This window comes from Danaus plexippus, chromosome 10 (genome assembly GCF_018135715.1).
Source record: "Danaus plexippus chromosome 10, MEX_DaPlex, whole genome shotgun sequence".
Lineage (NCBI taxonomy): Eukaryota > Metazoa > Arthropoda > Insecta > Lepidoptera > Nymphalidae > Danaus > Danaus plexippus.
Genome location: NC_083543.1, coordinates 6,624,397 through 6,768,575, shown reverse-complemented (window position 1 = coordinate 6,768,575; position 144,179 = coordinate 6,624,397). Strand labels below are relative to the sequence as shown.

The 144,179-nt window shown below is 31.0% G+C and overlaps 15 protein-coding genes and 3 long non-coding RNA genes across 21 annotated transcripts; 7 read left to right on the top strand and 11 right to left on the bottom strand.

Moving 5' to 3' along the window:
* Positions 1-9,383: 9,383 nt before the first annotated feature.
* LOC133318976 (uncharacterized) lies at positions 9,384-10,062 on the bottom strand. The gene is made up of 2 exons (XR_009752695.1): positions 9,857-10,062; positions 9,384-9,678 (listed from the first exon to the last, which is right to left on the bottom strand). It is a non-coding gene; the product is annotated as an uncharacterized LOC133318976 (long non-coding RNA).
* An 8,922-nt stretch (positions 10,063-18,984) lies between these two features.
* LOC133318986 (uncharacterized) lies at positions 18,985-19,485 on the bottom strand. Its single transcript, XR_009752703.1, has 2 exons — positions 19,249-19,485; positions 18,985-19,176 (listed from the first exon to the last, which is right to left on the bottom strand). It is a non-coding gene; the product is annotated as an uncharacterized LOC133318986 (long non-coding RNA).
* A 22,220-nt stretch (positions 19,486-41,705) lies between these two features.
* LOC116766994 (signal peptidase complex catalytic subunit SEC11A) lies at positions 41,706-43,450 on the bottom strand. Its single transcript, XM_061521672.1, has 4 exons — positions 43,273-43,450; positions 42,941-43,200; positions 42,618-42,795; positions 41,706-42,325 (listed from the first exon to the last, which is right to left on the bottom strand). Exons 1-4 carry the CDS (start codon positions 43,318-43,320, stop codon positions 42,275-42,277), a joined length of 537 nt encoding a protein of 178 aa, XP_061377656.1. The 5' UTR covers positions 43,321-43,450; the 3' UTR covers positions 41,706-42,274.
* Positions 43,451-44,086: 636 nt separating this feature from the next.
* Positions 44,087-46,856, top strand: LOC133318971 (uncharacterized). Its single transcript, XR_009752690.1, has 2 exons — positions 44,087-44,217; positions 46,591-46,856. It is a non-coding gene; the product is annotated as an uncharacterized LOC133318971 (long non-coding RNA).
* Positions 44,959-47,485, bottom strand: LOC116766743 (NEDD8-activating enzyme E1 catalytic subunit). Its single transcript, XM_061521660.1, has 7 exons — positions 47,355-47,485; positions 46,858-47,198; positions 46,620-46,780; positions 46,306-46,474; positions 45,866-46,115; positions 45,405-45,624; positions 44,959-45,320 (listed from the first exon to the last, which is right to left on the bottom strand). Exons 2-7 carry the CDS (start codon positions 47,193-47,195, stop codon positions 45,109-45,111), a joined length of 1,350 nt encoding a protein of 449 aa, XP_061377644.1. The 5' UTR covers positions 47,196-47,198; positions 47,355-47,485; the 3' UTR covers positions 44,959-45,108.
* Positions 47,486-47,707: 222 nt separating this feature from the next.
* LOC116766768 (uncharacterized) lies at positions 47,708-53,766 on the top strand. 2 transcript variants are annotated; one of them, XM_032656857.2, is made up of 10 exons: positions 47,708-47,932; positions 48,298-48,485; positions 48,586-48,747; positions 48,887-49,168; positions 49,778-49,958; positions 50,033-50,180; positions 50,257-50,416; positions 50,729-50,921; positions 51,500-52,207; positions 52,308-53,766. In XM_032656857.2, the coding sequence occupies exons 2-10, from the start codon at positions 48,306-48,308 to the stop codon at positions 53,639-53,641; spliced, it is 3,348 nt and encodes a 1,115-aa protein (XP_032512748.2). In that variant the 5' UTR covers positions 47,708-47,932; positions 48,298-48,305; the 3' UTR covers positions 53,642-53,766. The 2 variants fall into 2 exon arrangements, with proteins under 2 accessions (XP_032512748.2, XP_032512749.2); XM_032656858.2 differs by lacking the exon at positions 47,708-47,932 and adding an exon at positions 47,976-48,097.
* A 409-nt stretch (positions 53,767-54,175) lies between these two features.
* LOC116766731 (ATP synthase subunit beta, mitochondrial-like) lies at positions 54,176-55,884 on the bottom strand. Its single transcript, XM_061521659.1, has one exon. The coding sequence runs from the start codon at positions 55,782-55,784 to the stop codon at positions 54,237-54,239; it is 1,548 nt and encodes a 515-aa protein (XP_061377643.1). The 5' UTR covers positions 55,785-55,884; the 3' UTR covers positions 54,176-54,236.
* Positions 55,885-56,310: 426 nt separating this feature from the next.
* On the top strand, positions 56,311-59,588 carry LOC116767028 (ubiquinol-cytochrome-c reductase complex assembly factor 1). The gene is made up of 5 exons (XM_032657176.2): positions 56,311-56,524; positions 56,599-56,766; positions 57,254-57,529; positions 57,707-57,901; positions 59,460-59,588. The coding sequence occupies exons 1-5, from the start codon at positions 56,498-56,500 to the stop codon at positions 59,538-59,540; spliced, it is 747 nt and encodes a 248-aa protein (XP_032513067.1). The 5' UTR covers positions 56,311-56,497; the 3' UTR covers positions 59,541-59,588.
* A 13-nt stretch (positions 59,589-59,601) lies between these two features.
* On the bottom strand, positions 59,602-64,893 carry LOC116767029 (sphingomyelin phosphodiesterase-like). Its single transcript, XM_032657177.2, has 10 exons — positions 64,756-64,893; positions 64,496-64,629; positions 64,154-64,315; positions 63,878-64,042; positions 63,423-63,788; positions 62,860-63,035; positions 61,425-61,619; positions 61,172-61,342; positions 60,305-60,476; positions 59,602-59,943 (listed from the first exon to the last, which is right to left on the bottom strand). Exons 1-10 carry the CDS (start codon positions 64,817-64,819, stop codon positions 59,602-59,604), a joined length of 1,947 nt encoding a protein of 648 aa, XP_032513068.2. The 5' UTR covers positions 64,820-64,893.
* A 2,884-nt stretch (positions 64,894-67,777) lies between these two features.
* On the bottom strand, positions 67,778-73,263 carry LOC116766693 (60S ribosomal export protein NMD3). The gene is made up of 9 exons (XM_032656729.2): positions 73,088-73,263; positions 72,836-72,970; positions 72,596-72,746; positions 72,032-72,275; positions 71,615-71,908; positions 71,104-71,213; positions 70,634-70,791; positions 69,894-70,064; positions 67,778-68,016 (listed from the first exon to the last, which is right to left on the bottom strand). The coding sequence occupies exons 1-9, from the start codon at positions 73,135-73,137 to the stop codon at positions 67,830-67,832; spliced, it is 1,500 nt and encodes a 499-aa protein (XP_032512620.1). The 5' UTR covers positions 73,138-73,263; the 3' UTR covers positions 67,778-67,829.
* Positions 73,264-74,220: 957 nt separating this feature from the next.
* On the top strand, positions 74,221-75,997 carry LOC133318937 (ATP synthase subunit beta, mitochondrial). The gene has a single exon (XM_061521469.1). The coding sequence runs from the start codon at positions 74,338-74,340 to the stop codon at positions 75,880-75,882; it is 1,545 nt and encodes a 514-aa protein (XP_061377453.1). The 5' UTR covers positions 74,221-74,337; the 3' UTR covers positions 75,883-75,997.
* Positions 75,998-76,465: 468 nt separating this feature from the next.
* On the bottom strand, positions 76,466-77,679 carry LOC116767037 (large ribosomal subunit protein eL24). Its single transcript, XM_032657190.2, has 5 exons — positions 77,597-77,679; positions 77,400-77,475; positions 77,038-77,123; positions 76,790-76,951; positions 76,466-76,632 (listed from the first exon to the last, which is right to left on the bottom strand). Exons 1-5 carry the CDS (start codon positions 77,599-77,601, stop codon positions 76,494-76,496), a joined length of 468 nt encoding a protein of 155 aa, XP_032513081.1. The 5' UTR covers positions 77,602-77,679; the 3' UTR covers positions 76,466-76,493.
* Positions 77,680-77,977: 298 nt separating this feature from the next.
* LOC116766773 (protein MIX23) lies at positions 77,978-78,967 on the top strand. Of its 2 annotated transcripts, none has more exons than XM_032656862.2 (3): positions 77,978-78,119; positions 78,282-78,554; positions 78,674-78,967. In XM_032656862.2, the coding sequence occupies exons 1-3, from the start codon at positions 78,090-78,092 to the stop codon at positions 78,779-78,781; spliced, it is 411 nt and encodes a 136-aa protein (XP_032512753.1). In that variant the 5' UTR covers positions 77,978-78,089; the 3' UTR covers positions 78,782-78,967. The 2 variants fall into 2 exon arrangements, with proteins under 2 accessions (XP_032512753.1, XP_032512754.1); XM_032656863.2 differs by having other exon boundaries at positions 78,012-78,119; positions 78,263-78,554.
* Positions 78,968-79,473: 506 nt separating this feature from the next.
* On the bottom strand, positions 79,474-80,606 carry LOC116767073 (UPF0389 protein GA21628). The gene is made up of 2 exons (XM_032657229.2): positions 80,355-80,606; positions 79,474-79,746 (listed from the first exon to the last, which is right to left on the bottom strand). Exons 1-2 carry the CDS (start codon positions 80,534-80,536, stop codon positions 79,542-79,544), a joined length of 387 nt encoding a protein of 128 aa, XP_032513120.2. The 5' UTR covers positions 80,537-80,606; the 3' UTR covers positions 79,474-79,541.
* Positions 80,607-81,104: 498 nt separating this feature from the next.
* LOC116766993 (importin subunit alpha-7) lies at positions 81,105-88,586 on the top strand. 2 transcript variants are annotated; one of them, XR_009752668.1, is made up of 12 exons: positions 81,105-81,264; positions 82,219-82,392; positions 82,628-82,840; positions 82,934-83,154; positions 83,537-83,646; positions 84,302-84,455; positions 84,728-84,932; positions 85,624-85,751; positions 85,969-86,129; positions 86,463-86,647; positions 87,530-87,585; positions 88,445-88,586. XR_009752668.1 is itself a non-coding variant. In XM_061521470.1 (11 exons), the coding sequence occupies exons 2-10, from the start codon at positions 82,219-82,221 to the stop codon at positions 86,645-86,647; spliced, it is 1,551 nt and encodes a 516-aa protein (XP_061377454.1). In that variant the 5' UTR covers positions 81,105-81,264; the 3' UTR covers positions 87,530-88,365. The 2 variants fall into 2 exon arrangements, 1 of the variants encoding a protein (XP_061377454.1); XM_061521470.1 differs by lacking the exon at positions 88,445-88,586 and having other exon boundaries at positions 87,530-88,365.
* A 576-nt stretch (positions 88,587-89,162) lies between these two features.
* LOC116766864 (juvenile hormone esterase-like) lies at positions 89,163-93,221 on the bottom strand. Its single transcript, XM_032656998.2, has 4 exons — positions 92,813-93,221; positions 92,181-92,345; positions 90,422-91,725; positions 89,163-90,289 (listed from the first exon to the last, which is right to left on the bottom strand). The coding sequence occupies exons 2-4, from the start codon at positions 92,328-92,330 to the stop codon at positions 90,076-90,078; spliced, it is 1,668 nt and encodes a 555-aa protein (XP_032512889.1). The 5' UTR covers positions 92,331-92,345; positions 92,813-93,221; the 3' UTR covers positions 89,163-90,075.
* A 3,374-nt stretch (positions 93,222-96,595) lies between these two features.
* LOC116766992 (uncharacterized) lies at positions 96,596-99,873 on the bottom strand. Its single transcript, XM_032657135.2, has 3 exons — positions 99,730-99,873; positions 97,270-97,362; positions 96,596-96,984 (listed from the first exon to the last, which is right to left on the bottom strand). Exons 1-3 carry the CDS (start codon positions 99,816-99,818, stop codon positions 96,726-96,728), a joined length of 441 nt encoding a protein of 146 aa, XP_032513026.1. The 5' UTR covers positions 99,819-99,873; the 3' UTR covers positions 96,596-96,725.
* A 24,400-nt stretch (positions 99,874-124,273) lies between these two features.
* LOC116766843 (insulin-like growth factor-binding protein complex acid labile subunit) lies at positions 124,274-128,384 on the top strand. The gene is made up of 2 exons (XM_032656969.2): positions 124,274-127,130; positions 127,453-128,384. Exon 1 carries the CDS (start codon positions 124,616-124,618, stop codon positions 127,067-127,069), a length of 2,454 nt encoding a protein of 817 aa, XP_032512860.2. The 5' UTR covers positions 124,274-124,615; the 3' UTR covers positions 127,070-127,130; positions 127,453-128,384.
* Positions 128,385-144,179: the final 15,795 nt, after the last annotated feature.

The following is a 144,179-nucleotide window of genomic DNA, read 5'->3' as shown; positions in this document are numbered from 1 at the left end:
CTATTAAGAGTGATCTTGAAAATATATAACCTGCTTAGAAAGGACCACTCAATTGTAACATAAAAAATTTACGAGCATGCGTCGAGAGAAAACCGGACGAGGCTATTAGCGGAATAATAAGAAGTTGTTAAACATTTCTCTTTAGATGTTCTAAAGAGAACAAGGTCATTGAAGTATTTTAAATTATATTTCTTCAAACTTTATGAATCATTTCACACTTTCGATAGTTTGTATAACATTTTCTATTATAAAATAAAAGTTACTGAATACAAAATATTTAAACGTACAAATTAATATGTTGTCCAAAAGTGATGACATGTCCAGAAGTGACTCGGTGTTTTTCAAGATCACAGAGGATAACTTGAAATTTGGCTGACAGAAACTTAATAGTAATAAGGCCTCAATTAAAAGTACGTGGAAACGTCAAGCGGAGAAAAATAATTTTTGGAGTGCAACTCGTTAAAAAACGGATATTGGATTCGTGTGCGCTCCAGTTAGATCAATGCATAGTGATATTTGCTTCGTATCAGTTACTACACTTGTTAAAACATCAAAATTTATAACACAACTTATTTCAAATTCATTTTGATACAGTATCTTTTCGAACAATTCTTTAAAATATATAAGGTACATAAAACCTATGTTGTATATAAAATTGCGCTACGTCACCTATTACTATATTTTGTTCTTTGTCATGTCTTTGTTTAGAAGTTTAAACATTTTCATTACTTTTATGTAGTCTATACGCAATTAAATTAATTTAAAAAAAATGCAACATGTGAATTGATTTACTTCAAGAGGTTTCTATTGCAATGGAATTAAATAGATAATATTAATTGGATACAAGAATATTAAGGGATTACCGGTAATGCTTGTGGGCAACCAATCGGAATTAAAATATTAAATGGTTAGACAGAAGTAATTAATAATGCGCTCACATTCACCGCTGCAGGGTCGCTGGGTAATTTAATGAGAAATTGTATAAACAAGCAGCAAAAGCTCATAAATTGCAGCTGAGTGAACATCTCCTTCATCAACGGCAATACATTTTGCAACCTTTTTTTTTTTATTTTTTTTTTTTTTTGTTTAAAAGCGACAAGGTCAAATATTTTTAATTTATTTTCCGTTTGTTACATAACTTATGTGTTACATTCGCTTGCACACACTGACTATGCAATAAATTATTAAAATTCAATATTTAAAAAAAAACATAAATAAAAAAAGATTGTCCTGAAACAAATATTAAGAATTACAATTTTTTCTATAATATTTTAGTGATAATTAGTTTTTAATGATTATTTTGAATATAATATTCTTTCGTGGTTTTTATTTTTACATTTAATTATCTGTCTGTTAGATACAATCATTTAGATTTAAAAAAAAAATCAAAAAGCATAGTCATAAATAGATATTTCTATAATATATGCATCAAACAATCATTCGATCAATGATATACAAAAAAGCATTTAATTAGTTCCCAACACTACTAGTAGCGAATTTATAGATTTCAGTGCAACTTATTCGTCCTCACTCGTCACTTGCTTAACAATTTTTTTTACCGTAAATTCATATGCATTTTTTATATCAAATGCGATTTTATTTTAGTTATATTTTTTTATAGGCAGTCCGTTACATTATAATTTCCTTATTTTCAAAGTTTCTCGTAATTTAAACTTTATGTAAAACTAATAATTCACAGACGTCAGCCAAAAAAAAAGCAATCTGAATGCGGTCAATTAAAATTATTTAACCATTTTTTTTCTTTTATTACACTGTAAATTAATGCTTTGCCTGGTTTTAAGGCAATTACGGTACTTGTGCGTAACGGGTAGCAATTTATTCGTTTGCGCTTAACAAACATATGTCGATTTTCCATTACTTTTACTTTCACATTGTTTAACAAAAACCTAAATCTAAAAAAATGCAAGCTTTCATATACTCTCCAAAGCGATAAATTTATATATTTAATTAGTGACTTATAACACATTGTACGAATTTATACTGAATCTAGAATATTACATTACAATACTTATTTGGAATGTTATTTTATAGGACGTTATTATTTTACAACATGTTTTAAAACTTTCAAAAGATATCCATCAATGCCGCGTCCAAAAGCTACTTTAAGCTTCTTCTAACGGATTTGTTTGGACAGAAAAAAATAAGTTACACCCACTCACATACACAGCACAGTGGGGATTTCAACTAGTGATGTATTTAACATAACATAAACTTAAATCATTCGAAACAACTCTTAACCGAACTATTGACTAAAAATCAACATTTTTGACTATTCAAGAAAGCATGACACATATTTAAATGAAACTAATATTTTTCGGATATACTACGCGTTATTTATTTTTGGTCAAAACTACATACTCCCGACGTTTCGGTTACTTTTCAGCATCCGTGATCACGGGCAGACGAAATGTGACGAGATGTGAGATTTCACCAAAAATAAAGCTTGTAATTAGACAAGATATTACTACTATTATTTCATACCTACCTATTATTTCTCTAAAGAAATACCTGTAACTGGAAATACCACTATTAGATATTTCTAGGTTTGCCTTCAATAGTATCGAGACTTATTTATTATAACAGTATGTAATAAATTAAGTTTTTTTTTTTCATTTTGCGTCACCTTAACTCTTTTTAGACCAAAATTTTCTAGCCTTAACCAGAAAAAAATTGGTGCTTTTGAAAGATAACTGCAAGGGACTTTTGAAATATATGTCTATACTATGTTCCCTCCGTACGTGACTCGATATTTTGACACAGTGACACATTCGCAAGCTCTAACAACTTAAAGCTTTCCACTTTAAAACATTCACTATCTCCATTCTATCTATGTAAATAACATCATAGGTTTCTGCAATTGTGGTCGAAACACCATAAAACTACTGATACGATATCAATTAAATGTCTGCGACTTCCTTTCTTAGACATGCCTATTATTAAAGATATATTTTGATATCTTTTTTTTTTGTTAATATAAAAGTATTTATTTTTTCTTTTTTCATTAATTATAATATAAAAAACAACTTTTCCTTTAATATGCATATCAAACACGGAAGAACGTATATTTACGTTATCGTCTAATTACAAATAAAGCAATGTTTGTGCGGCTATTTTTGTTTCATGTTTGAATAACTCTTTCTATTTTCTGAAAGATGTCGATATTAGAACAAAAGTCTACTGGTTTATGTCACAACAAAATAACTTGAAGTATCCTTGACTTAGACAATCTGACAATCACGCAAAAGTCTAAATTTCATCAGTTGTCCTAACATAGCTAGCTATATTTTATACATATATGGTGTAGTTAAAGTCATATTTAAAAGGAAATATAGAAAAGTTTTCACGGTAAAAATTTACAAATGGAAAAAAAATTGTGAAAAACCTATATAGGATTTTTCAGATGAAGAGATCATAGGTATATTTTAAATATGATCCCATAGAATGCATACAGTTTGGAGAGGAAATGAAAAAAGTCAATGTCCTTCGTTCTATACAACGTTATTAAAAAATATTTTTGTTTAAAAGCTTCCTTTGTTTTGATGTTCTTTTGCCATATATAATAAAAATAATCAAATATATATAACTCAAAATAGGTATGAAACCGTATCTAAGGGCTTTTTGCAAATTCAATAAGTTATAGCCGGGTACTAAAGTTTGAAAACCGACTGTTTGTTTTTTAATTGTTCAATATAGATATGAAAAACTACATTGATAACAAGTGAGCAGTCATTTGCACCGAAAAGTTACATTACTAATTACATTTCTTTGCCCAATTATCTATGGATTGTCAATTATATATGCATAAATATGCATGTATTTATACGGTTCAATTGAAAAACATAAACCAAATCAAACATGCATCGATCTAGCTAGAGCACAGTCGAATCCAATATCCTATTTTTAACGAGTTGGAGTCCAAAAGGCTATTCAAATAGTTTTTATATGAATATTCATACTTATTCACCATTGGCAGTAGTTAATTTTTGATACACGCACTTCGATAGTATTTTATAGCATTCAATAAACCATATGTACGTAAGAGTCCTAATATTATGTTTTTTACAACATTTTATGATATATGTATGTGTAAGTACATATATATATATATATATATATATATATATATATATATATATATATTATATGTTTGTATAACTAGCATTTACAACATATCTTTGGAGCAGCTTTTATCAAAAGAATATAAAAAAAAATACAACATTTTAATTACAGTTAAATAGTAATATTTTTTATTAAATTTAATATTGAAGTAAAATTGTGACTTTATACAAATTTTTTTCTTTAAACCAACACCGAAAGGTAAACTTTGCCGTAGTGCCTCAATGATTAAAAATAACGCAACTCCATCTTTTCCTGTGATAGCTGTAAAATCCGACATGTTTTGATATTCATCCGGTGTAATGAATATCAAAACATATAATCTAAGATCCCACGGACTCCAGACCTGACTTATTTTCAAAGAAATATAAAAATTAGTATTGGTGTACACAGGAAACGTATATACACCTACTTAGACGGACGGCTTACTCACAGCGATAATTTAAATACATTTAAGGGAAACCTTTACCTTTACCTGTAGCACCTTTTACCGTAGAGTTGGCCGTCGGTCAGGTATTCCTATCTGTTCTGCCGTGGTACACGTGATAGATAAATTGAGGAGCAGTAGTTTCCATAGGCACATTATTACGAAAAATACAAACCGCGTAATAAAAAAGTTCGGGAACATGGTGACTGAATGACATAATCAGTAAAAGTTTATTTCAGAAAGAATCATCTTATCCTACATTACTAAAGCTGGAGAAAAAAAATTGAGGTAGGATATAACGAAAATAAATCAATTAATCCGTCTATTATTTAAAACTTCCACCTGCTATATATACGTGAAATATAACTTTAAAATGTTGAAGTATCGATTGAAAAAATGAACTGTTAACAGGATAATGGAAATGTCAGAGAATATTCAATCTTGTACTTTTTAATTCAAAATAACAAATGAGGTGAGCGCTATGAGAGAGAAATCATTTTATTAAAAGTGTAAGCTCTTAAAACAAAAGCGGATTGCAATCAATTGTCGAGAATTAACAGCGCTACGAGTCATCCATTATTGAATTGCAAGTTTATGTCATTTATTGAGTTTTTTTTTTTTTGCATTTCTATTTTCAGTCCCATAGCTACAATTATGAAACAAAAATGTTTTGACTGTATTCTACATATAATTCTGATACAATTAATCAAAAACAAACTGAACTTGTTTCTCATGAAAAACTTCGATTTCGAAAAAAAACACGAGATTTATTAATTTTTACCAAATTTTTCTATTCTTATATTTTGATAAGTTTTGAAGTTTTGAACTGAGAGCGCAATTTCAAACACGTTTAAAATATACCCAAATTAACAATAAATAAAACGAAATGTGCTTCGCTCCTTCATGAATTTTAATGGATATTGATATTGAAATATTGCGACAACTTTTTATTTTAGGATGGATATGAAAGTCCAGACTTACTAACCAATTAGACCAACTTATATCTGAAAGTATAAAAAACTAGAAACTTTATTTTCAGATTTATCAACCTAAAAAACTACTTGTTTCTATTTTCTACCTATTTTTATTCTGACTTCACCTTATCCTTAACATTTACTAGTCTAAAAAGTGTTGTTTCAGATTTTAAGGCTCTATCACAATTTTTTTTAAAACTAAAATGTAATAAGCCCATAAAATGTTAGCAAACAAAAACTCCAGACAAGCCTCAAGTCTCCTTACAAAAATCATGCTATTTTCTCCGGTAAAGAATATAACTCGACTACTCTTCCACAGTATCAATATGAGACTCTTTACTTGACTCCAGTTGCCGACCTTGGGGAGTAGAATCCAATAAATTGCCCTAGCTTTATCACCCTTCTTGGCAAAAACTGACAAACAAAATTTTGTCGATTTAACTTAATTTTTGCAACGACCAATTCACTGTTCGCATAAGTCAAAAAAAGTAAGTCAACACAATTTTCTATTAATCAAGTTATTCCTCTTACTGAAGATTCGATTACTTAAGACGGATGGGTTAAATCTGCATTCTTCATAAATAGACAGTATCACGGATTGAAGAACCTGGGAGTACGTTCTATCACAGAAAATAAGAGGGATAACAATCTTCTTATATGAGAGTTAATGCTATAGAAAAGCGGTAAAGTCTACGACAAAAGAGATCCTGTTCATTTCGTGGCTCTATAACTTATAATTAGAAAAACCAAAATATTTTTAGTAAACCCAAAATATTATAATAGAATTCACAATACTAAAGTAATATTGAGAGATATTTTCTTTAATTTAGCCATCGTATTTGTTTGCGAGCGAAGCTGTGTGAAATGCTGCTAGCTTTTAATAAAAGTTATATCACCAACGCCAATATATCTGTGTTTCAGATCTTATGGATCATGAAGTTGTATATAGTCTTTGCTTAACTTTGCATTATTACTACTATAACGTGAAAAACTTTTTTATGTTTGTTTCACGTGCTGTAAAGAAGTTCCGCTTTTATGGTGTTATTTAAAGTTTTAAAATCCTAATCTCATCAAGGCACCTACCTTTCAAACATCACACAATAAAATATATAATTTACCGATTACATACTTAAAATATCACACATTATTATGAAATTAAAGAATAGTACCGGTAAAGCGTAAGGTTTGACATTATACTGTTTCACGACTTTCTACGTCTATTTTAATTGTAAATACGTATTGTAATTCATAATCCTTCTATCATTTTCATACTAAAATATATTGGTAAATATTACCCAGTTCTATAATTTTTTATTAATAATGAACAATTCATGTCGTTAATCTTAAAGTAATTATTCGTAAATTAAATTTATTGAATGTGTCACTATAAAATCAAGGATCGATAAAAATCAGCAATAACTGTAACCAAACAATCGAACCACTGATACCTTAAGTACTAAATATTACTTTATTCTCCTCACATATTTTATTTAACTATAAACCAGAATATAATAATATTTTATATTGTATTTTTTTTTTTTTTTGCTCAATTAAAAAGTTTATGTTCTTTTAAAACCACAAGAATATTATGAACATATAAGCTATGCGACAGTCATTTTATACCCTCTTTTCTTTTGGCAAACAAACCCACTGTAAATTGCTATTACAGTTTGAATTGTGAGTAAGTATGTACAAAAACAACGAGTCAATACAGATAGGAAATGCGCTGTGGGCGAAAAGGCTTTTTAAAATGACGTGCTCCGAATTTTTGTTCAATTATGGTAAATACGAAAAGTATGTTTGAGAATCTTTTAGGGTCTGATCGACATTCAATTTATACGCGTTTTCCACTTCTTAGACGGTTGGTCTACGATATATTTGTCAAATAAACGGTCAAATAAAATCTCAAAACTTTTTACTGATGACGGTTTAACATAAAATTATTATTTAAACATTTATAAACTGGACCGATACTTTATACCGATACAGATACTACTTCATGGATGGAGTTTAAAAAAAGAACCAATAAGTATTTGGGTTTTGATGACTTAAGGCGTAGCAAAGTAACGAAACTGTCATCAGTACGAACGAAATAACGAACCTTACGTCGTTTTAGAAACCAAATAAATAGTAATTTTTTAAAAGTGGTAACGTTTTAATCATTAATTTGACAAAATAGTTACTATAGAGTCAATAACAATAGGCATTGTCTTCAAGAGTATTTAGTGTCTGTTGTTTGTTGTATATTCCATTATCTAAGGCATAATTTAAGAGACAATAAAACTTTAATTAAATGTCGCGAGATATTAAAAGAGCTTATAATAGTCAAACTAGAATTTAGAAAAGCATAAATAATTAAAAAAAGATTCAAATATATGAACTAATAGGTAACTTTAAAGGTGAATTATCCAAATGCAAGGATGCCTTATTTTGACCATTAAATTACTTCAAAACATTCAGACTATTCAAGATCTTGTTATAATATGTAAATTTTAACATATATATCGGATTTTATTATAAATTCATTATTTTAAAGACAGGACGTCAGCCTCGCTGACGTCTCTAATGTCACTTGTTTCAGTAAGTTCCAGATATTTTAAAATGAAACTTCAATTCTTCTAAATGTTCTTGTATTTCTCGAAGGTTCTTCATAATCACATTCTTGATGATCCGCATTCGCTGAACTCTGCAGTCCCCCGTCGTGCGTCCAGACGTCATATTTAAACCAGAATTCAAACATAGTTCTATTCTCTTTGATTTCGTTTTACTTTTAACAATAGTAACGACGACCAATAAGGTGTTATAATAATTGGTGCCAGTTATTTTCATGTTGCATCCGTCGTTGAAGCTGCTTGCGCCGATACGGCCATTCTGGCAGGCGGTGCGTGCTCTGCACCTGCCTGGTGATGTGTTCTCTCTTGCTTAGCTTTCGTTATGTTCTCGTACCCGTTGCAGGTCTCGTAGAGTAGATGGGCCAGGTTCAAGAATTGATGCTTCATCGTCCGAAGTCATGCCGATACGGTTATACTGATGCGTGCTCTGCATTGTTTTCTGTGATAACAGAGAGATACTTATGTAGTCTAGGTACTTCCACAGTAAACCTAGATAACTTTATATTGTTATAGTTATGGTTAACAAATTTGTTGTTGTCGTATGGGTTACGTTGTTTATTACGACTCATCGTGAGACGAAATCATAATATCAGGTCCAATTATTTAATCTACTTATGGCTTTGGGGCGTCACACGAACATTCATAACATATGTCATAGGATGTCTCCATCCGCCTACAACTTTTTTTTTATTTTTTTATTTCTTTATTTGTTTGGCGTAAGACGTCTCCACCAGTACAATATTTTTTTAATTTTTTTTTTTTTCGTAAGACGTCTCCACCCGTCTACAATATTATTTTTTATTAATTATTATTTTATTTTTTTTTTATTTATTATTATTTTTTTTTTTGTTATGGTTCGGATCCGCACGCCAAATGCATCTTTTATAGTAATATATCTCAAACTAAGTGTTAGACAATCACATTGCTAGCAATGATTAATGGTAATGCGTTTGAATGAAGCAATTTGAACAAAATGAAATACGCTCACCGGATAACTATTAGGTAGACGAACCGTCCACCTAACTGCTTGCTTAGTAATTCTGTGTCGTCCCTCAGATGCTGTGAAGTCTCATCGTAGCTGGTCATGTGCCACATTCGTAGCTGGTCATGTGCCACATTTCGAAGTCATCCATTGTCTAAAATCACTTTACAAGATATTAATCATTCTCAATTATTTTCTGGATTTTGTATAGTTCACAAAATTTTAAATATAGGGATATCCGATTTCTGGGGTTATATTTTTATTATTACAATATCTCCCTTCTGGAATCTTTTAATCGTAGCTCGACCTCTCAAAAACCTAGCTTTGTATCTTCTCTCCGCCTCGACCATCCTGTTTTGAATGTGTTGGTGCATTACTTCGATTTAAACGGACTGATTGTTGAATTGTAATCTAAACTGTCAAAGCATAATTGACTTGTTCGTATGTGCAAAACATCGGCAAGGATACTAAATTTTCCACATGTATTCTTATCACGTAATAAATCTGCTCCGGTTAATATATCAGTAGTCATTTCAAAACCTGGAACTATAGAAAATTATTTCTACATTAATAACCATTTAACTATTCATTGAAATAGTAAGGTCCGATCTCAATCCACGCAAATAGTTTACGATTTGTTTTCTACACCCAGAGATTTCATTTGCAATTGATTCTTGTATAACGCACCACTGCGATCTTGCATTTTATTTAAGAGTATATTTACCAGTTGGTATTAAATTAAAATTCGGCGTGATCTCCTTATTCCCGTCGGAAACACGATTCAAACGCATGACCACGGTTAGCAGAAAAGGAACAGAAATTAGTTATATTCGCAATAGATGTATTTGATCAGGATTTTGGAGTCGAGTATGCTTTCGTTTGAATTACAGCATCGTTTTTGTAGAGGCACTGCCGTTAACCAGACATGTTGTAAATATTACTGTGAAGAGTATGTCTGTTGTCAATTTTAAATAAAGCAATAATCTCAGTAGTTTGATATTAAAATCATGCAAGTTCTTATAGATCGTGTGAGTACCTTTCTACTCAAGTCTTCCCAAGGCCTCCCTACGTCATCTCATGGTATTCTTAAGGATACAGCAAGGACCTGTGGTTGGCTCAAGAGTAACACGCGATTAGTTCAGAGGTACGCTCTCCACATCTGTGGTGTAGACTTGTCTTCTCACGGCTCCACAAGGCATCCCTACGGAATCTCATGGTTCTCTTATGGATACATCAAGGACCCGTGGTTAGCTCAAGGGTAACACGCGATTAGCTCAGAGGTCACGCTCTCCAGATCTGTGGTGTATAATTGTCTTGTCACGGTACCACAAGCCTTCCCTACAGAATCTCATGGTTCTCTTCAGAATACATCATGGACACGAGGTTAGCTCAAAGGATAATAACAAATGTTAGCTATGGTCTCACGTAATGCCTCTTGTGTAGATGTTGCAACTAACCAATCGTCTGCACACTTTCTAGCTCGCTCCTTTAAAAGGCTTTAATTCGAATGTCGTAGTTACTGATTTGGTACGTATTTACAGCCGTAAAGATGCGTTTGAATCAATCCCGAACACACACACTATCACCGGGATCAAAAAATCTTGTTAGTAATTTTAATCGTATCCCTTGTTTTTTTTTTAGTAGCAAACGTTCGGTCCCGCTCTGCATTGTTGACATCATTTGCATGAAAGACTGAGGAGCGTTCTTCATTACGCAAGTTCTCCGGATGATTATTTTCTTGAGCTGGATCAGGATTTACAAATACACTAAGACCGGCAGTAACTGATCACAGGAGCGATCCCACTTCTGATATCGGATTTTATTATAAATTCATTATTTTAAAGACAGGACGTCAGCCTCGCTGACGTCTCTAATGTCACTTGTTTCAGTAAGTTCCAGATATTTTAAAATGAAACTTCAATTCTTCTAAATGTTCTTGTATTTCTCGAAGGTTCTTCATAATCACATTCTTGATGATCCGCATTCGCTGAACTCTGCAGTCCCCCGTCGTGCGTCCAGACGTCATATTTAAACCAGAATTCAAACATAGTTCTATTCTCTTTGATTTCGTTTTACTTTTAACAATAGTAACGACGACCAATAAGGTGTTATAATAATTGGTGCCAGTTATTTTCATGTTGCATCCGTCGTTGAAGCTGCTTGCGCCGATATATATATTCCAGTTGTGTTCCAAAATTAAATTTTTTTCACAAATTTCACCATAATAAACGACTTTAGATAGGTTCATTAATATTTATAGTTTATATTTTAGTTTTTAATACATAAAAAATACAATTGAATATTCATTTTTATTTATAATATTTTTTTTTTAATTGGGAATAAACCACGAAATTAAAATTTAAAGATAGGGATTTTTTTTTATACATATTAAAATCATCACACTATCACCAAGTTTCTTTATATCATTTGAACAATATTAAAGGATCTCTAACTTAATCACATTATTTCTTAGAACATTATTTATATGGGCTTTTCTTTTTAATCCCTGAATTGTTTACTTTTGATATTAATAGCTGCTTTTTCGCAAATTTATTATCCAGGTCACAGTTTGTTAACTTTGTAAAAAGTCTCAGGAGAATACACTTTTTACTTTGAATTCTTTTGTTGTTCCGCGAGTTTGCTATTCATATCTACAAGGACATGTAAAATTATTACCTTATAATTCATATTATTGGATATGAATAATCAATATGTACTCCGCGAATATACCTCATAAAATGTTGTAGATAAAATATAGTATGGAACTATGGAACTCGCATAAAATATAGTTAAGTAGTTATGTCATCATACTTTATACCGTCTCCCAGTGGTGTCATATTTATATAAATTCCCAGTGAAAGTTTGACAAGATTTTATGTTTTTCTCTATTTTTAGAAATTTGAGAGAGAACAAACAGAATTACGTTAAAAGTCTAACTTTGAGTATCCGTAAGTTGTGTTCAGACATAATAAACTATTAACAAACACTTGTCCCCGAAAGAACTGTCAGTTTTAAACAGCAATAAATAAAAACTTTTTTTTTAAATAATGAATTTGATTTAACCATAGATATTTTATACTGGTGAGTAATTTGACATATAATAACAAAGGAATGTCGAGATTTAATGTTTGTGAATAATAATTGAATTGTATTTGTATAAAATGTAATAAATTTACATCAATATCTTAGAATAAAAGTGTTTTTAGAAAAGGTATCTAAGGGTTTTTGTTTTGCAAATAACTACTGTCCATTCTGGAATTCTCAATGGAGTCTTATTTATATTTAACATCCATGTATCAACGTCAATTTAAAATTTACCTTATGACTGTTACTAGTAGAAACTAGTACAATGAGTAACTATTAAGTTTAAACAGACACGATGGGGGCTCAATTTCTCATATATTATTTTCTTGTCAAAACACGGCTGAGATTCTATACGATGTTTTTCATTATAATATACCCCGACCAATTAATGTTGAGTATTTTTAAGTTTGTTTTATAGTTTCTTTATCTGGTTTGTGTGTAAATTAAATAAAATTTAAATTATAAATTAACTTAAAACTTTAGTTTTCTTTAACAATTTTCTGTATACTGACTAAGTTGCGTAGATTTTAATTTACGTATTTTTGTTGTTCTAGGTACAAGTAAATATAACAGGAGTTTTTAAAAAACCCGGCCTTTATTTCATTATACAAACTCCTTCATATTTTCTCCGCATAGTAATTAAAATTAGTCGTCGTTCAATAAATAAGAAATAAATTTCACAATTCAAGTGCGTATGAAGCCATAGCATAAAATTAAAAAGAAACAGACATGCTATATCAATAAGGTTTGTCTTTAACTGTAATTATATAAAATTTATACCAGATTTCAATTGTATCTTATCAAATATTACATTTTATTGCCTCAATAACAGACATTTTCTTATTGATAATAAGTAAGTATAAGATGTAAAAATCATAATATTTCTATTCTGTCATATAGGTTTACCTATATATAGGTATATATAAATCAAAGTCTTACGAATTTAATATATATATACTTTAACCTATAAAGATATAACTAGATACTTCAAACTATACAGCAATAAAGCTATGATAACAGTAAAAAATCTTAAAACAAGGCACATGCAAGTAAAATAACTACTGAAAGGTCCTGACCCTTGATGTGGTCAATAGACTTAAGTATATTTTGGGGAGACTGTTTATTGCCTCATTGGTGTTTCTCTTGACGCATGCTCGTAATTTTTTACGTCACTATTGGTTCGTCTTAAGATTAAACAGGTTATAAACTTTCACGATTCTTCTTTATGACACCATTCGAATTTATTTTATAAATGATGCGTACTAAACGTTTAAACTAACCTCTTATTATAACTATAATTGAAACAATAAATACATTTCAAAGACTATTAAATACAATTAGTTAGTATATGCACAGCACTTTTAAGGTTAAAGAAAAAAATATGGAGTTTTATTATGTATTATCTATGCTTATAAAATAAGCATTTAAAATATATATAAAAATCTAGAGAAGCGAAATAAATAAATTTGTCATTATTTGCTAACTTAAGCGGTATAGTTTGTTATTAACACATTAATGACCCTCTTGACGAACAATCGTAACTTTTTTACGTCTCTATTGTATAGTCCGTCTTAACCTAAGGCATGTTATAAAGTTTCATGATTCCCCTTTATGACACCATTCGTGTTCGTTTTATCAATGACACATTTTTATTCGCTGTGTATTTACTAGTAATAAAATAAACTTATATTTAGTGTAATGATGAAAGTTTTAAAAAGTTCCGTTAAGCGGATTTATACACAAATGAAAAACTTATTTCATATAATTATATGAAAAACAAGTGTTATTCGACTCGCTACTTTTACTTTTGTTTCATTTTTCAAACCAAATAGATTTAAAGTTTGTATTATATTTGTATGTATCTTGGTTAAAGGAGCAACCGGTTAAGCTGATGGGAAACGGTCAAAGTAGCCCATTGACATTTGAAATATGAGGGGTGCTTCAAATGCGATATCCGGCTCTTTTTGGTTAGGAGATACGTATGTACCTATATCATTGAATTTTAATAGACCCCATATATACGTTGCTTTTAGGGAAACCCTCCGATGGGAGATCATTTTATATCTAGTACATTTTAAAATCAAATCCTAGGGATTTGTAATTGATGTAGAACATCGTCCCAAAAGTTCAGATTCTATACATGCCAATAACAAGAATTACTCTTATTGACCTAAACAGTCATGTCCTGAAGAAAACTAATTCTATATTAAATAGATTACCTCTCGGTTGTGAAGTTATCGACTTGTATTTTCGAGAAGTTGAACAAAACAAGATATAGTTTTTCCTAATAATAAATCTTTTCAGATATGACTTCTTTGTCACCACTTGTTTCTGAGAATATAATATTAAGTTGTTATCTCATAGTTTCTTTGTTCGTGACATGTCCTTAATATTTAGAGACCACTAAATAGGATCCAAACATAATATTTCTATCTTTAATTCTTGTCCTTCGATAGAGGACGTTCATTTAAAGCGTGGGTTTTCTCTAGTACTTTATCCGGATTTCCATCCGTACCTATACTCCTGAAGCAGCGTACTTAGATTACCTACACCGCTAATTCAAGTGACTTTGAATCATTTGTACGTAATTTCACCTCTTTGAGACAAATGTAGGCAGAAAAAAGACATGAATTAGTCTGTATTAATATACACATGAGTAGAAATATATGTAATTTTGTTTGTAAGCTTTTCAAGGAAGATACAACAAATGTCGTCCTTTACGGCGGCATTCTCCAGCATCTCTAGATGATGATGGACTGCGTTTAGGTTGAAATTGAGTCCCATTGTTACAGAAACCTACAGTGAAATTGAAACTAGATCGGCATCTACATCGGTCTCCCAGCAACAGTTTTCACTTTATTTTCCGCTTTTGCAGCGTGTCAAATATCTCAAATATAATGTCATCAATTAAAATCTGATACATAAATGAAATTACCGTACTAATATCATAAGATTTATTTCAAATAGTATTCATTTACTTAGAAAACTTACTTTATTTACTTACTTTATAACTGTACTTAACCCATTAATAAGTGAGCATTATTGTTACACATATATTATAACATATAAATCCAAACGCTGAACAGAAAACCGCAATGCACTTTATAGCATCATATTAATGACACACGGTACAACTAACTTTACTGCACATTGTTAGAGTCTCATTATTCTATAAACGAGTGCTATGTTTACTAGGCAGTTTTTGAACATTTTTATATACGCTTGTGGGATTAGTTTTGTAAAAACGTTAGTGTTTAAAATTATTTAAAAGTATAAATGAACCACTAGCCTGAAGCTCGATTTGTTTAATTATTTTTAATCTACTTTCAGAAAATAAACGTTAAATATTTGATAAACTCATAAATTTTAAAAATGAAACACAAAAAAGTATAACACTATCACAAAGGCAAAGCGTCGAATAATAAAGAGATGAGTCAAAATATTTTTCATTATTTCGTATCGTTGCATAGAAACAATTTTGATGGAGAATACAGTCTTAATATGGGTATTATTTCTTATATATATGTACATCATATATTGTTTTCAATGACTTGTATTTATTTGTCATATTACGCAAAAAGTTTTTCATATATTTCAAGAAAATGTAATTAAATGACATCAATATAATTGAAGTCGGTGAGGGAGGCCTATGTCCAGCAGCGGACCTCACATGGCTGAAATAGTAGTAGCAGTAGTATGGGGTTTTCCAATAGGGACGCTTGAACTTTGACAGCTGATTGCGGCCATGTTGTTTGAGTGACAGCTGTCAAATGCAGTGTGTTATATTCATTCCGTCCTCCCAAACCACCATGGCAGGTTACAGTGTCGAGCAGCACGTGCAAATCATAAAATTGTTTTATGAAAATGGGTCTTCAGTTCGAGCAACGTTCCGCGCACTTCGCCCGTTTTACGGTCGCGATGATCGTCCTGCCGAGTCGACTATCCGTCGATTGGTGGACAAATTCGAGTCAACCGGGTCAGTTAACAATCAGCCGGTTCCCGTGCGTCAACGTAACGCGAGATCTGCCGAGAATATCGCCGCTGTGCGCGACAGTGTCCTCGAAAACCCGCGGCAGTCAATTCCGCGTCGCGCACAGGAACTCGGCCTTTCGCAGACGACAACTTGGCGAATTTTGCGTTGTGACTTGAGCCTGCACCCGTACAAGATCCAGCTGACCCAAGAGCTCAAGGTTAATGACCATAGACAGCGCCGTGTGTTCGCTGACTGGGCATTAGAGCAGTTGGAAGTTGACGCCGATTTTGGCAAAAAAATCATCTTCAGCGACGAGAAGCATTTTTGGATGAATGGCTATGTCAACAAGCAAAATTGCCGTATTTGGGACGAGACCAATCCACACGAGGTTCACCAAGTGGCAATGCACCCGCAGAAAGTGACTGTTTGGTGCGGATTTTGGGCCGGAGGCGTGATTGGTCCGTATTTTTTCGAAAACGATAATGGTGTGGCCGTCACCGTCAATGGTGAGCGATACCGGTCGATGATAACCAACTTCTTTTGGCCTGAAATCGAGAATATGGATCTGGACAACATGTGGTTTCAACAGGACGGCGCTACGTGCCACACAGCACACGCTACGATGGAAGTTCTGCACGAGCAATTTCTGGACATGGTCATCTCGCGCGGAGGCGACGTGAACTGGCCACCGAGATCGTGCGATTTGACCCCGCTGGACTTTTTCTTGTGGGGTTTTCTTAAGTCGCAGGTCTATGCCAACAAGCCGCAAACCACCGATGCCCTCAAAGTCAACATACGCCACGCCATCGATCAAATACAGCCCGATTTGTGCGCCAGAGTCATCGAAAATTGGACCTTTCGTGTGCGCGCCACCAACCGAAGCCGTGGCGGTCATTTGAATGATGTCATATTCCATACATAATGGGGTCGATAGACCTTCCAAATAAAAAAAAAATTTCGCAAATATCTTTCCTACATGTATTTTTTTTTTGCATTTCAAAGATCAAGCGTCCTTAATGGAAAACCCTATATAATTGAATAAGTTTAAACTGGCAAACTATATTTATACTTTCAAAGGCAAATGTATGGTTTCTGATTTTTATCATACAATATTAAAAAAAAGATTTTTTGAATCCGGTCTACTCGGTAAGAGTAAAGTGAAACTAAAACACAAGCTATCAATGGACGTTTCAAACGTTTCAACAGCAATTCACTGAAAAAACTTTTATTGTTTAATCTTGTTGTATAAATAAAAACAAATTTACCGCGATTTATTTCGCGGACAATTTGCTCCTATAAAAAATATGTTCAATGCCTGTGTCTTGAACTTGATATTTGCAACAAGTTTTTTATTATTAGACATAAGAAGAATTTTTCGTAATTCAAACGATTCTTTGTCAGAAAATTTTAAGTCGAATGCCCAACTTGACAAATAATTAAGTATAGTCTTTTTGTATCTATGTTAATTAATTTTAGTTTTTTTTATTTTATACTAACAATTTTCTAATTTATAAGTTCATTTTAATTAGCTATAAGAACAAACTTTACTATGTTATAATAAATAAGGGTATGTGAAATTTCTTTATTTCTCTTTTCATTATTATTGTTTAATAAAATTTTAATTAAATACTATTGCATGTATTTTCGACTCATTTGGATTTTTGTTCTTGGAAATAGTCGTGAAATTTTCTATTTCACGATTTTGAATTCAATACTTTATAGTGATGAACAATGCTCAAGAGCTTCTGAAAAATACTAACAAACGACATCCAGGAATATCATTAAAACGGATCTTTATTAAAAAGATAATTAAATGGACTGATTTAAATGCTTTTCATACTTTAAAGGTAAGCGCGGCTCAATATTATGTGTATACGTTTGTGCCACTATAGTACCAATGTCATAACGTTACAGAATGATACTGAAATTGAATAAGTTTTTATACGACAGCTAAAATTTTTATAGTTATCTTCTTGTTGCTTTGTTAGAGATGTATTACTATAGAACACTAACTACTCATGAGGCATTTGTGGCTAACATTTCTCTGCCTCATTATGTGTGTCTCCACCAAACAAATTATTATGGGCCCATGCCTGTGTATTGCCTATTAAGGGACGAAGGCGTTAATTGTTCTCATTTGTTTTATTATACATTATTTTGTCTGTTTTGCCTTGACTATTTTGTTTTATTTGTTATGGTATATGTATATTTATAGTTTAAACATAAATTTGAAATTAACCCTCAGGTAATAATTTTTTTGTCAGTAGCATTAATAAAAAATAAGTAACCCCAGTTTGTTGCCTTTTTACTGAAGATTAGAAATTTATTGTACTTAGTTTGTAAGAAGGAATATTCTTAAATAATAAAGAACCACATATAAATACGGCCCGTAACAGTTTTACATTCCCTCAAATATTTTCTTTTATAAACAGAACTACCCCCGTCTTCATGCATTTTTTAATTTATTTGACAAACATAAAAAAAACAGCGATTTTATAAGACATTCAAGAAAGGCAATTCAAAATGACGTCTTTCTAGTCTGCCAGGAGCGACAACTTATTAATCTAACTTTAAAATGTTAGAAAAAAAAATACTATTCAAAGTATTAATTTATTTGAACATAATAGTATGATTCCACATTTGAACTCGAATTAATTACTGACGTAAACAATTGTATGTCTTCGTCATTCGTATTACAATTACTTTACCAAGTATGATTTTCGTTATACCACCTTATAATAATTATTCATTCGTAAATGTTATTTACTTCAATTTAAATAAATGAAACACGATAAAACCTTTTAAGACTTATTTTATTTATCTGAATGGCTAAGACTCCAAAAAATATGGTCATAACAATAACATATCGGATTAAAGAAGTTTACATTTTTATTTCTACACAATTTACTCTTTGTACATTGCTACGTATTGTTTGGTACCTTAGCTTCTGCTGCACTATTTCAATTAAAACTTGACTTTTCTGTATTCTAAAATATATATTTTACTTACATTAAATGATTCAAATGTCCTCTATAGAAAATTGCAGCCATATCCTCTACCTTTCATCCTCCTTCAGTACATACCACCATTAAAGTAAATATAAGATTAAGCTATGAGACTTTCGTTCCAATTTTAAAAATTACAATATGCTCGACTAAAAATATAAGTTTTTTGGTTGCACTCTATTTGCAATCTGTATTGGTATGTTGTTTTGTTCTAACTCACAATTCAAAGTGTAATAACGATTGTGCATGGAGTTTGTTTGCCAAAAGTCTCATATTAATAGTGGCCAGGCTTTTTGCTCTTCCGATGCTATAAATACATGAAAGCTTTGCCAAAGTTCCGCCATATTTGTTTAAAAATAAAATACTACTACTACTCTATGTGTATGACAAAGTTGCTATTTCAATTTTCTTTAGTTTTGGGCTTTTATTTTATTCTTTTACTGCACGTTTTCATTTATGCCATGTTTACCAAATATTTTTTAAAATCAAATAAAATAACGTACAACGACTTTTTTATATATGCATTTTTTTGTGATGACAACACGATCAGCTACTAGTAATCAAATGTGTTTAATGTTTGTTTATATCCATAAATTAAGGTATTAATCTATTATTCTAAATTATAATTCGTTTCAATCTATTAGAACATAAATAGCACAAGTATTTTTTCTTATCATTTCTTTATAACCGTTTTTTCAATATCTCTTTTATTCTCTAAACGTTTATCGATTAAATGATCAAAAGTATGCCTTCAAGTGTGTCACTCGTCTTAAGAATTCTTATCATAAGTAAGCATTGATGCTCAAGAGAGGTGAAGTCTACAACTTTATTTGCATCAAACTAAATCCCCGTTTCAATAAACTATATCATATTTTGAAAGAGATACATCATATTGTTTAATAATTATTTATCGGTTTAGATAACAGATTTAAAAAAGTTATAATTTATTAATGATTTAATTCCTTGACTTACAAAAATTCGTATAGTAAAATTAAATTTATTTCCTATATATTTGTCTACGATCTTTAAGGCAATAATAATCCTAAAATTTTGTTGAACTAAAATGAAGCGTTATTTTACAATTTCTTATCAAAATAAAAATACTTTATTCTCTAAGTCCAAGACAAAGATAAGGACAAGTCTTGGGGGATTTCACAAATTGGCAGATAAAATCACGTCTATATTAATATACGGACGTTTTACAGAAAAATTGGCAACCAAGTCTATAAAACAAGGTTACTTTAATCAAAACACACTATAAAAGTCGAAAACAAAGTCATTGTATAATAAGCAAGAACTGAAACAGACGTCTCTTTCCACAAACCCTTTCTTTACCACTTAATTATTGACTGTGTGTACTCCTTATAAAATGATATTAGCAATAGTTTAAGAGTGGTCTATATGTCAGTTTATTACATTTTATTATAAGTTTGAACATTTTAATTACGCTTCTTTTCTCATGGAAAAATAAAAAAAATGTCACCGTTGCGTATTTTTACTACCTTATTGTTTTCAATTACAAATAAAACAGACATTACTTAGGAAGGTTATGAAAAAGGACTCTTCCTTTTTTTAAAGAAAAATAGTAGTTACCTACATATATACCCAAGATGTTTCTAGAATTTTTTACTTTTAACCTATCCAAAACTTTCGCTACATCAAGAATGTCCCACGGACTTTGTTATTAATTACCATCCATCCTTAAAAGATTCAAAATGTACTTAATGATCCTTTTAAGTTAAACATTATTCCTACTTATCTGTTTTAGTTCACCCGAGCACCGAATAGAATAAATAAGAAAACATCTTAAACCACCAAATAAATACAATAGAGTCATTATTAATATATTCATAAATTTATTATTAAAAAAGCTCGCTGAGTAGTTGTGAGAAGACGAGATTGCCGCAGTGTTTTTAACTTGAAAGCTTTACCGGTAGAACCACACGGGTTTGGCAAATTTATTATTCATTCATGTTGATCCAAGTGGATGGTGAAACCCAATATTGACCCAGTACTTTTACGTATTAAGAGCTTAAGGTTTCAAGAGTGACCTAATGTGCTCTTTTTTAATCAGTTAATTTTAATCACAGATTCCAGCACAGAATTTTCTCAGCTAAAGCGGTTAGGTGTTCTGACTACATATGAATACACTATTTCAAAGTATTTATAATGTTAACAATCGAGAGGGCTGAAGTTTTGTTTATTTTAACAAAAAGATTTTTTTACAATACTTTATTATGGATATACATCAACGGAAATTTCAAGTAACATATAGTTTGTTACAAAATTAATATTTAGCTTTTAAAATAAAAACAGGTACGAACCTGCATCAGCATACTTTTTTAATAAGATAATTTTGTATTTATAATAATAATAATACTTTTAATAAAAATTATATTATGCAATAAAAAAGAAATACACATCATCATAATTAAAGAGACAATGATCGCAAACGGCGACTTATTTCTTGGTAGAGTTCTGTGCAAGAAACAATTGTAAATGAGACATTTTTTATAATGTGTGCAGTAGATCGATAACCCAAAATACATGGTATATTTAAGTAATATAAGCATTATTGATATTACATATACATTTATATACCTTTGTATATATATATATATATATATTTATATACCTTTGTATATACCTTTGTATATATATTTATATACCTTTGTATATATATATATATATATATATATTTACAAACTATATTCAATATATTAATAGATAAAAACTGCTTTACTTTAGTGATGACGATTAGAGGGTAAATAAGTTTTAAACCTTCTCTTGAAGTTGTAAAAGGAAGAGATGTATTTTTTTTTGTTAAATACTACTTGATAAGGCGAGTGTTTTGTACATAACGACTTTCTTTATTATTATTCATAGTAGGTTTACAAAACTGGGTAACTAAAACAGTTTCTTACTACGGGACGTTCCCTGAATGTAATTCAACGTGTAAGTTTACACGGATGGCGACAAAAATGAAAAAGTAATCCAAAGTCGCGATGGCACAAATAAGTTTGGGACTACTATAAAATTTACTAATGAAATGAGTGGCTATGGAAACGAGGAGTGTAATACCCAAAAGTAAAGTCCACATAACAGTAGCTCTTGTTCTAAGTTTCTATTTCATCTAAGGACAACGTTATACTTTTCAAAAAATTCTGCGCTTAATAAAACAAGTTTATAGATGCTTTAAAAACGTCGCCTGAACTGTAATATATTTGTGGTATGTCGTAAGTTCTTATTCAATTGAACAATAGAAACTATCAATGTTCTTATAAAACAAAAAGATTAACTACCAGTGGTAGTTTTTATATATTGTGATTTTCTTACACTCGAGCCTAGGGAAAAATAATCTTCTTTTATGAGAACCAAAAACTGTCAAATTCTTTTATTTATATTGAATTTCTATGCAATAAATATAAACATTAATTGTTAAGTCTCATTCAAGAAAGATTCTTTTGTCAAAACCACATTACCAACAGCCCCAAAGAATTCTCCAAAAGCAAATAAAAAATCTATTTAATAGCTTATTTAAATATCAGAAAAATAATCTTATATATATTCGTGAAATAACTTGACGTATATCTATATTTCAAATACATTTTAATATAACAAGTCTGTTTTAAAATTTAGAGCTTAGTAAGCAATGAAATCTTCAATCTTGCAGGGTTGTGTGTATCATATAATTTATTTTCCTTAAAAATATATTTAAATATCAGCTTTTAACTCTTATAGGACTGCAAGGGGGACAAACTACCATACAAGATCTCTCACTTTCAATCTCATCTGCTCCATGTGTATCCTGCATAACAGACGAGGTGCTGATGGGATGCAATGCTGGAAGTTTTTCTGAAAAACGGAAGGACATCGCAAGTAGAATTCGCACGATGAAGATCAAATCGGCCTATTTAATATCCAGACGATCTGGCAATCGATGAAGCTAACACGTTAACGACTAAAACGGCGTCGTTTAAGTAAATGTAGAGTAGGAAGGCCTGGAGCACAACGAACTGACGATTTGACAAAGTTGGAGGGTAGCGGCTCGATGCGCTCTTTTCAACTATTGTCATTGATAAAGCAAAATTATAAAGATACACGATAAAATATATTTGTTTCTTCATGAGTTGGTTACGTAAAGTTCATCATGATAATTCTTATAAAAAACCAGCATGTTTTAAAATTCTATGTTCGTCTTACATTTAAGAACTCATTTGGACTTTGTTATTACGCTTATCATTAGGTTGGCAGTACTTGTTGAACATGCAACCTTGGATTTTCCATTCGATTAAATATAACAACAGAAAAAATAAGTAAAGAGCCCAAGAAAGATGTCCTATAAAGATAGAGCCATTTAAAAAAGACAGCTCATTTTCTTAACATTAACGTTATATGATATTAAGAACTTCCCTCCTTATTGCATTTTTTTCTTCCTCCCTTACAATGCAGCATTATAAATTGTTTCTTCATTTGATATTAAATACTGTAACCTAAACTTAACAAATCATTTATATATATACATATATAAGGAACAGAAATTGCATTTTATTTATTAGCAAAAACATTTACATTTACATTAAAAAAAAAATTGTTCCTTATATTTTTGGTTTAAAAAACAAACCACGTTATTTTATTCATCATAAATTTCAAAAAGACGTTATATAGAATTAGTGCTGGGAATAAGTGACTTACTACTGGCATTAAAAATCTTCACAATGTTTATTTTAAATAACAAAATATATAATCAAAATAAATAAGAACTGTTTTGGTATTTAATGATTAAGCTAATCTCTAATATATCCTACACACAATATTATTTCTAAAGTCAATTAAATATAATTTATAAATATACTATACTTTCATTAACTCACGGTAATATTTATCAGTTTCAGAATCAAATACGTTTCAATGTTTTAGGGATATTAACATACTTTCGTTCATGATTAAGTTGTTAAAAGTTTAAACAATCTCATTAAAAGTAAACTACTTTACTACTGCGGGCAAATTAACCACAAAAAAAATGTTTTCATCAATTTATTAAATGAATAGAACCTTATGGTTCTAAATCCTTTTTCAGTTGCTTAGAAAGGATCTGAAGGTCTATAGACACCCACGTCTATTTAATTCGGAATTTCATTGTTTGTTCCTCAAGAGCTATAGATCAAAATCTCAATGTTTAAAACCTGTATAGATCAAGAACTCAAGCTTTTTTCAAAATTACGTGACAATATTTAACAGTAACAAACTCTTTAACTGAATTTCAAAATATCTATTTTATAATTATTAGAATAAACCTTGGAACAATCATCATATCGTCATATGTTGTACCTGAGTTGAAAAAATGCGCCACGCATAGCTTGAGAAAGTCGTTCAGTCTTCAACACTAGTTAGCATTTTCAACCTGGACGCAGACGGTTTTTCAATGTACATATATGAATCTCCGCACATAATGGTGTCTAAGTAGTTATATGAATGATAAACAGGTAAGCTGCTGTCTTACTTCAGCGATGCGAACTAGTGGCGAGGATAGAGGAAGTATAAATGACTTGTCATCCAAATTACTTCACTATTTTACCCTTTACCATTATATAAAATTCTCTATTTGCCATTTTTTTTATCGAGTCAATAAACACATGAAATTAATATAAGAATTTTTCTCAATCATAAAATCATCTTAGACTACTTTTATATAAATAAAAAAACTCTATAAAGTAAGCGTTGTATCTTCATAAGATAATTTATATTATAACATGTTTTAAATCGAAATAATGAATAGAGAAACGCAATACACGTTATAGTATTATATTAATGACACACGGTACAAGTTACTTTAGTGCACATTGTTCGAGCTTCATTATATAATCGAGCTTTTTGTTTACTACACGGTTGTAGAACCTTTTCATTTTAGCTCAGGGAGATTATTTTTTTAATACATCACGTTCTAGTGTTTCCTTAGAGGTAAATACACGTACATATATATATATAACTAAGCATTATTGGTAGATGTATTTTTAGAAACAAAATATGGAAGACCAGAGAAAATATTTTTATACGGCTAATAATTCCTGAGAAGTTTGTGGTTTTTAAGCGTAGAGAGGCTGACTTTAGTCAAAGTACAAAGTACAAATAAAAACTTATAACGGTTATAACGAACCGAAACATAATCAAATGTAATTTTTTTTCCAAGGATACATGTATGACATATATATTTTTATACTCAGTTAACTGAAAGTTTTTTACATATACAAATTACTGAATTTTAAATGACAAGAATTTGATCATATTCACTCAATCAAATTGAGGAATTTTGGTGAATTTTTGTATCATTAAATTTCTGATCCAAACTATTCACTAGAGGGTTAATTAGGTATATTAATGTACTTTAAAATTAACTGTTATAAATAGGGAATTGCTTTAACTGAATTCACTAAGTTTAGCTTGACTTAGCATAACTAATTGGGTCGGTCCCTCCAGGCGGGAAAAGAAGAAGATTAAAATATTGAAAACGGTAACAAACGATAAATTGTTTTCAATATTTTTATATACATTTTAGATGGTTTTATTTTGTTTCAAAATGTTGAAATATCGAGAAGTCATTTTAAATTCGTGATTGTTCAAGTTTTTTAAATATATAATGCAAAAAGTTGAATGACATCTTTATTTTCATTATGCTTTAAAAAATAGCACTTACATAAATGGAATTAAAATATAAATATGGCTTGTTTGTAGTTCTACAGGTTATCTACAATAATTCGTGTATGAAACGAATGACGAACTTAAGACGATCTAACTTTAAAATATTAACCTATTAAAAAAAAACAATGACTATCGAATTTCACTTCGCTCTTTTATTCGTCTGCTGCGATCACGTTTACTACAAGTCGATACAAAGTGTAAATAATATAATCCCGATATATATACGTGCACTCGCGACAGTCGTAGATTTTTATTATATCAACCATTTTTATTTTTTACATAAACAAAAAAAAAACCGTTACATAGTCAGATTCTATTTCTTAAAGTCAGCTTCCACTTTGTTTACATAAAGTATTGTGCTTAAGATATTGAAATACCGAATTGTTTTATAATTAAAATTAGCTTAAAACTACAAGCGATGTTATAGGTAAAACTATAGTAAAAAAAAATCTTTTTTCACAAAACCTTTTTAAATTATGTAGGCTATAAGTTAAATATAACACTTTTTATAAGGAAGTAAATATGTAGTAAATCTGGTTCATTACCTTTCCTACAATAATTTTGAACGGCGCGATGCACAAAAAGATGTATGTCACAAGAATATATGTACGTTGCAGTTGTTAAAAGGTTCCACGGTGGGACCTGTGTCACTGATCCATTCAAATTTAAATTATAGTTTCTAAGAACATAATTCTGTATTTATTTTGAAAGGCACTAAACTACAATTAATAAACATTTATCATATTATAAATTCAGTTTTTGAAGTTAACTTAATAAACACTTATTCGTATTCGTAATTTTTATTAAAAATTAATTATAAAAGAAATGTTCTCTATTCTCTAAATTAAAAATTCTTTTCTTAATACAGATAATATCTAGAAAGCAGTGAACAAAGATTAATTAATAATAGTAAGGTATTCCATTGTAAATGTAACGTAACTAAATAATATTATAATAATATAAACGTACGTCTTGTATCGGTTAATGACTAATTACAACATTGAAAGCGCCTCTAAATCATTCAATGACGATTGATGACGTCGCTTGTTACTTGTGTTTGGTTAAGACGACGACGCGGCGTGAGGCTTTGCGGTTTAAATACTATATTATCATGCATTTATTATAAAAGTTTACATAATATGGTAGAAAAATATAAAGGACTTTCATTTTTCCTAAACTTTAATAAAGATTTACTGATATACCATCCTAAATAGTTTCATTTTTTGTATAGTATTTCGTATACGGTAATCTTGGTGTTGGTAAGTAACCTAACATTTCCTCCAATATATTTAATAACCATGAATAAATTTAAACTAATGATAAAGTTATTATTAGTTATTACTTCGTATTTTTTTTTTTTAGGTTTGTTAATCATTCCCTCTCCCGCAACAGTTTTTCGATTCACGGAGGGCCACTGAACTGAATAGTTTTCGTAAATTAATTCCTTAGCTAAAAATAAAGCTGTTGTATTTAAAACGATTATAGCCTCATTAGATTTTCATAAACAAGTATTAAGAAAAATCAATATCAGGGGGATATTGCAAATGTTCTAGAGTTATAAAAGCTAAAGCTATTTCACAATTCTAAAGCGAATCGGGCTTCGAACATAAAATCTGTATGAAACAATGGTGTGAATCACTGGCCGAATAATTTGCTAGTATTTTGACATAATTATTTAATATTTTTTAATAATTATGTAATTATGCTACTTTAGTAATTCATAACATTTTGAAATCTTTCTCAGTTCAGTTAATGTTTACTAAAATGAACATATGATCTTTGTTATATGTTTACTTACTTTTAGGTCCATGACATATGTATGTTAAAAAGACTAAGTAAAAAATTACAAAGCTGCTGGTTAAGCGTAGTACAAAATTATTAGAGTAATTTTAGTATATAATTTTTTGACGGACGTAATTTATGTTTTGAGTTTCTTATTATTTTCGTGTCACGTATGTTGGAAAATCAAACAATACACTAATTTAAAACTCACAGTACAGTATTATATTAATGACGCAAGGCACAAGTAACTTTAGTGCACATTGTTGCAGTCTCATTATTCATCTGTTTCATTATATAATGCAGCCTTGCAATTTATTTTATTATCACTTATAACGGTCGTGAAAACGGAGTGGAATTTTAGGCAAGCTTTCATGTTGAAATATAGTATACATATGTATGTCAAAATTATTATAACTACCGACTTACTTGCTGTGAATAGAAATCATTTTTTTTTCTATTTGGATAATTGCAGTAGTGTGATGAAATATTTTTCTTTAAACTCATCCTTACTCTGATATATACGATGTTTTTACTATTACACTTTATTAGCACTTTCCTTAAAGGATAATCGAATTGAGTCAGGATGCTTTTTCAATTATTTAAAATTTCCTCTTCATGTTTTGAGATTATCCACAGTGAGTAGGGTGTTTTAATAGTAATAGTTTTTTTTTTATTTGTAAATTTTCAGTTTTAGTTATAGGAAAGATATAATTTGATGCATGTACTTTTTATAAAAAGTTCTAACCGTGGATGCAATATTCGTCCTTGCGTTAAAAGCTGACTTTCATCGATGGTAACAGTTCTATTGGCCAAAAGTAAAAAAAAAATCCACTTAAATTTTTATATCATTATATTGAGGTTACTTTTGAGACAGTTAGTGTCGTTATAAAGTGATTTATGTTGTACGTTAGTACCTGGTTGTATTGTCCATGAAACAAAACTGTTCTTAAAATTACGTTTTATACGATACTCACAACGAAAAAACATTTTTTTCTATCTGTCTCTTTGATGCATCTAACTTTTGAAACGGCTTGACTGATTTTTAGAAGAATTTCGCCCGAAAATAGGTAATTTCATAAGGAGTAACTTAAGATGCTTTAATCGACTTCAAAATAGAGGAAGTTCTTATTTTGACGAAATTTTTGTTATGCTATTACTCCTAAGTCATTGCAATAAGAGCATTTAGTTTTTAAAGATTATAAATAATTTATATGACATATATTATAAAGTTACAACAGAATAACTACAAATTTATTGATGAAGAGTTTTTTGATTGTCAGTATTACGCAAAACAGGAGGTCCAAATTGTTATATGGTATGTTAGGGGACAAATAGGACGTCATAACTTGAAAGCTTTAACGGTATAACCACACGTGATTGACATATTTATTATTTATTCCTCTTGATTCAAACGAATGATGATAACCACTATCGATCCCATTTTTTATATTATCGAATTTGAAAGAATTGAAGACGACCTATGATATGTTCTAAGAACATAGAATTATAGATACCAGCACAGTTTTTCTCAACCAATCCGTATTATTGAAGCACAATTCAAAAATTAACATCAACGAAGCATTCATAACGTTACCCATTTAATGGACTTGTGTTTTATGTAATTGTTTACGATGATTATTTATTTACAAAATTTCCGATTGGTAAATGTTTTACTGCGAATTTTCTTCCTTGATTCAAAGTATTTTGTATATTTACTATGCAATATATATATATACATATAACGTAAACAACTTTTGGTGAATAAAGGCGCTAATGGTTTAGGTTGCCAATTAAGTAAAAGAATGGAGCTCTTTCTTATTAGACGAAATTCTGTAAAAGCAATCTTTATAGAAAATAGTTTTCTATATAAGTGTAGGTAGTTATATTTTTTTCATTATGTGAATGTCTATAATAATATAAATTTTGGATTATAATTCACAGATATACTACGCGTGCTTTATTTTTGGTTAAAACTACATACTCCCGACGTTTCGATTCACGTGATCACGGGCAGAGGAGATGTGATCACGGTTGTTGAAAAGTAACAACCGTGATCACATCTCGTCTGTATGTCGTCGGGAGTATGTAGTTTAAAAAAAAAATTAACACGCGTAGTATATCCGAAAAAAAAATAGTTTTATTTAAAATGAATAAAACTCGCTAAAGTCATAGTTCTCATTATAATTCACAGAACCTTAGGTTATTAAGTCATATTGGCTGAATATACAAGGTTTGTTTTCGCATGAATGAACTGTTAATAAAAAAATAATAAAATAAAAAATAAAATATATTGTAATTGCTATCCAAAACAAAGCGGTTACCAAAGTAAAAAGTGGAATATCGATCATGAAACAGCTACAGATATATAAACCAATCTGTAATTATGAGATTTCATCTTAAAAATTTGGTATTTAAAAACTACACATCACATTATAAATGTACGTATAGATCCCTTATAAACCTCGCCAGAAGAAGTTAAAATTATTTCTTATTTAAGTAATTGATCGTTAAAAAGCTATCAATGATCGTGGAAGTACAAATAAATTAACTGTTATCGGTTACGTTTAAGTATTCTAATTGCTCTGAACGCTAGCGTAAAGATAAATTTATCGTTTGTTAAAACCTACCTACAAAATTATTAATTTGTACTGAATTACTTCCACACAAACAAAATATAACCCTTGATTGTAAGGTCTCGTATATATTAGAGTGAATTTTCTATTAAAGCCATATTACCAGTAGCTCTATAGACGTGTATTGTTAAAATGAAAAGAATGAACATAACAGTCTATTCTTTGAATAACGGGAGAATAATTTTACATACACATATTCGTCTTATATTGCAACAGAAATACTTTTTACATATTTTATTAAGTTGAGAAGTAGTTAATAATATTGTAATTGAAGTTATATGGTTTATTTGTGTAAAAATCATTCAAAATTTAATTCGGAAAACAAAAGATTCTTAATAAAAAAAAATCACAAAAATTAAGATGTCTTAAGTGGAACTAAAATGGCCTTATACTATTTTAGGTATATTAATAGGATTCATCAAAACTTGGAAGAAGTTAAGTCACATGTTAATGAAAATTCTGTCTTTACAACTATTCACTAGACGTATATCATTGGAAGGATTATCAACAATATATCTTCTTTTCTATTTTTGTGTTAAATATTGATAAGAATATTGATATCTTAATAAGAAACTAATTATCACAAGATTTAATTTATTATGGGACTATCATTAACAGACTCCAAATGATTAAGAGACAACTGCAATGACCTAATTACTTAGATACCTAATAGGCCATGCGTAAATTAATTATGGAATTAACATGTTTAATCATGATTAAGCTACCTTAAATACCAAGTATGTATAAACCTGTTCAAATCTATTTCATAATAAAGTAAGGACAACATTAATTTACCACAGTAGCAAGTTTGGCCATGTCCTGTTAATAAAAAAGTAGGATAAAATTTTAATTTATACCATACAATATAACTTATTTTACAGCTATGACTGTTATTTCTCACAGTTATGAAGATAGATCTGTCTGGTAGTACTCAATTGTTCTTCATTTTAACATGAAACCTGCTGAGAAGAGTTAAGGCACTGTAAACGTTTTTTACTTTATCAGTTTGATGTGCCATTTCAGGCCTTTTTAATAAGGACTGTGGTCAAATAAAAGAGTCTTGTTTTCGTACAGCACTAACCAAAAACAAAATAGGAACTCAAGGTGGCTACGTACTGATCACAGTTCAATTGACCTCTGTGGAAAACGTAAGAAACAAATAGGAACTCTGATTTAAAATTCGCTTGAAGATAATGAGATTTGTCTAATACTTAGACTACATGGCATAGAATAAGTACAAAAAATATAACTTCTATGCAGTCTACACGAACATAAAATTGATTAATACTCATCAAATTTTTCACGGGACCAATATCAATACTTATAAACATACATTCTCAGAAATGTTTGCTTTTGTAATATACTGCATTCTAGCAGAATTAGACGGGTTAAATATAATAAAACTGATATTCACCTAAAGGTTACTAATTTCAGGAGGCACCTAAAACTCTGAACTATTATTTATAGATATCCTGCATACTATCGAAGCAGAAGTCTCAAAAGACGACTACGTACTTAATAACGATATTATTGTTCGATATAAAAGGGATAAAGCTTATTTGTTATATAAAATGAAATAAAATACTATTTTTAGATTGTATATAGTCCTTGACCCGTCAACATAACCTCTGATAAGTCTTCAATCCATATACAGTTAGAAGAGAGGATAAATTTGTTATAACAAAATTCCTTCTTCAGATTTTGTAACGATTACATAAATAAAGGAAGTTCGGAAAGCTATAATATAAGAAAAGATATTCATTTCATATTTAGTTATATAAATTCTTTCGTGACAACATTAATAAAAACCAATAAGGCTATTGTAAAAAATAATAACCTGGTATTACATTTTGGACTAATTTGGACTTTCTTATTACACATAATATAAGGTTAACAAGGTTTATTTGATCACGCTACCTCGAATTTCCACTTCAATGACCATTATCGGACTAATGTTTATTTATATAAAGGTGTCTTTAAGAAATTCTAAATGAAGAAGCCTGTAAAATAAAACAGTTCCAATCAGGCTGCCTCACTTACTGACTCATCAGAACTTTTCCTTGAAGTGGTCGGTAAAATCTTATCTTTTTTTTTAATTTTCTTCTGTCTTACTTCCTATGTTAGAATTTGGAATGTTCCTTCATTAGTAGTTAAATCCATTTTCTCAGTAACAATAGAATATGTGCATAGTACAATTTAAATCCTATCTATAAGCAAAATGATATATAGAACACGAAAAACTTTCTAGCCTCTGCGAATTTTAATACGTAGTTATTTTATTAAGATACCAACACAACATTGCTATACTTTGTTCATACATTGCGTTTAATCTTAAAGACACCTTAAATAAAGCCTCGACACGGTTTTGAATGAACTCAACCTATAACTCGAGATATAAAATAAATTGAAGAAACTTGCAATCATTCAATTGAACTACATTGCTTATATATATATATGGCATATACATATGTGTAATTTATTATGCCTTTCTTAGATCACAAAAGAATATACATATATATCTATATACATATATATATATGTATATATTAATCTCACTGTGATATTAATCTGTGGCAGAATCAAACACATTTCAGTGTCTTTCAAGTATTAACGTACTTTCGTTTATGATTAAGTTGTTAAAAGTTTAAACAATCTCATTATCGTGAACTTCTTTACTACTGCGGTTAAATTAACTACAAAAAAAGTTTTCAGCTATGGCAGTTTGTTAAATTAACAGAACTTTATGAAGGTTTATGAACAACTTACTTCTATATGGTTCATTAAACTAGTATTAGATAACAATTGTGTTATTAAAGGGGTGAAGATATTTATTTTATTGAAATCTATTTAAGTTTCCCTTGTTTGTGGAAACTTACAAATAAAACCATACTTTCGCGTGATGCAATATTTCCGTTTTATGAACTAAGTTTTTATCTGCATTGATAGGAAATCAGCATTGAAAATAAAAATTGATTACTTTCGAAAACAGAAATTCTGAATTTAAAAAAGAAATAAAAACAAACGTAGCAGATCTCTAAATATTCAATATTTACTTTTGATGAAATAGAAATATTGCACATCAAAAAGGGCCTTACATTGAATAACATCACCATGTGTAATGAATTTCTTTTTTCTTGGTTGCAACATAACTTATTTTAGTTATAGTTATGGCAATAAATGTACATTATTTTCTCGTTAATTTTACTTGTTAATAGCAATCAAAATGAATATAAGTGTATGTTTTATACACAAACAACAATAACCTTTAATACAACGGGTAAAATAAAACTATTTTTATTTATAATAAATAAATGAAAGTAATACAAAATACCAGAGGCTATTTGTATGTCGGCGTCCAGACCAGACAGATTTCTGTATTCACGAATTTTAAAGCGCGTTGTGTTAATAGAACTTACAGTTCCAATGTCCCCTTTTTTTTTTTTTGGTAACGAGGGGAAATCTTCTGAAAGACTTCCGACCGAAGGGGAACCCGGTCGGGGTATGTGGGATTTTTACCCACTAAAACCACCTCGACGTAGTTCCAATGTCCCCATACCAACCAATCCCAACCCCAATATCCCCAAAGACCATGCCATCAAGGTCAATAAGTATTACGAGCTCACTCACGACCTCGCTAAGAAAAGGTTCGTCTTAAATTTGTACTCAGCGTAAGTGGGAACTAAATCTCTCTACAACCTACTAAAACACTTGTGCCTCTCCAGAACTACCATCAACTTATTTTTAGAACGTACTTCGAAGGCAGAACTAGTAGGTTCGTTTCAAATTCGAGGAGGTAAAGAGAGGAGCTTGGAAGATAGAGGTGAACATGTAACGCACGTTGGATAGGGACCCTTTAAACCTACACCTGGGTCGCCAGTCCCAGGTATTGTTAAAGCTCTTCTTCCTGCAATGGCAACGGAGCCGGCACTCGTACGGTGATTCCATGAAATTCTTAGAAGTTTCGTCTCATATCTGTTTACATTTTTATTACTGAAATTTAATTTGTTAAGTTCTTGTTAATATAAATGACATGGCCTGTTTGGTTTCGTCATTCATTATCCAACTGTATAATTTATATTATATAATTGAAACAAAATAATAATGATTAAGTATCTGACTGTCTTACAGTTTACATTCAAAGCAAATATAATTTTAAAGATATTATTTATGCATAAAAACGTTAATATTAATGGAAAAAATAGTGAGAAGTATTTCAAGAACTGAACTTCCTTGAAAGTTTTTTTTAACACTTTAAAAGGGTGTAGAACATAAATTTCAAATGGAACAAATGTTTATTTTTATATAATTGCATTGATTTGATTGTTCAACATACAAGGGAATATGCGTTTGGTTACGTACGCAAATTGCTCTTTGAATATGCAACATCTTGTTTAAGGGCTCAGTAAGCATGTGCTTAGACTATTAATTTTCCTACTACAAGATCTATGATCTAATTTAGGTATGGTTTCTTTTAATTAAGAATTTTCATGGCTTTTGATAAGAAGCTATATTAGACGAAAATGTACAGCATTATATTCATTCTTTTCAGGTAAACGATACACTACCTAGTACGAGGAGTGCTTTTGATGTGGCTTTAACAGAAATTTTGCTCTTAAATATACAAAAGATCTTACTTTAGTGTTCTCCTCATACTCTCCAAGAAAATATACACTTACGTAGGGAAAATTGTTAGTTGCAATTTCTTTTTTGTCTCAAGACAAATGAAAACCATGAATGTATAGATACATGTGTCCTGTAGCATTGATAATGTCTCAATGCCGTAATGCTCAATTCCGTTGTGTTTCAATGTTGTAATACGTTTAAATCGTAATGCTATATCGTTGTAATGTTGAAACGTTAGTAATATTACCTTAAAAAACCATATAATTAATGTATGTTAATCTCAGTGACATAATCACCAAACGACAAAAATTATTTTTTTTAGTTAGTCATAATACAATTACAGTTTAAGTTATATTAATGTAAAAAAACTAGTTTTTAACGTTTCACGTTTCAGAGATCACCTTATTTTTTTCCACTGGTTAGAGGAATGTAACGTTGTTATGAAGGAAACGGGTAAAAAAAATCTTTATTCACATAATTAACTGTATTAAATTTAATATTGAAGTAATACTGACTTGTGGTTAAGACTTTAGAGGATGGTTTATAAAAGGTTATGGAAAGTAACTGTTATCTAACGGGATGGGACTAAGCTTATAATAAATTCTGTAAATATTTTACACAAGCGAAATATCGGAAGTGGTTTTCGGATTTAGTTTGAATAAACAGATAAAATAATATTTTTATCTAAGATTATAATTTTTTTAATCGATCGGTTATATAAAAAGTTATTATTTATTCTCTTATTCTAATTGAATTTTATTGAATTCTTTATGTTATTTCTGGTCAACTGCTTTTAAAAGTTTGATATTTCTTTTAAGAGTTTTATTTTGCTTAAAGAACTTCAAACCATAATTCAACATCGAATGACAAAATGCACTAAAAATTTCGTTTAAATGACATTTCAATTTTGCACTCTTTAATACCTTCGTTTATATTTTTTTGTATGTTCTTTGTATTTTTATTGTGGAGTTTTTTACAGCGAAAGATAAATAAAAATCTCCAATTCAATAGCAAATACGAACCGTTTCATATAATAGAAAGTCATGTAGCTATGGAATTTGTACTATGATATATTAGAAGAAACTTAAGGAAACACTTAAAAAGGTTGAAAAGAGCAGACGTAATTAATCTTTGGATGTTTCACGTTATTTAATTAACCCTATATATATTCTTCAACAAGACCAGCAATTAATTCAATTTTTTTTTATATAATTAAACAAACGTGATGCTAAACTCAATGTATCAATAAAGAAAAATTCAATGTCATCTATATTTTTTGTTTTAAATCACTAATCAAAGATAAATATTTTTTATAGCTACATGACCGAATATAAAGAGGTGTAGACGAAATTTTTTATCCCAAGTTATATTTGTATTTGTCGAACGAAACAATTTGTTGATGTTAAGCTCTAAAAACAGATATTGAAAAAAAAAAATGTTCATCTGTCACAATTTTCCGCCTTATCAATAATCTCATTAAACGTAAAGTGGATATTGAACTATCCAAGACAAAGTTAAAAAATATATATTAAAAAACTTAATGATATACAATATTAACTAGCTCCTATCAGGCCTATGGATACCAAAAAATTATATTTAGAAAAAACCTAAAAGATTCTTGCTAGTCAATTTAATCGTTTGCAAACTTTTATATATGTACATCCTTACTTGAGAAGTTAAGAACCCTCAGACAAGTAGTCTTTGCAGACAGTCCTTTGATCTACCATTCATCCAGATATAAGTATGATCTAAGAACGATTCTGTAGTCTCTACCTGAATGAAACTATTCAAAAAACATATTATAATAGTATATTAATTGATAAATGTTGATTGCTCACTTTTCAGCCTTTAATTTTTAACACTTTGCTTACCTAACCGTTTCCAACTAAATAAAAATTTTCTATTTCCACGTTTTCATTGTAATTATAATCGTCATTTGGATGTAAGTACATACTCTTCTTTATGCCGTCAAAAATACAGAACATTTATAAAACAACCTAAGAAATTTCAGAATATATTTTGATAAATAGCAGAAACATTAGGTATCTTTCCGAAGATCTGTCTTATCAAACATAAATTTTAAAATGACGATCACGGTTCTACGTTCATTTTAAGTCCTAAAAAATTTATCATTTTAAGTCCTAAATACATTTTAAGTCCTAAAAAATTAATCCCTAATCAAGAGAAAGCATTGCTATTGAAAAAGTTTTTGTTAACGATGGTCAATGAAAACCCTCGTTTAATTTCACAAAACTTCCGAAACTAATATTATGTATTTATAGCTTACTCTTGTACTTTACTATAGAGTACTCTTCGATAACTTTTAACGGTATAAACATAAGTTAATAGTATCATTTACTATTAATAGAAAAACTATGAATACTTCGCATTTAATATGACGATGTAAAAGTTGTGGAAAAAAAATTATTGCAAAAAACAAATTATTTTATTTATACGCGGCTTGAAAGATTCTTTCACTATAATTGATTAATTTGTCATAATCATTAATTAGAGCATTTTAATAAACGTTTTGTAAATAAAGCGTTAATAATACCTCAATTAATAACGCAAAAAATTTACTTTATTTAACCATTATGATCTTCTAAGGAACAAACTAAATCGTTCCTTTCAGTTACAGTTTAATTTCGTTGTCCAGTTACACAGAATTACTTCTATTTAATGTAAATTTTAAAAATGAACGTTATGACATATCATCGACATAAATAACCAAAACGTAAATTAATCCTCTCAAGATACTTATTGCACTTTTTCACATAAAAACAAACAGTCTCTTAGGATCTTATTCAAACTTTATAAGGTTTACTCTGAAGTTGTAAGAAAAAGGCTTTTGTATATAAAAAAATCGAAGATAGGTTAAAAACAAACAATTTCTTACACCTACGAAATTATTGACACAATAGTCAGTAAAAAACATTATTAATAGAAAAACTGCGATCCTTCTGAAATTGTTTAATAATCTGTACCTTCTTTACTAATTTACATTAAGCATGAAATTGTTATTAGCTTTAAGAATATGTTGTTTATTAAAGGGAAGTAAATATATATATATATATATATAAACTGTAAGACTATAAACTACCACTAATATAGTATCAGGCTGTATATTGAAGTTACGAGGTATATTTTTGCAACATTGTAATTTTTTAAAAATTAAATGAAGTGGACTATCGACATCCTCTTATCAAACACAAAAAAATCTTACGTAAGAAACTAATAACACCAAAAATCTTAAGAAACAAAGTACATAATGTAACAAACTATGTTAATTCTCTTTGATTGAGCTTGACAGTTATGTTTAAGCAAATTCTTAATTAACCGTCAACTAAATTTGATAATTAAGAAAAATACCCGGATAGATGGATTTAAAACTATAAAGCTTTAGATGAAACTTCTCACTAAAATATTGAAATGGATTTCTGCCAGTAAAAATGTGTTCTTAATGGATTTATAGAGTAGACCATCGACATTTCTCAAATGTTAATGGACTTATAGAGTAGACCATGTTTTCAAACGTTTTGTTAAGCTCTTTTCTCCTATACCTTGTTTTGCTAAAGTAGACGATAAGGTCTCTGTCATATATTAGATATAATGAAAAACTTTATCATAACATGTAAAATTATGACTATTATAACACATATTTCCAGTTCCCGAATTGAACTGTCTGCATTTGATTCTACCAATTCCACGTTCGTTCCGTTTTTCGTTCATGACAGAATTTACGAGCTCAGTGGACCTACAACTGTCACTCAATGTTACTCGTTTATTGAGATCCGAATTTGTTGCGTGTAGGGATTTATCTACTGTACAAAAAAATAAGTTTTATAGACGTGCAAAAATTTCATACGATAACAACACCTATTGTTATTACATATTATAGTATATATAATAATTTATTCCTTTATTCATATCTCTCCGTTTTTTCAGTACAGAATTCAATATAATTTAATTTTAATCATATGATTTTGCATCAAAACTTTTCATGTATCAAATATTGAGCTCGTAAAGAATCATATTTCAAAGTACATAATTACTTATTAATCAGCAACATATTTACAATTACAACCTTAAGCTGGACTTCGGTTTGAGTTTTTTTCGAAGTAAAGTAAATATAAGTGAACTTACAGTTTATTTAACATTGTTACTTGGATAAAATTATAAACGAAATCGAGGTTTAATGAAAGTATCATGAATCGCGTTTTGCTATACCCTCTAAAGTAATGATGAAGCGTTTTCCTTTAAAGATGATTCAAGCCAGATCAATGGTCCGTGTCATTAAGAAAAGCTCGGATCTAGAATCTGTCAAGAATGGATCTAGGAACTATCAATCTATGGAAAAAATAAATCTTTATCTGGACTTAAAATATAATAAAAGTGCATGAAATATTAGAGCATCAAATAATCTGGTAGAGAATTTTCAGCTACTGTTGTTCTTTATAGTTATATCCATATATATATATATATATATATATATATATATATATATATATATATATACATATATATATTGGAAAGTTATAATTCATTTAAGGTGTTTAACTTGACATAACTAATATTACACGCTGTGATGACCTGTAATTGGAAGAACATTCAAACTATATATTGTAAGCTCATGTTTAAAAAAGCTGTAAATAATGTATCTTTTGTTGGTTATCCATAAATAAATAAATAAATAAATAAATAAATAAATAAATAAATAAATAAATAAATAAATAAATAAATAAATAAATAAATAAATAAATAAATATATACATACGCACTTCATACTATTCTCATTCCATATTTAAGTATTCGAACGGTGTCGCTCAACATAACCACGGCGATCGAGGGCGGCTGACATGGGATTCAGAATTTAAAGAAAATAATCTGGGCAGGTATAGACTTCTAGCGACTAGAAAATTCGACTTCATATTTATAAAACAAATATTTGTTAGAACCTAAAATTTATTGCTCATAAAAATAACCTAATCTAACTTAAAGATAAACGAAATCTATACATAGAAAGTATGAAATGGTAAATCAAATTTTATCAGGAAAATAATTACACGAGTTCCTGTTACCCAATATACCTCCTGTAACATTTATTTTTATAAATTCATATACTTCGAAACTGACATTACGATATACAAGACTCTTAAAAGAGTTACTCCTAAGAATACCAAGTTATTAGTCATGTTGGTTGGAGAACCCATTTACTACTTACACATAGCCAAAACTCATATCTACTGTAGCTATGACACCTTTTATTAATTTCAATTTAGTTCGTTGCTTTTCATAAGACGTAACAATTTATAATATAAGTCATGATAAAAGCGTCGTTTAGTCATTATTTTATCGTCTGTTTCCTACCAACTCTCATTAGTGTCAAGACAATATGCTCCACTATGCCATTAAAGTTTCTTTACAAATTCTATATTCAATAAATATTTAGTGTCTAATATACGATTTTTAATATGTTAGCAAAAACCTGAGATTTTTATAATTTAACAACAAATTAGCAAAACGTTGATAATGAATTAATAAGCTGAATAAATTACGGGCGTCCGAAAACGTAAACTATTTAATATACGCTCCCTGAAAGTCAAACTGTTTCCACTGTGAATAAAGCCTTATCAAAAAAAAATTGCGTTTTGTGACATTTGTCGCCTTTCATATACATGAATTATACTGCGTATCATATTTATCATCATTACCAGCCTATTGGTGCCCACAGATGCTCTACTCTTCTCACGTAGAAGGTTAGAGCATTAACCACCACGCTCGCTCAAGGCGGACTGGCGATTTCAAACTTATAATTTGTAATTATATGTCCCGATTTCCTCACGATGTTTTTCTTCACCAGGTGTCAGTGGTGTTTAAAAACTCTTAGAAAGTACATATGACTCGAAAAAAATCACAGTTACTTGCTAGGTTTCGAACCCGCACCCTTATGCAATAGAGGCGGGCCTTCTTCTAGACCACCACGACTATATATATAATCTTTGAAACTACGCAGTTTTAAAATAGTGTTACCATAATTCAATGTTCGATTGTTTGATGTATATTATCTTATATATAAAATTCTCGTGTCACAATGTTCGTTCCCGTACTCCTCCGAAACGGCTTGACCGATTCTCATGAAATTTTGTGAGCATATTGAGTAGGTCTGAGAATCGGCCAACATCTATTTTTCATACCCCTTAGTGATAAGAGTTGTTCACCCTTAAACTTTTTTTTAATTTTTGAACGAAATTGTTTGTTTTTATTTTTTTTTATAATTTGGCATCAAAAAATACATACAACCCTAATTTTTTTTTATCACCAACCCCTATTGTTTTATGTATATGTAAACACAATACGCGTGTATGTTAGTTTCGGCTTATATCTAAAATGGCTGAACCGCGTTTAATGGGACTTATTGGCAGGTAGCTGATGTAATAAAAAGTAACTTAGGGTACATTTTTCAAGATCCCAAATGACCATCCCGAAATTAAGACCTGCGAGTGGGAGGCAGGGCGCATGCGGGGCTTTAAAGTTTTGTCATAGTTTCTTATTATTTTTCTTACTCAGACGGAGTCGTGGGTAACAGCTAGTATCAATATATTATCCTCTAACCCAAAAAGGTTTTTCATACAAATTTTACATACAGTTCTCTAATGTTAGACCACAATTTATGACTATATATCATTGACAACCCCAATTAAAGAAGAAATATTATCCGCATAAATAATATTATAGCACCATACAAATTCAATTCAAATAAAAAAAAAAACAAAGTTCAAACCCATTGAAATGCTTTAATTTGTAAACATTTTAACATTATCTGTGTAACAAAATCTATACTTAAGAAAACTTATTTTTATACAGTTAAGTAAAATGCTCACAATATTTCTTTAGAAAAATCTATTTAATTCTATGCTTCAGTTATAATAAATCTCATATAGTTTCCTAACTGTCGCAAACACTTTTATTGGATACATTCTCAAATGCATTAAATAAAGTACAAATTTGAACGGAATAAATCATTTAATAGTACTCTTAAGCATGTTTTGCTTTAAAGTTTTATATAAACAGGGAATTGTTGATACAGAAGTCGCGAATTTATGAAATGACAGCACAAAGTCGATTGAAATTTTGTGACAATTTGTTTACAAAGTAAATATAATACAGAAAAATTCACAATACAAGTTACCATAATAATATTAATTCTGAAATTTGGTTTCTTTCGTGCCATTTTAAAATTAAATTAAGCTTGGAGATGATAACTCTATAAGAACTTAAATATGTGAAAAAAATGCAAGTTCACTTCAAACACAGATCCTTTTCACATCAGATCAGACTTGGCTTCACTCTCTATGTACTAGGACATAAATTGCCAAACACGCCAATACAGCAAACTGGAAAAAAAAATATTATTGATTACCCTTAAAAGACTAAATAATCAGATGTTAGACTTCTGTAAGAATTCATTTAAATGAAATTAATATTTTCGGATTACTATGCAACATGTGATCTGGCCACAGTCGCTGCAAAGTAACCGAAACGTTGGGAGCATGTAGTTTTTAAACATAATAAAATATGTGTAGTAATCTCAAGATATTAGTTTCATTTAGACTAAATAATCTTTTTCATAAATTTTAATCTTATTTCCTCATAAACATTAAAATGTGTGTATCAAATAATATTTACCTTAAACTTAGGATATTCGTTCATATATATTGTAACCATACCAACGTATGGTAAGAACCCTCTAGTACGACCTACCACATCCTTCTTTGTCAGCCATAGCTGGCCTTGAGCGTATAAGCCTCGATCATCAACACTATTGTTATCACCTTTAGTTAAAAATTTAACAGTGCCATTATTCCTGTAAAGAAATTATTGTCAGTAAGATTTAATTTTTTATCGACTTAGCTGTTAATTAAACATACTACTGAAATATTAAGCATAATTGTAATTTTTCAAAGCAATTTCCAATGTTTTAGTACTGAATTTTTTTTTTGTTGCCTTACTTTTCATGTAGCTTTAACACTCTGTGTACAATAGGAATGTCTCGGCCTTCGACCTTGAAGACGACGATTTCTCCAACACGGACGGGTTCATCGGGGTAGTTAGTCAAAAATAAAAGGTCGCCCCTATGAAAAGCTGGCTCCATACTGCCGGATAACACAACCACAATAGGGCTCTCGCTACCAGTGACAACCATTAAACCCTTCCATATCATCAAAGCTGAAGAAACTATCATACCAAAGCTAAGAACTTGGTAGATAAACTGGAATTATGAAGAAAAACATTATAACGACCGGTATTGGTCACGTCATCTTAATAAATGAATAAAATTTACCTGTCTTTTATTCATGCGCTTCACATCGTCAAATAAACTGTCCAACATTTTCGTTTATTAAAATTTTATTCAAGTAGATATTTAATTTAAAGAGTGGTTTTGGTTAGGTTTCACAGAAGAGGCAATTTTTTTGTCAACACTCGACAGCTCGACAGCACCACGTCAGATGAAAACTTCATAACAATAGAACAGATAAGCAATAGTAAAAAGAAAGCTAAATTTCAAGTCCTTTGCATATACTTTAAAAAAATTAAAGAATGATATAATTCATAATATAAATTAGGTTGAAAGTTAATAACGTTAGGAGAAAATGATATAATAAATTATTTTGATGTCGTCAAAAGATTAATAGACCGAGGACAGTTTGGTATTGTAACTTCTGTTTAATAAATTCTGTGACACCCCAATGTCTAATTAAAAAGATTATATGGTAAATAAAACTTATTTAGATATTACTCTAGAAACTGGTTTCAATTCAGCTTCAGCTTCTGGAATAAATAGCCTAATATAAACTATCATACATTCTAGTCCTGATTTTTCTCTAATTAGAACAAATGTAATTTAATTAGAATTATTTTTGATGATTTATGCAAGTCCATTTTAATTTATAAAACATTAATTTTGTTAAGAAATTAATATTTAATTTTAAAGGAAACCTCATAAATTTAATAAATAGTCATAAAAATACCTTTTTTTTTAAATTACGACTACGGAACTAAAAATTGCTCATAATATTAGTCTTATTGTTAATTTATATAAGAAAATATCAATTTCAGCATGTTGTCTTAATTGAAAGCTATCCGTTTTGTCGTGTGACAGAAATACATGTAGTTATTAAGCATATAAACATTCCAAGGAATTAGATTTTATGAATGTTGCACACTCAAATTTTCTATATACACACTGTGTGGCATTAATTGACGATTCAGTATCTCATTTTTCAGCGTAGGTGTCTTTTAATTGGGTTCGAACTTCGATATCTATTTCACACGATTCGAATTGGTTTTTGGTTTTTCATGAGAGCTAAAATATACGAAACCGTAGTATGCTAGTAAATCGTAGTAGAGAGTTTCCTCATTTTTATGTAACCTTTGATTTCATATATTGTGAGACTTTGAATTTCAATATGTATATGGAAATCCATAATTCACGTTTAATTTCTATTAATTACGATAACAAAACTCGCTTACTAAATTAATTTTGTGCCCTAACCAAAACTGCCACTAACCTTGTACCTATAAATTGAAAATTCAACAAAATATTTTCTTTCGTAGGCAAATGTCTTCTTCATAATGTTTTGGTCACTGCTCTAATTTTATGAATGCAAAATAGTAAAGTTATTCTTATATACCTTAGTCCTGTAGTGATGTGAATTTAAGATAATGAACATAAAAAAAAACAATTAATTAAGAACAAGCTTTTATTATACACTTAAATATATATAAAAAAAAACAATATTTACTTCAAACGGAATTGTATAAAAACTTTGACCTTATGAACTTTATAGAGGATGGTTGATTGTTTTCCTTTACTATTTCTGTGAGAAGCCACTTATATATAGCCAGTATTACAAATATTTCTATCGTCCTTTAGAATCCCATACACAGTAGATATTTCAAAATGACCAGGGGATATAACATCACAACACTGACATGCTTTATGCATGTTAAGAAAATATGTACATAAGAAAAATGTACAAGTATATAAAAAATGTTAATTTTTTTTGTCATCCAAGAAATAAACACTATATTCATACTGTGAATAGGACATTCTAGTTGATATATTTTTAATTCTTTTAAATTGTTATACATAGCACCTGTATAACTATGTAACATTTTACCCCTTCATATCTACATCAACATCAGAAAACTTCAACTTAACCGTCAAAGTATTAGGGGTTGTTATATCTGCAACTAAGATTTCTGCTCCATTGTATAAACCAAGTTCAGATATTTTCTTCTTAAGATTATCCCTCGTCTTTTCTTCAATGCTTTTAATGGACGACATGTAAAGTGTTTTATTGCGGCCATTAATTATAGTTGTTATACCTGAAATACATTTGGTGATAATAAACTGGGTTACATCTTATTTAAGATCTTTAGATGGTATTAGCTTCATACAAATCCACTAACCTGGACTCTTCATTAAATAACCTCTATCTTCACATAACTTATCATAAATAGCTTGTAGAGTGGCATTACAGTCAATTTCCATAGTCCTTGTAGAATTACTACACGCAACACAGTCTTGTCTTCTCTCAGCATTAAAAGTATATGTGTACAAACCATCCGACATATTTAACACCATATAGTTGTTCATATTAATGCAACAGGATGACGCTAGTTTAAAAACCTGGAATTAACTTCATTTCTATTATAAGAACTATCATTTATATATACAATGAACAAATACATGTATTTGACTGTTTTATTTTATTTTTCTATCTTATGCATTAAATACAGCTCAGTCAAATTATATGTAAATTTAAATAAGCTATACAAATTATTACTAAAGTCACTTGTATGTTTCCGATATATGAAAAGATCTGTATAAGAGATGGGCATATATAAAATGTGCTTAAATAATTACTAACCTCAGTAGCACAAGCAGCAGCTATAGCAGCATTAGTGCTGGCGACAGCAGGAATGATATTTTTCAATACACCCTGTGTTAATCTATATGTTACCGATGTGATTCCATACTTCATAGCCCTCTCTTGGGCCTTTTCATATACCCATGCTACGTGTTGAGGATCATCACCATCCAAGGTAGTTGAAGAACCCCATGGATTTTCTTTACCCCATTGAAGTACTTTCACATATTCCACACAATGCTCCGGTAACCTGAGGCATTATAATTCTGATTAATGACTCAACTCTTCTTCATCTAAGTTATCTCAATATATTTATTTTATAATAATATAATTGTTATGTATTAAAAAAAATATATATATATATAGGGTTGGTAAATATTATAATTATTATGTATTGAAAAAATAATAAAATTATAGGGTTGGTAAATATTGGTATAAACCTTGGTGTGTTAGCAATGGTACATAATGGAAATGTTTTCTGAGGAGGATATAGATCTAGGGTACATTCAATACAAGCGCTCATTCCTGGTAATATGACTCTTGCATTGCCCTTGAACCCTTCAGTGCCTCCATCCACCAATGGGATAACGCTGCTCTGATCTAAACTTCCTGAAAGGAAATAAAAGCGGCATTATCAAGTGTTTTATATGTGATTATTTATAAGAATGATTGCAGATCAAACTGTTTATATGACACTGCTATTTGAGATTTGTGACATTTTTCAGGTATTATTAAAATATAAGCGATGCATTACTGTCATCATTATATTGAAGTAGAGACATAAGCATCCCGTTTAACCAGCGCCTTGCCACAATGGAGTCTAGACCGCACACTACAATATGGAATTGACGATAAAATCCTTCATCCATATCTTGAATGGAACAGTGATGGGCCACTGCTTCACAACCTGGCACTCTAGAAGTAATAGATCATGAGATTATAGAAATATTTTACATATATTTTATATGGAATAAAATGAAAGAAAGTACAACCTTTTATTTACAAATTCTACTGCACATTTAGCTTTTGATAAACCAATATCATTCTTTCTGAACAGGAACTGTCTGTTGAGGTTTGAAAGTTCAATAGTATCCATATCAATTATATGTATTTTCTTAAAACCCATCAATGCTAAATCCTTGAGTAGTTCGCATCCGAGGCCTCCAGCACCAACGACGAGAACTTTGCACGAATTCATTATAAAATCTAATATTTCAGCGGACGGCTCGAAATCGGGATGACAAAATGGTCCGGATCTCTCTAATACTTTTCTTACGTTGTGCCATCTCCTTTGTTGATAATCAGACTTCACAGCCTCACCGTCACCCATTATCTATAAAATGAAAAATATGCTACAAGACTTGGAATATTTGCCTCAACCGGCATTTATTTAGTAGTCTGACATACAAAAAACAATAATTTAATGCACTAATTATAACGATTATCAACTTTTTTTTATAATTATAATGTAGGGAAAAAAACGCCTTACACGATTTTTCAATCACAATACTAAAGGATAACTAGCAAAAAGGTTTCAGCGAGCACTTAATTCAAAATTTCAATACAATTAATTCCTAAGTAGGTATTATTATTTTAATTTTTAACTTCTTGTCTACAAATGACAGTGACGTCTATTAACAAGTTGTCAGTAAAAATAAGAAATATTTTAAAATAATTTTATATCATATATTTAAAAAATAAATAACATAAATAAAATTTTTTAAAAGTTGAATCTTAGTGTTTTTATATACTAATTTTAAAAATAAGGGTATGTATCTAGGTACATAGCATACTATCAGGTATTAGTAGTTGACTGGCTGGCTCTAGGTACTAATTTGTACTATGTATGTATTCATTTGTTAAAAATGGCGTGATGGTGGTGATTTTGTTGAAACATACGAATTTTCGAGTTAGCAGTTTCACATATATGGTAGCTTATGTATGCTTTTAACTGCTTGCTTAGTTTTCTGTAACACCTCCGATCCAAGTTTAATATGGTTGTGTGAGATGATAATCGACCTAGTCGTCAAAATTTAAGGGAGAGACTGTCAGTCTGCGATCAGTTTGGTAGGTACCTAATCCCTCGTGATTTTATACCATGCTTGGAATTAATAAACTATATAATGGTGACATAAATTTCCGCGAATTTACTTAAATAAAGTGAAAGTTACATTATTTAGATAAGAATAAATAATATACGTTTGGCAGGGAAGCATTGAAGGAAATACCTTGGTAGGTCGGCGTTATTGTAAAAATGTAAATTTTATCAAAATCTCTCGATGAAAGCTAGTTTGGTGTGCAAGTTGAAAATGAAGAAAGAAATTAAACATTTTTAAATAAATAAGTCTCAAGAAAACATAGATTACGTGTTTATGAGGATCATTGAAGATTAACACATGTGTATATTTTAATGTAACTTTATTACTTTCTAGATGTCAGAATGGCTGGTAACAAAATAAACACTAAGAAAAAGGAAGAAAAGGGTAAATCAAACAGAATTGCTGGTCAATCTATTGAGGAAACAGAGGACCTTGACTTCTCCTTGCTGAGAAAACCAATACATACTAGTGTTACAGGCTTTGCTCAAGCAAGAAAAGTTTTCGACTTAGCCACTGAGGAGGTACAGTGCATTGAATATTTATTAAAACAAACTAAAATATTTTCAATTAATTGTGTTAATAAGTAAAATTTTAAATACATTTATAAAATTTATTTTATAGCTCAAAGGTTTACTCAGCAATGAATGTGACTTATTATATGAATGTAAAGTATGCAGAAATATATTCAGAAGTTTAGCCAATTTTATATCACATAAGCGTGTCTACTGTAAAGAAAAGTTTAATCCCTCTGAACATGGACATTTCATTAAAAATACCTCCTCTGTAAGTATACATGTACATTAGTTAAAAAAGATTTACTTTGAAACGAATTTTATTTAATTTGTAATAAATTTTTATCTTCTTTTCTTAGAGAGTAATTTATAGATTATATATATATAAATGTAATTTAATTTTTTTAAAGCTAAATGAAATTTTGAAAATACGAAAACTCGAAGAGAGCTATCAGGAAATATTAAGAAAAGAAAATGACTCCAATGAAATGGATACAGAGGAGACGGAAGAAAGGATCCCACTCACAAAGGATCTTACAGATATAATAGAAAGGATATCTAAAACTAAAGGAGTACAAAAGAAGCAATTAAAGGAACAAAATTTAGTGTTTCAAAAAATACCAAAAAGTAATGTTGCTGTTTTCCAAAATATTGAAAGTGATGTGAACAAAACTGATACAATGAAGGCTGAGGTAAACGTTATTTATGTAAAGGTTCTGTTAGTATGGGTAGTGAATGCTTTATATACATATAAATATTTATTACATAATCATTCAAAATTTTCTGTTGTTTTTTAATGGTTGATGACAAAATTTACAAGCCAATTGATAGGTTTTTTTTTGTTAATGATATAGTAATATAGATTTATATAGATTAACATTATTTAAAATCACTGTATTCTAGTTTAATGAAAGACATATTTCGATAGGATTTAAACTTCAATGTGTTGTCATAGTTGCTGGCTTCAGGTTTTGTTCTATTGTCATGATATTTTTAGGACCAAAAAAAGTTATCATTATGCAACTATTTATATGCTGATTGTTTTAAGCAAGTAAGGAATCAGCATAGTTAGAAATTAATTTAGTATGTACTAAAAAATGATGGTTTTAATAAACTAAAATAAAGGAGATTCTGTTTTTGTCACTTTAAAATTTAATACAGTATGATTTTTAGTAATTCAAAAGCATACAACATATCGCAAGGAAAATAAAGACTTGTAAAAGTATATATTAAATATTTTTTATTAATAATTTGTTATAACCAGACACCAGTATATTATTAATTTTGCTTGATACTTACAGGTTAGTGAATTGGACAAGATGTTGTCTCAAGAGAATGCAGTGTTACAAAGCGATGGCACATTCAAAGTACAAACGAACGACGTACAAATGAATACAGAAAATGTTATACAAATCAGTGACGACGAAGATAATGAAGGTGCACCGTACTCGGTCAAACATGGTGTACTGAAATGTGAAATTTGTAAGTCATTACCTTATAGATAATTAATAGTACAAATTTAAAGTACATGTTTTCTTATTATGTTCTATTTTCAGGTGATTTGCAATTTTCAACTCAGAAAACGTTAAAGTTCCATATGAAATATAAACATTTAGAGAGCCGTTTGGTCTATCCCTGTCCCGATTGCTTGGATATCTTCTCCACATCCTGGAGTGTATATAGACATCTGTTCAAAGTACACAGGTAGATATGCGATCTGCATTATTTATATAATTATATAATCTTTTCATAATTATGTGAACCCATATTTTTTTTATAGAAAAACAGCTGCTCAAATCCGTCGACTCCGAGAGTCTATACAAGCTAAGGCATTTAAAATGAACAACCCGCCAGCATTTTACGAGAAACGGAAGTCTGTTTTGAAAAATTTTCCAGCACAAAAAATAACAGAGGAAGAGAGAATCTATCAAGAGAATCAGGTAATAAACTTTGTTAGTCAAATGATTGTCATACGTTCAACAGGAATATTGATCTTTGACAGTCATCTACATATCTCAATTATAAATAAATATATATTAATTAATAGTTATTTGTTGTATGAATAAACACTCTTAATAAAAGTAGCCCGAGTTACGCCTTATGACAATAGTGAAGGTCCAGTCAGAATAGGTCCAATAAGAAATGCATTAAAATATACATCTTAGCTCTAATATAAAACTGTTCATATAGTATAAAAAATAGTCATCAACTTATTTGGATCTAATACACTCAAGTTCGTATTACGGTGTCAGTCTTGGGAGTTGGAGGTGGAAGGCGAAGGTCGTCGTTGCGGTGGTTGTGGGCGGTCGTTCGAGCGTCGAGCCGCGCTCGCAGCACACGCACACACGTGCGCTAGGAGACACACACGAAGAATACAGATACAGATTAGGAAGGACTATCACAAGGAACAGAGCGCGCCGTACCTCGTCATGAACAGAAACAATGGTAATATACATATAAGATACTTCAAAATGGCAGGTCGTGGTTTTTTATTTTTGGTGGTTACATCCTTAAACTCTTCGAAAAAAGTGGCATTGATATGAAGATGGTTTTTGCTGTAAAATTATATTTTACGTACTTGGGATATGAATGACAAATATTTCAATCGAAACTGTACTCGGAGGAAATGGAAATTAAATTTGTGGATTGTAATAACACGACAATAAAATAGCATTTAAAGCTTGTAATAATCACTTATTGAACAATAAGCATCTGCAAAATGCTTTGTATTTTCCATGAGATATTAGAACTAGTAGGTCGAAATAATAATGTTATATTTTGAACTTACCAACAAATAAGTATTTAATTAAAGTTTATGTCTATTGTCTAATTAATTGAATTTCGATACTATAAAAAACAAAACATTGGAAAATTGGTTATTATGGCAATAATTTAGCTTTATCCTTTATTCCTGAAAGTTTTACATAAATAAGAATGACGTTTTTGTCACGCTGAAAATAAGATAGCCCTTTATTGCATATAGAGGTTAGTATTACTAAATATGAAATTATGATTTTTTTCAGAAAATAAACCATCCGAGGAAAAGTCTGAAAAGCCGCCAGAAAAAGAAATCAAAGAGAAAGAACCGAAACCGCTCGAGGAAGCTGTGATGAGTACAGTTGATGTGAAACAACAAGAGACCGAGGATTACAGAGATGACGACACTCAAGACGTGCCAACTGGGAACACTCTACAGTATTACACGAATACGCTTATAAATAAATTACCATTCGCCCAACAAGCGGAGAAGAGCAATCTGAACGCGTTCAAAAAGAGATTACAATCAGATGTCGAAATAGATCAACTTTTATGTAAAAAATGTAATAGTAAATTTGAACAAATAGGTGAATTATTAGAACACGTCGCTGGACATTATAAATGGTTGCGCTACGCCTGTAAACTTTGCAACTTTAAGCATTTCAACTTTGATAAACTCCCGGAACACGTCAAAGTTGTCCACAAACTCAAAGGCGATACTGATTTCTACTATAGTACCGTAAAAGCCATAGACGGTTCGGAAGCCAGCGAACTATCTTCCCCCGTGGAAGAACTAACCGAATCTAATGAAACTAGTCCAGATTCACGACGTCCAAGCAGATGTTCCAGTGACTCCAGCAGATTATCTGACGATAGCTCCTCCAGCAGTACACGAGTCGAAACCGGTTCGAGAAAACGCAAAGCACGACTGGTCAAAAACATCGGAAAGAAGAAAAAGGATACTGTTGTTATAGGTATTGTCAATATTATGTTGTGTTGGGATGTTGGCCATGAATATTATGATATTTTATTTACATTAAATTTATTTGTAACTAAAAAAAAAATTCATTCCAGATGACAACGAAGAAAGTAAAGAGGTTATGCATAAAGGAGTTTTGTTAGGAGAAAATGATTCGTCCTCCAATTCAAAAATATTCGAAGAAAATTCATCAGATTTGGATGAAGTTGATGAGAAAATAGCAAAGCGCGAAAACATGACATCCGTAGCATGCCGTAGACCAGTTCGTAAGAAAACTAAACGCAAGAACGAAGATTTCGAATACGATCTGTCGAATTTGTTAAAAATGGAAGCGCAGGGCTATCGCGATTCACAAGTCACACCAAAAACTGCTCCTTCTAAGAAGAAAGTACAACAAGATGTTAACCCACAGTACGAGCTCATCAATAAAGAGTGTTGTGGTGCACTAGTGACGATGTCGAGGTCCTCGGTAGAAAAAGCTCAAGCCCATATGAAGACTGCAACCTTTGCTGTGTTTAACACTTCAAAAGAACCTCGTGTATCAAATATTTTTGTGAGGCCTCTGGTGCCTAAAATTAATAGAGTAGATAAAATATCGCCTAAGAAGGCTGAAAATGAAGAAACAAAAGAAATCTCCCACCCTAGTCCCACTAAAATAATAGACGCCTCCACTCTATCAAATCTCTGTAAGGAATTGGTGATAACTAAAGTTGTAAATAAAAAATGTGAGGAAAAAGAAGCAAATGTATCCGCTAATGAAACTCCAAAAGAAACCGAGCCGATACCTCAAGTAGATAATAAAACGGTCAGCGACGACAATAAAGAGAAAAAGGAAGAAAAGAATAAGGTATCTGAAATAGAAGCAAAATCTGACGAGAGTGCCTCATCCGAACAAACTAAAACTAATGTGAATGTACCAACAATACTTCCTATAAAATTCCGAAGACAAAGTTTGGAGGTTATACAAAATCCCTTAATAAAGAAAAATATCACGGACTTCACAAAAGCCGGTATGAAAACTAAAATTTTGGTAATCAAACCTATCAATAGGAGCACCGATGGAACAAAAACACTGAAATTTCAAACAATAAAATTGAAAGATCCGAACAAGACCACCACGAAAAATGATGAAATAAAAACCGAACAGGTCGTTGTTGTGAAAGTTCCCAAAGTGGATTGTTCTATAAGCAGATCAATACCAGCCAGCGACGCCCCTGTGGCACTCGACGAGAAATGTGATGAGAATGAAAACGAAAAAGTTAAAACGAATGCTGCAAATCCATCAAATCCTACCGGTGAAAACAGTCTGGAAGAACCTAAAAAAGACATTAAAATAGAAAATGACATAACTGACTTGGTGGAAGACAAGCCCGAATCACAATTAATAGAATGTATAGAATTGGAAGAGGCCGTGATGCAATCTGGTTGAAATACAGATAAAAAATATGTATTGCTTGTGCATAATAGTATTAATTTTATGTTGTGAAGTTAATTTTAAGTTGTGTAAAGTTCTACAATTAATTTTAGGTAGAAAAATAAAAGATATTAAGTTTACCTACTTGTATGATATTATTAACCTATATTCAACATCGGAGATGCTAAGAATGTATTTAGAAACAAATCATTTACCATGAGTTTACTATTCACCATGCTTTCTAAATAAAAATAAAAAACAGACAATTGACAAAAATCTCTAGTAGTTACATAATCATGACCCTTCCTAGGTGCAGATAAATTTTAGTGGGAGGTTATAATGAAGTATATTTTTTTAATTTATCAACCAAAAATCTAAAACGAAAAGTTGAAATTTTATTCTTAAACCACTACTAACATTGAAAAGTCTTAAAATATCTGTTACATAATTATTCCTATGACAGAAATTTAAAATAATATATAAATACATTTAACATTTTATATAGAGATAATTTAATAAAATTCTTGTAAAGGTAAATAAAACCCATCATTATTACCACTAAGTTTATTTACGAAGTAAGATTACATTTGCTTTCAAACACGGTTTACTCTTACGCGTTCTTGGCCAAGGTTTCAGCTTTAGCTACAACTTCTTCAATGGGTCCAACCATGTAGAATGCAACTTCTGGTAGGTGATCATACTCTCCCTGAAGGATTTGAGAGAATCCCTTGATGGTCTCCTCAAGAGGCACAAGTTTTCCAGCATGGCCGGTGAACACCTCGGCTACCTGGAAGGGCTGAGACAGGAATCTCTGGATCTTACGGGCGCGGGCTACGGTCAGCTTGTCTTCTTCAGACAACTCGTCCATACCCAAGATAGCGATAATGTCCTGAAGTGACTTGTAGTCCTGGAGAATCTTCTGGACTCCACGGGCGACATTGTAGTGCTCGGCACCAATGATATTGGGGTCCATGATACGAGAGGTGGAGTCGAGAGGGTCCACAGCTGGGTAGATACCCAACTCGGCGATGGCACGAGACAACACAGTTGTGGCGTCCAAGTGAGCGAAGGTGGTGGCTGGGGCAGGGTCAGTCAAGTCATCAGCTGGCACATAGATGGCCTGTACGGAGGTGATAGAGCCCTTTTTGGTCGTGGTGATACGCTCCTGCATAGTACCCATGTCAGTGGCCAAGGTAGGCTGGTAACCTACGGCGGAGGGAATACGACCCAACAGAGCGGATACCTCTGAACCAGCTTGTGTGAAACGGAAAATGTTATCAATGAAAAGAAGTACATCCTGACCTTCCTGGTCACGGAAATACTCGGCGACGGTCAATCCGGTGAGGGCGACACGGGCACGAGCGCCGGGGGGCTCGTTCATCTGACCGTATACCAGAGCTACCTTAGAGGTCTTGTCCTTGAGGGAAATTACACCAGACTCGATCATCTCGTGGTACAGATCGTTACCTTCACGGGTACGTTCGCCGACACCGGCGAATACAGAGTAACCACCGTGGGCCTTGGCTACGTTGTTAATAAGTTCCATAATAAGTACGGTCTTGCCGACACCGGCACCGCCGAACAGACCGATCTTACCTCCCTTGGCGTAGGGAGCGAGAAGATCTACTACCTTAATACCGGTGACCAGGATCTCCTGCTGTACGGACATGTCCACGAACTCGGGAGCTTCAGCGTGGATGGCGGCCGTCTTGTCGGTGGGGATGGGGCCACGCTCGTCGATGGGTTCTCCGATCACGTTAATGATACGGCCGAGGGTCTCTGCTCCCACAGGAATACGAATGGGTGAGCCGGAGTCCAGGACGGGCTGTCCACGGACGAGACCTTCGGTACCGTCCATAGCGATGGTACGGACGGTGTTCTCACCCAAGTGCTGGGCCACCTCCAGTACCAGGCGGGGAGATCGGTCTTGGACTTCGAGGGCATTTAGAATGGGAGGAAGATTGTCTTCAAATTGCACGTCCACAACAGCACCAATGACTGCAACCACCTTACCTTGCCCTTTTCCAGAGGCCTTAGCTGCGTAATCCCTCTTGTTTCCAGCAACTGCTGCAACTTTGCCACATTCTGAAAGTACTTTTTCAGCTGCTGTTTTAGCGGCTAAAAAGCCGCTGCCGACCCTGCTTACAGCACCAAACATTTTACTAAAGTAGCCCCTGGATGAATCGTAATGGGCGACCGCAGAGCAAAATTATGTAACCTATAAAATTTATCTAAGTAGATATTCAAAGACGGACGACGTTCTACAACCACAGATAAAAAAAGGATAAAAAAAATATTTTTTTTACCACAATTTCATTTCTATATATTTGTTTAAACTTTACCGTTCATCTTATAAAAAATAATAGTAATAGAAAGAAACTTAAATTTTTTTAATTATTTTTAGTTTGAGAATCTCAACTTATATAACGAGAGTATTTTAAAAATATATTATGTAAGAGTATACAGAGTAGATAATAATACATACAATAGTTTTTTATCGTTAATAGGCGTATATACATCTAAAGTTATTAATGAAACAAGGAAAACAAAAAAATATAATATAATTGACAATCAGCTGTTTTTGATTGTCTGTGAAATTTGTAGAATTCAAAGCCAAAAATTCAAAGAGATCTTCCAATTGAAATGTTCTGAAAAATATATTTGTCTCGTTCGCACTTTATATTGACCTAAATTGACATAATATTTAAAAACATTATGAAAAATTGCCAATAAACTTAAAAATTATTTTAATATTACACATACATTATTGTTTTCACTTCTAAGTTACGTTAATTAGAAATGCATTCTGTTAATATATGAAATTAAAGGACTTTTAATAAACTATTGACAAGACCTTTAATTTTAATAAAAATGTTAAGAAACCGCCAACTTTCTCGGGTAAGCATTTAACTCCAACATCAATTGAATTAAATCTTATATGAATCCATAATTATAAATATAGTTTTATTTAGATTTTATGGCGACAAATTGCCTTAAGCAAAATTGATTATGCAAGACCATGCTCGGGTATTCTGAGTCCAAAACCCATAAATTCAAGACAACAATGTACTGCAACGATAAAGGAAACTTATTTAAAGAAGTTTATGAATGCAGTAGGATGGATGGATCAGGATAGAACGGTGAAAATTATTTGTTATTCTTTTTATAACCTCTAAATTATGATTTCGCGGACACTATAAAATACTATAAAATTTATAAGGTGGTAGACCCTAGCTTTGGTTAAGTTACTGCAGCTCGAACATGGGCTAGCTCGACTGAGGAAGTACCACCCTCTCACAGAAGATCGACGTGAAGTAGCCTTTAGCGGCTGTGTTTCGTCCGATGAATGAGAGAGCCAGTTGCCCTTTCCCTATTCCCATCTTTTCCTACCATTTCCTTTTTGCCACTCCTCCCTTTTCCTCAACAATCAAGGATGGCAAGGCATCTAAAACAACTATGTTGCGGATTTCCATGGGCGACGGTAACTACTGCCCATCACATAGGTTGTCTGCTGGTTTGCCACCTGTCACATAAAAAAAAATTAGATAAATGTAATATAACAAATTGTGTACACGAAAATCACAAATATGTAAACCTATTTTACATTCAAAATATTTCCTTCTACAGCGCTTAAAACTCACAGGATATGTTTTATATGAAAGTGTACCAGATAAGGTGGCATATAATGAATGGTTTGAAAAACTTGAACTGCCGGACACATTTGCATCATGGTTCATAGTAACGGAGTTACATGTATGGATGTTGCTAGTCCGTTATATGGCTGTGGATATATCATCAGCCACTGGTAAAAAGAAGTATGTGAAAGGCGATGGATACTTTGTAAGGAATTGTATTATAGAAGCACAGTGGGCAGATGTCGGAAACAGGATAAAAATGTTAGAGGTAATTCAAATTCTCTTATTTTTTGTTACTTATTTTAAAATACTGTGTTAGTTGAATTTGAGTTAAAATTATATCACTATCATTGTTCAAGCAAAAACAAATGAACTAAAAGTTGTGTATGACTTAAATAAACCATAAATTTTATTTACGATGTGTTTTCTTTTAATTATTTTCCAGGGCGCTAATCCAGCCATAGCTAAGAAACAAGTAACAGAACTATCAGAGCAGTTCCAAGCTGCATTAGTTGGTTATGATGAAGGATTGAATGATGACAGAGTTCTAGCAGGGGCTATATGGAGAAGGTTCTACTCAATGTCAGATGATGTTAAGGCCGAGAATGTAGAAAAAATTGTACATTTTATCAGGCATCAGGTATTTATACATGAAGACAATTTTTTTTTTATTATTAAAGCAAAGGCCATAAGTACATATATAGCCTTTAAGTATATAATCTTGGCATATATCATATATCTAAACTAAAACATGATGTTTTTACTATTTTTTTATCTTCTCTGCCCAATAACTTATTGAATCAGAACTTAGTACTCTCTAAATATTGATGGTATATAATGAAGATATTTTAAATGGTTATTACACTTGATAATATAAATGTTACATGATATTGGCCCTATTAAACATTTATATGACTTAAAAAACAAAATTCTCATATAAAAAATATGATAGTTGAGTATGTGCAATGGTCAAAGGAAGACAGAGCCATAAAAATATAAATGAATGTCTATGACTAAGTTCAGGGATATCAAAAATATTTTTGTCCAAATACATATTAAAACCTCTTTATTATATAATTAAAGAATCATTATTGCTGAAGTAATACCTTCCCTTTAACACTTTCACTAAAATATTGTTAACTTAGTTTTTTTAAACTGCAGGTTTGTTTTTGATGTCCTATTCACTTTTTGAAGAATATGAATGGGTGACGTGAATATAATTCCATGTATTACTATCTATGTATAATGTATGTCTCACCCGTGGTGGCTGTTGTATTTATATAGAAACTTAGAATTATGAAAATGTATTTTGCATTAACTCACGTATCAAAAACAAGATGGCGCCGTCAGCTGTTACACATTTTTAAGTTCCACACATTTATTAAATACACATTTTTAAATTTCTCTCTGAACCCAATTCCGAAGTCCATGTATATAAAATCGCGGGCGTAAACAAGTAATAAAAGATTTTATTTATAGAAAACCATTAAATGTCAATGTGATATAATTTCATTAAATACTTCTTGGACAATTGATCCTTAGTAACATTATTACTGGTTTCATAGTTATTTAAATTGTTATAATTAATTCATATAAATTTTTGTAGTTTACTAAAATAGGAAACGAAGACATGTTTGAGATTTTAATTTAAAAATTTGTAGGATACATTCGTTTCACTGATACATTACGAAAAAAACTTCATTTAAGGGTCACATTTGTGGAACTTGCTTTAAGTGTATGTTGAATTTAGATCGATCTTTTTCCTTTAAAAAAAAAAATACCCACTCTTAAAGTAGTATAAGAACATAAAAAAATAACTCTTTTAGGAACAATATTTAAATTTTTAAAACTTTTACTATATATAATATACATATACAATAATTAACCTCATTATTCTCGTCTGCCCGTGTTCACGGTTGCTGCGGTTGCTGCAAAGTAACCGAAACGTCGGGAGTGTGTAGTTTTTAAAAATAATAAAATATGCGTAGTATAATCCGAAAAATATTAGTTTTATTTAACCGTATTGTTATCAACATATTATGTTAAAGGGATATTTAGGATAACGATAAACCAATGAAAGATAATAAGTAATAATTGTTATAATCATAATTTTAATTGAGAGTAAACAATATTGATAACATATTTAATAAATTTTTATTAATCTAAAATATTTTAATACTATGTTTTTCTTGTTACAGTTATCGGAATTAGATAAAATTCCAAGCGAATCATTGAGGTGGAAACCACAATTGGAATGGTTAAGTATATTAGATCATTAGTAATAGGTATAAACTATAATTTGTTTGTTAATAAAACATATTCGTACATTTTGTTTTTTATTTATAATTTCGATGAAAAATATAACGAACGTAATTCTTCGCATTTCGAACGCTCCCATAGCACGGTGACAACGGTTTTACAGAGGTTGTCAATTTTGCAATTGTCATTGCAATTCGGCCATCTTGTGTCGCTTAGTTTTGAGTAGAAGGCGGCATATAGATCCAAATATTGAGTTTGATTGGTGACCATTCGGTATACTAGGTTGTCTAATGATGCCGGCGATAGATCTGGTATTCCAAAGGTGCCTCTGACGTCATATAGTTGGAACCAATGAGGACGTCTATTCGGTGTAAGATTTGCTTCCGTAAGATTGTATATGTAGTTGACTATGTTCAATGGTTCCTAAAAAACGATGGATTGATACACTATTTTATATATAATATGTATTTTAATGGTGTCCCTAATTAATTAATTCAATTGTGATTTTGAATACAATTTGTGCGGAATCTGTAGAATTTTGAAAGATCTGTGCTGTTCTGATGATAAATATGTAGTAATTACCTAGTAATCTAATAACTTATTTATCTTACCAAAAAGTATTTGGTGACAATAATTTTTAACTTCATTTAATCGAATTAAAACTTTAAGCAAGACAAAAATACATATTACCTCGACGTAGGTATAATTTTTTTTTTATAATAGCGACAAAGTTTAAGTAATAAAAACAGATTACAAAGGAGTTCTCATATACTAATATACTCACAAATGTATTGTTATCTATGGTGGCGATTTTGTAATTTACGTTGTAATCCGAGTAAGATGTGGAACTTCCTACGCCCCAAGCCATCGCGACAGGATCCGAGCCGTTATAGAATATTTTGAATTCATCAGAATGCAAATGACCATTGAATTCAGCAGTTATCGTTTTTTTAAATCTGTAAATATTCATTACAAATTTAAAGTCCTTGACCGAATATTTTTTTATGATTATTGTGTGGAACTTTATGGCATTGAGAAAATACAAAAAGTACCAAACAGTCGCTGTATTTATTTTATATATTAATATAAAAGGCAGTCATGAAAGCACAAGTTATGTTACAAAAAAAGAAATGGGCAGAAATAAAACTTTTGGAATCTTAATGATAAGACTAATTTCAAAGATTTAATTCGCGAATTTCTTTTTTTTAACCGTATGGTTTGACAATTTACTTGGCAGTTTTATTTGTACCTGTTTTAATTTACATAATATTTTTTTTTTTGCAATCGGTATTCGGTTTCTCTCATTCAATAACCTGCGTTATAATAAAAGTGTAAGGATTTGTGAATACGAAACTTATCGATGAAGGTGAAAGATGCTATTTTGTGGTAAGGACGGTCTACTTGTATGATATGGTAAACTAGACGACGCTAAAGTCCTGTATACCTCAAATGAAATAATGTTACGAGCTAGGGTTTGATGTCTAATTTAACTACGGTAATAAACTGAAAACACAAATGTTTAAATTGTAATACCGCTTGTATCTCGTTTTATAAAACACTCACCCTAAAACGACTCCGCGGCCTTTTTACACACCAATCTTATTTCTAGAATATTCGGGAAACAATAAGTTTTAGGTAAAATAATTATTACCTATTAATAATTCTATTATATTCCCTTGTCCAAGTGTAAATGAGGTCATGTACTCCTGGCGGAATGTGAGACAGTATGTGAACCTTCTCTCCGGCGATTTCTGCTTTGTATAGTTCGGATACTAACCATTCTAAATGTCTCTTTGCTTCCAATGGATCATACACCAGCCACCTAATTGAATAAAAAATATAAAAACTTATGAAAAATACTGTTCTTGTCTGTGCACCTATATTACGCATAAATATGATCTCACCAATTGCTTCTATATGCAATGTTACTGTTTATGGAAATCACTCTTAATCCTGGTTTAATGAGTCTCGTAAACGCTCCTTTTTCCAAAATAGTTATCTTGGCTTCCTCTGTTAAGTAGTAGTCCCATTTTTTAACCAAGGCCTCGTAAAGCCAAGTCGTATTGAGTTTATCCCCTTTGATCGAACTCGGAGCAAATCTGTATTAAATTTGGTAAGTGTAATCACTACAAAGGTACCCTACCCCTAATGTTTTTTCTTTGTACCTAATCATTAAATACTCTAAAAAAGGTAATAAATACATCACAGCTTTACCTGGCAAAGGTTACAAAGTGTTTTATGTTATATCTAAATTATTAAAACCTTATCTATATTAGTGTTCGATACTCAATCATTATAAGTCAACCAATAGTCTTGACACGCTGCCGCGTTAACCACTACACAAACTACTCGGTGCCACTTTTGACTCTTCTATAACTCAAAACTTCTTAAACGTAAACACATAAAACTACGTCTGTTTGATTATATTCATAAGAATATGTAGAAGCCCAAATATCACGAAGCTAGATCAGATGGTTATAAGGATATGAAGGTCGAAACGTCGTCAATTTTAAAGCTAACTGACATATAGTACCTAAATCTAACCATCTTCCAGATGCCCTAGAAGGATGAAATTTGGAATCCAGCTCGGTAATTGTGTGCAAGCATAGGAAAAAATAAAAAAGTCATTAAGTAAGTGGTGTCCACATAAAAAAAAACTTGTAATACGCGCGAAACAATCGGCCATTGTCGCCCTAGCCAATCAGCATCACGCTCCGACGAATGGTACAAAATTATAAGCGGTAGCGATTTGGTTAAAATTTTGTTTTCATTACATCAGTAATTTTATGAAGTTATTCAACATTTTAATACTGATAAAAACTGGCCGAGTCAGATCTAATTTTCATTAAGATTTCACATTGACTACCTGACTAATGAAGCAAAGAATCAAGAGTTAATACTTGTTCATAGTGTTATTTTAATTTCATAAACACATATTTCGATTTTGCATAGAACTTAGAACATTTAGATCTTCATTCTTTTACCCAAAACCAAGCATCATTTTTATATTAAACTTGTGTTGGCTTATTTAATGCTGACCAACAATCATTCCTTATTAACAGACACTAAAAAGAGGACGCTGGATAAGACACTTTGAACTAAGTTTCAATTAAATTCGCCAATAATTCGTTATATGTAGCTACTTGTCATTTACAATTAAACCTTACTCATAAGTTTTTTTAACATACTTGTCTCAAATTGAATTAATTAAAAAAAAATATAAGATTATTAGGAAATGCACTCATATCATTTTTATTATGATTTGGAAGTTTTTAAGTCCGGGTCAGTTTTTAACAGAGAACTAAGTCTTTTGGCACGTTATATTGCAATAGTACTCACTGGTTTGTTGGTTGAGATTCGTGGTTTCCTATACACGGTACAATCAACACATTGTCCCCAAATTCTTTTCTCATTTTATCAATAACATATTGGTTCATACCATTTATCATTTCAAATGTCGTCTCCCATACGTGATGATCAATATTATCACCTATATAATAAACTACATCTATATCCTAAAAATAGTTAAAATGTCAATTTATATAGTAATTATTATTAGGTAATTATTCTATATTGGTTTCGTAATATATACATAAGTAGTGTAAAGAATTTTAATGGCTGCCTCGTGAAATGATGGTAATGTCATGTCAGAGTTCATTAAGATTTAAATTTAAACGCAAAAGGTACTATTTCTATTTCAGATTCTTGCAACTTGTATAATGTCTTTTAATTAATTGACATAATGCCTGCAAAGGATTAATTACCTATGGGCTACGATTCTCTGAAATTATTGCGTGAGCACTTTTGAAAAAGCTTATATTAGGATTGTGTGGAAAAAAACTTCTAACGCGTTTTGACAAAGCATTAAGCAAGTAAATTTATTGTTACCGGTAAGTGCTTACCTTATGTGCGGAAGCTATTCTTTCAATAACATCGTCGTACGCCCATAGAGGGGTGTCGCAATTCCTATAATCTCCCCAATAACCGGCGGGCGGTGAAGTGTTGTTATTTCTTGACACAATATTTACACTTTTAATACCCGTAGCTGCGTCTAGATTCAGCATGTATGTATCACCTGTATTTGACAGACTTTTGTCTACATGAGTCTCTAGTAAGTCATAATTGAAGGTTAATCTCCTTGGAGTTTGTTCCTTCCTACAACAAGTCGGTTCATCGCAGTCTGCGACTCCATTTGGTTCGTAAAACGGATCTATGTGCGCATCCGAAATTAAAGCAATTTTCAGTGGCTTCGAGTTCGATTGGCGAGACTACAAACAAAACACAATAATCACAAATTATCTTTAAATAAATTTAAATCAACAAAATATCATTGAAGTTTATGTTAGCAATTTGTTACCTCGGTCTCCATAAATTCTGAAGGTTCTGGTAAATCAACAGACCACTCAAATCTCGGATCATTGTAAACACAAGAGTTCGGATTATTGGCAGTTTGAAACAGTAATCCACAAAAAGTTCTTGAGGCTACGCCTGGAGTATTTTTTATTATATAAATTATTATAGGCTAAAATTATCAAAACATTGTATATTAGATAGTTGTTATAACAATGCAGCAACAATCTCGTTTAACTAAACAAGTAAAATAAAACGATACTCATTTCATATAAATATTTACCAAATTCAAATCGATAAGACCACTGCATGATTTCGGGCTAAGAACTCCCAGAGTGGAGCATAATGTGGTTATGGTGTTTATAAGATTCTGCTCGGATTGGTTTTCTTCAACCATGTCTATGAATGCTGAAAATATACTGCGACATAGTAGGCAGGTCAGGGTCTGTTAATAAAATATATATATTATATTTCAAACTTATTTTCGACGCTTTATTTATCTTTTAACATGTGTATCTATGTAAATAGTATTGTCAAGTAGAATCTTTGGACACAATTTTAAAGGAGGTATCTTAAAACGATCTTCTCGCTACAATTGATAAGACGGATACGTCCAAATACTCACTGTTCTAGTATGAGTTTCCTGTGTTTTCATCAGGTACGTTGGTCTATAAATATGAAAAACATCGTTTAACATACTTAAATCATTTTCCGAGGCCTGGTTTTTTATGATTTTCTTAAACAGACCGGTCAAATCATCTAAAAAGGAAATATAGGTGATTTTAAAAATTCGGCTAACGACATCCTATTTAGTGTATTTTATTCAATAATTCCTAATTTAAAATAATTCAATAGAATAATATATTTATCAGATATTTGCTTTACCTTCAGATATAAGTCTCGCAGATAATCCACTGACTAAGACTAAAAATACCAAATACACTTTCATCTTAACCGAATGTTGAAGAACAGTGAGAGATAAGTTTCAGAACATTCATATATAAACACGACAAGGAACTATACCTATTCAATTATTTGTAATGAAATCCGAGATCACGCTTTGCACGCTAAATTCATATCAAACTAATTTAATACAGATATAACATTTTATCTTTTTAATCCATTTTTAATAATGAACACAATAGAAATTATAATAACAACATAACAAAGGGTGTATTAACTTATTCTAATAATATTTTTTTCAATGCGTTAACGTTACTAATGCCTTGTTTAAATAGCCAAGGAAAATAATTACAATCAATAACTATGGCATTCATAGCATCTTTTTCAATCTTTGTATGTGGATTTAAAAAAAATTATGGATTGTGGATTTTAATCAAAATTATATATGAACTACGTACAGATTTAGTGTTTAAACGGTGTACTACTAGCTACAAAAAGTTTCCTATGTGTTATTCCAGTACTACAGTAACGGATTAAATTACAATCCCAGGTAGGTTTGAGAGATATCTGTTTCAAATGTCGGTGAACGTTCCTTCAAAATCGGTCCAGCCCTCCCACTATCTTATCTATTTAGTGAGATTAATAAATTTATATACTTTTAATATTACTTACAAACAAACATTCCATTTTATTTATTTGTGTATATAATTATGTACACAAGCAAAATTGAACATTTAAAATAATAATAGTATAATATAGGTAGGTATATATTTAACGTTTCATTTATACATGAGATCTATAAGATTAAAACACATAGTTTAGACAAATATAAATATCCCTTAATTAATCAATCTCTGATTAATTTTTGGATGTCTACGGGGATCATGACCAAAAAAAAGAGAAAAGGTTTGTTTACGAGCAATTTGAATATGGAACATACGATCAATGAATAATCCATAAAATTCCCGGATGACAAAAATACCGACGATTTTGCTGCAAAGCAACATACAAACAGATATTCTAAATATATATATAGATAATACATGTGTATATCATATCTTTGCCACTTCAGACGAGCTCATGAAATCGGCGCTTGGATGCCTGTTATCAATGAATTATCGCAATGAACTTGGTTTGGACGACACGTGATGACGTGACACATCACGAAACGACACGACAATCTCTTCATTAGACCCACAAAAGTAGTATGGCATGGGCGTGTAACAGCTATCAAGATACAAAATGGATTAACAAAGGTTTTAGAATTGATAACTAATTAGATATTATTTCCTGTATTAGAAGTTTGCATCTGCGACTAAATACAGATTGTAAATAGTATTTTAATTATATAACTTGTTTGACACTATCGTGTGTGAAGATTAATGATTGAAACTGATTGTAATTAGTTGGACAGTTACGAATTGGTAGATGTACTTAATTTCAAATACGAAATTAAAAATTAATTGGTAGTTTTATATAAACAGATAAGAATTGAAGAAGTAAATTAGATATTAATTCATTTTATGTTTTGAATCATTTATCTGTTCAACGATGGAAAATGGCTAGACTTGTTCGCTATTAGCCGAAGTTTAACGAGGTGATTATCGCGATGTTAACAATTAAAAGTACGAGATAAAAGGAATTTAGTCTAGACTTTCCTCAAATTACTATATCTTTAAATTTAGGCGTTAAAGTAGTTGATTTCAAAATATGGCTCGAAAAAAAATCAACTAAAACATTTAAATATCTCTAATAATACATATCTAAATATAATCAATAATTAAAGACATTTAAAATTATCAGGTGTCACCTGCGTAGCCACCTATGCTAGTGTAGTCACAACAATGAGTCTTGGTTGACATATATAGAGGCGAGAAAACATTCTCGCTCGAGCCGTTACGGGGATCGGACCACTTCGACGGAAAGGATTCTTCAAACCTTACCTGTCTACGAGGTTACCTTCTATAGCTTGAGAGCCTTACAACACTCAAAAAGAAAGGATTCGGTGACGTCAGTTATGCTGACGTCATACTCTTTAAAAACTACGAGGGGATACTACCTCCAACACATCATGGGATCTATGAAATTTTCACTAATAAGGAAATTAAAGTGTCTGTAATTCCAAATTATAAATTAGGTTTACACTAAACATAGAATTGCTAGATCAAATCTACAATTTCAATTTTTTTTTCATCCTCTTTGGATTTGTTACGACTAATCTGCAACGGCTGGACAGATTATCATAACAATACAACTCACAGGTCGGTATTGCTATAAGAAGTGACTTAAGCTACTTTTAATCGACTTCTAAAAAAAAAACAAGTTCTTCATTCAATTAAATATTTGTTACGTTATATACTCCTTCAATAAGAGACCATTATCCAAAATTACTTTTTAAATGATAGACGTTGAGGTAGTTCCACGATCACAAAAGTCAGGATCTGTCGAAGAGGTTAGAGAAATAGGAATAAGAATTGTAACGTGTATTTCAAAGAGGTTAAATATGCAGACAAAACCGCAGGCAACAGCTTGGCAATAATAAAATCCGACAATACGCGGTGAATACATATCACGAGCTTACTAACAAACTCACTAAGAATGGGTTCGTCGTAGATTTCTACGCGGGAGAAGTGGAAGCGGGAGGTGTAACAGCTAAATCTCTCTACGAGCTACTAAAAAAACTGAACTTGTCCAGAAATAACATCAACACATTCTTAGAACGTAATTCGAAGGCAGCCCTAGTAGGTTTGTTTCAAATTTGGTTAGGTAAAGAGAGGAGATTGGACGGTAAAGCATTTAACGCGTGTTAGATAGGGGCCCCTTAAACCTACACCTGGGTCGCAAGTCCCAGGCACTGTTGAAGCTCCTCTCTCTGCAACGGACACGGCACCCGCACCGTGAATTCATTGAATGCTGAGAAAATTCATCTCTAATTGTATGTTTAATTTTTATTTTATAGGGAATATAATGATCACCACAGTATTACAGAAATAAAACTCATATATATATAGCCAAAGTATTTATAAACATACAATTACAATACATGTATAATGTTCTCAAACTTCAGTCATATCAACGTCTTCTATGGCCAGGTCGTCCAACATCTCGGCCAAAGTGATCCTCGGTAAGGACGGATCTATCTCGTCTGTGTCGACTGGTATTTTATTACTATCCTTGAAGATGTTTATATTCTGACGCAGAGCTGGATCTTCCTCCAGATCGTCCAAGAACTCGTTGTAGTCGCTGGAAAAATAATTGATAGTTAACATTTATATTGAACGATTTTATAATGTGTGAATCGAGAGTCTCTCATTCGGTATACAGATTAAAAAATGTATCATAATTAATTTATGATTTACGAATAACGAAAAAAATATAAATAAGTATATTATAACAATTAAATAATTTATGATCAAGCGGTTGTTTTTTCATGACTGTTCTTTTTATCAAGCAGAATATAAAAATTCCTATCCGGACTGAACCTGTCTATTGTCTCGCTTATCAGTGAAGCTTGATGCGTTATTTTTTATATACTTTTCCTAAAATCTTAAACGATAATTTAATAATTTTTGTATGTTAAAAGACCGGGTTCAATAATATGTGTGTATATATATATATATATATATATATATATATATATTCTTCAAACGTCTTGTCGATAAACTCTATGTAATTATTCTACAGATAACATTGAAAAGAACAAAGCAGTATTACAGACAACTTATTTGTGTATATTATCGACAAAGAAACATTTTATGATAAAACCATCACATTTACTGACAGATTTATCAATGCGAGTTGATATACAACAAAACTATGTTTAATGCGGGTCTTAATGACTTAAAAGAAATAACTAATGACAAAAAACATTCCAATAAAATGATGTAATATTATCTTATAGAGACCTTCGTGGTAACATTTTATCGATACTGATTTAAAGACATTTTCTTTATACTATTAGTGAGAGTCTGCTCTCAAAATAAACATTGAAATTTTCTAGTTTATCGTACAAAAACTTCGCATATATTATCATCAGATGTGTGAATCTAAATTTTTATATTGTCTATGGTAAGTATGGCAACGAGAAGTCGTGGTGTAGGTTTATGGTAAAAGTGAAAAAAAATGAAATTACTACATAAAGTATTGATGATTCATAAATCCGTCAATATATAACTGTATTAAAATACATAGAATCAATAAAGCCGATATCAACAAATATTATCTATGATAATACAATGGGGGTGTTGATTACGTGATATCAAGTGTCGAGCTGCTATAGACCGAGACGTGTTAATCCCAGTAATTAAAAACAAAAAACATAATACGATACGAATAAAATAAAATAAAAATATTCCTGTTTAGAGAAAAATTTTTTAAGTGCATGTTGAAATTCAAGCATTTAAATTTAGAACACATAATTTAAAATCAATATACAACAGCGATGAGATCTAAGATTTTCGCGAGTTTTATTCATTTAAATATACAACAGCGAGTTGGGAAGAGTGAATCGCGGACTATAGAATTAAAAAAAAAAAAAACAAGTGCTGCCAATATTAAAATATAAACCAAAACATCTTCTAATAGTCATGTCGTAATATCATGTACATTTTTCAAAGAGTAGTATTTATTGCAAAAATAACTTGTAAACGACTCTTCAAAATTAGGACAAAGTACAGTGCTATTAACCCCACTTCTAGTTGTTGACAAGCTGTTAATAGATGTCGCTACTATTTAGCAACAAAAACATTACATATACGTGTTAAAGGCGTATTAAATACATTCTATTAAAAAAAACTATTATTATTTACTTTTTAAATACAAAAATCTTCAAGTAGTTATCCGAAATTGTGTTCTCATTTCAATTTATAGCAGAATATCAATCGTGAAACAAAAACTGACTTAATAATTTCCTTCACTTCTTTAACTATATGCTTGTTAGAAAGATCCTAGTGTTTGGTAATTTGGTTAAGGACAAAACAACTTTTTTTTAAATTATGAACAATCCTGGCCATGTCTATCACTTCATCTGATGGTGTGTAGAAATGTAGCTATATATGATAAATATACTAGCCAGTATTATATGTCAATATAAGGTTATGTCAATATATGTCAATACTAACTCATCTGTGGTCGATCCATGTTCATGCATGTGTTTAAGTTTCCAGGCTCTGGCACGTCTTCTCGCGGCTCTTTCGCCGTAATGTTTCTTAACGAGATACACGTCTGGTATTATATCACGGTCCAGCTTGTCTAGATTGTCATCATTCACATTAGATTCGCCGAGGTTGTAGCTGGAAATTTAATACATACATGTTATACCACTATCTGAGAACAAAATTGCAAGAAAAAAGTGCCCAACACCTTAATCAAATAAGTACTGCATACTGGACACAAAACACAACTAAACCTATATTTTTACTAAACGAATTTATTCATAAATTACTCAAGAGAAGTATTCAGAATGATGTATAATTTCATTCGATTCATATTTTTGAAAAATTGTTTAAAACGCCATCTATCGAAAGTGAATAGGAACATTATCGGCAGACGGCTATTAGCGCCGCCTTCCAGTCAATGTGACCATTGGCAGTACTACTTGCTGCTCGTATACCCACATACAAAAACCGAATACATCGCGTCAAACCTGGCTTTGTACACATAAAATCTCTGTGCATGCCTCTTATCTTAGTAAATGTCCTTAATGGATATTACATAAACATATAAAAACAATACACTTTCCATTATACATGAAAAACTACACATTTAACTTTTAAATAGATTATATATATATATATATATATATATATATATATATATATATATAGATTTTTAATATTTATAAATTATAACATTTCCTTACCCCAAAACTGCATCTCCAGGCTTAAGTATATGACCCAGATGTGTTCTTGTGTGTATAGGATTTACATCTAGTCCAAGCTCACTTGCTTTCACAACCCAAACATCGGCCACAACATGTTTATTTGATACCATGCCTTGACCTGGGAATGTTTTCTTTTCCTGTATAAAAAATACGAATGAATATCATATATATAGTTTTATTTTAAATTTTAATTGTGTGTTTTCAGTTGTTATTCCACCACTTAATTGAGTCATTGAGTAATTATTAACTTGAGTGTTCATCGAGTTTTAATATATAAATTAAATGTATTAAATGTAAACTACTGCACTTATAACAACTTCAAATATTAATCTTGTGTTGACATATAGGTGAAAATGATATTTGCTTTGTCTTTATTTAAAGATATAAAATTTTAATACAACAATGTGGTGAAGCACCAATTCTAGAAAGTTCTGTAACAATCTACTCACATGTTCCTTTAATATATCAATATCCATCACAATGTATTCAACAAGTTGTTTTGGATTACAGATTGCATTGAATGGGTACCTCCAATACATTGTTGATGAAAGATCACACACTGAAACATTATCAATATAATAATTAATAATAATTGTCAAATTTACGTTATTAACAGAAAATAAAAAATGTATTTTAATAAATTGTTTGACCTATATATAATAATATTATTAGGTTTACATTTTTTTTACAGTATATATCTCCTGTTTGCACTAATTGAATTTGTGTTGTTTTAGATCTAATAACGAGGTTCCTAACAGTGACTTCAGTTGTAGCTGTAAAATTTTATTACATTTGTAAGTTAATCCCGAATTGTGTCCCCTATATTCTACATGACACTGGCAGAATACACTGTGCACGTATTTGCACGTATGAAGGCCATATATAATACAACCAACCAACTAAAAAATGTATACCATTATAATTTTTTTTAAATGTCTTTAATGAAGTAAGTGTAAATACCTTGTCCTGTGTAAGCATCAATCAAATGAATGGTGCTTGTAACTCTTTGCACTAAACATATCGGTGATATTGAACCCAGACTTTGTGTCAACTTCTTTGGTAAGCATACAATGCTATCCTTCGACACGGGAACAATTTCAATGCTGAATGTGAATTTATAATTATAAACATTACTATGTATATCATGAGATATAAGTTTCTTTGAATGCTGACACTTTATAGGTAGGACTGATTGTATGAAATCCACCATTTTACGAGCATAATTCTCTGTAGCATAGAAGAAATCCAAGCCGTCTGGAATATAATTAAAACAATATTGCTATACCTATTTACATACACTAAACAGATTTATATCAAAGAAGTTTTTATATAATAAATATATTTATATTATTAATCTAAAATTAAAATATTACTGACCATGTTTTGGCTTGATACCCAAAGTATTAGAGTGAGCTTTGTGTTTAAGTATTAACTGTTCCAAGTAATAAAACGTTTTTCTATTGCTGGCTCTTTGTCGGACTTGTACCAAAGCACGCCAATAGTCTTGGGCCTCAGAACGGTGACAAGCATCACACATCTGATGTTGGATAACATATTCCACTATGAATGTCTGCTGAAGCACAGTTCCACCCATTACTTCCCCTTGCACTGTCAGTTTAACCTGGAGATAATATTAAGAATAATATTTCAGTGTATTATTAAGTAATAAAACATACTAAGTTCAAATAATTTGCAAAGTTAATATTGTAACTGCACAATGGCCAACTCAAATAGCAATACTGCAATTTGTACCATTGAAATTTAAACTATTTCAAAATTAATTGCTATAAATAAAGAGAAGTCATTATATAAGTGAAATTACTATATTATTATTTTTACAATAAATATGAAAATTGTTGTGAATGAAAAATGAAGACATATTCTCAATTTGCAATATATAGAAATATGTATGTAATATATATTATTCAAACATGAACCAACCTTTATCCTCTTTGAATGTGGCTCAGTCCAAGCAAAGCCTGCATCAGCAAGTTTCACTCTGTTCAGACCCTTCAGTCTCTTAAGACATAGAGCTAACAATTCTCGTGATTCCAGAGCACACGTAACCCATTCTGCAGGTGGTTGAAGGTACCTGTAAGTTAACATATAACTGAATCAAGTTTATGTCCTTAATATTAAATAAAAAAATATGTTGCAACCACATTGACTCGATGTATATACCTTTCACATCCCCTGCAAAAAAATAATGTAGCTTGCTTCGGAATTCCGTCCGTGATGTCGACGTGGGCTCTCAGACAAGCGACGCACATATTTGATGGATTCGGTTCTATAGGTACCGCACATTGACAACATAGTCTGAAAAAGTATATGAGGACTTTCATTTAGAAAATTTACGTACCGTCTCTCAAACTAGGAATTGGACAAATCATAACCTCTACATGAGGTTTGATAATGTATGTATTAAATACTTACACACGTGCGTCACTAGGTGTTAATTCTGTATCAGGCGAAATATACTCCATAATATTATTTTAAAGGCACAACGTGAGAAAAAAAGATTTAACAACAATTATTCAGTTTTGAAGCGAGATATGTGACATCCCATAAACACACATGTTTAACGTTGACATTTTAGTAGTTGATAAAGCTTACAGACCTAAATACCTATAGTAACAATTTATGTCAATGTCTGAACTTTTTTAGTGAGGCTAACCGATATGTATTCCTATTTATACAATATTTAAAACTAGGTTTAGCAATGAAAACAATTTTTCAACAACTGCAGCAGTAATTTGAAATTCAATTCAATCAAGTTAATATTTCCTTGAAATAAATTATTTCATAATAACCATACAAAATTATTAAGAACAGTTCACGAAAGCACATAAATTATTATACGGTGAAGTGAGCGGGACGCTATACTGGCGACTCAGGTTATTCATCCACGGAGATGATGTCTGCAATCGAATGTCTGATCGAGTAGAGGCCTTTTTGTTTAATAGCCAACTGGCTGTCGAACAAAATTTTATCTGGGGTGGTTTTTATCAAAAATTTTTAGAACTGACCAATTTTGGTACCGGAAAACGGAAGCCCAGGTCCAAAAAATCGGTTCTATACCAAAACGCTGAGGCCGCTTCACTGGAGACGAACCGAGAGCTTTTTTTTCGAGTGAAGCGAGAAAAACATGAGAAGGTGCATCTTCTACTTTGAAGACGTAGAAATGATTAGAGATTTTCATCTTTTCTCAAATTCGTTAGATTTATTAGAAAATACTATTTTAAAATAAAATTATTGTCGATCTAGCTTTGAAAAATATTTTAATAAACGTTTTCGGAAGTGATATTCTAATATAGATATGTAAACAAATGCTTATTAATTACAAAAGTACATGTGTAGAAGTTATTAAATATCACTTATTTTTGTTAAATTCCGGAAGTAAATATTATCTACAATATAAAAAAAAAACTGACTAATCATAAATAAAAAGCGAAAAGAATAAAACAAATTAATAATATTAAATTTTCTTGAAATATCGAAATATTTTTGAACGAAACAAATAGACCATAAAGAATATTCAATAAGATGTAACAGCTGAAAAGAAAAACCTAGGTTATCTATGGTCATTATTCCTCTTACGTAAACTGCGACAAGCACCGAATTTTTAAACGAAGAAAATTTCGAAAACTTTGTTACATTCCTATAAACTCCTTTAAAAATCGAACATGTTTTCTACCGTTGGTAGAGCTGGTCTTTTGGCCACGAGAACGGTAGTAAACAACTCTTTGGCCGAGAAGACACCATTGGTTGCCGGAGCCCTAGTTAACAAACGTGATTATGCAGCTAAGGCTGCAGGAAAGGGTTCAGGTAAGGTCGTTGCAGTCATCGGTGCTGTTGTAGACGTGCAATTTGAGGATAATCTACCCCCCATCCTTAATGCTCTCGAAGTCCAAAACCGATCTCCCCGCCTGGTCCTGGAGGTGGCCCAGCACTTGGGTGAGAACACCGTCCGTACCATCGCTATGGACGGTACCGAAGGTCTCGTCCGTGGACAGCCCGTCCTGGACTCCGGCTCACCCATTCGTATTCCTGTGGGAGCAGAGACCCTCGGCCGTATCATTAACGTGATCGGTGAACCCATCGACGAGCGTGGCCCCATCCCCACCGACAAGACGGCCGCCATCCACGCTGAAGCTCCCGAGTTCGTGGACATGTCCGTACAACAGGAGATCCTGGTCACCGGTATTAAGGTAGTAGATCTTCTCGCTCCCTACGCCAAGGGAGGTAAGATCGGTCTGTTCGGCGGTGCCGGTGTCGGCAAGACCGTACTTATTATGGAACTTATTAACAACGTAGCCAAGGCCCACGGTGGTTACTCTGTATTCGCCGGTGTCGGCGAACGTACCCGTGAAGGTAACGATCTGTACCACGAGATGATCGAGTCTGGTGTAATTTCCCTCAAGGACAAGACCTCTAAGGTAGCTCTGGTATACGGTCAGATGAACGAGCCCCCCGGCGCTCGTGCCCGTGTCGCCCTCACCGGATTGACCGTCGCCGAGTATTTCCGTGACCAGGAAGGTCAGGATGTACTTCTTTTCATTGATAACATTTTCCGTTTCACACAAGCTGGTTCAGAGGTGTCCGCTCTGTTGGGTCGTATTCCCTCCGCCGTAGGTTACCAGCCAACCCTGGCCACTGACATGGGTACTATGCAGGAGCGTATCACCACGACCAAAAAGGGCTCTATCACCTCCGTACAGGCCATCTATGTGCCAGCTGATGATTTGACTGACCCTGCCCCAGCCACCACCTTCGCTCACTTGGACGCCACAACTGTGTTGTCTCGTGCCATCGCCGAGTTGGGTATCTACCCAGCTGTGGACCCTCTCGACTCCACCTCTCGTATCATGGACCCCAATATCATTGGTGCCGAGCACTACAATGTCGCCCGTGGAGTCCAGAAGATTCTCCAGGACTACAAGTCACTTCAGGACATTATCGCTATCTTGGGTATGGACGAGTTGTCTGAAGAAGACAAGCTGACCGTAGCCCGCGCCCGTAAGATCCAGAGATTCCTGTCCCAGCCCTTCCAGGTAGCCGAGGTGTTCACCGGCCATGCTGGAAAACTTGTGCCTCTCGAGGAGACCATCAAGGGATTCTCTCAAATCCTTCAGGGAGAGTATGATCACCTACCAGAAGTTGCATTCTACATGGTTGGACCCATTGAAGAAGTTGTAGCTAAAGCCGAAACTTTGGCCAAGAGCTCATAAATTCTAATATAAAACCTATTCTATTTATAAAAAGGAATTATTTGTTTTTGTAGTCATCATGTAATAATTATTGAATACACCCTTGAAAAACTAATAAAAATGTTTTATTAGTATATGTATTTATTTCATTCTCATTAATTAAGATCCTCATTTTTCTTAATTTGATATTATTTCAGGTACTAATTATAAAATTCTTAATGGTCTTGTCATAAAACGATTGTACACATATTTTTCTCTTGTCATAACTTATGTACCAGTTACAAACGAAATAATATATCAAACCTCTTTTAAGGATTAAGGTGTATTAAGAACTGTTTCATAAAATACTGACAATCTTAATATTGAATAATTAGTACTGAAATTTCCAGTTTAAAAGAAAAATGTCTTATTCTTTAGAAGCGACACAATTGTACACAACTCAGTTTAAAATTACAAAGCTCAAACTAATTTTCACTTGTACTGAGTTATTAATTATAACATTTTAATTGTTACTACTTGAATGAAAGTAAAATTTTGCTAAAAGTAAAAATTATAATTATTTTATCTGCATAATACAACAGAAAGTAATGAAATAAAACAACAGTTATATTAATTTTTTTTAATACAAGGTCTTATCGTTTGCCTCCAACACGAGGTGCAGCCTTCTGACTGACTTTGGCAGCCTTTGCTTTGGGAGGTGCCTTTGCTTTTGTTGGGGGTGCAGTAGATTTCTTGGCAGCCTTTGATGACTTTTTCTGCTCCTTTGCAGCTCTGTACACAAAAAACAATTTTAATGTTATAGCATATTGTATAAAATCTATTATAGCAGTAGGTATATTTGTTTAGTACATCTCATAGTATAATAGTCTATTGATATTAGTTTATAGATCACACGTACTATTATCCAGGTGCAACAATTCATACTTACTTAATAGCCTGGTCTCTTTGAGCCTTTCTGACTTCTGGCTTCATGTTCCTCTTGGCCATAATGTCACTGAGAGTGGCTCCAACAATAGCACGCTGGAACTTTTGTGTTCTGCGTGTGCGTTTCTTAGCTTGTTCCTCTTCCTGACCTTTCTTAAACTTACGCCTGAAGTATGTAACATATATAATATTGTTAGTAAATTTTTTTGACAATTAAAAACCTATATTATCTTTATAGAGTTTTGAAATTACCTGTAGAGAACCGTCCATGTCACTTTACGAGGATTCCTCCTCATCAGATGAGCGGCCTCACATTTTGAATTTAAGAATGTAAAACTCTGAAAGAAAATGATTTAACATTTAATAATCAAATAACTAAAGCGTTTGTTGTTGTAATATTGGATAATATAAAATAGATAAAATATAGTTTATTTTATAAGAACAAATTAACCTAACCAAAAGCGATGTCAAAAATATACGAGTAGATGTTGTATTTACAACATCTACTTGTTTTTATGGACTTGAAAGAATACTTTGCCCAAGAGACATTTTAGAATAATTCTCACTTATCTAATGTAAACTTAAGAACACGTTTTATGTATATATAAAATTACCTTGCCATCCACCTTAACCATAGTTTTTCCATGGCCAGGGTAAATCTTGTAACCGCTGTAGGCACAGAGACCGATCCTGAAATAAAACACTGACAATAGAAACTAAACACTTCACCCCATAATTATGAATTAAAAAAATTAAATAAACAAGGGATTTCACGGATATAAGAAAATAAAAATTTACAATACAAACGTACTTCATTTTGACTTCTGTTGAGAAAGAAAGAAAACCAAAGGAGCTTGTCAATCTGACACTAACACATAGACTATTAAGACAGATAATAGAAAAATGGTTCGTAACAACAAATAAAATAAAAAATATAAATGTATATATATATATATATATTTTAACTAAAATTAAACAAATCTTATGTAATAACAAAAATAATATTTTAATTAGAATTACAGATTTTTTCCTTAACATAAAGTGAATGATAAACATAGATATAATTCTCCCTTACGTATATATAATTTAATCTTTTAAGTAAATTTTGTGTAATAAGGCTAAGGTTCTATTAGACAGCTGTATTTTAAATAATTTATTATTAACATTATAAAATTGTGAAGAATATATATTTTTTACATCAACATTTTTTTTTTTTATAAATTCTAGAGTCTGGAGCATATCTCTAGGTTCTAGCTTATGGTTCTCAATTCATTAAAATTAAACATTAATATAACAAAATAAAAATGTTTTGTCCGGACTTTTTAGAATTTCAGGTTTGTAGAATGGAGTTAATGGCAAACGCAAAATTTCATTGCTATTTGAAATTAATTTGTGCCAAATTTAAATATAACCTAAAAACTATATCTACAATTTACTTTTCCGTTAAGAATAAATTCACTAAGCTTTTGATTTGTAGGTGTTATTATTAATTTTAGGACGTTTTAAAAAAGATGCGTGTACTTGACGATAAAATTGTATATGCACTAAATACATCAATACCGACCGAATCATTCAAATCTAAAGTGGATCCTGCTGTAGCTTGCCAGGACTTATTTAATCAAATACAGAAAGGACATAGTGAGAGAGAAAATATAATTAAAAACTGTATAATGTCTACAGCTGAGACGGTCAAGAAATTGAAGGCAGTGAAAGAAAGTTCTCCAGATGATATTGATGTAGTTAAGAATCTTAAAAGTGAACAACGAAAGGTATTTACGTTTTAGTAGAAGCATCCGTTTTAATTGATTTTACTGAATTTTAAATAACATCTGGGTGAAATATTTAAAAAGTTTCGTAATTTTTTATTACATGGTGTAATATTTTTCAGTTACGTCTCTTGCAAACCGAATTGAGTGTAGAAGAGGTGATTAATGAAAAGACTAGCAAGATATTTAATGAACAATGTAGAGCCTATTATAAACCAGGAAATTTATGAAGACTGATAATGCATTTTAAGTTCTGAGGGTTTCTTTATGTACATAGAATTTAGTTTCAATCGTAATGTTTCAATTATATAATCTTTTATTAATAAATAGTTTTATTTTTATTATTGCTTCCATCACACACATTTGTGTAGTATGTACCATACAAATAATTCTAGGAATAAACATGTTATTTTGAATCTTATAAATTTTATTGGCAATCCTCTGTCTGAACGCACACAATGTAAATACATTGATTTTATTTAAATTATATTGTCTCGGTTGTATTTCTATAAGCAGAAGTGAGGTTTCATGTAAACCTTACTTAAAATTCTGTTTAGTGTACTCGCTAAACCTAAATTTAATGTTTACTAATTTAAAGTATATGTAAATATGTATGTTAAAATAATTTTACTATTAAGTTACTATTATATTTAATGTTTATCAATCAGTTTTATTTAACCTTTTATTATTCAAAATAATTTAAGCAAAAACTTGTTATCCATTAATTTAATAAACCAATTCATAATTACAAGAAAACAACGATTGAACTTCATACTATCGCATATAATTCACAACTACAAAAATAATTAGTATAAGCCAAGCAAATTTCATATTTGTTAATATTCATTACATTGAAATAAAGAATGCGGGACAATATCAACCAGTATCAGCTTTACTGCAGGAGGTAAAAAATAATTACATATGAATATACAAAGAATATATTTTAATATTTTTCTCTACATAATAAATATTTTGTGAAAATCAATCAGTTTATTTGCTGCTTGCTTGTTTATTTTCATAGTCCTCATTGTATTTCTTGTGCCAATCTATATTCATTTGCTGGACAGATTCACCTCTCTTTGCAGCAGCTTTACCTGATAAGACAGCGGCAACACTGGCCAGTATAGTTAGAACTATCAAGATATTAGAAATCTTAATTCTCGCTTCACTTTGGGCTCGGTGAATCAAGTCAGGGCTGAAAGAAAAATAATTTCAAGATAATTATTAATATTATGTTACAATAATTATTTTAAACAAATGATATTGTCCGGGTTGGAGATCTTTCACCAAACATCAAACATATAAATAAAATTTGTAATATTAGAATGCTTTTGCTATGAAGAAGAACAATAAAAAGAAATATAAAACGTTTACTTTGAGTTTTTTTTTTTGTCTTTTTGGGTCTAAATTTACTTATGTAATAATAGTTAATTCTAAAAATTGTTTATTATGTAATAGATAAGGTATATACTTTATATGACATTATGGTATAACTAAATATGTAAAAATTATTATCATAACTAAAAAACATCTTATTCTAGTAGCCAAGGTTATTATGTAAAATATTTGGTCATGAACATGGTACATAAAAATGAAATTTCTTACAGGATTTTCGTTTGGGTTTTACCTTCAACACTTAATGTGAAAGGATCAGATCACATGTAGATCGATTTAATCGCATAACAAAAATAAAACTGATGAATTCTTTTTTTACCTTATTAATAAATAATAGGTGGTACATAATAAGAATTTATTAAATCTGTCACCCTATTTTTAAACTTTAAAGGGGTAGCAGTTACATACGCAACAAGCTGAGGTATGTCTTGCTTGCTTTTATATTTTTTCGTCCACACGAGAATAAGCTTCTGAAGTTCGCTAGGTCGGTACTGAGGTGAGATATTGCTTCCATTTTGATTTGATGGCGGTGTTGACAAGTACCTTCTAAAAGCACTTATGTTTGTTCGAAATTTAAATAACTTATCCATTTGACAAGGTCTGTACGTTCAAAATAATATTTCCATATCACCTTGAAAAAATTACTTCAAATCGTGATTGATGTCAAAATGACATTTCATCTTAACATTTTAATATGACTATTGGTGCAAGCCTTTGAATTTATTAAAATAACTTATTGCTGAGGTTAACAAAGAAATTATAAAGTTTTTATATTTCTAATGGATATTTCATTTATGAATTAGAAGAGCCCGCAATTTAAAAATAATTTTGTATATGTATGTATGTCATTTTATAGACGGTATGCATAGGTAATATTTATTTAAATGTTTTCAGTTATATCTAAATTTTTTAATATACTTTATATTTATTCTAACATATATATATATAAAAGTTTTTCAAGTTCTACTAGAGTAAATAATATATTAACAAGCAATTGATTAGTTTATTACAAATACTAGTAATATTATGTTTTCGAAACAATGGTAAAATTATCAATATTATATAAACCAGATGATTATTTATAGACCAATAATTAGAAATAGTATCATTTATAAAGTGGAAATACTGCTTATAATTTTCTGGTATTGTAAGTAATAGGAGTCCAGTGCATAACTGCAACATTTTTTATTAAAAACCCAAACGTTCTGTGACGTGATCTTCCAATAAAGTGAATTGTGAATTGGATTTATATAGCAATATTTAGTAATAAATGGTGGATCAGTTGTTCATAATTTAAGTGATAATATTTACAAACATCGTAAGTATTGAATATTATTCTTTTGGGCCATTTTTATCTTTTGTTATGCTAGAAAAACCGAAAATTGATCTTGATATCGTAAACCGTGCGTTCTTATTCATATGTTTTGCTTTGTTTCACCTTTTTGAAACATTTTTCTTTTATTTCTGGATGATATTAGATGTACATTTTCAGTTTTTATATGACCATTATTATATTTTGCATGAATTACTTGTGTAGATCTAGTAAAACTGGCTTAAAATAACGAAACTGTTGGAAATATTTTTCGTTGACAATATGATTCTATTAATACGAATTTTTTTAGAAGCGACTAAAATAATGATTATAGGTAAAAATTAATAACAAATTATTACTTAAATGGAAACATTATGTGCATATTAAATATCAGCAATGGATTATTTAAAAGTCAACACATTGGTAAATAATGTGTAAAGTGGGAACAGTTATTCTTTTATTTTGTTTACGACAAATGTTAAGGAAAATAAAATTTATCATCCAAATTTCAAATTAAATATAGAACTTGCATAGTATTATGTTGTTATCTCCAATATATAAGTGATGCATATTTAATTGATATTTTTATAATTTTTTGTATGAGAAAGCAAGGTCAAGTATTTTTTATGATACAAATTGGTGTTACTACAATGATAAAAATTTCTGTGAATTTTTTTAGTCATTCGTTGCTTTATGTTAAAATTACATTCATTATCAACTCCCAATTAATTTTTTGACATTTATGTGCTTTATTTTATAATCACAAACATAAAAATTAGTTTTCATGCAAAGTAATTAAATTTAGCTTCCTGCTGACTTCACCAGAATATTGTTGATATTTATTCATTTCTTCTTATAATTGTAGCAAGTAATATTTTTTCATTACTCCCTCGTAAAATGCATATTGCAAATTTATATTGTTTTGACTTTGATAACATACATTATATATTATGTTTGTAGATGTCCGGAGGTCACAAGCATCGTTACAAGACAGCAGGATTAAGTGCTGATGAATTGCGACGTCGGCGTGAAGAGGAAGGGGTCCAACTTAGAAAACAAAAACGGCAACAACAACTATTTAAACGTCGAAATGTTAAAATGCCTAGCCCTTATGCCACTGATGCGCCTTTACAGGTGATGTTACTGTTTTATATATACCAGGCAGGGTTTATGTTTATATTCAGTACTACAGCCTCACCATCATAAAGCTGCACATAATTTTTTCTTAAAGTGCAATAAAACCAAACACATTTCTCTATAAATAATAATATTTATTGCAAGCGAAATTTATTATGACATATTACATTAAAATATATAACTATTTAGAAAGATTATTTGTTAAATTTATGAATACTTTCATAATTTCCAGGAGGACATTAGTATTACAACATCTGATGACATCACACAAGAGATGGTGGCGGCGCTGTATGGAGACAATCCTCTAGAGCAAATTTCAGCAACACAAAAATTTAGAAAACTACTCAGTAGAGAACCGAATCCACCGATCGATGATGTCATAAGAACTGGAATAGTCCCTCAATTTGTAAAATTCTTAAGAAACAATTCAAATCCTACATTACAGGTTATTTTGTATAAATTAAAAGAATTTAATATTATGTGAGATCAATATATCAATTATATTCTTAAAATTTAATACAAAAAATAATAAATTCAGTTTGAAGCTGCATGGGCCCTGACGAACATAGCATCTGGTTCATCGGAACAGACCTGTATAGTTGTGGAGTGTGGTGCTGTTCCAGTACTGGTACAGTTGGCCAGCGAGGGTCGTGATGAGGTTCGTGAGCAGGCTGTCTGGGCGCTCGGCAACGTTGCGGGGGATTCGCCCCGCTGTCGTGACGTCGTGCTGGCTGCGGGCTTACTGCCGCCTCTGCTCGAGTGAGTCGCGTTATATACCTGTGCCGTTGTGGGTGTTCCTAAATACCCCCACCACAAGTTTACACTGTATTATTACATATAGTACTTCCAGTTTTTCATTAGAAAATATGCAAGCTTTTGGTTATCATATAGATGATGTGACTTAGCTTCGGGGTAGGCGTAGGACAGTAATATACTAATTTTCTCATGGACTTATTATCCAGTTTGTTCGGTGTTTAATTTGTTTCGCTATAAAGAATGAAAAGACATTATCTTTAAACTAATACTTATTAATAATTTCATATAAATAACAAAAAAATGTTATAGTTAGAAAAAATATATATCTCATTATTAAATATGATAGCCTGGTTGTAATATTATGATAATCTCTTTTTTCTTTCAGTATTCTAAACAAATATTCTAAACTATCAATGATTAAGAACGCTGTTTGGACCTTATCAAATCTTTGTAGAGGAAAGAATCCTCCGACGAACTTTGAAGCTGTAGCTCCAGGTAAGATTTCTTATAATAAAAATAATGTCATCTTATGCCTATGTAAGGTGATTTCATACAAAATGCTAACAGTTATGACGTATTATCGCTAGAAATACATGGAACTTTGTTATATATTATAAGGCATATACCATTCTGATGTCTATCCTAATTAATGGGAAAGTATCATTCATCCCAGCAATAGTTTTTGAGTTAAAATGTAACAAACATCCACACATTCTTATCACCAATAGGAAAATTACTTCAGGTTTTGAAATGTAAAATCTTGTATTGGCTTCAAAATCCCTTCACAATATCTTCCTCTTAACAATTATGCATTCATTACAAAAAAGCTAGTATTTTGTGCCGAAAATGACAAAATATCCATATGTATTCCACTTGCCCTATTATATTGTATAAAATATATTGTATAATAATAGTCTGAGAAGATCTAGAGAAGGGATAAATTTTTACTTTGACTGTTAACCGTTGTTTTATTTATTAGTTATTATAATTTTTTATTCTTTACATTTCTTAACTTTGAAATATGAAATAAGTAAATAAAGTTATTGAATAATTTTTATGTTGTTTACCAGTTGACATGTTTCTCCTTTTCTAAATACTGAAAAAAGCAAGTGTATAAGTATATATATATTTATTTATTTATTTATTGTAGGTATACCAGTATTGGCGAGACTCCTGCATCATACGGATGCTGATGTATTAAGCGACGCGTGTTGGGCCCTCTCATACTTATCGGACGGACCCAACGAGAAGATACAGGCTGTAATCGACGCTGGAGTGTGTCGCCGACTCGTAGAGTTACTTATGTCAGTTTTTACAGACTGTACTTTCATAAATACTTTACATAATAATGTGTCTTATTTTTTGTACTGAAATTAAGCTCATATAGTTTTCTTAATTTGATGAAAGTGAACATATTTAATAATATCTATATTGTATTAAACGTGACAGTTGTATTACACTCAGACTTTATAAACTATGTTACTTATCACCTTATAAGGAGAACTTGATGTGTATTCATTACATTTATATATATATAATAAGATTGTTATCTATTTATTCTTATGTGATATTTCAGGCACAATAAGTACACAGTAGTGTCAGCGGCCCTGCGTGCGGTTGGCAATATTGTAACTGGCAACGACGCCCAGACCCAAGCCGTACTGAACTGTAACCCGCTACCGAGTCTACGAGCACTGCTACGGTCCTCTACGGAGACGCTACGGAAGGAGGCCTGCTGGTCGCTGTCCAATATAACGGCTGGCAACGCAGCACAGATACAGGTACATACTATAGTGAACCTTTTTTTGAAATAACATCAAACTTATTTATGGTATGAAAATGATGTTTTTTTTAATATCTCTAACTCATTTGTGGTATAGAACCACAGAAATATTTTAAATTATATAAAACCTATTTGGAATGCTATCTATATTATATATACAGTGATATTTCTGCATACAACTATTATATTTTCATATAGTTAATGATAGATTTCTATTTTATCTGAACTTCGATGTTTTGGTTACATACTTATTGTATTTGCCATTTTCTTTTAAACCAGTTCTGTTATTTGAATGGTTTAAATATTAATACATACATTAATGAGTGATCAGAAAGCAACATGGCGAGCAATGCATGTAGATGATATCATTGTCGCTTTCGTATCATAGTTTCAAGTGACTAGTAGGTATTCTTGTATTATCTTTGTACTTGGATTGATAGTATTAACATAAGACTTATTTATAACTGGTTTTACATACAAATTAAAATTTTAACATCATTACTCAGATATTTTTCTGCTTTAAAATATTCTTTGAATATTATATGTTTGTATAATAAAATAAATTATTACGTACATTTATTTACCTTCACTTAATAATTGTCTGTATTGGAGTTAAATTTTTACGCTTAGATTAACTGTGTGGTAAATGTATCTCATGGTTTGTAATGGAATAATCTTAATTCCCGCAGACGGTAATAGACGCAGATATTATACCAATTTTGATAGAAATATTAAAATCAGCCGAATTTAAAACAAGAAAGGAAGCTGCTTGGGCGATAACCAATGCTACAAGTGGTGGGACGCACACACAGATATGGTAAGCAATTGAATTGTACCGAAATGTTTTCATTAAGGTCATTAAACTATGATAACAATGTAATTATTAATACAAGTAGCAAAACATGTGTAGATATCCAAGAAGTCAATGACCTTAGCTAGAATCTTTTTATATAAAAACATTTTTTTTTTTATAAATGTATCCTAATTGAGAATTAATTTTCTTCAGATATGCATAATTGTGTCAATATTTCCAGTTATTTGGTGGAACAAGGTTGTATACCACCCTTATGTGATCTCCTGACTCTGACCGACACCAAGACTGTACAAGTGGCGCTCAACGGACTCGAAAATATATTAAAGGCTGGACAATCATATCGTAGGAATCCATTCGCAACACTTATTGAAGAATGCTTTGGTACGTTTGGTGATTTTCTGCTTCAATATATCGTCATTGCTTCACTTACTTGATTTAATAGATAGATCATTGCTCCACAACTATCATAAATATATAATATGTAAGCCCAGAAGCCAACAATTAAAGAATTTCTAACAAAAAATCGTACAATAGTAATTTTTAAACAGAAAGATTTTTTTTTGTTCTCAATAATTGAATTCTAAAGTTATCGTTAAAATAAGAGAAAGGTAAAGGAAAACATTAAAAAAAAAATAAACCTAAAATTCCTTATTTTATATATAGTGTTTGCAAACAAATTGGGTTAAGTTAATAAAATTATTATTTAACTTGCAGGTGTGGATAAGATCGAGTTCCTTCAGTCACATGAGAATTTGGAGATTTATCAGAAATCGTTTGAGATCATTGAGAATTATTTCGGTTCTGAGGGTGAAGACGTACGACTAGCGCCTGACACATCCGCCGACACCTTCACCTTCAATGCTGAGCATGCCGTACCCACTGGAGGGTATCAGTTCTGAGTGAGTCGCATTGACAATAGTACAGTTTTTGTATTGACTACATGTAGAGTATATAGTCAGTGATTGGAGGGTATCAGTTCTGAGCGAGTCATGCTGACAATAGTACAGTTGCTATATTGACTACATGTTGAGTATATAGTCAGTAATTGGAGGTTATCAGTTTTGAGTGAGTGGTACTGACAATAATACAGTTGTTGTATTGACTACATGTAGAGTATATAGTAAGTGATTGGAGGGTATCAGTTCTGAGCGAGTCATGCTGACAATAGTACAGTTGCTATATTGACTACATGTTGAGTATATAATCAGTGACTGGGGGATATTTCTTTTTTGAGTGTGTGACATAATAGTGACATTTAAACAATTGTTCTATTGACTAAATCTTAGTCTTATCATTTTGTAATTCAACAGTATTTCTATTTAGACTGTTTCTCAATTTGTATATTTTGACTATTACTTTATTGTTTTCATAATGTTTAACCTAAGCACACATTTCACTGTCAAAAGTGAATTAATTCATTAATTTCCATTATTATCTAGCTTGTGACATGCTTTTTATATTATAACCTGCTTTTTAATAGAGTAAAAGTAACATTATTTAAATCTACATAACATATAACAACTGTCAAAAAAGAATCTTTGTTTTGTATTATAATAATGAGATAAATAGTTCTGTGAACTCAAGAACAAGAAAGAAAAAAACAAGTTTTTTACAATTTAGGGTGATACTTAATTTTTTTTGTTCAAACTGGCCATGTGAAAATTTTAAATTATTATGACTATGATTTATCTTTGCAATAATTGTTTTCATTATATTTTCAACTGTTGACATACATTTTATTATCTGTCTATGATATTTTTTTTATCTGTATCTTGTTTCAGATGTTTATGGACCTAGCAGCTTGCTATCGACTAGTGAACAAACTACCTACTTCAGAGTAATTATTTTTTGCACCTATTATGCCGTAGTTTAGTACATTATATTAATTTATATCACAAATTATTAAAAAAAAAATCATAATATCCTCGCCTTAAATTTTTTCGCTCTGTAGATAACGTCAGTAGTATATTAATTTTATATATATATTCATATATACTATATATATATACTATACACATATTTTATTGGCCTTCATTACAGCCTCTGTTAAACTAAAAGTTCATTGTTGTGATTAAACTTTTAAATTAGTTAATATGGTTTAATTGATAGTATCGACACATGTTTTTATTTTGTTGAAATGTACGCTTTATAGAAAATAAATTTTTTAAACACAAAAAAAAAACATTATTTTCATATTATTTTATATTTGGTTCGTTCGCCTGCTATTATGACGTTCATATTAAAAACAATAGACCAACTAATTTCTATGCCTCTATATTCATCACCATTTTGTGCAATTCGTAATGTGTCTATATATAAAATAATTTGCTAGTAGATATACTAGACTCGCAACGATAACTATATTCGGCTATACACCGAATATTTCAGAATCGACGTGGCCGATTAACTGAATATTCTGCCATTTAATCGGCCAGTGTGTGGCGCCAAATTTTAATCAATTTAATTGTTTCTTTTATGTCACTAAGACTTAAATTGTTGTATTTATTTGATTTTAGAACTCTACAAATTTTAATCGAACAAATCAACTTATCGTATTATTTAGACAAGCTTTTGTATCATATGAATTATTAGTTGCCAGTAAACGGTTATGAAAAAGTTTATTTTTTTAATCACATTTTTAAAAAGTCTTTTTAATCTATGCCGTCATATTTTTTTACAGTTTTTTTTTATTTAAGGTCTTCTGAACAATAACAATTATTTAAAGCCCACATAAAAATCCATCTAAAAGTAAACAGGCAGCCATGTTGGAATTGTCAGTCAAATTAACAATGTATACAAATTTTCAAAGCAATCAAATTTGTTACAAAAATTTATAAATTGTTTCATTTAAAAGAAAACCCACCACAAAGAAATATATATTTGTATATTCGGTATTCGCGAGAATTATGAGTAGGTGTTCGCAAGAACAATAAGCAGCTGATTGGACTGAATACCGAACATTGGTTGCAAGTCTCAAAAAACCTACCTAACTGTGTTAGTGTTGCCAGTCGAATTGTTTTACCAATTTTTTAAATATTTTATTACACCATTATTTTTAATTTGACCGCAATGACATAATATTGCCAATGAAAATGAACATTTTAAATTTATGATTAAAATTTCTTAACTGCAAAATTTAAAGATAAATAAATAAAACATTTACGGTCATAATTTTATAATCAAACTTCTTTTCGCTCATGAATATGATATTTTACACTACACAAGAGACTTAGAATTATTTTCCTTTATATAAAATAGATATGAAATATGTTTATGTTGTGATGATAAGAATAAAATTACAATCAATGAGGATTAATGTTAATCTGACGTTGAAATCAATAAAAGATTACGAATTATCTCACCTGATAAACCAAAAGAATTAGAAAGGGAAAAATATACGAAGACAAAAACAAGTTCCCAATGAAATAGCAATTTTATTTTCCATTATGTAACAATTGATATTTAGATAATTTTAAAATTTATAACAAACTGTCTGTATACAGTTATTATATAATGTCTTTTAGTTAATATATTTTCTAGGTATATTTTTCGTATGTCCCTTGATCAGATTCTGTTTTATATGAATAATTTAATAATGTATTAGAATAAAATCGATCATATTTATTGAAACATTCCTATACGTTATTACGAAAATACTGACATCACTAGCGTGGTTAAAGATTAGTAAAGAAATATATTTTAAATATCTGTTGCATAAAAATATGTTTCAATAATTCTCAATCTTTATTTTAATCAAGGATGAAAAAATAATCTCTGGAAGGTCATAAATTTAATAAAATCATCTTGTCTTTGGCATATAAACAAATAAAAAAAATATCATAATGTATTCTTTCACTTGTTTTGACGAATGGTGGTTTGAATGTAGGAATACTGTCACAACTAATCTGAAGGCTTATTCTAAGTTCGCAACATGACAGTACATAAGTTTTTTCCGTTTCTCGTTTAATAACCTGATGTAATATTATATGTGAGAAGATTAAGAAGTGATAAACTGTAAACGCTTCGTAAGTAATGTGACGATACAAACTTATAATAATCATATAGCTATATTTTAAATTAAGATTTAATCTACATGTCATAAATACCAAAAGAATATTAGTATAAATAAATTTAATTTAAGAAGTAAAGAATCAGTGGAATTTAATCGGAGCACATATTTCTTTTTGCTATGAATAATTATGTAAATGATTTTTTTATTCAACACAACGTAGGATTTTTAAGGAAACTGTTAGATAACGTAAAAAAACAATTTTTAATAACGCTAAGTGTTTTCCTCGGTTATAGTGAATATTCTTAGATAACTCACTTAAATTTGCACGCCCTTGTCAATGAAATAAAGTATTGTTTTTAATAATGCATGCTGTTCGTGAAGTTTGTCCCAAAATTTCATTCTTTCATAATATGGATTCCTGCCTTTAGTGAGTTCGGAACCAATGCTAAGATAATTTAGTTTTTCCTCGTTCTCAACTGGATCCCATGTTATTTGCAGCAATGCATCATTCTCGTCGGGCGTTGGGTTACTAAAACAAAATTTATCAAAATAGTGCTTAGAATAAAACGCAAATGTTGTGTTGTTCGGTGTTTTTATGTTTTGCAAACATACATTTACAAGATAGGTTTTCTTAAAATTAAGTAATAAAAAGAAATCATACCCATACTTGGCGAAATTTGTCCAAAGTCTTACAACTCTGTTTCTGGTTGTAATAGAATCGCGACTGCCGCGACAGAATTGTTTATTTGGCATTATAATTCGGAATAGGAAGGATACTTCCCCGCAATGTCCTATGGAATTCAAAAAGTTCAATTCTTTAGGGACATCCCATTCACCAGCATAGTTTAGAATGTAGTAATAGATTGGGCACTCTGGTGCGTATTTGTACTGTAGCCGCACGGTATCATACAAATAATACAAGAAATAAAAATCGCTAAGGAGTTGCAGATACTGTGTCCTTGTATGTTCGTTTAAAACGCCGTTACCGTTAAAGTAGAAATTTAATAGTTGTTCGCCGATAGTCTTTGTGAGTTTTTCGTTAAATGCTATCGATTTTGGAACGAGCAACGACACATCCTCATTGAATTTCTCGAAATCTTCATAGAAATTTGTTTTAATATTCTGGATGACGGAGGCTTCGATGTTGTTGCATCCGATTATGATAGGGACCTTGTTAAAGGTACCAGATTTTAGGATTTGGCTGGGGGTTTTGCTGAGAAATGTCGGCATACCTTCAAATTCTTTTTCTACGCAAGGCCTAAACAGAACGTCAAAAAGTTTACCATCGTCGTTAGATATTGATTTATCTGATATTTTTTTGTACGCTTCCATTATATCGCGGGCAGGTACTTTTTTCAGTTCGTCGACCATGTCAAATTTGTTTGCAGTCGTTATACCTAATTTTTCAGCTAGGTCAATAGCAGCTTGAGTTGGGTTCTTATTTAAGGAAAATTTATTGAGGGCTGTGGAACTCTGCATTATGGCTTTATGGAACAATCCAACGGCCATTGGTGATATCATCATATAGTGTACTGTGGCACCGCCCGTGCTCGAACCAAATATCGTAACATTATTCGGATCTCCACCAAATACGCTGATATTAGTTTGAGTCCACTTCAGGGCCATGACTATATCCTTCAATCCAATGTTACCGGGAGCACTAAACTCGTTTATAGAAAGAAAACCCATCGGTCCCAATCTGAAACCGCATCTAACAAACACAACACTTTCATTCACGATTGATGTGGAATCGTACAACTGATCAATATAGTAAGCATAGTTACAACTACCAATCCAGAACATGACTGGCATGGGTTTATTTGGTGTTATGTTCGGGGAGTTCACTTCCATGTATAAACAGTCTTCCGAGCCATATTTGCCCTTCTCTTCATTTAGACTTAAAGGTAACGGAGCCTCTTGGGTGCAGTCAAGTAAATCTGTCCATGGCGTCGCCGGCGATGGTGGCTGAAATAGTTGTCATTTAACTCAACTGCTCTATAAATACAAGCACTGCAAAACAAAGCATAATATGTTTTTTGTAGATGTTAAAACATATTATACTTAAACCTTTTTTTTTGTAAGTAAATGTTTTTAAGGCTCTGGATACAAGTCCTATTGAGGCCCTTATAACATTAAATTCTATTGTGTTGCCACTATAACAGTTTGAAATTTAAATTGGTTTTAAAAGTACTTATTATAAACAAAAAGAATGAATTTACTTAAAAAATAAATATAATGATCAATAACATTCAATTCTAATTTTCACAATAAAAGTGACATTAAAAAAAAATTAAAAATAAAAGCATAATAAGAACTATTCAGTTGATTATTCTTTTCATTATTAAGCACTGAAGTTTAGCATTAAAGTAATGTATAGAATCTATACTTATTAATTTTATATATTTTATGAAATGACTTACTGTAAATCTGAGGTTGCCCAAAGGTGGCTTGGCATATGGTATTTTTTTAAACTTGTAGTATGTTCCTTCTTCGTTTCTCTCTATATACCCGCATATCGGACCATCTTTAATCATCAAAATGCACTTTTCATCTTCATGTAATCCATCCATTTTAAATAATGGTTTCTGTAAATGTCATAATAAAGTTCAAGTTGATAGTCCTAATACTATGTACATTTGCAACATTTATCTCAAAATTATAATTAGCATTTTCCTTAAAAAAGTTTTATGCATAGTTAGTTATATTATATTTTTAGACAAAATTATGTATTGACATAAAAAAGAGTAAAAGGTTATATGTAATAAAGAATCTGTTCTTGATTAAAATTTGTATTAACATTAAAATTAACTTAGATGCATGTATATATTTGTTCAGATAAATTATGAGAAATTAGATATAGAAATCGAAGGAAGTGAGATCTAACTTCAATAATTAGGTGCCTTTCATTAAATTAAGGACTGTTTATTTGTTTTTATTAAAGATCTCAGATTTCACTATAACTAAGGAGGCAAAGATATGAAAAATAAAAGTCACATATATTCAAAGTAGTTATATTTCTTAAACATCGAGTCAAATCTATTGTATTTCTTACCCACTAAGTCACATTAATTGTCGTTTCACATGAGAATGCACAGACATTTATTTACTATGTCTTAGTATTATAACTACAGATACATTGCTTTTAAGTATTTTTACATTTTACACATATCACACTCAGAATAAGTCAATACCGCGCAGTGATATAATTGTCCTTTAACGAAGTGAATGCGGCAGTTGAAGAGTAAAATAATGTATAAGTGTACATTGAACCGATTACACATAAGGTAATTGAAAAGTAAATAATCCTACAACTATAATATCAGGTTTAAATATACTTGTGCTTTAGTGTCAGTATGATTTAAGAGCTAATGAAGGTCATTTCATTATCAGTAGTATTTTATAGATAATTTTTCGATGGACCATAAAGTACTTAGGCAAAGTAACGTAAACAGCTCGAATTGATATCATTTTTGACATGCTGTCAAACTGACGTTACTAGGTTTTATTTGATCGCGTTCATATATTATGGTGTCTGATTTTAATAATTACTTTGTAAATTATTATTTTATGATATCAATGCTTTATTTATTTTTTGAATGAAGTATTTACAAACCGAATATTTTTTGTGCACCTATCGCCGTTATAGCTATCATCAGCTGAGAATATAACTAACGATATGATTCCAAAAATGTTCGACATTCAATTATGACTAATGAAATTATAATTTTGATTTCTTCTACTATGGATGTTCCATTCCCATTATGTTATTATTAAGTTATGGTTATAAAAAGGAATTTAATATCCCACATCGAATAATTTTAAGAGGATTTTTAGTTAAATGGACAATCATCTAAAACATTTTCTCTTCGATCATGATATCATAAAACTACAAACAAGTTTTTTTATACATTGCTAATTTTGTAACAAATAAACTTAGATATTAAATTATTTTTTGGTGAAAAAAATTACTCACTCATTTGATTCTCACAATCGAGGTTCATTTTTAATGAAGGATCCCAACTAAGATCAAACTTCATCCACGCGCTGACCTATTAAACATATACTTTAGCAAATAAAGCGTGTTATTGAACACATCAATATGGTTAAATGATAAGAATGGTCAAGTAAAAAACTGAACACTTTAAAGTAAATGACTTATACTAGGTATATGCAAAAGAAAGGTTGCTTACCGTTACGTGACCTTAAACTTTTTGTTGCACGAATAAAATATTTGTATAAATATGTATATGAGTATAAAAACCGTTTAAGAAATTTTGTTAATCATATATGCTGCTTATCTACCCTAAATTCCTTTGTATGTTCCCGCTACATAGTAGTGAACACGATTATACTTTCCTCTTTAAAATAATTTAAAAATGAAGAAAGTTTCAGTACGAATTCTGAAATACATATAGTGCTAAATATGAAAATTTAAAGTGAGAGGCAGACCCTTTTTTTGCCTCTTAAGTAGTAGACAATGGTTACAACTCGCAGTAAACCTTAACTATCCATATCTTATTAATAAAATTTGAATTATTGTGCAAAGAAAGAAGCAAATATGTTCAAGTTATTGTTCCAAAATTTTTAGTAGACTAAAGAATCCAACTCTATCAATCAACCAAATCAATAATCAAACTGTATTTCATTGTAAAAAAAAATCAGAACGCTTTTTTTTTTAAATTTGAACTTATATCAGTAAGATCAAAGGGATGGTAGGTATTAAAGGTATCATATTTTCTATATTAAAACCGACATATTTTATGTTTATAATCGACTCTTATTTATTTTATAAGCTTCTTATTACCAATACGATATTCTAATAATCTCTAAGTGATTAATAGTCCCTGAAGTGTATTTTCTTCAAAAAATTCAAGCCGTTGGTATAAAACAAACATTCTTGGTAAATTATGGCCACTATTACCCGTATTGTCGACCTGCAGTTCGTTTAATGTTACGTCGCTCGTTGAAGACCTTTGTAATAAGGTTACAGATGATGCTCTTATGTTTATCCCATTTGCTGGGTCGTAAATTTACGAGACCGATGTATTAAGTTCTTGGAAATTGTTAAGAATATTTTATTCAGAGTTTTTATTATACTTATTTATAAAGTTTGCAGGATTTAAATATATATGTAAATAAAAGTTTTTTGTCTTCATTTAGAGAAGGTATCTGTGTAATTTTTTTTATAATTGGTAATGAATATAAGCGGATTTGTCTGATAAGTTGTGGAATAATTCATATGTGACACGAAGGATAGACAATGAACAAGGTACAGATAATGGGCAACTGTTTAGTAAAAAAATCTATGCCCGTGGGATTCCAATTACAACATCTCGAAGTGAATTCCATGTAAACTCTAATGTAGGGCAGACTTCAATTTTATAATGAGATACGAATATTGTAAGTAAACCAGTTGTAAAAACCTCATGTGATTTAGGAAAGCGGACTGAAGTATGTAGATAGTTCAGCACCTAAGGGGATAAAATCTTAGAGAAAGGCAAATCGTATAAGGAAAATACTGGTCACTAAAGACCAAAATTCCTTTGACCGACTATCGCAGAGTAACTTTCCAGGGAGTTGGATTGATCCCAAAATAAATTGGCTTGAAGGATATAATATTAATTAACGGAAACCTATTTATCGCTGAGAGAATTAATCCATCAGAAAACCTTAAATATTATAAGTAGCTTTCAAGTTTTCATCGCGGCGGGTCCAGATTAAATATTTCCAACTCCACGTTAGCGAGGTTCCGAGATGACGTGATGTCACGTGGACATGACAGCTAAGACACGGGGTGAAGATGAGTTTTTCTAATTTAAAGCAGTTAATGTTAATATACAGTTGAAAATTTATTATATTTCAAAATCATAAAAGAGCTCCAGTCCTTTCTCACTATAAGATTGACGAAAGAAAGCATATAGCTTAATGCAAGCGGAGAGTAAAACTGAAGTCTTAGTATTGTATAGTTCTACAAAACTTTCAAGAGCCATTTTTTGTAATCAATATATCAAATCAAAGATGTTATGATAACAAAAACTGCCTTGCGTATCTACAAATTGTTCGAGATCTATGTCCACCGGAGCCCTTTATGAAAATTCATGTTACTAAAACATGTTCATATCTAGAAGGAAGAGGCAGTGCATCATACTAGACTTAACTTGTAGACAAACAGAACGATACCATATACTTAGGCTATTTTAAGTAAAGCTTATAATGTTTTCTTTACTTCTCTGCTCTGCGAAGATAGGATTTTGAGTCTTTTATAGTAAAAATATAGTAGATTATAAACATAAATACAAAACGTCGATCACAACATCATAAAAGATGAAACCAGTCACGACCAGTAACGTTCATGGCATTTGGTTAATCACCATATTTTTTTTTATAGTACCAGAATGTAAGTGCACCTTTTTTATTCACATCCAGTTTGTGACATGAGAGAAAAAGCGAATTTTTGTAAAAGGCTATACTTTCTTTAAAATGGTAATTCTGAATTATAATTCTGCTCGAGATAGTAACTATAATCTGGAATGAAAACGGAGCTCTCGACATCTTATTGTCTTAGAGGCCACAGATAGATTATAACACTAAATTGCATATAAGTCAGGAAAACAGGTGCTCGCATGATCGTACCTGTATGAATGCCACTGCCACTGAAATGCCACTTGATGAAACATTAAAACTGTTAGAAAACATGTTCATTATACGTGTCAGGACAGAATATTTTAATGTATAACGAAGTAAAAAAATTCCTTTCGTATAATAACATATCGTCAATCTCAGTAACGAACGTTTTAAGTTTCTTCGGTTCTGAAGTGTATGAAGTACAAAATAATTTTAATATATAGTATATTATTGTGTCTGACAAGAATTTCAAACAAATTCATGAAACAATTTTCAACTCGGTACTTAAAAATTTGACTAGGTATATTTTTTATATACATATATTTTTATAAAACATATTTCTACTGCTTGGTTTGATCAACTTCACGGTCGTATAATGATTTTAAGGCACTCTCAGTCATGATGGAGTCATCGCAAAACTTCATTTTCTGCACTATATTATGTTGAAGTACTGCGATATCTCTTTGAAGGGTTCTCTTGAAATCAGCTGTGTTGATCATGTTTGCAAAGAACTTACGATTATCTGTGAATACGGGTGCGTACCCCACTGTAGTTTTTGAATAGGCGTTTATGTAACTGTGTAGATTGTCGACTAGGAATCTAAAAATATAAATATGTACATAATATTATACAAACATTATAATTTTTTATGGTATTGCTTTTTATTGAGTTGTAATTTTATAATTGCATTAAGAGTAATGGAAGTCTCCAGAACTCTGGAATACAAATTTATCATATGTCAATTTATAATAATAAATATTAAAATAGTTTACAATAATCTCACTAAAATTAGCATTATTTTTGTTTCATCCATCTTTCCCTATTTAAGACCAAATGTATTTTTTATTGTATTCACAAAATTAAGTCAATTATAAGTAATATCACCTTTGATTTGGCATAGAGGTGGAGTAACAATGTTCAAACATTCTCAAGTACAGATCAAATACCTGAGAAGCTATCTGGAAGCCCTCGGTTGCTCTGTAAAATAATAAATTTTGTACAAATATTTACTTTTACATCCTGATAATTATCTAATATATTATTCATTTTATATTCGTCTCAGCTTTCGGTCAACAGATCAGGACATAAAAGTATATGACTGTGGGGTCCTGTTTACAAATTCTGTTTTTTGGCTCGACTTTTTAAAATATTTTTATTCTAACTGGTGTTATTTCATCGAGTTCAGAATTATTCTTTGGTATAAGAGACCACTTTGTATTAAGTAGACAACTAAACATTTAACAGGATTAAAAACTGAAGTACCGCAACTTATACAATGCAAATAGTTTCCATTCGAAATAGGTAGCACGGTAAGCCCCTTAATATACATAAAGGTTTAAACACAATCAGGGGAGCTGTTTCAACGGATTTTTCATTACTTAATATTTTTATACATTTCAATGAATTAAAGTGCAAAACACTTTGAAGACTAATTGTATATAAAAATTCCGCGATTATAGTTGAGCAGAGCTCTCGTGGACAAGCCATTCATCCACGGAGATGATCTCGGGAACCGAATGTATGATCGAGTAGAGGCTTTTTTTGTTCGATAGCCAATTATCTGGGGTGGTTTTTATCAAAAAATTTAGATCAGACTACAAATTCCGATTTCAGGGTCGGAAAATCGAACCTATGTCCCAAAAGACGGTTCTTTACCGAAACGCTGGGGTCACTTCACTTATTTCGCTGCGAGAGAGATTTTTTCGAGCGAAGCGAAAAAAAATGCGAAGGTGTATCACCTACTTATTTATTTTTTTATTACTCAGAACTAAATATTAAGTATTACGCTTAAAGTTCCGTAAATTAGTGTCTGTTACCAAAGTAATAAATCTATGTACATGAATTTGATATCATGTTTTTTGGCTATATTTAATCAACTTTATATTTTCTGTCATTTAACAATTTGGTAATAATTATAGAACTATAAACATGATTAACATTGTTTTATAATGTAAATTAACGTAAATATTATATATATGAGATTTTTACAACAGAACGTAAAAGTATGTTTTATCAATAGAAGTTATTTACTTTCATCGATAATTGCAGTTAACTAATAATGATTCCATCAAACGGTTCATCAATATTTTTTCATGTCACAGAGATATTTTTTTTATTGACGATCGTGAGTAGATAATTCAAAACCAAACAAATATTATGTAACATTATTTGTCTGACCAAAATAAAATGCACCTTAAATTCACTTAACTATTGCATGATTTCCAACAGTTAGACTTAAATTATTCAGGCACCCCCAGTCTGGATGATTTAAAATTAAACAGTAATTAAAGTGAGTCAACACACGGTATAACTTTACAAAATTTCTCTAAGGGATTTTAAGTTAGCTAAATCCTCAGATTAACTTATATCTCTATAGCAATTTATAAATGAGCTAAATATGTTTTGGGACCTTTTTTCCTGAAAAAGGAAAGGAGACTATACTTTTTAAACGGTTGTAAATATTTTCTTCAGACGCGTCTAAAACACAAATATATAAACAGTGTACACAAAGTTATTGAGGGTGATTTTTTTTTATTTGCAATACCTTCCACTCATCTGTCAGTCATTTGACATCTGTTACTACATTAAGAGAATATTTTTAAGTTATCACTATAAAGCCTTCGCTTTTTTAACTAGTACTTTTGACATATCTTCTTCTGGTCATGATTCCATGGTTTAAAAAACAACTTTTACTCCGTTTGTGAAGACGAGAACTAAAGTTCAAAAAACTTCTTTAGAAGATAAGATAGTGATGGTATTCCATACAGCCTTTATCACTTGTATATACCTAAAGTACATTTGGTTTAACGGATAAGCCTTCAGCATAAATTAGGTATTTCTTATAATCTACAGGTTACATTAGGTACTCGGTCTTCTATACTACATTTCTAAATTTAAACTAACTATTTAAAAAAATAAGTACTGGTGTTTGATTATATACAATTTTAAAAAAGCAGACGGATAGATTATATCTAGTTTCTTTCAAACCAACTGCTTTATCTTAAAATTTAATCTGTTTAATACTGCAGTTTTGTAAATAGACCCAAAAACTGTTTCTGGCTTTATTTGAACCATTTAATCTTTAGATCAAATAAGTAGCTGTGGTTGGAAATGAAATTTCAGAATAATTCATATAATGCCATAAAGCAATCACTTTTCACGGACAATCAAAATATCAAAAATGAAAGGCTTTAGAGGTGTAGGAAAATTCGTTTAGTTCAAAAGCTTGTAACGGCCGAGCTTTGGAGATTTCACGAAAGGTTTGTGTTTGGGTTCAGATAAAACCGTGGAAAATACTGTTCTTGAAAATGTCCATGTAGCAAAAATTTTATGAATTATACTTACTTATATATTACAGTCTTATCAGGTGTAACTGTTTCACAATATTTTAACTGAATAAATGCGACTAGGATGTATACGACTTGCAAATACATTGTTGTAAATTTTATGCAACAGTAAAATAAAAAGGCATAAAAAAACCTTTACTATAATGGTTTTTGTAAACGACGTGAAAAAAAGATTCTTTGTTGTTTGCTGTATTTATATATATTTATGTGTGTAGATTTACGTATATATCAACTTTTTTTTAAGTTGCTGGTGTAATTATTACAATAAATTAATTTTGATGATTCATTGTCTGTTTTGGAATTATTGCATTATATCTTATATCTAATGTTATTTGACTGCCATAGAAGGTTTCAATGACATACCCTTTGTAGCTTACACGAGACAAAAAGAGATGAACAGAAAAAAGCATATATCGTTGCAACTAATCAAATAATCTTCAGCTGCATTTCCTATTTATATACCAGCCGTAATACATAATATATATCATGTAATCATTACAAAATTTTATATGAAACTTTAAAATAAATTGATAAGCGTGCAGCCTCGTGGAGCGATGAAAACGTGCACGATAAATTTATGAAACCATTTCTCAAGTGACTTTCAATTTAGTTTCATTGACAGAGGTGGAAATAAATTTTACGATATCCCCATCGCATGATTTATTACACATAAACATTATTTATGCAAACAGTTTAACATTTCAGATCATTTTTGTTACTAGAATTTTTAAGTAAACATAATGTTTCGAGTCTGTCTCGGTCATTCTCATATTCAATGTTAGCAATACTAATGTTATAACTGAGAAAGTTATGAGGAGTATATTAATTTTTTTTACGCAAAAACTATTCGACTGATACTTGCGAAACTTTACAGTGATAATGCTTAGATTTTAAAATAACTCTTATATCATAGGTTATTCTTATTGTTGGCATTCTGTAGGGTATGGTAGGTACCTGTGGTATTACGGCTTAATGTTTTGCATGAAGTCACGTGACATATACTACAGATAGTAATGTCGGTTAGTTATTATTTATATTGTCTTAATACACTGTATACATTTGTCTCTGAGTATAATTCCGAAGGTCACTCAGACAAAGTCGTTGGAAAAATTAGGTTATCTATATAACTATAAATATTTATGTGTCTGCCACATTGTTTATGAAACTAAATTAGTCCTAATGTTACTTCTTTTCTATTTTACTTACTTATTTTTGTTCTAAAAATATTTACTTATTATTAAGTTATGAAATCGATTTAATCTTGTTGCTATATATATCGTACCTATTAAAGAACCTTATCGTGTTTGTTCGCTTTATGTTAGCATACAAAACGTAAAGATTCAAATGAAATAGAAAAATAATAAAGCATTACTGACTGACTTATAAATGGAAGCTCTCAGTTCTTTTTAAATTTTGAAAATCCGGTATACACGGGATCTATTTTAGGTGTGCAAGCAAATTCCCTGTGATATCTGCATAGTGCTATGCCAACGCAGCGTTTTTAAAAACTATGGCCAATTTTATTTTTGAATTGATCGCGATGTTTGAACATAGTTTTATTTTGATTATCAAGTTTTAAAAAATATTTTGTTTATAAAAAAAAAATACATCTCATGAATTTGTATTTTGTTTCTTCCGTGTGTAAGTGTTTTATCCTACTTTCTTTATCTTATATAGTGACATCACATTGTAAATGCACCAGAAACAAACAATTATACAAAAAAAAATACTATACAATTAAAATACTTAAAGAGTTTTGTTTTTACTGATAGAAATATTGCGGATATTATGCCAACGTTACAACGTTAAAAGTTTTTACTCTGGAATGACATTTAAAATAAATTTCCGTTCCTTCCACTCACCGTTCATTGGAACATTGACTGGATAATTATTAAAACCGTAACGTTATTCTCTGTCAACCATCGATTCAGTTGTCAATAATATAATATTCAAATTGATAATACCGAACAAATTATAACTCTGAAGGTTTAAGTGAAGTTCGATGTTAGCTTTCAGCCTTAACAGATTTTTTATAACAAGGTGAAACGACAGTTTAAATTTGGAATTATTGTTCAGGGATCAGGACTATTGGCGTTACATTCTGACCGTGCATACTGGAATGTATGTCGATATTAATTAGTGGGCCTTTATCTGTCACAAGCGATGAGACTCTAATCCGATCTGCCAATCGCAATCGGAGCTGTCGATTTGGTAATTACTTAGCCATGCCACGTCTTATAATCCCAGCGGTATACGACGCCTGGAATTTACTCATATATATTCGATTATAAGCTATTATAAATTTGAATGTTTTGATTACGAGTCTGTGAAACTATGTCGTTTATTAGGAGGGATAATAATCCATTAGTTTTGGGTCTATAAATAAATACCAGACGGTAGACTTCTAATTGTATAAGATCGTAGTTATTATCTTAACTTTGTTTGACATATCAATAAAATGTAAACCCACTGAAAGAGATTAAATATGTAATTACCTGTTTTTTAATCTTGTCTGTTCTAATTATTTATATATGAACCTTCATTATTAGTTCAAGTCAATTCTACAAACTACAGTTATAATCATTTTAAATTTATTAATCCAAATTAATAGCATTATATGTATATGACACTAAGGAACTGTTGCATTAGTTTGTCTATGAAAAATTTCGACTGGACCTCCCGCTTTCCCAGTCGTTGTTAGGTGAATAGTGCGACAATATCTAATAATATGCTTATATATAAACTGTATTTAATTTTCGAGTAATTTACAGCAACCGTGATCACGAGTGCAGGAGATGCAATTAATTCTTGTTTTTTGTACCGCTCGAGATTAAATTTTTTTTGTGTACTTTTCTAGTTGTACCGTTGAAAACTCTGTGCCTTGAGATCCTGGAGTGATGTCATGGATGTTGGATATTAGATTATTAAAAGGCATCTTCTGTAATGAAACTGGGAGGTTATTTTTTAGTTAATATTAGTGGTTTGTGACAACAGATATAAAGCTTTAGCTATTATTAATGTTGAATAAGTATGTGTTTTCTAACCCTTTGACTGTTACTTCTCTTTGCTTGTATGACAAAATAAACCTTCTGCAGTCACACCACCAGTTTAATGTGTAGTAACAACAATCTCGTATATCATGAAAGAAGCAAACAAAAATCAATAATAATATCAATATAACATAAACATAATATTTCAATTACCGGGTTTATTTATATTTTCACAAAGTTATCTAATATCTATTAACATAACATCGTTTGCTCCCCTCAACTGAAGACGCCCCGTTGATTGGAATATTAGCCGGCTGATAACAAATTCGTCGGGACTCGGGCCTATGCCGGTAATGAATGTTTTGCCTCCACCGAAATATCTTTTATTACCTTTCAATAGCATCAAGGGCTGAAGAGGGCGTGTAATATAGCGCCCTAGTGAAAAATTACGATATTTGATGTAAAATCGATATTTTTTTTTAATTATAAAAAGATATTTGCGAGTTGTGTAGGCAGAAGTTTTTTTTTAATACATCAAAACACGAAAAGTCTTTTGATATATTTTATATTTTCGTTGTCACGATTTCTATTTATTGTAATAATTATTTTTGTCTGGGTCTTTGGAAAAGAAGAGAGAACAAATTTTTACATTAATGTCATGTAATGTCACTCATTCATTCGTCAGGCTCATATAGAATTTGATATTACATCATTTGACAACTTTTTTTGTGTTGCTCGGTATTATTTTATGAAATAAATAAAAGTCTAATATATCTTAGGATAAAATTGTGGGAAAGAAGTAGTAGCTTATATAAGTTCCATTGCTTCGAAATGTTATATGCAGCAAAATTATAAAAAAAAAAAAAACAAAAAAATAATAATTAAAAAGTTCAAAAATAAATCAAGAATAAAAAAAATTATCCGTTTTCATTTAAATTATCGTTAACATTGTAAAAATATATATTATAATAAAACATATAATGTACTTAACTTATGTAATATTTCAATAAGACTAATTTTATCACCATTATTCTCGGGTAATGATCTCGCCAGCCATTATTAATTATGATAAAGAGTAATACCGGGGCGCTATGATCGGAATTGGAGTCCGTAAGAGTTAGCTCTGGAATTCCGTCCCTTATTGCATTCTTTTCTTATCCTCTGACATTAATATGTTTAAAGTACATTAAATATTAAATGTTTACATAAAGAATTTTTCAATTATATTTTTCACATACAAAACTTTTTTTTAACGTATTTATTTAATAAAAAAATAAAACAATAAGTTAAAAAAAAAACATTTTTTTATTGATAAATGGAAGTATATACGAAATGGAAATTAAGAATCTGGAATAGAGTAAAAAAAAATATTTCTTATATGTTCATGAAAGTATTATTCCTTATAAATATACTTTGGAAATTGAATCATATAATTACTGAGTTAACCTAAGAGTTATAGTAAACGTTGTCAGACAATAAACTCATTATTTAATCGACATTAAAAAACTTTAGCATAGCTTTTAGACTTACAACGAAACGCTAAAACGTAAATGTATTTCTCTTAGTTGAAACAAAGCTAAGTATAAACTGTACATAAGTAGGCTTTACTCAGATTCTAGCTTTAGAGCAGTAGCAATGAGTAGTCGCTATTACTTTAAAAGTCTGATGGGTTGCCATTACTGATACTTGCTTAAGATAAGTCTAAGTAAAAGCGAACTTAAATTTGTGTCTCAAGATGTATGCTTAAGAAAAATCAGCGTTTAGTGAGAATTCAAACTTTATCAATGGCGTACCGAATAGGGCAAGGTCAAAAGTTAAACGAAATATATATATATGAGAGTTTCATATAAGATCAAAATATCACGTTAGTATTGTACGTATATGTAGGAAATCTATCAAAGCTTTAATCGTACTTTTAATGCTACACTTAAATGCCTATCAAAGAATACTTACATACATATACATATACATTCTTTACATTACTATTTAACTATTAACTAAATAAAAAACAAAATTTCTCGTTGCATCTGTCAACAAAACTATTCATAGCAAACAAATATATAGACTTTTACATAAAACATGACGGTCAAGAGTGTTTTTATGAAAACAGTCAATATTTCCACTGAAATGTCATGTTTTCCCGGCAATTGGGTTGTTATGATAATGTTATTACTTTTACTAAGCAATAAACTTTGCAACACAGGTGCGTCAATGTTCATAAAAATCTCTTTTAATAACGTTTTTATATCGACGTTCGGAAATGTTCTGTCACTTATTAAGACCTGAATGGGGCGATAATTTTTATTTAAAAATAATGATATATATTAATTTATATGTTTATTTAAGAAAAAAAAAAATGTAGATAAACCAAAGATAATTAATGTAGTGAACGATGATGTTTATAAAATTAGTATATTCTTACTCATGGGTCTTAGTTCAGTTTTCAGAGGTTAGGTTCCTTGGTACGTACTACTGGGGTCATTAGTGTTTGAGCTTTCACAAAGGAACGGTTACTCCGACGTGGATATATGTCCTGACGTACGTACGTACGTACGAGTATTCGAGTAAGTTAGGGTTAATCTATTGTTTTCTCTTCGAAAACTTTGCTAACTTGACTTAAATATCAACACGTATTTACGCGAGTTATGAATGTTTTGTAAATATTCCTTTTATCATTTGAGCCAACAATATTTGAGGAAAGCTCAAAGAATATTACTTGATGCTGTAACCAGAAAAACGATTAAGGCTTTTTTTCTTTTAACCCTCCTACTTTGATATCAATAAAGCAAGTAATATGATTTATTGGTAATAAAGTGTTCGTTTTATTTACTGTTTTTTCATATGAATTGAAAGAAAAATTATTATATTAATTATATCTGTATAAGTATTTTAATTGTTTAACTACGTTAATAATACAATAGCACACATGCGGTTATGTGTTAAAGTAAACAATCGGAATTTGTAAAATTTTGACACTTATGTCATTAACAGTTGTATTATAAAGGAAGCTTATTTTTTTATTTATTTAGTTTATTAGTTCATGGTATATGGATATTAAAAAGTATACGTATAATATTATATATCCAATTTCTTAATTATACAGATGTTGACACAGAACTTTAAAATAATGCTTTTTAAATATTATATTTATGTTATCTATGAATACCTATTTTTTGAGTGAATATTCAATATCTGCACTTTCGTAAGAAGAACTCTCTAAATAAAATAAGAGATGAATTCAGACGTGAAGCAATTAAGGAGCTTCAATGACAAGATAGTGTAAGAGCCCTTAAGTAAAATAAGTAATTAAGAATTAGTTACTTGGATATATACGTATATGACTCCGCCTATTGGTTGATAAGAAGGTAAGAAAATAATGCCAACTCTATATTACAGCTAAAGTAAAGGGATTCGATAAAATATATTATTTTATAATTCATAATTAAAAAAGAAAAATGATTGAACGTAGCTAAAGTCGCGTGGATTATATAATTTTCGAAAATATATATTATATTTTATTAAGAAAATTTTATATTTTGTTTTGTTTTAAGGAATAACTGTATTTGAGATCTAAGATTTTCGCGAATTTTATTCATTTAAATGAAACTAGTATTTTTGAAAAAAAAAAAATCACGAGTAGTTTATCCGAAAAATTTTTTAATTTTTTTTTTTACAAAAATAAATCACGCGTAGTTTATCCGAAAAATACTAGTTTCATTTAACATTATTTTTATTATTATTTTTTTTTTTAACTCGATCGATTTTTGATAAAAGTCGATTTCACTCGTATGGTTAGGGTTTACATGAAATGCGTTTTTACTTTGTTCTGATGTTTTGAAGTCTTTGAAGAGATAAAAATTAAAATAGAGATTGTGGTTAATAGTTGCCTACGAAAATGATTTGTAAAAGAATAAGCTAAAGTACACTACTCTATACAATTTTTCCATTTAGACGTGATAGAGAAGGTAATGCACATGAGAGTGAGAGATCATAATACCAAAAACAATTATTTAGTATTTAATATAGATGACAATTAGAGTGGGTTTTTAACACTTCTCTTAGGGATATTACATTCGAAATTACAGTTTATTTTACAATCAAACGATAATTACTCTCTAAAACGTAATATGAATGAGCCTTATTCCTCTAATACCAAATTTATTGTCTCTTTTTGGAAATTTAAGTGCCACTTTGCCCATTAATAACATAAGTTCTTTAAACTAAAGCTATAAGAATTCAATTGGCAATATGTACATATATGTGGTAGCAAGTTTGGCCAACGCTCTTAGCTGGTTGATAAGTAACTCTTGTTGAATATTGCTAAATATTTACTACAAATAGTAGGTTCTTGGTATGTTCTCGTTCCTTCACTTGATGAGAGCTATGAGACGTATTTTATTAGCAGTTCAGATCATATCATAAATTTGACAGTTATTTTGATATCCGGTTATTTCTTGGTCTTGCTTAAATAGTAGGTTCAATTGATTAGGGGACCTTGTTTGTGAGCTGTCACTTTCGGGATGTGAGGATCTAGACTCTTTGTAACCGAGATCCATAAAAGGCAGAGAGAATAATAGTCTATATCTCTCTGCGAAACAACATCTCAAGATCGTACGTGGGCATTCTTACTTTGACTTCCATAGGTCAGATTTTTAATACGAAATAGTAAGTCGCAAATATGCTCTTCAAATCTTCAACCTAATTTGAATTCTCTTTGAGTAAGATTGCTTCTATTGTAAGTATTTTAGTAAGATGGCAAGTCACGAACTTATGATGGAGTGCTCCAGTGCGGCTATGAAATGTATTCGGCACATAATACGTTGGCCATTTACTCACAGTGGGTGGGTCTCGTAGTCGCTATCAGTCAACCCTGATAGATGCCGGAGTGCAGTAGTTCTTGCGTAAAGAAGTAAAGACGTAAAGGTAGGTAATATTACGAAGACGGACCAAAAAGTAGGACAGTATTAAAAATGTATCTCCTTTTTAGATCCTCAGTATTAAATTTTATTAAATAAATTTTCAACAATTTTCAAATTAATTCTTTAAACTAAAACCATTACACCAAAAGATATACAGCACATCTAAATGTCTTCAGAGCTTTAGATCTTTAGAAATATTGATCAAGCTAAGGTAACTTGGTAAAACATTTTTTTTAATATTTCGGATTGGGTTATCTTATTTTTTTCCTGTAAGACACTAGGTCGTCTTATGTTAACTTATAATTTATACGTATAAGTTTATTTCAAATAATTTAAAGAAGTATAAAATAATAAAATGGCATAGTAAAATCCGAAAATAATACTTTAAAAAATCTGATAATTTTTGATGTAATGAAAACATATTTATGCTTTCTTTTTGTTTGTGCCAAATATATATTTTTTTCATCTGAATGTTTTTTTAAAGATTTATCTTATTGAATTCCTTTCTTATTTCAGCCATGCACCTTTACTCTAGATAACAATTTATACTAAAAATCTAATCTATATACAGATGATATTTGAATTTGATCTTTACTTATTTTTCGATTGTAATATAATATTAACAACTAATAATACAGGCACTATTTGCATGAGCACATTAACTTCTATCAGCATCATTAATATTTGAAGAGGGACTCTAACTGTAAAAACGGTTACAAATTTATTATTTAATTTTAATTTCCATTTGTATAATGATTTCAGTAAAATGTCACTATCCCAAATGACTTTTGAGCATATTTATATAAAGTTCCGAGGTATATTACTAAGGATTAATTTTTCTCAAAGAGAGATCAACATAGATAAATTCAAGTAACAAGGAAGATGATATCAGAGTTTGTTTTCAATTTTACTAATGGATTAACATTTAAAAGAAATTTCTGTTTCAAAACAAGCTCAATAAAATAATTAAAAATAATAAAATGGAGACACGTAATAAATACAATCTCATTATAAAGGTATTGTATTATAATGTAAATGTACTTATTAATATATGATGCAAATACGTAAGAGGCTCAACTTATTTAGAATAAACTCAAATTATTATCTTAATACGTATATTAATATAAATAATAATTCATAAAATATTTATGAACGATTTGTAAAGATTCAAAAATAAAAATCTTTCATACGTATTTGTTATAGTTAAGATTTCATACAAAGAGCTACATACTTAATGTTGAATAAGAAATTCTATTATTAAGCTTTGTAGTTCGCTTGTTCTCCTTCCTGTTCTAAAAGCCGTGCACTTTCATGCGATCTTTCACAAAGTGTTTTATCCCGAGGAAATATTTAGAAATGGATTTACATATTTTTATTGTTTGATTATAATGACATATAATATGCATTGTTGATATGAAATAACTATATTTTGCATTAACTTCTGTGTAATGGTTAATATTAGTAATTAAACATTATTGTATTATTCCATATAAATTGCGAATTGTTTAGAAAACATATAAAGTCGGTAAGCCAATGATTAATTGTCCGAAACTTAATCGAAAGTGAATACAGTTTGTTAAAAAATATAACATACATTTTCACAATCTTGGAAAGAGATTTTTTATAGGGGAAGAAAATTTATCCACAATGAATCAATTTGTTGGTAACTTGTGAAATATATATTTTGGCAATAGAAGACGTTTCTTATCTTCATTGCAATAACTTACTGAATACAAAATGTTTAGACGAGGGCTGTCTCATATATCAGGATTGTATATCTCATTTTTTGCCTGCAGTAGTTGTAGGTCGATATTAGTATTTATGTTTAGTTTATGCATTCAAGATTTTTTGTTTCACATTTTTTTCATTACTTTGCTCTTGTGCTTAATCGAAAATTTCACAATTTTTTTTTTAAATATTTCATGCTACTTGTAATTCTTGACCTCATCTCCGTTTTTTTTTTTGGTAAATTCACAAAAAGTGTTAGCAAGAAAAACTACATCACTAAACAAACTAACATAATATTAAATGAAGATGTCAGTATACATTTTAATATTCTTATTTTCAATTAGGAACGAAGTGCCTACGAAATAAAACACCGAAAAATCAATTGAAATAATAATAATAATAAGGCCTAGCAAATGTATTCTGATACAAAATGCTAACAAAGTTATATGTAAAATTGTTTAGACTGTGTTTGATGGTGCTTGCAAATAAAGTCTTATATTCAAAATAATGTAATTAATGACTTCAAATACGTCAGATATAATTAATAGTACACATTACACACTGATCGGATCGCGACAAGAAAAAGTCGTTAATTGTAATTTAAAATTTAATGTCTGCCTTGAAAAGCACTTTCATTTAATATTCATAACGTATTTATAAATAAAAGGATTATTAATTAAACTAAAGACAAAAGTCCTTTTTTATTTTTAATAAACAAATCTCTCAATTGAGACTTGTCATCTTGTTAATATAATTAAACTTGGAGTGTACTGTGAAGGAATAATGAGGAAAATCAATGATATCTAGAATAACTCTTCACCTCTTATTTCATTAAAAATAATTTACATATTTACATATTTAAATATTTAAATATTTACAATATACGTACAAATACATTTTCAATCGGCAATTTTAATTTTTTTTTTGCCTTTTACTTTAGATAAAGTAATTTATTGGGTTCTTTTAAATAGTTAGAAAATTTTTAATTTTTTATTATTTTTATTGTTATTCACTCTTTCCTCCTATATATTTCAAATTTATCACTTAAATGATTACATTAATAAGAATAATAAAAAAAAAATTAAAATTAAAAATTAAAAGAAAATTAGAATAAAATTAAAAGAACAATAAAAATATTAAAACTAACTGTAAATGAAGATAAATGACGTGTTTAGAAAATTATATTTAATTTACCATCACTGTGTTACTTCGAAGTTAGTTTTTTCGAACGGGACAATATTTATTTTACATAAACTTTCACGACTACATACATGGAATTCAATAGAGAATTTTTACACTGTTCAAAATGTGTTTTGCCTTAAATATTAGCTTCTTTATTTATTGGTCTATTTACTTGATTACGCACAAGAGAATAATTGTAGTGTGTGCAGTGAAGAAGTATTCAGTCTGATTGCTATAAGCAATATCTTACTGACACTTTAAGGAAGAGAAAAAAATATTAATATGAGAAATGAAATTTGCAAAAAAGAAGGTACTAAGATAAATATAAATGTGTAAAGACGATGACTAATTTTACGATTAAAATCAAAAGTAAGATGTGTGCTAACGAAAGACAGCTACGAATAATAAGATCGATTTTTTTCACCGTCGCACATAACCTCAAGTGCACTTTTTCTACCTCAACAAAAGGCAAAGAATTAAAATCGATTATTGCGATTTGTTTAGCGGCATCCAATACTTGTGGCTTTTTGAAGTCTTGGACGATCCCAAAAGTTTTGCTTCAATCACTTATTTTTAGCAAAACCTTATTCAATATCTCAATTGCTCCGTTGTTGTCGTTAATTGGGGCAGCAATTTACACTTACAAGATATCAGCATAAGGCGGTGGATGAGGTTCAAATTTGTTGGTAGTAGTAATAAGAGGGCACCACTGTGCTAAAAGCCAGCAGTCAGTGTACAATAACTTGAGAAATAGATATAACATTTACACACGGCTCACATCACGTCATTATCTGGTAAATCAACCGATGATACCAGAAGTAATGTTTATTGGACAATTGCTAGCAGGAGGTCAAAATCAACAGCATTAAAGCATTCCTAGTGTATAGAAAAGCTAGAACGTTGATTTCTTTATTGTCTATGATAAGTCTTGGGCTACTTTGATCAATATTGTAACCGTGCTGTAACCATACCGGAAACCGATCTGGTAAGGATCTTGTTATTTGCGAAAATAATATTAATTTGATAATGATAGATTTTTGAATTGAGATTGATATAAAATGAGAAAATAAGTTATGATTATTAATTTTAACTATCGGTAACATGTAATCTCTCCGCCTAGAACTAGGATTTTTTAATTTATTTTCCAAGGATTTTAATGTATAAAATAAATTCACCCTAATATATATTTATAATCACCCAAACTTAAACGATAATAATTTTTAAATTTAATTTTCTCAAAAACTATTAAAAGATTTTTTAATTATCAAAAATTTATTTCAATATACAAAAAACTTAGGTATACCGACGATACTTTTATCAAATGCGAATTATAAGTCTGCAAATTATACGGATATCGTAAGACAGAATAAATACTGCTAACTTTAAAACAATGCATGGATATATATTGTTATATATATCCTTGCAATAAATGTTTTTGAGGAAGGTTTAGCATCAATCTATCCGTTCATTAGAATTGCTGTCACAGGTCATTGATAGCGCAATAGATCATGTCCCTCATGGCGGACGATATTAAATATGCATGATTACTTAAACTATAATTAATACATTTTAAAATTACTTGATGAATAAAGTTTAATGTTTTAAGCTATTGATTATCAAATATTTTTAATTTTAATTCTGTTTTGAATAATTTATATTTCAGCTAGCTGTGAATATTTCTAAGAATTGTTTTAATATTGCAATTATCAGTCGTTAATTTTTTAATATAGTAAATTGTTTGTACGACAAGAATTATTGAAAAGTGTACTCTATTTGTAAACACTTATGATACATGCGAGATTTTTATACATTTTGTTAAAAGTAACAAATAGAACATTTTATCTCTTTAGAGAAATCCCCTTTGGTGGAGTTGACAATCAAGCGTATTTACGTAGATCGGATTACCACAGCGCAGTCATCTAAAAATATAATACGCTGTTTTAATTGACAAATTCCAGGGTAATATTGTTAGAACGTTTAAAATAAAAAAAAAATATATAATTTTGTTTGAAATTTCAGTGATTTTGGTTAATTGAGACTGTATATTTAATTGCGTCATTGCAGAAATATCCAAGATAATGTTTGTATAAAAAAAAACTTTCCTTTTAACTTCATTTCGCAATGTCGGACTTGGCTATGAATAAAAATAATTAAAGAGAAATAAACATTGCATTTTTTTCTATACCTCCAATTCATTTCAGGCATTATGTATTTGGTGATCTTTTAATCTGTTTTTAGTTTAAAAAACAATATCATATTAGTATCTGATCTAATATAATTACTAGGAAATTATATAAGTCTTCTTATATTTATGTTATATGAATAACCCTGACATTTAAAAAACAAAGCTCTGTTATATGTGACAGTATTTCTGATTAAATTAAATACATATAAAAAAAACAAAGGATTGATTACCAAATATTAATTTCTATTAAACGCAATATGTATTATATACAAATTATAAGGCACATGTATACAATTATAAATAAATTAAATTTCAAAAGGACCGCATTTGTTTGAGCCGTGACTTCAGAGAACGTTGGCTTGATTTAAGAGAATTAATTAGTATAACTGTCGAGCCCAGACGCAGTGGATCGCCTTGAGGTGTAATTACGTTGAAAGCATCGCTAAAACTCAAAATACTGCAATTTCAGAATAGAGTTACTTTATTTTGATGAATAGGAAATTATATACTCTTTTGAAATTTTATCTATTCAGACAATATATTTCAAATTAATGGCAATGGTTTATAGAATAATTCATTTATAATTTCTACGTAACAATCATATAAAATATGTATTGTTTTGTTTTATTTTATTGTAATTCAGAAATGAAAACCAAATCAGTATTTCTTAAGACATTAGTAACGCATTATTTGGTAACAGCTATCGAAGTGTGACATTATTGTGGGACGGCACATGTGTGTAGGTACTTGATCGATATTCAGGAAACACTCGGAATTGTAAAGCATAACATTCATCAAACGTCGCAGGTAAAATAAGTCATTTGGACAATTTGTCAAAACCTTTTTACCATTTGTATTTCCCGCATCTGTCAAAATTAACGATTTTAATCCGTGAGGTACAGGACTCCAAATCTTCGGGTCAACGTTACACAGGTATAAAAGGGTTTTACTCACGGATTATGGAAATGTGAGGATTTATTTTACTAGCAGATTTCTTACTTTAATTTTGAAATAAGTCAAATATTTACATATTATAATAATTAAATAAAACGACAGCATGTAAGTTTATTTGTGTTCATTTTCAAACTAAATTTTAAGAAATAATTAGAGGTTATGAAAGTTAATATTTAATTAAACTATCTAATTTTATACATACATATTTAAAAAGAAGCTTCTTTTAAGGTTTTTTTTTTTTAAGTTATTGTTTTCAACAAGAATTTCCAACATTTGTTTTGGCAAAATTTATTAAAGTTTTTTGTATGTAATTTCATGAAAAAGAATAGAAGTATCCCGCTAACATCGTCAAAGCTTTCGACTGGAAAATGTTATGATCTCATCTTAGTTCAAAGATATTATATTCCCTCTCGTCTCGTGTCATGAGTTAGTTTTGTTTGTCTTACTAAGAGCACTGGCGATAGAGCTTTGACGATTGCGTCAACTCTCTCGTCGTTTACTCACGTGTAGTTTTTAATGTATTATGAAATAATTTTCTAGAAAAAATATGCCATATATCATTTGTTTATTTTCAATCAAATTGAGTACCAATATTTGTTCAGTACTGTTGCTGTTTATATTTACTTGATTCATTTTGATTGCTACGTAGCTGAAATGAATTTTGAATATGTCTGTGCATTTTTTTACGTGATGAGAACGTAAATAAATAAGATATCTTTCGTATTAAGTTCTGCAATTGTAATCACTTGTTCCTCGCGTTTAATTCTATTGAAATGTGTTAACAAATTATTTTATTTTGTACTAAAGAAGGTATTGAATCTTCATCCAAACTTTCGCATTTATGTAAATGTATTCATAAAATACATAAAATTTTTGTAAATGTATTCTTTTCAATGAAATATGAATAGTTTATTCCTACATACACACTTTATGACGATGTGCTATACCTACGATAAGTCAATTTGTTATGATTTCTTACCGCAATATATTTCTTGGCAGCAGAAGATAGTTTGTTATCTGCTTCGCAATAAGTTACTAAATAGAGCTCTGAATACAAAATATTACGTGAGGGTCTTCTCGTATATCAAGTGGTGAACACCTTCATTTCTTGCATGTCAATGTTAAATGTCGAAATTCATCTCTTATGTTTAGATACCAAGTTTAATTTATAGGACTCTGTATACAAATATATGTTGGTACTGCTATTATTTATAATATCAAATTCAATTGGTCTTAAGTAGTTTTTAAGAGAACAATGTTAGGGTTTTTTTTTAATGATTTAGTGAGTTTATATTGAAGTTTACTTATTTAATAGAACATATAATACGATACGAAATTTCATTCGTATGTTTTTTTTGAGATCTACACCGTTTCTACAAGTTTTGCATTGTTGCTTTAAGTAAGGAAAAATTGTAGTTTTTCAATCATAAACTTACTTTGATCTTATAATATGCGATGGTTTGTGCATCACAAATGCTCTATGTGTATACTACATGCAGACACGTAGTAAAGTTACTGTTATTATTTTCTAATTTCATTGAAGAAATTCTTATTCGCAGGAAAATATAATATCTCTATTATAATTTCAATTAATTATTCTTTGATTCAACTAGTTTTTTTATTATTTTATTTATAATTATTTCTTGAGACTTGATAATATTTGAAGAGTTTAAAAATAACAATGTAATGTGGGTACAGAACATAAAGCGATAATAAGTGAAAAATTAAATGTTTAATTATTAGATGAGGTCCGAGACTGTTATAAAAATGCTGAGGTAATTGGTGCACTTCATTTTATATTAATCTTGAATCCACCAGTAAATATTATTAATATTTTTATAAGGGTTCCAAAGATTCTGACATCATAACTCAATTGGGTCACAGAAAAGTCTGGTACTGATTAAATACAATTGCTACTTGTATGCATTTAATTAAAATTTTATGATCCACGTACAGGGCGTAGTTGGTAGATACAGTCGAAGGATGGATTTTTCATATTATTTGTTACATAAATCAAATCACCATAGTTAATAATTCAAGTATATGTCTATTTAGAGGGTGATGTTATTTCATCTATCGCCTGATGTCTTAACCTACCCTCGAGTGAGTTAGTTGTCAACGGGGTATTTGGAACGCTAAAAGATCAGTGAGTGTTAGTTGGCTTCAATAGTTGATAAGACTGGTTGTTCTGAAGTAGAGTATTGTTGTTCTGTATTATGTTGAGTGAAATATCGTGATGTTATTGTGATTAGAAATGAAGTGATTAATAAGGAGAAAGATTTTGATTCTACGTGATAATATATTACATTTATATGTTAGATAAATCAAGATTTTAGTTGAGTTAAGGCAGGAGCTGTAGTTTAAATACGATGTAACAACTAAGTGACTTCATGGAAGCGCAATAAACAATCCGTGAGGACATTCGCTGAGGTAAGTTTACGCTTCAGGTCTCAAAGCTCAGTCTAAGTGTCGTTGAGATTTCTAGGAATATTTAAGGACCAATCACGGTCCCATCTAAATTGTAAACTGCAATGAAGATTTTAAACAATTCAGCTCAAAGTTAATTACAAGTTTCAGTACTACTTTTTTAATTTACTAATTTTTCATACTGTATTATGTTTCCTTATACATCAAAGGTGTTATGACGTAAAAAAGCGATATTTTTTAAACAAATATATTTAAAAAAATATGTAGTATAGATCCGTCAAGTTTAACAAATATATTTTGCCTAACCGCAATGTTAGGATTAACATACGTAATCCACAAGGTCTATAGCTACAGGTTCAAGGGTCATTTATATCTCAGTTTCCACAAAGGTTGCCCGTCTCTCAACGGATCGAGTTATATATTACCCTCTATTCCGAGTCGCATTATTTGTGAGTTTTCATTACAGCTTAATTGTAAACGATTGAATTAGTACATGTTTCATCTTTATTATTCAATATCTTGAGACAAAATATGCATAGAAAAAATAAATTGTTATTTCAAATTTGCCTGAGGTGGTAAGATTGAAACTATACTTAATAAAGAGACGTTATTTGTCTGAATTGTTATCTTATTTACGTTATAGCAATATTTTATATTCAATATGTTTTAATATGTATATCTGGTAAGGATTGAATAATTTGTTCTTTCTGAAACACCTTATTTATTTGCGCCTGAGTCTTGTGTGTTCATTCACTTTATAAATCTTAAATATCATATCGGTTGCGATAATTTGATTTTAATTTTTTCACTTATAATAATTATTATGTATGTTATTTATATAAATTTTACTAACAAGTTTGTAAAGCTTTAGCAGTACTATTAAATAATACCTATATAAAATTTACATTGATCAGTCTTCTCGTAACTTATTTTACAAACATCCTTATGAAGGACATTGAACATGTATTCTTATTTGTTTGAGATTCGTTGTATAGGTCCAGTAACTTTATAAAAATAACTCATTCCAAGTAATGTCACGTTGCATTTTAAATTACAAATCACAATTTATATTAAGTTCTTACTTGAGAAGGGATGTAATAGGTATTTTTATTATTTTATATAAATTTATAAGCGTAATCGTAGGTAATATATATTTTTTAAGCATATAAATATATCCTTAGAATGATCCAAATCGTGACCGGAAAGATAAGTTCCAAAAATATAAATACCGAGACAATTAACGTCAACATGAGAGTATAGAGTTTAGTTACCCTGTTCGAGTTTCTTACGGTCCTTTGTTTCTTCGTTCATCTGTAATTAAATATAAGAAGAACCGCTTTCGTTGGAGTTTGGAGAAACATTGTTTTGATTTAAGACAATTAATTAGTCTAACTGCCGGGTACACGCGCAATGAACCGTTAGAAGATGTCATTTTGCAGAGAAATATGTAGATTTAAATAAAGTTCTTCCGGATATATTTCTTCTATTTTACATATTTCCTACATCCATACGCTTATACAATTTAAATCATACCTCCATTATTTTGTCACTTATCCAAACTCATAACGAAAAATTAATTATTAAATAAACAAAGTTTGCTTCGTTTATATATAAAATGTTGATTATTTTAACATATAAAAAGCTGAAAAGTAACACTAAATAGAAACGTCTTAATGACAAAGTTAGCTAAGATTACGATGTAGTTCTGCATACTAAAGGAAAGTAAGATGGTTGAGGAGTATTTAAGAAGCGAATTACGTGTTTCCTCAGCTGCTGTGTTAGTATGATTATTGTACGCGTTCTAGCTTTAAATTAACAGAAATTTCCAGATGTGTCTTATAGAAATCTGATGAAATTTTGTCGAACGTCTTTCGTTTGAAGTCTCCGTATTCTAAATTAGCATGGGCGTGTCCTTTGTATTTCTTTCTTCGTATATTTTTTGTATTATTTCTTCAAAGCTAAAGAAACTCACGTTGTTCTCAGTAAAGGATTCTTTAGAGAACTTACAAATATAATTATAATAGTCTACGGCTTTCAATATGTTTAGATTATGTTTTCAAAGAATTTGTAATATTTTTTTTAAGTATATAATTTTGTCTCAATACACATAATGTTTATAGTATGTTATATTATTTTGAAGTGGAAAATAACGATTTTTTTACTTAAGTAGAAGTTAATAATCACATGACAAATTTATGTCTTTCCCGGTGGAATAGTTAAAAATATAATCCTATCAGATATTATTCAGTAACAGATAATTCTTCTTATGTCATATAAAAGCAAAATTTTCTTTTTATATAAAAAATCATATGAAAAAATTTATTTTAAAAACATATATACGTATATATCACCTTATTTTTGATTTTTACCTTTTCAGAATTTTATTCGTAAAAATGCACTGAACTGATTCCTTGTACTTATTATCTTACTTATATCTTTCCCATTTCCGTTAAATCCAATCACATTAAAGACGTCGTCTCTGAGATGTAATATTTCACTTTTTATGTAGAACTGTCATACCAGCTGTCGTTAAAATATAAAGAGGAAAAAAATGCGTGAGCTTCACGATATGTGGCTTTGCATTGAAATTTCGTCCTTGTCAGAATTTTTGCTTACATAATATATAAACTAACGAAATAATCGTTTCTACCAAGTGTTTGCCCTTTTAAATATTCATTGAACTTGATTTTTATGTTCAATAAATATTAATATAGTTGCTAGACGGAAATAAATACGTTTGCTATTTTTTTTTTATGAAATTCGTAATTAAGTATATAAAGATAAAATAAAACATTTATAATAAATATTTGTGTCAAAACATATTATATTTTTTTCAATATTTATTCGTCTAATTTATTTCCTAGATATAATAGGCAAGTGCTTATGAGTAAGTAGATAACATCTTAGCTACATTTAACTATTAATATGCGGATTGTAATCATTGGTGTGTTTGCTATATTTATGTCATTTACTTATAAATATAATATCACAGAAAGAAAAGATAATGGCATATAAAAGTTAAATAAAATGCAGTGTATAAGTCTTTAGGAGTTGTAGAGATGTTCTTGATTCGCCCTTATACCAATTTCCCCAAGCAAAAAATCTCCCCGTCTTTACGTAGCGTGTTGTTTTATGTAAAACGTTGCCTTGTAACCTTACTTGCCCCCTATTTCCTTTTTTACTAATAATGAAGCATTAAATCGAGTTTTTTGTTTCAAATTATCCCCCGCCAAGATTCCCTGACTTGTTAGTGAGCATTGGAAAGGGCGGAATATAAAATAACTTTTAAATTTGTTTATGAATATTTTAATAAGTCTGAAGTATAAAAAAGTATTTATTAATAATAAGTATTATATAAATAAAATATAAGTATGTAACAAAAATGTATGAAAGAACTAGAAGTTCATATAAAGATATCGTGTTTAATTAAATCAGAAGCAAATAAAAATTAATCGGGTCGGAATATTTCCGTAATAGCCAAATGAAATTTCAAAACATTATTTGCATCTATTAATTATTTATTTTTATATGCTTTTTATTAAAATTAATTCAAAATGTCTGGAGTTAATTGAGTGTATTCTGTAATTATGATTATTGAGTCGTTCAAACGGATCGAGTTGTAAGCTTTTACAGTCATTTGTGTAGGGGTTATAAGAATACTTATTTCAACAATTCCAAAACTTTGACAATGTAACTCTGAACATGCTCGAACGATTCCATGTTTAATTGACTAAATTGGTATGCAGTTGAAAATTTGTTCAAAATAAAATAGTTTTGTACAGAGTCCTTAGCGATGTTTCGAATTTTTATAGCAATTATTTTTTTTTCATTGCTCGTGCTGTATGGAACATGTTTCCTGAATTATTTATGTACAATATCTGTCGTATTGTGTTGTTCGAAATATTTTTGAGATTAACTATGATATTAAATTTGAAAGCTTGATTTTGATTTCAATGTGAATAGAGTTATTAATTTGAAAGAAAATTTTAATTTAAACACAATTTTCATTATAATTTTATAAAGAAATTATCAGTTTTTTTAATTAAACTTTATTGTCTACTTATTTTTGTCGTTTATGAATTTTAAATGAATTTTAGTATATATTAAATGAATGTACTTTTAAAGAAACACATTACACTATGTATTTCGCATGTATGTTAGATGTAAATCGTAGAATCGTTAGTCACGTCCACGATGGTGACGAACGACGAAGACGCGCCGACGGAGAAAATTATTTCATGAGACTTATTGACTTGTGTCTTATTTGGGAGTTGAATATATTTGAGTTTCTTTGCGGCTTCTATTTGGAATTTATTTCAGTCAAATATTAATATTATTATCAAAAGGAGTTTCTAGTTTTATATAATCTTTATTATAATATTGATAAAGTCAATTGTACTACATACGAGTATATTGTTATTATTTATCTATGCCAGGTAGGTATAGAATTGAAAATACGTTATATATAAAATTGAATTTCAATGATTAGAATTGTTTGTGTATAATAAGTTTGACCAAAAACTTGATGTTTTTTTCAACTGGACTTTCGTATAGGTTAAAATTAAACCCAAGAAGAAATTAAGAATTTAATTTTGGTTAAAATAGCTACAAGTAACAAGGCAATCAGTTCAATGCAACTGGCAGCCAACATCTGGTGGGGTAGGCCGGTTCATTAGGTCGGTAGCACGGACGTTCCCACTGGGCGCTGCGTCAGCGGCTCTCGTTACCCTAATGACAGCGATTTCGTTCCAACCAAGGCGCAATTTTAGTTTAGCTACAGTTTGCTTCTACCCTTCACTAATGGTCTATAAAGCTCCCTCCTTACGTTTATTTCGTTACAATTTTTTGGTGCCAAATTGCATTTAATAGTCACCGATCAAGACCACCGACCCGTGTAATGATACAATCTTCATGATTGTTAGTAATGACGCTTTCTTTAAACAACTAATGGAATGTTTTACTATCACTAGTTACGAACCCACATAAAGTTTGTGGATGCTATTATAGAAGGTGTTTTTATTGAACGTTGTTTAGTTTATATTTCTAGGTATTCATAGTAAGATTTCTTGGTATAAGTATAATTTAAGGAATCTCTCCAGTTCTAAGAAATTTTCTAAGAAAATTGTAAAAGCCAATATACAACATACTCACAGATATTATGTTTGATGGTATTGAAAGGACTTATCGTTGTGAAGGCAAAAAAAAAAATTGGTGTCATGCTTCCAATATATCTTATATAGCAAGGGTACAAGCATTGATGGAATATTTCAAAGATCATTTTACTTGCATCATCACGGTCACAAAAATTACCTAAAAATTTATAGAATATTGATGAAGTTACGCCAGTTATGATATCATAAATTAGCTAATAAATATTAACAGCTTCTTGTTTAAATGTTTCTTTTATTACATGTTTAATTTATATTATGTATTTTCTATTTGTACGATATTAATAATTATTATTTAAGTTGTCTCGATTGTTATAAGTTGCTATTGTCTTTTAGTGGTAATTACTGCTAAGTGTATGACTATTCAATTTTGCCATTTATTCCTTTAGCTTAGTAGATTACGATATCCCGGTCCCAGTTGTGAAAACTAACGGTTGATAATAATCGTTAACTTAGATGTAAGGATTGATTTAACTAACTGCCTTGTCCTCGTATTTTTCTTGAGTAGTTTATATTGTTTGTTAGAAAAAACTAGTCACATTGATTGGATTTCAATGACATTATTTAAATACATCCGTTTTAAATAAAAACGTAGTGTACTTTAAATTATTTATTCAATAATTCTTTAGACAAGTTCTATGAACAAAAAAAATCTTGTATAGTTTGACAGATGTGAGAAAAATCACAAACACTTCTACTACTAAATGAAATATCTCACAGAAATTGTTTTTGATCCGGAAAAATTACCATATTATAATACAATATGCTAAGTATGAAAAATCATAGAAAATTTTAATTAAACTATCCTATTTATGAACTGAAACGATATGGAAAGCTAACCTATTTATTTTATAAACTCAAATAGCTGGAAAACTGCGTCTTTATGATGTGTGCTCTCGTATCTTAAGCCTTATAGCCAAAATTATAGGGGTAGTTTTAAATTTTGCGCTTCAAAACTTTGTAACTGCAATCAGCCACCTATTAAAGCCTTGTCTGATCCAATACAATTTGAGAGATAATGCAAACAATATTTACTTATCTGTCAAAAATCAAAATCAAATTTGTCAAGAGTAAAATAATTATAAAATAAAAAAAAAGACTTATTTTTATCATCGATTTTTTTTATAGACAACCCATATCTATTATATTATACAATGCAATATATATATATATATATATATATATATATATATGTTGTATTTTTATTTTATTTCGTTTTTGTAACTATTATGTTATTGAATTCTGTAAGAATTTTAATTATTTTTTTTGTATTTAATTCATAATTGGTTATGATTGGAGAACTCTGTAATACAACGAAAGAAAAGCTCAGTATACTTAAATTTATATATTTACAATCGTCCTTATGATCCATGTAGTAATGATTTGTTTAATAATCACTATTTTAAGCAAAAACTTGTAAATTAATGCTATTGAGTGACAGCTGCTGAAAGCAGCCGAAAGCAACTGTAAGCTGAGTGGGCTTGATTGTTACTGCAATGTCTAATATGTTTATTTCATTTTGTTAGTATTATTTTGAGACAAGATTTGTTCAAGAAATAAAAAGATATCATTTCTATTTCTGAGTGGACACGGCGTAATAATTGTATTCAGTATATAGGTGTTCTGTATCTAGTGATTAGATGGTGTTGTTGGTTTGTTGCTATATCGATTTTCTTATTATTCATTATATAAATGTTTCTCTTTAAAGCAAAACCCCAAGTTGCTTAAGCCGAAGTCGAAGGCAAAAGCAAGTTTTAAGTAGTAGCAAAATTCTTTAACGCAATTCTGGTTAAACGGAAGGTACTATGAAAATAATTTGAAGCGAATACGGGACTATGTACGTGTGAGGGACCCTAAATATGGACAGCTGTCACTTCCTGGCTATGATTTATCTGAAGGCCAGTTAGCCGCGGGTCAGTTTAATAAATGTATTTTGGGAGTCTTTTTAGTAATAGATGGTCCTCTCCAGATGCAATAATTTTATAAAATATTTTCGTTCGAAGCGGACCCAAAATGTATTAGACTGTCAAATGCACATAACATTATTATTTTCGAGGGGAAAGTCATTTTCTACATCTGCGTCTACCTATTACTTAAAATGTAATTTTAGGGTCATGGATCTTAAGACGTTTTCAAGAAGTAAATTAAGTTTTGTTTATTAGGGTGTGACATTTATGTCAGTTATTAAGTGTATTATTAAAATTTAATACTTTATAATTATTTTTTTCTCTTTAACAAAATAAAAAAATTACAGTTACAAAATATTACCTTAATATATGAGGCATGTAATTAATGTGTTTTATTTTTGTTTCTAAATTTCCTAAATATTTAAAAGGTAATAGTTTAATACAATGTAAAAAAGTAAGGATGGCTGCCGTATCAAAATGGCTGTCAGTGGAGAAAAGGCCAACATAATTTGAATAAGTCCAGACTATCTAGAATCGGCGAACATGTATATATTTTTCTCAAGGATTAGATAAGAAAAAGGTCTAAGCAACATATATAATCTAAATGAAGATAAGTAATGCTACCCCAATTTTTTGGATATCATGAGGTCAATTGTCGGTGAACGGTGCCAATTATCTTTCAACGGTGCGTTGTAGTTTATCTTAAAACAAAATAACTAAATGCACAAAACGAAATTTATTTTTGACAATTTTTATAACCATCAACTATTTTAATACACAAAAATATATAACGCAACATAGATTTTTTTAAAGAAAACATTAAGCATTATAAAAGGTATTATAAACACTATAATCTAAAAGGGTGTGATTCATAAGGAGTGATGTTATATTATATGATTCCGAGTACTTGCGTTCTGAAAATATCACATGAGGGAGTGAGTATGACATATAGATATTAGTGATACCGGCCTCGAAGTCAGTTTACTAAATAAAAATGAGGCTGTGAGGGTTGTACGAAGTCGGCAGAGCGCCGGCGCCGGCTGCCGTATTGTAGCTTCAGGCAGTTTGCGGGCAGACTCGCCGGCGCCACACCGCTACCGGCCGCTAACACAGACTCGCGTACAACAAGGCTACGACCTCAGGGGCTCGCCTGTCGTGAAACACGTGCTTTATACAATCTACGTAAAGTGAGAAAGTGAGTTTTGTTATAATTAGACTGACTTAAAAGTGAGCATGAGTGACAGTGAACCCCAGGTGACGACTTTGTAGCGTGTGTTGTGAATTTATAATGACAACTATGTTTTACTTACGCAACGTTCAAACAGACTTTTGTCACTTTTTGTTACGAAATAATAAGTTTCAACTGCTCAAAATTCAGTGCCACTTAGTCTTTAATCCCGCTTAAGAACATTTGACAACACGAAATGGCTTTGTTGAGGGAATATTTACTGTTAATTTTTATAATATCATGGCAGTTTGACATATTAATATCGGCTTGTCCAAAAATATGTGAATGTAAAAATAATTCAACGTCCTGTGAATGGTGTTCGTACAATGTGTTTATTCATGAAAATAAAAATAACTTCAATGTAGAAGTCTGCTGCGAAAAAGATTCAACACTGTTTCACTGGTTACAAAACAATACGAACAAAACTTTCACGGAAGTCGTAATACAATACAAAAGTACGTGTAATACGAGCAAAGTTGAGCTCGATTTTCCTCAACTGGATACATATTCAATTACCATGATGAATAATAACATAACAAGTTTTCGTCTAAATATAAATACGAACAATATGAAAGAAATGGATTTCACTAGCAACAGATTGGAATATATAAGTAATGGACTATTCAATAACTTTACGAACCTACGAAAATTAATTTTGCGTCGAAATTTAATTGCGATAATCCAAGAAAATAGTTTTTTGAGACTCACAAAATTGGAAACATTGGATCTATCTGAAAATCATCTAACAGTATTGACTAACGTTTTTTATCCATTAAAAAATCTTCAACATCTAAATTTAAGTCGTAATAATATACAATTTATTCACGACAACTATTTCAATAATTGGTTACTGCAACATTTAGATATATCACATAATAATCTAAAGAAAGTGACTCCTGGAGCATTACAACAATTACCTAATCTCGCACGGCTGCTTCTGACAGATAACCCGCATTTGGGGATCACACAGTTGGATACACAGCTTTTAGTTGGTACCGGTCGCAGGCTACAACAAATTGATGCATCGAGAACCGGTCTTTGCCAAGTTCCTGAAGCGTTCACGCATTCTGTACGATTTCTATCTCTCGTGGGAAATAAAATTACATCGATACGATGTGGTGATCTTGATAGTTACCCCCTATTGCAGTCATTGGACTTTTGTGATAATAAAATTATATCTATTGAGGATGATTCATTGGGACGTCTGGAAATGCTATTGTTTTTAAATATTAACAGAAATCTTTTATCATCAGTACCAAGATCACTACCAGATGGTTTGGAGTACTTATCAATCAATGAAAACTCTATAAGCAATCTTTCAAAACCAGACTTTAAGGATTTAAAACATCTTCGAATATTGCTGTTAAAGGATAACCAAATAAATTATATTCAAGATCACATTTTTGACGACTTACTTTCCTTAGAAATGTTAGATATTTCTAATAATCCAATAAAAATGTTATCACCAAGCACATTCGATGGGCCACTATATCTTCGGGATTTAAGGCTTTGTCATTTAAATACATCTGTACCCGAAAAAGATGGGTCGTTTCCTTTGTCATCGCCAGAAAGCGTTCAAATGCTTCATCTTCAATCTAGCCCCGGCTTAGCGCGGCAATTGTTATCTGACTCAGCGGCATTAGCGGCTTTTTCACATCTACAGTATTTAGATTTGAGAATGAACAATATATCAAAAATACGTAGTGATCTTTTATTTTATTTGGGACAACTGAAAACATTAAGACTACATGGTAATAATATAAATTGTAGCACAGAACTATGGCTTTCAGACTGGATGAAATGGAATCAAAGTCTCGTAAGTACTGAGACCTGTTATTATTCTACATTAGAATCCAAAGCAGAGATGTCTAAATACAACTGTACTTTTCCTGAATCGTTTACCTTAAGTGAAAGCTTACCACCCATAAATTTATATAGTACAGAAATGATAAATAAGTTATTAAGATACTATGGTTATTTAAATAATAAAACCGAGAATTTTGAAAATACCAGCAAGGTATTACGGAGCGAAAAACAATTAAAAAACAACAACATAAACAGATCAGAATATCATAATATTAACAATGGATCATTAGTTAAAGACCTTCCAGATAATAAAGTACTATTGCATGACTTTTTAAATGAAATATCAAATATGAAAGATAAAGGATCGTCCAAAATTTTAGATCAAAACAAAATTCAAAAAGATCAATTAAATTCGAACCGTAGATTTTTAGATATCACATCGCATGTATCGGTAAGGATTCAGACAGAAAAAAAAGATTACAGACAGATCACAGCGGTCCGTAGCGAGGAAATATCTGGAAAACGTTTAAATACACCGGTAATGACAACAGAATCTAAACCAATAACTAGGTTTACTGAAAATCAAAATATTCAGGATGCCGATGTAAGCGAGGTTAACACGGTTAATCCGAATGTTCGATTGAAATATTCATCGCACCAAGGAGTTTATATTAACTATGCTCAGAACATTGGCATGGCTTCAGTAATTAGTCTCATGTTAGTTTCCGTTATACTGTGGGCGAGTTTTCGTTTGAGGTATAAGAGAAGACAGCTACGAGCTTTGAATACTGATATGGAGGACCAAATAGAAGTGTCAAATATATCGGGTGGAGTGTTGTGGTGACATCTTCGTGCAGCCGATCCAACGCCCTTTGAATATGATTCACTCTTAACGTAGCAATCATGTAAGTATTTTATCGTCTTAAAGAGACAACTCGAGCCTAAAGCCTTATCATCCCCCAAGAAAAAAATTTCCTTTAATATTGATAATGTAACATTATACGTTTTCGAAATAGTATTAATTTAATAATAAATGTTCGTATATTATGAATGTCGTTCTTAATGTTAAGTGAATATTCTTATTAAACTACCACCACTAAGAGGAACCGCTTAATATGTATCTATAGAAAAAGTGAGATTTCTCTTCGCCTTAAATAATTTATTTTCAAAATTCCAGTACATAATTTAAACATTGTTGACAAATGAAATAATTTTATAATTTTTCAGTGGGTGGCAATCGGCTGCAGTCAGTTGGATTATTTGTGATAAATCTTAACGTACATATTTTTCTATGAAATAAGTACAAATAGAGAGCTATTCTAAGCAAATTGGTTAGATTTTATCAATGTAAATAATGTAAACATCAATCGAGCGTCGTAGGATGTAATTATTGTAAACAAATATTTTGTAAAAAAAAACATTAATTGGTTGTAACTGACTTCAATGTTTTTTGACTGTAAATAAATTACTAATGATTGTATAGAATAACATTAATGTCGTAATGCGTTCGCTCGTTATTATAAAATATATTCTCAAACAAGAATTTTAATAGTTCAATATCATGATAAACGTATAAATGACAAGTGTAGTTAATACATATAGTCCAGTCACTTCAAATCAGTGAAAGGCTTTTATGTAAAATGATTTTTGTTTTACATGTTTATGATTTTGGAACTATTTTAATATTAAGCACTTTTAAACTATGGGCGTGGCGCATTACAGACTATTGTAATATAATGTTAAAGAATTCGCAAAGATCATGTCTTCCCTAATTCTCTTAGAATAACTATGTACAATACTTCATATGTCATGACATTGTGCCAAACTGTTATTTTGGTTTTCCCTTTATGTCATATAAGTAATACAATAATCCTTTGGTATGTAGATCAATATACAATCATAAATAAAGTTTACTTTCTATTGACACATGTATTTTGTATAAATTTAGTAACATATTCATAATTATAACTGTCATAGTAAAGCAAATATTCGGCTTCATTGATTGTATCAAACATATGCTCGGTTATGGATTAGTTAAGTGTATTTCATACGCATCACTGAAACCAAGGTTGTAACTCAATATATATAATAATATCAATATTTCAAATTGTGTGTAGATATATGTTTTTACTTTAGTGTAGACTACGGTGTACAAACGCATAGCCACAGATAATAAATAGAATGAATGAACTCCGTGTTTTATTTTATTATCTTTAGAAACTATATAACTTGGAAGGTAGTATTTGTTTTGTCTAATGTTTTATTCGAACATTTTTTTTTTTAACATATTAGTCTTTGAAATGTTTAAACTCTGCTTAGGAACTCTAAGATTGATACTCTCCATTTTCCCCATTTACAGAGATTTTTCTCCGTATACATTTATGTTTAATTTCTACATGAATATTCTGAATATAATTTTATATACATAATAAATTTGATGAGCGACTCACAACTAAAAGAAAGAGAATATGGCTTTGTTGATATAAATTACTTTGTATTTTCATACATATATATATACAAAATATCATTGAATAATTTCTAATTATATTACATTTGTAAGGTAATGAAGTTGACAAAAATATATTAAAACAATGAATACGATTTTCACGAACATAAAATCCTAATCAAAGCTCTCCATTTCAGTTGTTTAACTTATAAAATAAAAATATGTGTTTTTAAAGTAATTTATAATTTGATTGTTTTTTTTTTAAGGAATTTTAAAACATAACACGTAATCCAACATGAAAGCAATCAGATGCCTTAAATATAATTCTATAAAGTCATTAATATTTCTCACGTTATTTAAACGTAATTATTTTAATACTGTCACGTGCTATGAGTTTATGTTAGTTGTTGGATGGTAACTACCTATCAGAGCAAAGAATAAGAATGTTGACAAACTCGTTTTATATCCGAAGTAGTACTTGATGAAATAAATTGAAGCACATACACTTGAACTACTTTCGAAAAATCGTAAAACAGTATATATATTTCATACTTGCTTTCGAGTGTCATTAAGCCAACATAGAGTTATAAAATATAAAAGATTCAGCGAGTTATAAAATATGTAAAACAAACGTGTGCATACAAAAAATTTATACACGTTAATTTGATTTAAATTCAGGTGACATTTCAAAAATTCTTACAATTGTGAATTTTCAGTTTTATTTTTTAATGCACTTAGACAATAATTTATATAAAACCTTACTCGAGTATTCAAAACAAACCGTCCTTTATTCTTTGAAGATAAAATTTGATAACGAATTAATATAGCTCAATAAAATCATTTTTGGAAGAAAATTTCCAAATTAGAATTGTAAATGTTGAATACTTTGATCTGCAAATAATCCCTAACGAATTGAAATAAACTTCTTAAAATTGTTCCCGTTAAAGAAAAATGTCTCCTGGCGTTGAATATTATATCATTACATCCACGCGCTTTGTGAATAAATAATTTTTAACGGTTTCAATTTAGATTTAAATATCTTGAATATAAATGTAATCTTTGCTCAGCTATATAAAAATTATTGAAATATTTTTTTGGAGTTTCATAATATTCAAATGGGATTATATAATAAATTATTTTGTATCAATATTATGATATAGGATTATAGTAAGGCACTTTACTTGAACAATAAAATTAATATTATTTCCCGATAAGTGTGTTTGGAATTCTTTCATATAACGACATGTCTTCCAAAGTTGAAAGTAATTAAATATACAAATAAATTACTTCATAATATTAATTGTGCATTGTTATATTTTAACCTGAAGTCACATTATAATAAGCAAGTGAATGAACGAACTAAGATATTAAGTTGCATTCCAGGGCTGCACGGGAAACTCCCAGGGGACTTTTAATTAACTCTTGTTATGTCGTAAATATATAAAAGCTGGTGCCTCTGCATAAGTCATAAATATTACTTAACAAGACAATATAGTATAATATATATTTTGTAGAACATTTCTCGAAATATTTTTTTATATTAACAAAAAAAGAATATCAATATTGAGAAGAAATAGCTGCAGAAGTATCAATTAATTTTTAATAGTAATAGAAGTAAATAATCTAGTATTAAATCAGTAATACAAAGTTTTTATAATTCCTATTAATATATATATATATTCATATAATTTTTACCTTATTGAGAATAAAGACAACATCATCTATCATCATATCTAAAGTTTTAACAAAATCAAAAAAATATAGTTTAATGTAGGAAATGTAAAACTATCCTTCCGTTTTGTTATTGACATTAAAATATTTGGTTAATATTATCAGAAAGAGAAATTACAGTTTCTATAAAAGGTTTTCCTCGGCATAACCCTCGATTGCAATGGTATAAAATACGCTATCAAGTTATCGTGCGGTGCACAAGCAAATATACTTCAAACGTTGGGCCACCTTCCAATATTTATTTTGGAGCTCGACCCGACAGCGGTAGCCCGCCCTGAGGTTTCAATTTAATTATTCAATATAACCCATTTAAGCTTCTCGTATTTAAGCTAAAACATTAAGGCATCGATAGAATATATTATCTTTATAAAAAGAAGGATGTTATATAAAAACGAATGTTATAAAGGGACAACAAACAAAAAGTCAAACAATAATACTGCTGGCAATGAAAACGTGTAAATACTCTTCGATTTCAGAGTATAAGCGGCTTAAAGTCAGGCTCCAATCAGACAAATCCACTTTGGCCAGTCCAAAACGCGAAGAACATTGGTATTGTATATAAAGTTTGCTTAAAATATACAAACCGAATATAAATATACAAATAGGGAAAAGAGCTGTTCAGTGTTGGAAAGAAAAAGTTACTATTGTTTGCTGATTCAATTTCGCCGATATAAAGACTGTTACATCATCAATGTATACATTTTTATTTGTTCTGATTTAATATAAATTTGCTATAGGAATTGTATTTTAAAATTTGCTATAATGAATTATATAAACGTAGTATACATTTTACCTTTCCTCCTGCACTGTAAGTTTATAGGTAGTACGTTTGTGATATTGATATTATGAGTAATATAGTATATCATACTTCAGATATCCGATATGAAATCAATTTAGAAAGCTTCCAATGAAACCACTTTAAATTTAGCTAATTGATCATTGTTATATTTTGCTGAAGAAGCCCGACTCTTCTCGCATTACACTCCCCAAGTTATAACTTACTGGTCATGGTTGGAATATTGTAATTAGAACCCTTTCAATTATGTGGTATTGTTTTTGCTTCTTAATTGCCTTTTCTGAGCGTTGGATTATTCTCTCAGCACTGTTACACGGCTGACTTAATAAATCATAATTTAGAGACAAAGGTCGTTAATCCTGAATGTTTTAATCACCGACCCCTATTTAATCCAAGCTCCGATAAAAGCGTTTAATTAAACCGCCAGCTTTAATATTCACACATCAATTTAGTTGAGGCCTAGTTTCTTGAAGCTTAACGGATACAACAAAAGTAATTTCATGCTGTGATTGCACTTACGATCCTCGAACGGGACTGAGTGTAATATTTTGCAATTACGGATTAAGGCGCCCTAGAATGTTGGCCAATAGTACGAGGGTATTTTACTTTCACTTGAAGTGCAAACACAAATAAAAGATAAGGTATTATGGTTACCCTTTCCATTATGAAAGAACGAAACTAATTAGAAATAACGTAAAAAGGATTGCTCCTTAGAAATCTCAAAGAATACTTAATTTTAAAAATGTTCATTGAAAGGTCTATAAAAAATTTAAACAATCTTTTCAGCTTTTGTTACAAATTACAGGAACTTCTGTTGTTTAAGAAATGTAGTCAAAAAGGCTTTCAGGTCTCTATTGTTTTATTCTGGAACAATGAAACACAGAGTCAATGGCGAGACGATACAGCCGCTTAGTATTTTTCTTCGGTAAAAAAGTTGTAATATCTCTATAAAGTATTTCATAGAAATGCTATAAATATTGACAAAAAAATATATATTTTTAAAGACTTATAATTTTTTTTTAAGTAAAAAATTTGGTTAATTTCATAAATTGAAACTAATATATGGCTTGTGTTTTTTAAGTACCTACATATATAATGATTTTGGAAGAATACAAACAGGAATTCCAGCTTGTTTTAAATAAATAAGAAAGGTAGGTTTCAATTTACGAGCCTATAAAATGTACGCCGACGCCTATAAAGCTTGCTTTTCAATTTTATTTATCTTCACAGAATCTCAGTTAAATGCGGAAGCCGAGCTCTTAACGAAAACATTTGTTTACGTCTAGATTATATTTTGAATATTGTTTCTGCTTTATATTGTAAAGTGTTATTTGTGGTTATTTCCCACTTTGGTTTTGTTTGACAATGTTTTGTAATATTTTGCCTTACGTAAAGCATATATTTTACGTCTTAAAGCAGGTGAAAGAGATTTGAAGAAAGTCCTTTTCATTTTTCTTTTGAGTAAATGTACAGTACCGATAGTCGATACAGATTTACGCTGCGACTGATTTTACTTGAGTATTTAATAATATCCGCCTATTTGAAAGACAATAAGTTAATCCTTTACCCGAGAAAATAAGGGATATCAAAAATAATAATATTTATAAAATTATAGAATTATTTAGGTAATACGTATAATGAGATTAAATCAATAATCAATATCAATATAATAATAAGTAAAATAAAATTAGAATGTAGAACGAAAAAATCAACAACACGAGCAGGTTTCGAAGCTGCAGCCTCCAGAATATTGCATTGCAATTGCTTCACCAACTAAGCTATCGTGCTCAACTGTGTAGCTAAATTAAACATTCTAAATATCCTACCGTCATATCGAGATGGAGGTCCCATATATCGGTTTGCTAACTTTTCAGTGTTATAGAATATCGATCATGGTTTGGAGTCCAGCGTTTTGGGTATTCATAATTAACTTACTTTATACAATCATCCGGTATTTGTTTCTATGGTAGCAAACGTACCGTCGATTTTGAAAACATTTAAATTGCAAAGATAATTATTGTTAATGAATTTATTAATTAGCATAATTGATAAATAAAAATTCCATACAAAGTGGGAAAGAAATATTTAATAATATTGTACAGATATAGAAAACTATATAGTAACAAAATTTTGCAGATCAATCTAATTTTGAGCAAACAAAGGTTAATGATTATTTAAAGGGATTTTGAACAGCCATATGACAAAAGAGTCTCATCTAATTGTAGGGACTTGCAAAGAGAGCTACATATTAAACCCGTCGCAGGGTGAAATGCATTCAACGACTCTGAATAATTCATTTCGTCTCCTCCTGCGACCTTCCTTACTGACTCAGCTGTCGCAAAATTTTCTGCTTGATTCCTATTATTCATAGTAAAATGGGACGTGTTATATCCGTGTTAGAACCAGGATGGCCTGCTGCGAGCGAAAGTTATGACCTTTTGCGAAGCTTAAATTTTGTAAGCCCAAATTAATTAGTTCCTTTCATCGAGTAAACCCTCTACTATCATTGGAATGAAAATAGATATTAGAACATAATTTTAGGCAGCCTTATCATTTTACATAAGCTTCATTACACAAGTTGTTAGTAATTATTTATTGGATCAAACCTATAATATTCGTTACTGCAATAGTTGAAGCTATGTACTGTATTAGTATAACAAATAAAAAGAACTATTAAATATAATTTCATTGTATTTCATTTAAGGCTAGTATATTATTGTTTTACAATATATTTTATAGTGATAATAAATAGTGAAACAAAAGCTTATATATTAAAAGTAACCAGGATAATAGTGAAATAATTTTTATTTATTTTTAGATGCAATAGCCTCACGGATTTATTTTATTTTGTACTCGGGCATTTGTAGTATAACTATTCCGACTTCAATATGACTTCTCCCATAAAGAATGAGATAAATAATTCGTTAATATGCCTAGTATTGATTCAGCAAAAGACTATTATTTTGTACTTGAACAAAACAATTCTTTAACTGATGATATGAAGACACTAATGAATAAAAGTATTTATCTTATTACCAAAGGTTAAAATTGTCTCGCGTAATATATCGTAGCAATAGACAAAAAAAAAACTTAATTTAAAACATAATATAATTAAGAAGGAAATAAGATAGTTCCATTAAAAACCCGGAGAAAAAGTTTAAGAATTAGATGGTTTTATTAGACTTTATTATTAAAGGAGTTAAGTTTTTTACTTTTACAATGTTGTTTTTCCCTTGGACGGAGAAGTGGCTTTTTATATATTCGTGTTACTATCTTAAGTAAAAAAGTTTCGTCTTCATAAAATAGCGAACTTAATGTGAGTTGAGAATATTGTGTTAAGACTGATTTATTAATCTTTTTTTTAACGAGAATCTACGTGAAGAAAAAAGGAAATTTATTTTCAGCGAAGCGTTTTTAGAATTTTACAAATTGCTTAATTTTTTTATTTATTTTCTGATTATATGAAACATGATACTTTAGTTTTGAAAGCTAGTTCATTATATATTTAAATAAAAAACTTTTTGCATACGATTCATATTTCAAATATACTTGCATGAGAAAGTCTTTATAGTTATTCATTAGTTGCTACATCACAACCCCCTTATATCATATCATCACCAGGAATATGAATTGGAAGTGTTTAATAAATGTATTATTAAATTTAATGAAAAGCGCATTGTAACTTCTATTTTTAAAATTGGAATAAAAATGTTACCGATTTCAGAATTACTCTTGATTAGTTATTTGATTGTATTAAAAAAAAAGTGTTTTAAAAAAATGTTGAGTATTGAAACGCATACATAAATGTTTTCACTATGAAATTCCCTAAAAGTTTTGTACAACACAAAAGAAGTATCATATTTGTAAATCCTTTTTGTTCCACACAAGACTAATGGGCTGAATAAAGTGCTACTGAGTGGTCTGGATTAACCTTTTTTTGCTTGACGTTATAACTGCTAATGGGAGTCGAATTTAATTATGATCAATATATTGACTTTGTTAAAAAACCTTATTGATGTATTATAAAAATAAATAGGAGCCATTTCGTTGTTTACTCCATTAAATACATATACAACGATGGCATCAAATTAATTCGTAATGTTTATCTCATTAATGTTAACGAACTTAATTTCAGTGGGTCGTGATGTTTCGCATTCATCCCGATTGGCGTCCTATTCAATATTATCTAATTTTATTGGCCATTGTTCATATTATTTATGACTTTGTGAATTGTGTTCCGGTCATACAAAGCTATTACCCGCCCTTATCGTCACAGTTAACAAATTAGTTTCTTTTGTATAAAAGTGACATTGGTGTCTACCTTTTATTCATACTTTTATAATTTATTGTAAAGTCATTAACGAAATCATAATTGCATCACACTGGAACATTAAAACCCCTCGGACATGATTTTAATGAGTATTGTTAGAGCTTTACGTTGTAAATTGGAAATTTTGTTGGGTTTCATAAAATATTGAAAATGTACACTATGTTTATAATGGTTTACAGTATTGGATTAAATGTCAATGTTTTAATTAAAAGCGGAGTTATACAATTGAATATAAGTAGGAAGTACGTAGTTATATTTTTGTAGGTAAAATGTATAATAAAAAACTTTTACGTTAAAATATCACTTATCAACCATAAATATTAACTGTTTACCCATTCATGTCGTAACATGTTAATTCTGAAATTAAGGAAAAAATGTAAATCTGTTACTTATATTTTATAAAACATGTACTCGACACAGATGTGAAAAATTTTGTGATTATAAAAATATCAATAAAAATGTTTGCTTCGACGTAATTCCTGGAGGCTATTGTTTATTTTATGATCAATGTAATATAACGTTTTCAACCGAAAACTTTTATTATTATTGTTGTTAAGTTCATTAAGCATTACGTCGGTAGAATTGTAAATAGAGGGATCGTATACATTGGAACGCAGGCAGTAAATATCTCTAGTAAATATCTCACAACGGTGCCTGCCTGTCTCGTTAGGGCGAGTGCAAACACTAGATAAGACAAAATTTGTAGTCAAGGTGTTTATAGTTACGAATTTGCTTCATTAAAACTGAAGTTTTGACTATAATGATGATAACTATTTTCAAACAGTAAAATACTCATTGTTTTGAGTTATGTTTATGTTTGCATGTTCGTTTTTTATATTTTTTATCTGTGTATGTAAATGTTACGTGAACTTGTGGCTTAATAAATTAACAACTGTTTCTTTTTAATGAACACCCATAACTGAAGTTCTATTTGATAATTTGCGGTGTCCCCAACTAACCTGATCATTATTCGTCAGAGCTTATAGTCTAAGAGCATCTTGCTTTACTACCAACATTACCGTTCTCGTAATTTTACATCCCTTTATCTCAATTGACAGAACTTGGTGATGTCTTTTGTCTAACTTTGCCAACTTTACTCTGATAACGCGCTCTAATAAATTTAACGCTTTATCTGCGTCTATATTCACATCACAATTGTTTTTATATTATATTGGTTTGTTTGTATTTATTTAACGGCTATGTGTTTATGTACTTTATAGGCAGATTGAAGAAAATTGTGTTCATAAAATATAAGTCTGATCTCTGAAACTCTTTTTAAAGCCATAATTAGCGTATATATAGTTGAACCATTAAATGTATGTAGAACAAAAAAAAAAAAAAAACATCCATCAAAATAAATATTGTATAGTAGGTATACAATGTACATAATTAATTTAAAAAAAATAATATGTATGTCAACAAGTGAGATAGGAATTGAATAAAAACCAGTGGATTTAAAATTAAATATGACTCGTATCGTTTTGTACGGATGAATAATTCATAGACGTTAATTCAATTGGCGAAACTTGAAAAGCGCTCTCAACGATTATGAATGAAAAAATAAGGGAGCATAATTCAAGCGGGATTTCAGTTTTGATGCGAAGTTTCGCTAACTAATCTAATTATGCTCTGTTGGTGACTTCAGTTCGACGCTAAGTAAGAGCTCTTTTGTTGAGATACAAAGGTATGCTTGTAATTACAGTTGATGATAAATGTTTTGCTTTTATCATTTTGCATTGCTTTTTACCTGCTTTAAGATGCTAAACATAAGCATTTTTTCAATGGTTGTTATTGCTTGATTTAATTAAGTAATTTGTTTATAAAAACGACAAGTTCCAACAAATTTGTATTTTAAATTCATAAATAATTCTGTCTCTGTGAACTCTGCTCGCAATATAAATGTCGATGCTAGGGTAGATTGTTCATATCTCCATAAAGGTAAGAGGTATCTTCAATATTTTTATTCCATTTGCTAAAACCCATTTGCTATATTGCTAGGGTTGTGATTGAGGGCTCCTCCCGGAGATAGGTGTGGTTTTTCTATCTGCTTCCTTCGCATCAAGTTCAATACGCAATGAAATAGAAAAGAGAGGGGGGAAGAAACGCATTAGCAGATAACTGGGATCGCGATAATATTTATTTTTAATGTCGGAAATGTACTTTGCTGTTCTTGTGTTAAAATATCTACCAGTTTATTAACTTCATCTAGTAGATTGTGAATCTCTTAATGAGATGCTGCTATACTAAATTTTGTTGTGTTGCGTAAAATAATTTCGTTTTGACCTTAATCTCTTAAGTTTAAGTTCCTAGCATTTAATAAAGATAAGCTAAATGAAATTTTGTTAAACATAAATTAGTGATACATTGATAATTATGAATTTTTAAGCTTAAATTATTTAATAGGATTAGTGTAGATTTCTGATTTTTCAAAAAAAAAACCTGTAGTTTTCTATTGTAGTCTATATGACAAAGACCATCGCCGTTAAGAGTTTAAACTGTTGTAAATATTCTACTGCGCTGGACGCATGTTGAAGGCAACATATGATGCGTGATAATATTTGCAATGGCCGGAAGGCGCGGTTCAGCTCAGCTTTGTGTTTGTTTACATAGCATTAATAATTCAACGCCATTGTACTAAGTTTTGAACGCATTCATTTATAAATGCCATAATCTAATAGTTTATTACAACATAAAACATCATCGTAATCATAAATCTTGGGTGTAAGAGTAACTGTGATTCATATAGTGTTAACATAAATGATTTTATTGTTCGGAATAACGATTATAGAATTTCCTTCCTAGTCCGAAAGGGACAATGTTTTGATGTTTGTCACTCTAAGCGATGTCAGATAACTTGGAGTTTGCAAATTACTTGACCTGGTCGGTTTTAGACAATGGTAGTTCTGGTGTGCCAAATAGATAGACAGTGTGACAGACGGTTTCAGGATATTTGTTGTCTCGAAGTTTATTGCATTATAAATAGGTTCACTTATTTGGTAACGAATACCTACAGAATGTTTTGTGGCAAAATATTAGATTTATTAAAGATAGATTAATCTATAACTTATTGTTGATATAATGTTAGTCTAAAATTTTATATTCTGTATAAAAATTTAACCTCGCGTCTAAAATATTTTAAAACGTCACTCAGTCTCGTACATTTTGATGTTTTCCGTATAATGGATAGTAAATTATATATAGAAAACTAAAAGCAAACAGGAATCAAAGTTTAATATTTAATAGTCATTCGTTTCTGAGTGAAACAAAATTTTATATTTGATGGTTCAGACGATTTAAAAGTATATATTAGATAAGGAACTTAAATTGTTTAAAAGCCTGATTAAATTCTAAGCCAATTCATAAAAAAACAATGCCCAGTGAATTTTTTAAGCTACTAAGTGTGAGGGCAAATAGAAAAGAGTGTTTGCATTCCTCTGTCTTCTGTTCAACGAAGCTTATGTGAAGCATCTCTCTGTATCGCACATTCAATAAAGGGTTACGCTCAACCGAAGGCCTAAAGTGTTGTCGAAAATATTATTTTCACACAATGTAAATATTGTTCGGGACTATATAAGCGTATACATTTTGTATCCATACAGTTACTTGGTCTTGTATATATATTATGGTTTTAAGTATAATAGTCCTGTTTCAGTTAATGCGAATTAAGTTGCGGAAATTTTAATGATACAAAAATTTTCACTAGTAATATAAGTAAAAATTTGAAATATATTTTAGGATCTAACTCTCGTTAATTTGACAACATACTTGACTGACACTTTCAACGAGTTTTCCCGCGATAACGATTACCTACTGCAGAATTATCGAAATATAAGCTTAAAACAGAAATTTGACTAAATAAGGATATACTAATTAGAAAATATGTAGTTTTATTTAGATACAAATAAACTCTTTTTTGTGATTGTTATCGTTATTTACGTCAACAAAATTATTTTATTGATTACTTGGTATATGATTAATTATATGTTATAAATAACAATAAGTATATTCAAAGATCAAGATGAAATTAAACAAAAAACGTTCTTTATCATCGAGTAGACCACAGACAAAATACAATAGGAATCGTTTAAAGGATGCATTTTAATTTTAATACTGAATAAAATTAGTTTAAAACTTTATGATGACAAATATTGTTTGATATGGTTTTGTAGAAAAGAAGCAAAACTTGATTAAAAATTTCAGTACTTATACAAGCGAGCCTGTAATATATTCTGATATTTCCTGTCCGACGCGTCCAACGTAGCTCTCAGCCCGTAATGAATGCGTTCCGAGTCGTAGCTGGGTGTAATTGAGAGCGGTGTGGGCATAATTTGGCAGCGCGTAGCGACAAAATCGCTCACGTTGTGCAGTTCCGCAGATACTGCCTTATTTAATGACGTCATTTGGCACGTGGCTTGCGATAAACAAACAAACTTTTTGCCGTCTATATAAGTATGAACTAAGTCGTGAATTTAAAAAAGGATTGAAATTATATTCATTTTTAATTTTTTTTATTACTTTATTTACATAAAACGATTTTCTTTAAGAAACATTGTGTTTTTGTAATTAGACAGTGAGCATGTAACGTATTTAAATAAAGAGTTATAAAGGAATGAGAGATATAAAAATTGTCAAAATGGCTCTGAGAGTTTAAATACACAATTCTAGTCACGTGACCACGCAAGAGATCCTAATAAGTTGCGGAGCACGTGCTCCACCCACACGACATGCGTTGTCCCTGTTAATATAATATCATTATGTCCTTGTTAATCATATAGCTTTACACGAATACAAACTAAGATGCTGAAGTTGAAATAACCTAGAATGATATAAGGATAATTTCTCAGTAGGAATTTTTTATTCAAAGCGTTTTAATTAAAATCCAAAAGTATTTTCATAGCGGCTGTCCAAATTAATTATATAAAGTTTAGAATAATATTCTGAACGATCACATTTTTTCCATCCGTATTTTTAGAGATATGAATATATTAAAAATGTCAAAGTTACTTCCTTTCAGTTTTAAATTTATAATTTTTTGAAGTGAAACTTCTTTAGAATCGTTGTGATTTCAAACACGATGAAACGAAAAAATAAATCCATAGAGATACAAACACATAAATGTATAGGATTCAGCCAGCGAGAGAACGAGATAGAACACATTAGACGTTCTCTGTCTCCTCTTTGCGCGACTCTTCTTAGCATCCCAACTATCGTCTACTAAACATTGTCCATATGTATTAGTCTAAAATCTCGATAAAAAACGACCTTCACCGAGATGCTTATTTGATGAAACATATTTTTTAATCAATTTAATATGCCAATAATTATATTGCATATGGGTAGCCTAATATATTTCAGTCCAGGATATGAATAATGGATAATTAAAAAATGGGATTTTTATTTTAATATTAACCGGTTTGACTATTAAACAATTTCCATATCAATCGAAACTATGAAGTCCATAGAATATGTTAGGTTGCCTTTTCTTTTGCAGTCATAACTCCGGGCTGCCAGGTATAAACAGGTAGGAAAATTGACGGACGTCTGATATACATCGCTTTCGCTTGCTATTTCGCTGTGTTTTAGGTTGTTTTGAGGTGTGTTTTGGTTGTCTGAGGTGTGTGTGCTAGGATGAATGATAAGGAGGATGATGGTGGGGGGTTTGCCCGGGGGGGAAAGTCGGGCATTCTAACTGATGATTGTTTTGGTGTGGACGACTCGATGTCGTCTCGTCCTGAGTCGGAGTTGGGAGCCAAGCGCCTCTTTTCGGAGGTGTCTGGCTCCGATACCGAGACCGGGGGCGTGATGATTCGAGGGCTAGACCTGACGGGAAGACGAGGTCGAGGCAGAAACTTGACTAGAGCCCGTAAATTCTTGCGGCAGAGGGAGGAGGAGGAGTCGGAGGCTGCCTTCGACTCCTACCTGGAAAAGAGCCTTGGAAAGGTGAGGGACGGGGCAGGAAAGGCGAAGGGGAAGGGGAAGGAGGTCCCTGTGGAGTTGGGGGCGATGGGGGCGGAGGCTATCATGGCCGAGGCCGAAAAAAGCCTCAACCTCATTAGGGATCTCGTCGGGAAGAGTACCAACTTAAAAGGGGGGTACTCTTCCAAAATAATGAGGGCTTCGACCTTTTTGAGGGAGGCACTTGACACCCTTGTCTCACGCACCGAGGCAGAGGAGACCCACCGTCTCAGAGCCGATATAGGTCGGCTCCAAAGAGAGAACGCGGGCCTCAAGGAGGAGGTGCGCGCCCATCGCCTCCAGTTCGAGGAGATGAGGAAGGAAAGGACGGCGGCGGCCAAGGCGGCTTCAGACGGGCCGGTCTGTCAAGACCAGCTCCAGGTGCTGGAGGCCAACATCGCCAGGTTGGTTGGCAACCTGGTCGATGGGCGGCTTTCCGCACTGGAGTCCCGTCTCATGCGGGAAGAGGTCACCCGTCCCCCCCTGGCCGGTGACCATTCGGCCGTCGCCGTAGCGGCTAGGAGGGCGATTCGCCAGGCGGCCCTGCAGAGGGGGGCCAAGTCATCGGCCTCTTTACCGGCTCCGGTGGTAACTTCTGACGAGGAGTTCCCTTCCCTCCCTGCGCCTTCCAAAGGGAAAGGCAAGAGGTCGAAGGGAGGGAAGGAGGTGGCTTGGACCGCGTTCGGTCCATCCACGTCAGGCAGAGGGACCGGGGAAAAGGGACCCGGTAAAGTGGGGAATGGAGCCAATGCGGTGGAGTGGACGGAGGTGGTCCGCCGCAAGGCCCCCAAGAAAAAGGAGGTGGCGCCGGTACCCAAGAAACCGGCGTCGCAGCAAAAGAAGGCGGGCCCAAGAGAGGGCCCCAAGAAGGTGATGCTCCCGCGCTCCCAGGCCGTAATGATCAAGTTACGGCCTGAGGCAGCGGCCCGAGGGGCATCATATTTATCGGTCCTCCTCAAGGCTGAAAAAGAGGTGGACCGAAAGGAGCTGGGGATAGGGCCCCTGAAGATCCGTGCTACGGCAACGGGGGCCCGTATCATTGAGGTGCCCGGCTCCACCAGTGCGGAAAAGGCAGACGCTTTGGCCGCGAAGCTGAAGTCCGCACTGGCTCAGGAGGTGGAGGTTACGAGGCCCGTGAAGTACGCTGACCTGAGAGTCACGGGCCTCAACGACGCGACGACCGCGGACCGGCTAGTGGCCGCGGTCGCGCAGGAGGGGGGCTGCACCGAGGCCCAGGTCAGGGTGCGCAACGTGCGACCTGGGCCTCGCGGCACAGGCTCTGCTCTGCTGGAGGTACCGGCTGCGGCGGCCAAAAAGCTGCTGCAGTTGGGTAATATATCGGTGGGGTGGAGCCAGGTGCGGCTCTCATACATGGAGGCACGACCCAAGCACTGCTTCAAGTGCTTGGGAATGGGGCACGTTGCGGCCGCGTGCCCCAGCCCAAAAGACCGCAGCGGTCTGTGCTACCGCTGTGGCAAGGAGGGCCACAGGTCCGCCCAGTGCTCCGCGTCACCACGCTGCGCTGTGTGCGCGGACGCGAGCAAGCCGGCGGACCATGTGATGGGGGGTCATTCGTGCCGCCCCCCATCCACCCGTGGGAAACTTCCGGCCCAGCCAACAAGGGCTGGGGTTTCGAGGCAGGCGTCAGGAGCTGAGATGTCCGAGTAATGGCCGGACATCTCAGGTTCCTGCAGGCCAACGGCAACCACTCCGCCGGGGCTCAGGATCTCTTCCTGCAGTCCATGGTGGAGTGGGCCGTTGACGTGGCGGTCATGTCGGAGCCGTACTGTGTCCCTGCCCAACCTCATTGGGCGGGAGACATGGACGGTTCCGTCGTGATCGTCACGCGGCCGGGCGCGGTGCCCCCCCTCGCAGTCAAAGCGAGGGGCCACGGGTATGTGGCTGCGGTTCGCGGGGAGATTGCCATAGTCGGGGTATATTTCTCCCCGAACCGCGACCTGCCGGCCTTCGAGAGATTTCTCGACTCTCTCGGGCCGGTGGTAGGGCAGTTAGCGCCTCTCCAGGTGGTTGTTATGGGGGACCTCAACGCCAAGTCCACGGCGTGGGGAAACCCCCTCACAACACCCAGAGGGAGGGAACTGGAGGAATGGGCGCTAACTGCCGGGCTGTCCCTACTCAACACGGGGACAGTCCAGACGTGCGTGCGACGGTCGGGAGGTTCAGTGGTGGACGTCTCGTTCGCCACTCCGACCTTCGCACGCAGAGTGGAGGGATGGAGGGTTGAGGCAGGAGTGGAGACGCTTTCGGACCACCGCTACATACGGTTCGAAGTGTCTGCTTCTCCTGCCGGTCGCCGGAGTCCAGCGTCGAGTTCCTCGTCGCCCCGGGAGAGAAGTCGGTTCCCGCGTTGGGCACTGTCAAAGCTCAACCGGGAACTGGCTGAAGAAGCGGCCGTTGTCGGCCGCTGGAGCCTCCCGGAGAGTGCGGAGTTGGGGGTGGATGAAGGGGCTAGTCGCTTTGAAGACGTTCTCCAAAACGTCTGCAGAGCGGCGATGCCCCCCGTAGGACGTCCCCCCCCGCGGGGAGCGGTGTACTGGTGGTCGGACAACATCTCCGACCTCCGGGTCGCCTGCAACGGGGCCAGGAGGGCATACACACGGAGCAGGCGACGCCGCCCCCAGGACGAGGAGCGAGATGGCCGGCTGTACAGGATCTACGTGGCGAAAAAGTTGATC

Bases quoted from the DNA above. Each gene is read 5' to 3' on its own strand.
- LOC116766994 (XM_061521672.1), bottom strand. From the start codon at position 43,320: ATGTTGGACAGTTTATTTGACGATGTGAAGCGCATGAATAAAAGACAG. The intron at 42,796-42,940 runs GTAAGGCAACAA...ATTTCTTTACAG, and splicing joins GTGTTAAAGCTACATGAAAA to GAATAATGGCACTGTTAAAT. The intron at 42,326-42,617 runs GTAAATATTATT...TTTTTTTTCCAG, and splicing joins ACGAATATCCTAAGTTTAAG to TTTGCTGTATTGGCGTGTTT.
- LOC116766743 (XM_061521660.1), bottom strand. From the start codon at position 47,195: ATGGGTGACGGTGAGGCTGTGAAGTCTGATTATCAACAAAGGAGATGG. The intron at 46,116-46,305 runs GTTTATACCAAT...ATAATGCCTCAG, and splicing joins ACCATTGCTAACACACCAAG to GTTACCGGAGCATTGTGTGG. The intron at 45,321-45,404 runs GTTAGTGGATTT...AATGTATTTCAG, and splicing joins TTATTTAATGAAGAGTCCAG to GTATAACAACTATAATTAAT.
- LOC116766768 (XM_032656857.2), top strand. From the start codon at position 48,306: ATGGCTGGTAACAAAATAAACACTAAGAAAAAGGAAGAAAAGGGTAAA. The intron at 49,169-49,777 runs GTAAACGTTATT...TGATACTTACAG, and splicing joins CTGATACAATGAAGGCTGAG to GTTAGTGAATTGGACAAGAT. The intron at 50,922-51,499 runs GTAATATACATA...GATTTTTTTCAG, and splicing joins CGTCATGAACAGAAACAATG to AAAATAAACCATCCGAGGAA.
- LOC116766731 (XM_061521659.1), bottom strand. From the start codon at position 55,784: ATGTTTGGTGCTGTAAGCAGGGTCGGCAGCGGCTTTTTAGCCGCTAAA.
- LOC116767028 (XM_032657176.2), top strand. From the start codon at position 56,498: ATGTTAAGAAACCGCCAACTTTCTCGG. The intron at 57,530-57,706 runs GTAATTCAAATT...ATTATTTTCCAG, and splicing joins ACAGGATAAAAATGTTAGAG to GGCGCTAATCCAGCCATAGC. The intron at 57,902-59,459 runs GTATTTATACAT...TTCTTGTTACAG, and splicing joins TACATTTTATCAGGCATCAG to TTATCGGAATTAGATAAAAT.
- LOC116767029 (XM_032657177.2), bottom strand. From the start codon at position 64,819: ATGAAAGTGTATTTGGTATTTTTAGTCTTAGTCAGTGGATTATCTGCG. The intron at 64,043-64,153 runs GTAAATATTTAT...TGATAATTTTAG, and splicing joins GTCTTATCGATTTGAATTTG to CCTATAATAATTTATATAAT. The intron at 63,789-63,877 runs GTAACAAATTGC...TTTTGTTTGTAG, and splicing joins CAGAATTTATGGAGACCGAG to TCTCGCCAATCGAACTCGAA.
- LOC116766693 (XM_032656729.2), bottom strand. From the start codon at position 73,137: ATGGAGTATATTTCGCCTGATACAGAATTAACACCTAGTGACGCACGT. The intron at 72,747-72,835 runs GTATATACATCG...GTTAACTTACAG, and splicing joins TTTTGCAGGGGATGTGAAAG to GTACCTTCAACCACCTGCAG. The intron at 70,792-71,103 runs GTGAGTAGATTG...TTTTTTATACAG, and splicing joins TTGATATATTAAAGGAACAT to GAAAAGAAAACATTCCCAGG.
- LOC133318937 (XM_061521469.1), top strand. From the start codon at position 74,338: ATGTTTTCTACCGTTGGTAGAGCTGGTCTTTTGGCCACGAGAACGGTA.
- LOC116767037 (XM_032657190.2), bottom strand. The intron at 77,124-77,399 runs GTAATTTTATAT...ATTTTCTTTCAG, and splicing joins TGGTTAAGGTGGATGGCAAG to AGTTTTACATTCTTAAATTC. The intron at 76,952-77,037 runs GTAATTTCAAAA...TACATACTTCAG, and splicing joins ACATGGACGGTTCTCTACAG to GCGTAAGTTTAAGAAAGGTC.
- LOC116766773 (XM_032656862.2), top strand. From the start codon at position 78,090: ATGTTTTGTCCGGACTTTTTAGAATTTCAG. The intron at 78,120-78,281 runs GTTTGTAGAATG...TATTAATTTTAG, and splicing joins CGGACTTTTTAGAATTTCAG to GACGTTTTAAAAAAGATGCG. The intron at 78,555-78,673 runs GTATTTACGTTT...AATATTTTTCAG, and splicing joins TTAAAAGTGAACAACGAAAG to TTACGTCTCTTGCAAACCGA.
- LOC116767073 (XM_032657229.2), bottom strand. From the start codon at position 80,536: ATGGATAAGTTATTTAAATTTCGAACAAACATAAGTGCTTTTAGAAGG. The intron at 79,747-80,354 runs GTATGTAACTGC...TTTTTCTTTCAG, and splicing joins GACATACCTCAGCTTGTTGC to CCCTGACTTGATTCACCGAG.
- LOC116766993 (XM_061521470.1), top strand. From the start codon at position 82,219: ATGTCCGGAGGTCACAAGCATCGTTACAAGACAGCAGGATTAAGTGCT. The intron at 83,155-83,536 runs GTGAGTCGCGTT...TTTTTCTTTCAG, and splicing joins TTACTGCCGCCTCTGCTCGA to TATTCTAAACAAATATTCTA. The intron at 84,456-84,727 runs GTCAGTTTTTAC...GTGATATTTCAG, and splicing joins CGACTCGTAGAGTTACTTAT to GCACAATAAGTACACAGTAG.
- LOC116766864 (XM_032656998.2), bottom strand. From the start codon at position 92,330: ATGGATGGATTACATGAAGATGAAAAGTGCATTTTGATGATTAAAGAT. The intron at 91,726-92,180 runs GTAAGTCATTTC...CAACTATTTCAG, and splicing joins TGGGCAACCTCAGATTTACA to CCACCATCGCCGGCGACGCC. The intron at 90,290-90,421 runs GTATGATTTCTT...ATTTTGTTTTAG, and splicing joins ACAAATTTCGCCAAGTATGG to TAACCCAACGCCCGACGAGA.
- LOC116766992 (XM_032657135.2), bottom strand. From the start codon at position 99,818: ATGTATTTGCAAGTCGTATACATCCTAGTCGCATTTATTCAGTTAAAA. The intron at 97,363-99,729 runs GTAAGTATAATT...ATTATTTTACAG, and splicing joins GATAAGACTGTAATATATAA to AGCAACCGAGGGCTTCCAGA. The intron at 96,985-97,269 runs GTGATATTACTT...TTATATTTTTAG, and splicing joins ACCTCTATGCCAAATCAAAG to ATTCCTAGTCGACAATCTAC.
- LOC116766843 (XM_032656969.2), top strand. From the start codon at position 124,616: ATGGCTTTGTTGAGGGAATATTTACTGTTAATTTTTATAATATCATGG.